Source organism: Peromyscus californicus, unplaced genomic scaffold (assembly GCF_007827085.1).
Source record: "Peromyscus californicus insignis strain IS unplaced genomic scaffold, ASM782708v3 Scaffold_5__1_contigs__length_169319896, whole genome shotgun sequence".
Taxonomy (NCBI): domain Eukaryota; kingdom Metazoa; phylum Chordata; class Mammalia; order Rodentia; family Cricetidae; genus Peromyscus; species Peromyscus californicus.
In genome coordinates this window covers 151,645,767-151,789,945 of record NW_026294573.1, presented here as the reverse complement: position 1 = coordinate 151,789,945, position 144,179 = coordinate 151,645,767, and the positions used below count along the sequence as shown (strand labels likewise).

Below are 144,179 nucleotides of genomic sequence, written 5' to 3'. Positions count from 1 at the left end.
GCAAGCACACTGTGTAGTCACACTTACTCTTCTTAAATCCACGAATTCACCAGTGTCATCATGAAGGCTCTACTTTGCTAATCCTCATTGCCTCCCAGAAACTATTAATACTATTGATATATGGAATTGAGTGTTAAGTGGAACATATTGAAATGATAACCCATATTAGACTTATGACTAGCAATGTAACCTCTTATATAGAGAGAGCTAACATCACTAACATGACTAGACTTCAAAATTTTCAATTATCACATAAATCTAGATATAAGATTATTTAAATGCTATTGTTTAGTATGATAACTAAATGAATATGTCAGATGTGGCTCTTTATGCACTATAAGCAATCTGCTATTCTTTAATTATTTATCATTCTGTAGAAACACAAAATAAAATGTTAAGCCTGCAATTTATTTTATTATAGTAATTTTATATTACTTAAAACAATAGAAAAAGCTTTAATGTATTATTTGTTATGTATATCAGTCTATCATTTCTGAAATTTGACCCAAGATTGAAGCTATGTATGGTGGACTATAAAAACCATTGTCATTTAAATGCTGCTACAGTTTTCCTTGAAGATAAAATGTCTATTTTTTTACAGCAAGCAAGTTTTTATCCTGAAAAAATTGATTATCAACCTTCTAAGTAACCCAAAATAGAAGTAAACAACTGCTCTTACTTTTCCTTGGTAAAAAATTAAAACAAACCAAAGTATGAAAACAGGTATGTAAGGAAGTGAAGCTAAAATGCCCTGTTTAGTAATACAAATCACAGTGGATCAAAGTTCTAAGACCCAGGTCTGTAAATTTTGTTGCTTTGAAAAGAGAGAATGAGACTGTTTTGCAGAGATTTGGGTAAAGGAAATAAATTCTTTCCTTCTAGACCTTGGAAAGGTTGAGTATTACTAAGGAAGAGGAGGTGAATGGGAATTAAAGAGTGGGAAGTTTTCTGTATTGTTCGTTGAGACCTGAGAATTACTGAAGGATCATAATAAAGATGAAAAAGAGTCTTTGCCTGCCATGGAGCAATCATAAGCAGAGTCAATGAGGACAGAATAGAGCAGCTTGATGAGGAAGTCAAATAGATCAGGAGAAAACCTATCTCTGTGTGGAATTCAGAGAATAGGGAACTTCTTGGAAATAACCGACAGTAAGGAGAGCAACACTCCTGGTGTTTGCAATTCCTGGGGTCAGTCTCAGAGAAGAACCAGGTAGTCTTCACCTGTAACTAGTTCCAGTGAAGTTAGCATTGGGGCCTCATTCTACTGGCCGTTAAACAGTGGTATTTCCCATGCTCCATGGTACATCTAATAATTTCCTGAGTACTTGCTAAAAAAGGAAGGCCCTGGGCTCTAGTTCATTCAGTGATTCTAAGAGTGTACAGTTTTGTTCAGCTGATACATGAAGTGGAGACAATATTTTAAGGAACATTCCTGAGAGATTGGGAGATGAGAAAAGTGCTTGGTGTGCAAGCTTGGGGACTGGAGTTTGGATCGCCAGCACCCACATATGGGTGGCACATGCAGACACCTTTTATTGTGGCACACAGTATGTTAGCACAGCAGGGAGGAAGATGGAGACAGGTGGACTCTAGGAGCTCACTACCCATGTGACAGCAATAGCGGCAATAGAGGAAAATATTCCATGTCAATCTCTGGCCTCCACAGCTGCACACACAGCTGCACACACAGCTGCACACACACCTATACATGCATACAACAAAACACAAAAGACACACACAGAAATATTGCCCAAATTCTGAAAGCACATTTGCCAGATTTTAAATGTAACACCTGTAGAAAGTAAACAAAGCCCTTTCTTATGTAAGACAATATATTTTAGTTCTTCTTCTAATTGTATTATTGCTTGCCAGTTTAATGTGTTTGTATAATGAAAACACTGATGACAGCTTATGTTGGAGAGGATGTAGAGCAAGGGAAACACTCTTCCACTGTTGGGGTGAGTGCAAACTTGTACAGCCACTTTGGAAATCAGTATGGCGATTTCTCAGAAAATTAGGAATCGATCTACCTCAAGACTCAGCTATACCACCCTTGGGCATATACCCAAGGAATGCTCAACCATACCACAAGAACACATGTACAACTATGTTCACAGCAGCATTATTGGTAATAGCCAGAACCTGGAAACAACCTAAATGCCCCTCAACCAAAGAATAGATAAAGAAAATGTGGTACATATACACAATGGAGTACTACTCAGCAGTGAAAAACAATGACATTATGAAATTTTCAGGCAAATGGATGGAACTAGAAAATATCATCCTGAGTGAGATAACCCAAACTCAAAAGAACAAACATGGTATGTACTCACTCATAAGTGGATACTAGATGTAAAGCAAAGGATAACCAGACCACAACCTACAGCTCTAAAGAAGCTAGCTAACAAAGAGGACCCAAAGAGGGATGAATGGGAAGGATAAATAGATGAAATCTCCATGAGTAAACTTGGGATGAGGGGTGGACAATGGAGGGTAGGGGATGGGAAATTGGAACATAAGGGAATGTGATGGTTGAGCTTGAACAGAGATAGAGTCAGAGAGCAATGAAAGAGATACCATGATAGAGCGAGACACCATGGGGATAAGGAGAAACTGGGTGCTAGGGAAGTTCCCAGGAATCCACAAGGATGACCTCAGCTTAGACTACCAGCAATAGTGGAGAGGATGCCTGAACTGGCTTACCCCAGTAATCAGATCAGTGAATACCCTAACTGTCATCATAGTCTTTCTCCAGTAACTGATGGAAGCCAAGGCAGAGATTCACAGCCAAACACCAGGCTGAGCTCCAGGAGTCCAGTCCAAGAGAGAGAAGAGGGATTCTATGAGCAAGGGGCATCAAGATCATGATGGGGAAACCTACAGAGACAACCAAACCAAATAAGTGGAAACTCATGAAATTTAGATCAACAGCTGTCGAGCCTGCATGACACTGGACTAGGCCCTCTGCATAGTGAAAGTGTTGTGTAGCATGGTCTGCTTAAGGGGCCCCCTGGCAGTAGGATCAGAATCCATCCCTGGTGCATGAGCAGACCTTTTGGAGCCCACTTCTATGATGGGACACCTCACACAGCCTTGATGCAGGGGGAGGACCTTCCTCTACTAAATGTATCTCCACATGGGAGGCCTTACCTTCTTGTAGAAGGGAATGGGGGGTTGGGAGGGAAAGACTGGAGGGACAGGAGGAGGGAAGAGGGAGATCTTTAGTATGTAAAATGAATAAAAAAATTTTCTTAATTAAAAAAAGAAGAGTTCCAGTGAAGGGCAGAGACCAGGGGCCTGGAATCAAACCAATGATTCTTTGAAATGAATGCCTGCATATAAAGATGTATGGAAAAAGGGGTTTACTGTGTGACTCACTGTGTCACAGTACACCTTCCATGATGAGATTCTTCCTTCCTTTTGTTTTTCTTTCTTTTTATATCTTAAATTTTATTTTGTTTTATTTGGGGGTGGGTAGGTTGCAGGGGTAGAGGGTAGATGCAAGGGATGGGTGGGATTAGGATGTTAAAGACAAGAAGAATAAATACAAAAGAAAGTTAAAAAAAGTAACACACCTTAAAATAATATTCCCCAACAATACCTATTGACTATTCTGGTGAATTAACAACACCTTGTAGCTGGTGTTATCTCCTGGTCCTGCCTGGCCCACAGTCAGGGCAAGTCTCTCTCACCTGCCAATCCTGCAGCTGCTTGGACCCAAATAAACACACAGATGCTTATATTATTTATAAATTGTATGGCCATGTGGCTCAGGCTTCTTGTATCTTAAATTAACCCATTTCTATTAATCTATAAGTTGCCATGTGACCTGTGGCTTACCAGTATCTTAACATCTGCTTCTCATGGTAGTGGCTGACAGCATCTCCTGACCCAGGCTTCCACTTCCCAGAATTCTCCTCTCTCCTTATCCTGCCTACATTATACTTCCTGCCTGACGACTGGCCAATCGGCATTTTATTTATTAGTCAATCAGAGCAACACATCCCCAGCAACACCTGATCACACAGAGTTCAAAATAAATTCTTTTCTTGTTTGTTTATTTGTTGGTTTTTAATTGAAATAAGTTCTTCACTCGTACAATACAACCCAACCATATTTTTCTAAATACTGATGATGCATGCAGTTATTTCCCCTGTCTGCTGCAATTAATGTTAAACCCTTCATATATACATTTCCATAGTATAGTACAATTTTTTTTTGGTTGCTCGCCATAATTATTTTCAAATTTTCTATTTTATAGATATTTTGGATTTTTTATTAAGTTACACTGATAATGCTAAAACAATTAGAGAACTTTTTATCTAGAGGTAGGACCCCATGAAAATTTTCACCTTCCATGCTAATATGTCCATTGGTATTGACATTGCTATGGTCTAATTTATGCACCAGAAACCCAAAATAGACTCAGTAGGTTGTATTTATATATTGTATATACACTTACATACACATGTGTGTTTGTAACAATAATAAAGAAAAAGAGGCTATCAACTTCAGAAGGGAGCAACATGGAGGTGTTGGAGGGAAAAGTGTCATAAATCTATTTCAATTAAAATTTTAAAAATTAAAAATTTTTATTTACTTATATGAGCCATCATTTATTTTATTCATTTTTAAGTTTTTATTTATTGTTATTGTTTATATGTATGAGGACATGATGTGTGTGTGTGTGTGTGTGTGTGTGTGTGTGTAACCATGAGCATCTGTGCCATGGCATATGTGCAGAAGTCAGGTGAAAATTTTTAGGAGCCAGCTCTCTCTTTCTACCATGGACTCTGGGAGTTGCACTCAGGTCCTCATACTTGAGGAACAAGCACCTTTACACTGAACATCTCTCCAGCTCTAACTCATCATTTTTAAGGGAGAAAAGAGGACTCTTAGGTTAGCTGAGTGTAATTCTCATTATCTTTATTAGATGAATATATTTAATTCTCTGCTGGAATACACGAATGTTCAGAGTAATAACTGCTATATTTTTTAAAGATCATTTTTAAAATGTCAACACAATAGGAGTATTTGAGATAACTTTGAGTCCATTTCTTATTACAGCTGTGTAAGTATTTCAAAGAACAATTAACTTCTCAACTCTGAGTTCACAATTATAATCAATATTACAAAAATATTTCTGAAATATGCTTCTTTGTTTTGACTTCAGGTAATATATTCATTCATAAGCATTTACAGGATCTGGTGAGTTCTGGACTAAGATTTTTTAAAGAATATACAACAAAACTTTTTAAATAAGTGGGTCACAAAATTGCTGAATACATGTTCTAGGAATTTCTTCCCACTTTCATTAATTGCACTAGCTTGCCAAATTCAGCCACTGGCATAGTAATTAATGTTAACCGTATCATAGGCATTATGTTGAACTAGAGAAAAAGGGGTCAGATTAAAGCTAAAACTTGGTATCAGTCTGGTCTAGAAAAGAAAATAAGGTAGTGCATCTAATCCAATGGTTGTTGGAAAGGAAAAACAGTGTGTATAGAACCTGAAGAAGACGTAAGTAGTAGAAACCAGAGTTAGAGCCTGGGAATTGGGAATTAACTCATCAAACTGATAATGCTGAGGCCAACTTCCTAGAAGCTTTTCTAAGAACCATTTACTTTACCAAATATCTTCACCTTCGCTATGTTGCATTACCAAAAAATCCTTACAAATTATTTTCTTAGTTTTCCCTTTTGTACTTCTCTGAATTTTGTGCTTGGTATGGTTTAACAGACTGAATTGAAGATATGACAATATAAAAAAAAACTGGCACATGTTATTTATAAGCACTGATTTCATTATAATTCAATCTAATTTGTCTTAAAGAGTTGACAGAAATGCTTTGTGTTCAATGTCTGAGGAATCATATATAAAATTCTAATTATGAGTGAGCACATTAGTTGTATAATCCATATTCATTGTGCACTTTTGCATGCCGTTTGTCCTAAATGTTGTGACTAGATTTTGGTAACAGGAAAAAAGAAAAAACCTAGTCTTTCAAAACACAGAAATCAAATCACATGGTATATTACACACACACATACCCACAAAAAAAATATTAATTTCCTTACTAGAGAAACATCCTTCACTGGTATATGCTCTCAATTCAGTTCTTCCTAAACTTTAAAGAACACTTCCTCCCCATCATATCTTATTCATGTCCTACTGCCTTCCCCACACGGCAGATCCTGCTAGTGAACATGCACTATTCATTTTCTCCTAGCATTGGTTTTGGTATTCAATGTACATGTGCTGTGCTAGCTTGTCCATACCCAGTTCCCAGTACCCTGTGAATATATGACTCAGTTCTGAAAGGTTAAATATTGAAAAATACATAAATCTTGCACTTACCTAGAGTATAATGACCCATGTTGAAAATGTAATTTCATTGCTTGAACTACTTCCGGTCTTTCTATCAAATCATTAAGGCATACTGGCTAAAGTTAATAGGCTAGGTTTAACAAGAACTTTTGTTTTGATAAAAATACTGGAAGCAACTTCTTGCTTTTCTATCTCTATACTTTCTTACTATCTAGAATCTGGACTTAGTGTCTAAAGGTCAAATGGTCACATTAGTTGAATACAAGAATCAAAGTCAAGTACCAAGGATAATGGAATAAGTAGCAAATGAAACTTCAGAAGTTGACAACTTTCTTAATGGACTATGAGAATTCTAATCTGTCTGTGGACTTCCTGACACTTCTGGAGAGAAATACCATATGCTCAAGTCAGTGTAAACAATTTCTTTTATGTAGAATAAATGCAATAGTCAATATAAATAGGAAATAAATGACATCTTTCTTTACATGAGTTACGTAGAATATCTACACTAGAATTTTTTTATCATCTATCAACAAAGATTTTAGAAAAAAAGAAAAATGAACATTCAAAATATTGTAATGTTTACAAATTGTTCAACTTTTAGTTGTCTTACTGCTTGTTAAGTTTTTCCTGTTTCTTTATTTGCTGTGTGGGTTTGTTTTGGAATTGGCTAAACAACTATTTAAATATTATATAATATAAAATATCACTTGGTATTTCTTTTTATTTTCTTTATTTATTTTACATCCTAATCTCTATTTCACCTCCCTCCTCTTCTCCCATCCCTTCCGCCAACCCCCCTCTGTTCCAACCCCCTAGTTAAACCCTCTCCATTTCTGTTTAGGAAAGGGCAGGTCTCCTATGAGCATCAACAAAACATGGCATATCAAGTTGCAGTAAGACTTAGCACCTCCCCATGTATTAAGGCTGGGCAAGGCAGCCCAGTATAACGAGTAGGTTCCCAAAGTAGCAAATGAAACTTCAGAAGTTGACAACTTTCTTAATGGACTATGAGAATTCTAATCTGTCTGTGGACTTCCTGACACTTCTGGAGAGAAATACCATATGCTCAAGTCAGTGTAAACAATTTCTTTTATGTAGAATAAATGCAATAGTCAATATAAATAGGAAATAAATGACATCTTTCTTTACATGAGTTACGTAGAATATCTGACTTCTAAGAGTCAGAGACCACCCTGCTCCTACTATGAAGAGTCTCACAAGAGGACCAAGCTACACAACCATAACATATATGTAGTGTGCCTAGGCCAGTCCCATGCAGGCTCCCTGGTTGTCATTTTAGTCTCTATAAGCCCCTATGAGCCCAGGTTAGTTGATTCTGTGGGTTTTCTTGTGGTATCCTTGAACCCTCTGGCTCCTAGAATCCTTCCTCACTTTCTTCTGCAGGATTCCTTGACCTCCACCTAATGTTTTGCTGTGAGTCTGCATCTGTTTCCATCAGTTGGTCAACGAAGCCTCTCTGATGACAATTGGGCTAGACATCAATTTATAAATATAGCATAATATCATTAGGCATCATTACACTGGCTCTTTTTCCTCCTGTCCCATTTTGTTCTATCCTAGGTCTCTGGGTCATCCAGCCTATGGGTCCTGGTATTGTAGGCAGTGTCAAGGGTGGGCTTACTCTCCTGGCATAGGTTTTAGGCTAGACCAGTTATTGGTTAGCCACTCACTCAATCTCTAGGACACCCTTACTCTAGCACATCCCCTAGGCAGAATAGACTGTAGGTCTAAGGTCATATGGCTGGGTTGGTTTCCCAATCTCTCCACTGGAAGTATTGCCTGATCACAGGAGACGGCCTGTCAGGCTATATATCCTCTATTACTAGGAATCTTAGCTAGGTCATCCTTGTAGATTTCTGGGAGATTACCCTGCACCAGGTTTTTACATGACCCTGAAATGCCCCCCCTCTTTCCAGTAGTCTCTTTCAATACTCTCTCTTTGTGCCCCCATACACATCCTGATTGCTGTGTCCCCACCCCCACCTGCCCACAGTCCACTCATGAAATCTCTTCTATTTCTCCTTCCCAGGGAGATCCAGGAGTCCCCCCTCAAATTCTTCTTGTTACCTAGTCTCTCTGGTTCTGTGGATTGTAGTATAGTTAACCTTTATTTTATAGCTAATATCCACTTATGAGTGATTACATACCATGTTTCACTTGATATTTCTTAATAAATAGTTAATTCAGGTTATGGTCTCTGTCCTTTCCCTTTTGAATCTGAGAAGTCTGTGACATCGGTGCAAGTGACTGTAGTCTCCAAAGCTATACCCAGTGAGGTCAATGCTGCCTTGCATGTCTGGACATTTAAGTAAGAGTTCTGAGTTGCTCAGTTAGAAATACAACTATTCTGTAGCAACCATCCTGCCAGAATGCCACATGGAAAGGACTCTTTAAGAAATCCTAGTACTCAAATTCTTCAAGTCTCTGAACCAAACATGGAAGGAAATAGGACTACAGTCCTCCATGACTGAGTTCCTACCAGCCTTCAAGCCCTTTTAACAGAGACCAGTCAGCATGGATCAGAGATAAGCTGTCCCTATGTGACCTATCACAATTACTGATCTACAGAATCTGTTTTTTTAAAAAGTTGTTTTTATGTTGTTAAATTTGGAATGTAATCTGAAAAAATAGTCACATGACTAGAGACAGCCATTCCCCAAGCTTTGGAAATAGGTGAAAAAATGAAGTTTCTCAGAAGAAGACACAGTGACAAAGGTGGTACCCAAAGGTAGCGATAGGAAAATAACACTTTACTTCCACATTGTGCCTTTGAGTTGTGATGTTCAGGGCCCACTCTAAACTTAACTACCTTCCAAATAATATAATATATAGAAACTCTATCATATAGTTCATTATACTGAAATTCACAAAAAAAAAAAAGAGCTTATACATAATCAGAGTAGGGACTCTAAAGTCATCAAGTGATGTTGAATTTTAAAAGTACACTCAAACTTAGTTCAACAAATATCATTTGTTCCCAAGGAAGCTGACCCTCACCCTTCCCTCATCATAAAATCCACAGCATTCTGACTGTCATAATCATCTACATTTGACTCTTCCACTCAAAAGCTGGAAGGACAGGTAATGAGTGGCCTAGATGTTTTGTATCATTTTATGTATATCTATTATTTTATATATTTAATGATATTTTCTTTTTGTCTATTCTCTTTTGAGATTACAAATAGTGTAGGAGAGACACAGTGCCAATGCCATGAAAACTAAGTCTATCCTGGGATTCTTTTTTTTTTTTAATTTTGCAATACAATTCAGTTCTACATATCAGTCATCGATTCCCTTGTTCTCCCCCCTCCCGCCCCCCTCTCCTTCCCCCCAGCCCACCCCCCATTCTCACCTCCTCCAGGGCAAAGCCTTCCCGGTGGACTGAGATCAACCTGGTAGACTCAGTCCAGGTAGGTCCAGTCCCCTCCTCCCAGGCCGAGCCAAGCAACCCTGCATAGGCCCCAGGTTTCAAACAGCCAACTCATGCAATGAGCACAGGACCCGGTCCCACTGCCTGGATGCCTCCCAAACAGATCAAGCCAAACAACTGTCTCACCCATTCAGAGGGCCTGATCCAGTTGGTGACCCCTCAGCCACTGGTTCATAGTTCATGTGTTTCCATTCATTTGGCTATTTGTCCCTGTGCTTTATCCAACCTTTGTCTCAACAATTCTCGCTCATATAAACCCTCCTCATTCTCGCTAATTTATCCTGGGATTCTTATACTCAGAGTCTAATGACCCACACTTCATTCTTTCTATTAAAGAGTTAAAGCACACTGTCTAAACATCTTATTTTCTGAACAATATCTCTATACTTTCATTTCCACAACAGCATTTTACAAGATGATTGCAAATAACTTTGTGTATTTCAGTCTATAATTATTTTTCCTCTTCTATACTGTTTGTCCAAGAGGCATGCAGATATAATGGGGTGTTGAAAACAAAGTGTCCTGGAAGCTTGACTCACTGACAGACAGCCAAGTGCTCTCTTCAAGATCTTTCTTTTGAAACAAGTTGAAACTTACGAACTTTTTCTCAAGTCTGACATTGCTCTTCTGAAAACAACACACTTCTGTCATTCTAAGGGTTTTGTTTGCAGTTGTATCTGAACATCCCAGATCATATCTGAGACCTGAGTTACTCAGATGGTTGTCAAATCACTTGGTGCAGTATTTAGTTTGAATATATCTATCCTAAAACTATGAAGGTGACACCCATAAGCTTTGTAGTAAAAAACAAAAAGGGTCCTCTTTTTTAATTAGCTCTTTTTTTGAGATTATAATTACACCGTTTCCCTCTTCCTTTTCCTCCCTCTAAACCCTCCCATATACCTCTTCTTGCTTTCTTTCAAATTCATGACCTATTTTTTAAAATTAATAGCTGTTATATAAACATAATAAACATAGTGCTGAGACATTTTTCTCAGCCTTGGTGTAGGGAGGAGTGGACTGGGCCTGCCTCAGCTGAATCTACCAGGCTGGGCTGACTCCCCAGGGGAGACCTTGCCTTGTAGGAGGTGGGAATGGGGGGTGGATTGGGGGGGAGGGGTGCGAGGTGGGAGGACAGGGGAATCCGTGGCTGATATGTAAAATTAAATTAACTATAAAATAAAAATATTTTTTAAAATTAAATAAATAAATAAACATAGTATGTGTATGGAAGAGCAATTAATACTATATATATTATATTACATTACCAAATACATATGTGTAAACTGCTCAGCCTGTAAAATGTTACTTGTATGTATGTAGGGTTGACCATTTGGGTTTGGAGAACCAACAGGCGTGCTCATTTTGTGGCAGACTATGTCTCCTGCTCCCGGCATTTTTTAGTTGCCTTATAGTTCTTTGTGTAGAGTTAAGGCCTCACGAGCTTCCCCCTGTCCACATTAACGTGTCTATTGGTGTCAGCCATGTTCAGCTATTGTGTAGGCGGTCATGTTATCATCTTTTTTTTATAATAGCCACAAAAGGACACAGTTTTAGATATTGTCATATATATTTTCTAAAACATACAAAATGATCCGGTGATTTTATTTATGTCAGTTATGTGGCATTTCCCTTCCTGGGGAAAAGTAGCTTCTATTCACCCCTAATAAAGCACGGATGCACTAAAGGAAAAAAGTATCCAAGTCAGTTTGGTGGATCAATGGGTTTTCTTGGGGTGGGTCAGAGGAGCAAGGGTGAAACATCCTTAACAAGAGCACAGATGACTCAGAAGCAGCTGACTCACTGAAAAGTCCAACCCCAGCATGGGAGATAACTTACAAAACCACATCACCAAAGTCCTTAGCACCAGGCCACCTTCACTCTCTATATAGCCTAGCATAAGACTTCTTGAACTTGTTTCCTCCTAATCTCTTTACCCAAGATATTTTACATGATGTTGGGTATATTGGGTATATACAAAACAAGTATTTACTGATAATAAAGCTTAAAGAGATTTATTTCAAAATAATTATTTGGCATACATAAAATTTTACTTTTTTAAAGTGATAAAAGAAATTTGCATAATAATGAAGTGGGTGTGCTTATTTATTTCTGCATAAAAATTTAAATCTTGGCTGAATATCTGACACTGTGGGACATAGAACATCTTCAAAACATTTTAGAGCTGATTGCCATTTTAATTATATAATCACCAATGCTAAGACTACCACTTCTCATAAACATATAGTACAAAATGATATAAATCTGTTTAGGGCCATCTGAAAAATTATTGGAAGAATCATTATATACATTTATGAAACTCAAATCAAAATTCAAATAACAGCTTTTGAAATCAAACATTCTAATACAACACAGTCCAAAGGTATATTATGTTTTTTGATGTGTGCATGCTATCTTTGCTTAGGTCTTATATGTGCTCACTAAATAAAGCATACTAATCATAATCCTCTAAGTCCTTCATGGATATTAATTTATATATTATATTTACATAATATTCTTCATAATACTAGGAAGTATATGCTATTGCCCTGATCATTTTGTAAATGAGGAAACTCAAGACACTTTAAGCAATTTGTACAGAGGAACACAGCCTAAAATTGGCAAGGCCAGGGCTACAGTTCCAGCAGCTTCCAGATTCCAGTGTCTTAACTATTCTGCTCCAGTGAATAAATGCACAATGATCAGAACAGAAAATAAAGAAAATGATACCGCAGTAAGTGTAATAACACTGGAATTTTGTAATGCTGTTGGTGCCAATGAGGTGGTGATCAGTTATGTCTGGGGATGGTGAAAACTTTAACACAGCAGGTATCATCTGTGTTAAAAAATGAATGGGGTGTCATTGGCAGCAAGTCTAAGGCTTTTGTGTCACTGTACCATGCCATGTACTGGGAAGAAACTATCTATTTGAAATCTAAAATTTGAAGTTTTCATTTAGTGTAACTTATCTTTTTGCCGTTTTCTTGATAAAGGTAATACTTATAGGAAGGCAGGCTTTAATCTTTGTGAAGTAGATTGTTTTTGCTGATATTCAAAAACTGAACTAAAAGTGAGCTGGATAATGCGCAGTGATTTTTCTTCTGTTTCATAAGGTTTGTTTTGGCTCTGAACTCAGAGCAGCCTAAAACTGTAAACTGATCACTCCAGGGACCACCCATACATCTTACAAGTTCACATCTGGTATTACCAAATCTCATTCTGAGACTATGCCCGGCCTGAAATAAGTCATAAAGAGATGATAGGAAGGAGTAAGAACAAACTTTGGCTGTTGTGTGCAGTGTCATCAGAAAATAGGAGTCACCAAAATGATGGGAAGATAAACCAAATGCCACCTGATCAGCAAAAACTATCTACGTCTCCCCCATGATTCCGTCCGGAGACTAGAGCTAATTCCATTCCTGCCACCCCTTAAGCAAATTTGAGACAGGAGCTTAGTTTGCAAATGTGTAGTTGCTGAGCTTGCAAAGGAGTGAGGGAAAATGATGGAAACATCTGCAAGCATGTCACTCAACAAAGACCGTAATATCAGTTAATGCTTAGGAGTGAAAATCAGAACTCAGTGGGCACATAAATTTTATGTGACTCTGCTCCTTTCCAAATGATGTAAGGAGGATACAGTACAATCAACTTTATACCTCTGAAATACTTAGGCCCTTTCCACTGGAGAGATCACAGTGTTGAATATTTCTGACAGGCGAATTTAAACCAAATCTGGCCAGAACGAAGCAACTACAACTCAGAAAATGTACCATAAAAAAAAATACATCCTGAGAGAAATCTTTTGTTCCCTTTTCTACCATATAATGTCAGTCTGTAGTCTCTTAGAGAGGAGTAAGATTACACGTTTATCCTCTAACTGCCTGCAGAAGAGAGCGAAGAAAACACGTGCACATGTCAAGTTGACCCACAATTCTGCAAAGCTCCGTGCGGAAGCCATCCCGGCAGGACTGCTGCCAACACCTCGCTCTGCATAAGGTCACGGCACAGGCCCCTGTCAAGGAAATGGCTGGGGAAGAATTGAGATATGAACCTAGTCGAAATGATACAACGCACTGCCAAAACATTAAGCAAATTTCAACACCTTGTCATCTTGATTTTGGACATTATTGTATTTGGCAAAGTACAATAGGAGAAAGGTGTAAAAAAAAGAAAGAAAGAGAAAAAAAACACCTCACATGAGCAGAGCAGAGCAGACTGCTCTCCTGTCCATCTCTCAGGACTTTGAAACAAGCCCTGGTTACAGCAGTCATAGAATTCCTTTTTGATCATGTAACTATTATCCAAAATTGTGGTTTTAACCTTTATATTGTTCCTACAGACTCCATGTAAGTTGTTTTATTTTTATCTGTTTGGTTTGGCCAGGCTGGCCTTGAACTCAAAATTCTTCTTCCCTAGTGTCCTGGATGCTGCAATTATAGGTGTGTGGCATCACAATCAGTTTATACCTTACTTTTTGAAAGGTGATGCACATGTAAACTTTCATTTTTAACTCTACCAATATATAAGACCTTAAATAAACCTATACAAACCATGGAAAACATCAATTACTGAGACCCCAGTGGGAAATAAAGTCTACCAAACTTCTGCCCCTCGGAGGAACATAAAATGTTCTAATTTTTAAAACAGGTGTGATGTCAAGACTCTGGCGTTTCCTGCTTTAAATTTTTTATTTTATTGGTCCATGTTAGTTATTGCTTTAGGTAATGTCTCTTATCATGTATAGTTTATATGGTATAGCTATCTAGAAAGAAAAGTATAAACCAAGATGAGATTGTAAAATAGCTGAGTTCAGAAATGACTATTTCATAATGCCCATGGAAACTAACAAGAAAAATGCAAAGATGACCTCATTGATATTCATCTAGTAAAAACCTAAAGTTTTCAAGACCATTAGTCTCCAAGCAGACATCAACCTGTGTATCTTTGACTGTGGACATAGTATTAATTACCAATGCATTACCGTACGTTTTAAGTGCTGTGTTTTTATTCTCACAGGCTTACAGGCTAAATATAAATAGTCTGTATTATAGCTCAGGAAATTACCTATTCCAATAATCCATTCATTCTTTCATTCAACAAGTGTGGGTAATGTAGCTAGCCTACTGTGTTCCGGGTAGTAAATGGCATGAGTGACACAAGAGTGTACTTCACAAAAGGGGACAAACAATAAAAGAAATACCGGGACAAAGTTCCAGGACAAAGGAAAACAGGGTGGCGTGAAGAAGGACTTGACAGAGAGCAGGACTCCATGGGGCAAAGGTGCATGTTAGAAACGATGTCTTCAGAGATCTGTATCATGAAGGTGATGAGGAACCATGGATGTAAAGTCCTGGATAAGAGGATTCTGTGGAGAAGGAATAGCAAATTCACACAATGAGAAAATAGTGGGATGGAAAATAAAGCTCAAATTGTCAGTGTTTTCCATGGAAAACACCCCCTTTTCACTTGGCACATGACAAACTAGACAGGAGAAGAGACACAAGCCTCACCCTACACAGAGAACGATAGGCAACTACGGAATGCTAAAAACTAGAGAAACTCTCCAGGGAAAAGCACACCAGCTGGTTATCCAGTATGGGATGGTCAGCCCTCAAAACATACAGATGAGTAATATTATGTAGGGTGAGCAGGTTGTGTTTAGAGATTTAGGGATGTATGTGCATATACATATACAGATAAGTATATGCATCGAACAACAATCAATGAAAAGGGGAACCATGCTAGGCGGTGGTGGCACATGCCTTTAATCCCAGCACTCGGGAGGCAGAAGCAGGCGGATCTCTGTGAGTTCGAGGCCAGCCTGGTCTACAAAGGGAGTTCCAGGAAAGGTGCAAAGCTACACAGAGAAACCCTGTCTCAAAAAAAAAAAGGAAGGGGGACCATGAATTTGAAAGAGAACAAGGAGAGGTATATGGAAGGGTATGGAGGGAAGAAAGGGGAGAGAGAAATGGTACAATTATATTATAATCCCAAAAAGAAAATAACTTTTAAAATTTGACTTACAAAATCACATTAAGACTTTTATAATAAATTACTTATCTGCAACCTTCTTTTTAAAATATTACCCTTAAAGGTATTCACATATTCTAAGCAAGAGCTAAAGATGTGCATTTACAATCAAGACAAACTCTTCTTAATAGAAATAATTCATCTCTCAGTGAGACACATATTTGATATTTAGTTATGTTATTTTCCTTCTGTGTTTTTATGAAATTATCTTCATTTGCATTGTATAATAAAAGAATGAATGCGTAAGTACTAAGTAAAAAGCCTAATGTATTTACTATAAACCTAGAATTCTGAAAAGTAAAGTCTATTGAAATGTATAACTAATACACACATTGTTGTCAATAAAATATCCAAAGCCCAAATAAAGCTAACCTGTGAGTTAAGAGCATGTCAAATGCTATTGTCCAAAAGCCCTCCCCTTAAACTGCTGAATTAAAGAGCTTCACAAAACCCACAGGAAAGTATCCCACAAGTGGATACACTATACCCTTCTCTCTCTCTCTCTCTCTCTCTCTCTCTCTCTCTCTCTCTCTCTCTTACTTTTTAATGATTTTGAAAACACTTAAAATGACAAAAATGGATGTGTTTTTCAGAAAAGGTAACAGAGTTCTTATCCTCAGCCTAAATTAGGTTTGGGTGAGAAGTCCTTCTCAGAAGGACAAAGAGTCAACACATGCTGGTCTATACAAGGACCCAGTGAAAGCTGAGCACAGCTGCCCACATTTGAGACACTAGCACTGAAGGGAACTAGAAAGATCCCTTAGGATTGTTGACCAGCAAATCCAGCCAAAATAGAGATTTGCCTCAAAGGACGGGGCATGTGTAATGAGAATCTCCTTTGACTTTGTAGATAGCCTAACTCAACCTCTTAAAAATTAATTCACCTCCTTAAATCTTAGTTATCATTTTTTTTCTTTTAAGACATCACTGGCTGAGACTTAGAGGCCGGCCCCCAGCTTCCATCTTGCTCCGGACTTCCCTTTTGGAACACTGTGTGCGGATAAGGCCAAGAACGAACCACAAGGAGATGGGCAGACGTCAAGGCAGAAACATATACAACAAATGAATAGCAATACAGCATCACCAGGCCCTAGCCCTCCTCCAACACCTAGACCTGAACATCAGAAATTGGAAGAAGCAGAAGAAAACAGCCTTATGAATGACATCATGAAGAAGCTAGAGGCTTGTGTAGAGGAAAAGACAAAAAAATGTGAAGAACGCTGTAAACAACTAGAGGAAAGGGCAAACAAATTAGAAGAAATCAATAAAGTCCTGGAAGAAAACAATAAAATACTGAGAGAAAATCAAGAAAAATCAATGAAACAAATGAAGGAAACAGTCCAAGACCTGAAAAGGGAAATAGAAAAAATGAAGAAGACACAAACAGAGGGAATGCTGGAAATAGAAAATCTGAGAAAACGATTGGGAACTTCAGATGCAAGTATAATCAACAGAATGCAAGAGATGGAATAGAGGATCTCTAGCGTTGAAGATACAGTAGAAGAAATACATTCATCAGTCAAAGAAAACACTAAAGCCAACAAATTCATGAACCAAAATGTCCAAGAAATTTGGGACACCATGAAAAGACCAAACCTAAGAATAATAGGGGTCGAAGAAGGAGAAGAATACCAACTCAAGGGCACAGAAAATATATTCAACAAGATCATAGAAGAAAACTTTCCCAACTTAAAGAAGGAAATGCCTATGAAGATACAAGAAGCTTATAGAACACCAAACAGACTAGACCCCCAAAAAAAGTCCCCTCGCCACATAATAGTTAAACAACTAAACGTACAGAATAAAGAAAGAATATTAAGAGCAGCAAAGGAAAAAGGCCAAGTGACATATAAAGGCAAACCCATCAGAATAACACCCGATTTCTCAATGGAGACTTTGAAAGCCAGAAGGATCACCCAATGACAGAGAAATGGAATGAGATCTACATGAACAGCCTGGACATGAGTGGGGGTAATGAAAGGCGAGGGTTGAGGGAAAGAGAGCTTGGGGGAGTGGGAGATCCCAGCTGGATCAACAACAGAGAGGGAGAACAAGGAATAGGAGACCATGGTAAATGAAGACCACATGAGAATAGGAAGAAGCAAAGTGCTAGAGAGGCCCACAGAAATCCACAAAGATACCCACACAACAGACTGCTGGCAATGGTCGAGAGACAGCCCGAACTGACTTACTCTGGTGATGGGATGGCCAAACACCCTAATTGTTGTGCTAGAAACCTCATCCAACTACTGAGGGATCTGGATGCAGAGATCCATGACTAGGCCCCGGGTGGATCTCTGGGAGTCCAATTAGCGAGAATGAGGAGGGTTTATATGAGTGAGAATTGTTGAGACCAAGGTTGGATAAAGCACAGGGACAAATAGCCAAATGAATGGAAACACATGAACTATGAACCAATGGCTGAGGGGTCCCCACTGGATCAGGCCCTCTGAATGGGTGAGACAGTTGATTGGCTTGATCTGTTTGGGAGGCATCCAGGCAGTGGGACCAGATCTTGTGCTCATTGCATGAGTTGGCTGTTTGAAACCTGGGGCCTATGCAGGATTGATTGGCTCGGCCTGGGAGGAGGGGACTAGACTTACCTGGACTGAGTCTACCAGGTTGACCTCAGTCTGTGGGGAAGACTTTGCCCTGGAGGAGATGGGAATGGGGGGGGGGGTTGGGGGGAAGGTGAGGGGGACGGGAGGGGGGAGAACAAGGGAATCCGTGGCTGATATGTAGAACTGAATTGTATTGCAAAATAAATTTAAAAAAAAAAAAAAGACATCACTGTCTTCCAGATAAGTCATTTCCATTACAATGATGAACACACAGAAGCTATGAATTCCTACTCAAAACCAATGAAAGACTGGATCCTTCAACATCCCACCCTTTATATGAGAGGTGTTCATGAGGCTCCAGACTTTCCTGGAGAGATAGTTGCATTTCATGCTTGCAAAGGGAAGAGGAGTCATTTTCTTCAGTGGCGTAACCACTAGTAAGTTGTCCATGCTCTAGTTGATAATACCCTACCTGTACTCAAATAAGTAGCCCTAATTCGATAGGAGAGGAAAAGAAGGGGATCAGCATGTACCCTGGCTAGCTTTTGTCAACTTGGCACAAGCTGAGGCATCTGGGAAAAGGAAATTACAGTTGAAAAAAAATGTTTCATGAAATTGATATGTGTTGCTAGACTTTTTCTGCCTGACCCACAGTCAGGACAGACTCTCTCACCCGCCAGTCCCAAGCCGCTCAAACCCGATCAAGTAAACACAGAGACTTATATTGGTTACAAACTGTATGGCCGTGACAGGCTTCTTGCTAACTGTTCTTACAGCTTAAATTAATCCATTTCTATTCATCTATACCTTGCCACATGGCTCGTGGCTTACCGGCATCTTTACATGCTGTTTCTCATCATGGCGGCTGGCAGTGTCTCTCTCCCTCAGCCTTCCACTTCCCAGCTCTATTCTCCTCCTTGTCCCGCCTATACTTCCTGCCTGGCCACAGGCCAATCAGTGATTTATTTATTGACCAATCAGCAACACATTTGACATACAGACCATCCCACAGCAGATATGTAAGTAAGCCTATATGGCATTTTCTTGATCAATTATCAATGTGGGAGGACCCTGCCCACTGAGACTGGTGACAGCCTGTAGCTAGAGTTTTCTCTAGTCCTGCCTGGCCCATGGTCAGGACAAATCTCTCTCACCCGCCAGTCCCGCAGCTGCTTAGACCCAACCGAGTAAACACACAGAGACTTATATTGCTTACAAACTGTATGGCAGCAGCAGGCTTCTTGTTATCTAGTTCTTATACCTTAAATTAACCCATATCTATTATTTTATAAGTTGCCACGTGGCTTGTGGCTTACCAGTATCTTAACATCTTTTCATGGCAGTGGATGGCAGCGTCTCTCTGACTCAGCCTTCCTGTTCCCAGAATTCTCTTCTCTGCTTGTCCCGCCTATACTTCCTGCCTGGCTACTGGACAATCAGTATTTTATTTATACAGAGCAATATCCACAGCACTAACCCTGGCAAGTAGTCAAGGGTGGTATAAGAAATAGACTGATGAGCCCAAGGGTGAAGGCTCATTACTTTAATCCTAGCACTCAGGAGGCAGAGGCTGGTGGATATCTGTGAGTTTGAGGACAGCCTGGTCTACAGAGCAAGTCTGGGGACAGCCAGGACTACACAAAGAAACCCTGTCTCAAAAAAAAAAAAAAAAAAAAAAAAAAAAAAGAGATCCCATCTTGCTCCGGACGTCCCTTTTGGAACACTCGTGAGTACCCTTCCTTGCCCCAGACCCCATCCCTGGGCACCAGCCACTCCAGGGAAGACCTGCCCAACTCGGCCCCAGGTTCTGGCCACCGGGCAGGTTCCCTGCTAGCCCCACCGGGAAGGATCCCCTTCTCCAAGACCCCTGGCAGACCCTGCAGTCTCCATGCCCTGCCCCCACGCCCATCCGCCTGAGCCCCAAGCCTCTTCCTGAGACTCAGAGGCCGGCCCCCAGCTCCCATCTTGCTCCGGACTTCCCTTTTGGAACACTGACTTCCCTTTTGGAACACTGGTCTGTCTGAACCAAGTGTGCGGATAAGGCCAAGAACGAACCACAAGGAGATGGGCAGACGTCAAGGCAGAAATATATACAACAAAATGAATAGCAATACAGCATCACCTGGCCCTAGCCCTCCTCCAACACCTAGACCTGAACATCAGAAATTGGAAGAAGCAGAAGAAAACAGCCTTATGAATGACATCATGAAGAAGCTAGAGGCTTGTGTAGAGGAAAAGACAAAAAAATGTGAAGAACGCTGTAAACAACTAGAGGAAAGGGCAAACAAATTAGAAGAAATCAATAAAGTCCTGGAAGAAAACAATAAAATACTGAGAGAAAATCAAGAAAAATCAATGAAACAAATGAAGGAAACAGTCCAAGACCTGAAAAGGGAAATAGAAAAAATGAAGAAGACACAAACAGAGGGAATGCTGGAAATAGAAAATCTGAGAAAACGATTGGGAACTTCAGATGCAAGTATAATCAACAGAATGCAAGAGATGGAAGAGAGGATCTCTAGCGTTGAAGATACAGTAGAAGAAATACATTCATCAGTCAAAGAAAACACTAAAGCCAACAAAGTCATGAACCAAAATGTCCAAGAAATTTGGGACACCATGAAAAGACCGAACCTAAGAATAATAGGGGTCGAAGAAGGAGAAGAATACCAACTCAAGGGCACAGAAAATATATTCAACAAGATCATAGAAGAAAACTTTCCCAACTTAAAGAAGGAAATGCCTATGAAGATACAAGAAGCTTATAGAACACCAAACAGACTAGACCCCCAAAAAAAGTCCCCTCGCCACATAATAGTTAAACAACTAAACGTACAGAATAAAGAAAGAATATTAAGAGCAGCAAAGGAAAAAGGCCAAGTGACATATAAAGGCAAACCCATCAGAATAACACCCGATTTCTCAATGGAGACTTTGAAAGCCAGAAGAACCTGGACAGATGTAATGCAGACACTAAGAGACCATGGATGTCAACCTAGACTAATATACCCAGCAAAACTTTCAATCACCATAGATGGAATGAACAAGACATTCCATGACAAAGCCAGATTTAAACAATACTTATCCACAAACCCAGCCCTACAGAAAGCACTAGAAGGAAAATTCCAACCTAAGGAAGTCAGATACACCCTCGAAAACACAGGCAACAGATAAAGCCACAGCAGTAAACCCCAACGTATAGAAGTACCCACACATCACCACCAAAAAATAACAGGAATGAACAATCACTGGTCATTAATTTCCCTCAATATCAATGGACTTAATTCACCTATAAAAAGACATAGGCTTACAGAATGGATACGAAAGCAGGACCCATCTTTCTGCTGCATACAAGAAACACATCTCAAATTCAAAGATAGACACTACCTAAAAATAAAAGGCTGGGAAAAGACTTTCCAATCAAACGGTCTTAAGAAACAAGCGGGTGTAGCCATCCTGATATCCAGCAAAATAGACTTCAAACTAAAATCAATCAAAAGAGATCAAGAAGGGCATTACATACTCATCACAGGAAAGATCCACCAAGATGAAGTCTCAATTCTGAATATTTATGCCCCAAACACAAGGGCACCCACATATGTAAAAGAAACATTACTAAAGCTTAAATCACATATAAAACCCCACACATTAATAGTGGGAGACCTCAACACCCCACTTTCACCACTGGACAGATCTCCCAAATTGAAACTTAACAGAGAAATAAAGGACTTAACTGATGTCATGACTCAAATGGACTTAATCGATATCTACAGAACATTCCATCCTAACAAAAAAGAATATACCTTCTTCTCAGCACCCCATGGAACCTTCTCTAAAATTGACCACATACTTGGCCACAAAACAAATCTAAACAGATACAAAACAATTGGAATAACCTCCTGTGTTCTATCAGACCACCATGGTCTAAAGTTGGATTTCAACAACAACAAAAACTACAGAAAACCTGCAATCTCATGGAAACTGAATAATACCCAACTGAATCACCAATGGGTTAAGGAAGAAATAAAGAAAGAAATTAAAGACTTCCTAGAGATCAATGAAAATGAAGACACCACATATCCAAATTTATGGGACACTATGAAAGCAGTACTAAGAGGGAAATTCATAGCACTAAATGCCCACATAAATAAGTTGGAGAAATCTCACACTAGAGACTTAACAGCATACCTGAAAGCTCTAGAACAAGAAGAAGCACAGTCTCCCAGGAAAAATAGACGCCAGGAAATTATCAAAGTGAGAGCTGAAATCAATAAAATAGAAACAAAGAGAACGATACAAAAAATTAATGAAACAAAGAGTTGGTTCTTTGAGAAAATCAACAAGATAGACAAGCCCTTATCCAAACTAACCAAAAGACAGAGAGAGAGCATCCAAATCAACAAAATCAGAAATGAAAAGGGGGACATAACAACAGACATTGAGGAAATCCAGAGAATTATCAGGTCATACTTCAAAAACCTCTATTCGACAAAACTGGAAAACCTAAAAGAAATGGATAACTTTCTGGATAGGTACCACATACCTAAGTTAAATCAAGACCAGATAAACTATTTAAATAGTCCAATAACCCCTAACGAAATAGAAACAGTCATTAAAAGTCTCCCAACCAAAAAAAGCCCAGGACCAGATGGTTTCAGCGCAGAATTCTACCAGATCTTCAAAGAAGAGTTAATACCAATACTCTCTAAATTGTTCCACACAATAGAAACAGAAGGAACATTACCAAACTCCTTCTTCGAGGCTACAATTACCCTAATTCCTAAACCAAACAAGGATACAACAAAGAAAGAGAACTACAGACCGATCTCCCTCATGAACATTGATGCAAAAATACTCAATAAAATACTGGCAAACAGACTCCAAGAACACATCAAAACAATTATCCACCATGATCAAGTAGGATTCATTCCAGGGATGCAAGGGTGGTTCAACATACGAAAGTCCGTCAATGTAATACACCATATAAACAAACTCAAAGAAAAAAACCATATGATCATCTCACTGGATGCAGAAAAGGCATTTGACAAAATCCAACACCCCTTCATGATAAAGGTATTGGAGCGATCAGGAATACAGGGAACATACCTAAACATAATAAAGGCAATTTACAGCAAGCCAACAGCCAACATCAAATTAAATGGAGAGAAACTCAAAGCAATTCCACTAAAATCAGGAACGAGGCAAGGCTGTCCACTCTCCCCATACTTATTCAATATAGTACTTGAAGTTCTAGCCAGAGCAATAAGACAACATAAGGAGATTAAGGGGATACAAATTGGAAAGGAAGAAGTCAAGCTTTCCCTATTTGCAGATGACATGATAGTATACTTGAGCGACCCCAAAGATTCCACCAAGGAACTGATACAGCTTATAAACACCTTCAGCAACATAGCAGGATACAAGATCAACTCAAAAAAATCAGTAGCCCTCCTATATACAATGGACAAAGAAGCGGAGAAGGAAATCAGAGATACATCACCCTTTACTATAGCCACAAATGACATAAAATACCTTGGGGTAACACTAACCAAGCAAGTGAAGGACCTATATGACAAGAACTTTAAGTCCCTGAAAAAAGAAATTGAAGAAGATGTCAGAAAATGGAAAGATCTCCCATGCTCATGGATAGGCAGGACTAACATAGTAAAAATGGCAATCCTACCAAAAGCAATCTACAGATTCAATGCAATCCCCATCAAAATACCAACACAATTCTTCACAGACCTGGAAAAAATAATACTCAACTTCATATGGAAAAACAAAAAACCCAGGATAGCCAAAGGAATCCTGTACAATAACACAACTTCTGGAGGCATCACGATCCCTGACTTCAAGCTCTACTATAGAGCTACAGTAATAAAAACAGCTTGGTACTGGCATAAAAACCGACATGTGGACCAATGGAATCGAATTGAAGACCCTGACATTAATCCACACACCTATGAACATATAATTTTTGACAAAGAAGCCAAAAGTGCACAATGGAAAAAAGAAAGCATCTTCAACAAATGGTGCTGGCAAAACTGGATATCAACATGTAGAAGGCTGCAAATAGATCCATATCTATCACCGTGCACAAAACTTAAGTCCAAGTGGATCAAGGACCTCAACATAAATCCAGCTACTCTGAACCTGCTAGAAGAGAAAGTAGGAAATAGTCTTGAACGCATTGGCATAGGAGACTACTTCCTAAATAGAACACCAGTAGCACAGACTCTGAGACAAACAATCAATCAATGGGACCTCTTGAAACTGAGAAGCTTTTGTAGAGCAAAGGATACGGTCAACAAGGCAAAGCGACAGCCTACAGAATGGGAAAAGATCTTCACCAACCCCACATCTGACAGAGGACTGATATCCAGAATATATAAGGAATTCAAGAAATTAGACATCAAAATGCCCAACAGTCCAATTAAGAAATGGGCTATAGAGCTAAACAGAGAATTCTCAACAGAGGAAACTCAAATGGCCGAAAGACATTTAAGGAACTGCTCAACATCCCTAATCATCAGGGAAATGCAAATCAAAACAACTCTGAGATACCACCTTACGCCTGTCAGAATGGCTAAGATCAAAAACACTGAAGACACCTTATGCTGGAGAGGATGTGGAGCTAGGGGAACTCTCCTCCACTGCTGGTGGGAATGCAAGCTTGTACAACCACTTTGGAAATCAATATGGCACTTTCTTAGAAAATTGGGAATCAATCTCCCCCAAGATCCAGCTATACCACTCTTGGGCATATACCCAAGAAATGCTCAACCACACCATAAGAGCACTTGTTCAGTTATGTTCATATCAGCATTGTTTGTAATAGCCAGAACATGGAAACAACCCAGATGCCCTTCAACTGAAGAATGGATAAACAAAATGTGGTACATATACACAATGGAATGCTACTCAGCAGAGAAAAACAATGGCATCATGAGGTTTACAGACAAATGGATGGATCTAGAAAAAATCATCCTGAGTGAGGTAACCCAGACTCAGAAAGACAAACATGGTATGTACTCACTCATAGCAAGATACTAGACATGAAACAAGGATGACTTGTCTGCTACTCACATCACCAGGGAGGCTACCTGGAAAACAGGACCCCAAGAAAGACACAGGGATCACCCAATGACAGAGAAATGGAATGAGATCTACATGAACAGCCTGGACATGAGTGGCGGTAATGAAAGGCGAGGGTTGAGGGAAAGAGAGCTTGGGGGAGCGGGAGATCCCAGCTGGATCAACAACAGAGAGGGAGAACAAGGAATAGGAGACCATGGTAAATAAAGACCACATGAGAATAGGAAGAAGCAAAGTGCTAGAGAGGCCCACAGAAATCCACAAAGATACCCACACAACAGACTGCTGGCAGTGGTCGAGAGACAGCCCGAACTGACCTACTCTGGTGATGGGATGGCCAAACACCCTAATTGTTGTGCTAGAAACCTCATCCAACTACTGAGGGATCTGGATGCAGAGATCCATGACTAGGCCCTGGGTGGATCTCTGGGAGTCCAATTAGCGAGAATGAGGAGGGTTTATATGAGCGAGAATTGTTGAGACCAAGGTTGGATAAAGCACAGGGACAAATAGCCAAATGAATGGAAACACATGAACTATGAACCAATGGCTGAGGGGTCCCCACTGGATCAGGCCCTCTGAATGGATGAGACAGTTGATTGGCTTGATCTGTTTGGGAGGCATCCAGGCAGTGGGACCAGATCTTGTGCTCATTGCATGAGTTGGCTGTTTGAAACCTGGGGCCTATGCAGGATTGTTTGGCTCGGCCTGGGAGGAGGGGACTAGACCTACCTGGACTGAGTCTACCAGGTTGACCTCAGTCTGTGGGGAAGGCTTTGCCCTGGAGGAGATGGGAATGGGGGGGGGGGGGTTGGGGGGAAGGTGAGGGGGACGGGAGGGGGGAGAACAAGGGAATCCGTGGCTGATATGTAGAACTGAATTGTATTGCAAAATAAATTAATAAAAAAAAAAAAAAAAAAAAATACCTCAAAAAAAAAAAAAAAAAAAAGAAAGGAAGGAAGGAGAAAAGGGAGAGAGGGAGGGAAGAAGGGAGGAAGGAAGGAAGGAAAAGAAACAGCCTGATCAAGCCAGTAATCAGTATTCCTCCATGGTCCCTGCTTCATTTCCTTCCCCCAGGTTCCTGTCTTGAGTTCCTGCCCTATCTTCCCTCCATGATGGCTTATAAACTATAAGCTAAAATAAACCCTCTCCTCAAGTTGATTTTGGTCATGATATTTTATCACAGTAGCAGAACCCTAACTCAGACAGCAGGAGTAAAAACAAAACAAAATTCCATGTTTTCTCTTACTTACAAATGTTGTCTTTGAATCTTCCGAATCCCACAGAGGTCAGGAAGTTGGTAAGAGGTCATAGAAGGGTGCATCCAAGGGAGGAGAGAGCAACTGTGAGTGTAATGGGCTTAAAAGAAATACTAAAAAGAGGGAGGGTTAAATTGGTATGGGGATTGAGAGGAATAAAAGGCACCAAAGACCTTTTAAAAATTATTTGGAAACCTACTACTGTAGAAGCTTCCTAAAACATGTATAAACACATATGTAAAAAGAGTTTAATGTCAGTTACACTAAAGCAGGGTGACAAGGCCCCCACTAAACACCATGGGCTAACAAATAAAAAGCTTAGTGCCAGAAATGAGCTATCTCTTTTGGAATTGTTGGCTGGTGAGTCCTCTAGATATCCTAAGCATTATAGATTGTTACCAATGTTATTGGCTATGCTCTCGAAATTGACGGTAATGCTCTTTTGCTGAAGGCAATGTATACTTGATTCATAGAACATGGAGAAACCATGATGGTACTGACCTGGGAAGTTCATTCCTTCTGACTAGTTTTCATAATGCTATAAGGTGATATGCATGGTACCAGAGAGAAAAAGTAGTCATCAATCTAATCCAGCTCAGAACTCTGCAAGTTATAATAATAACCAACCTAGCAAGACATGTAAAATAGTGGCACAACTTTCTGATAGTTGTAACCAACCCCTTTCTGACTGGACCTAAAGCTAGCTCCACATGACAGAACTCATACCTACACTGTCATCAGGCTAAGCAGGTCATAGTCCACAGGGGAGAACCTACTACCATTACTTGTTAAATGGACATATTATTAAATTGACTCTTAGTGAATTATTTTAGGCCCATATATTAATATATCTTTCAGCACTCATCATAGAAGCTTATTTTGCAGTATATGTCATTAATATTAAGACCCAGAATTGGCCAAAGTGCACAGAATAAGAGACTGTAGAATGATCAACCCTAAATGGAACACTAATATCACACATACACATCCCAACGCTAGGTGATCATTGCAGAAGAGGAAGAAGGAGTATTGTAAGAACCTTTGGCTCTTACAAAAACAAAGAAACAGTGTTTTCTAAACAAGGAGGCCAGGTGCACACATGAACTCATGATGGTCCTGACAGATCTGTGTAAGCTCAAGGCAGATCAAATTCCAGCATGGAGAGGAGAGGTAGGCATAAAGTCCCATTTCTATCTAAATACTATTGGAATTGATAGTTGCTGGGAGAGGCAAATCAGTCTTATCTAAGGAGGCAGCCTCTGTTAAGTCAACCATGTCCAGTGGAAGACCACACATACACAAATATATGGGCAGCACAAAGTGGATTTGATAGCTTCTTTTTATTTGCGGTTTGAGGGGTTTTTTTAAAAGACATAAATTTGAGTGACTAGGGAAGGGGAGGTAGATCTGAGAAGAGTTGGGGAAGGGAGTGAATATGATCAAAATGCATCTTATGAGATTTAAGAAGTAAAAATATAGATAATTAAACTTTAAAAGAAAATTAATTGTGTTTCTTTTTTCATGAAAATGGCCCCATAGGCTCATAGATTTGAATACTTGGTCACCAAGGAGTGGCACTATTTGAAAGGATTAGGAGGTGTGTCCTTATTGGAGGAAGTATGTCATTGGGGGTGGGTTTTGAGGTTTCAAAAAGGCCATTCCAAGCCTAGGGTCTCTCTCTTCCTGCTGCCTGAGAAGCTGGATGTAGAACTCTCATATCCTTCTACAACGCCCTGTCTGCCTGCGTGTTGTCATGTTTCCCACCATGCTGATAATGGACTGAAACTCTGAAACTGTAAGCCAGCCTCAATTAAATGTTTTCCTTTATAAGAGTTGTCATGGTCATGGTGTCTTTTCACAACAAAAGCACATTGACCAAGATAAGAATAAAGGACAGAGTTTCACATAAATCAGGCTGGCCTCCGACTTGCTGAGTAGCTGGAAATACCTTGATCTTCTGCTCTTTCCATCTTCACTTCTCAAATGCTGGGATAGCAGGTATACATTGCCAGCCACACCCATTTTATACCATGTGGAGAATCAAGCTCAACTTTCTGTTCATGCTAGTCAAGTAGTCCATTATCTTCCCAGGCCAAATTTCAGTTTTTCGATTTATACAATAGATGTAAAAATATTTTGTTTGTGTCAAGCGAAATAATGTAGATCAGAAGATTATTTAAAAGTAGTATTATCCCATTAAACTAATTTCCTCCTGCCCTCACAAAATTCTCCCCCTGAAGGAGTTGAACAGGAAAATGCATAGAGTTTCTTAAGTCTATATGCAAAAGCAAGGAGTTACATATTAAATTATACAAGTTATGCATTCATATTCATGATACATGTTAAAAATTGTTCAATAATTACAGCAGGATGGTCAGAGAATTAAATTCACTTGTAATTCTAGACTTTTGGGGTTTTTACAGAGTGGTGACTTCAAAATTTTTCAAGTCTCCATATCAGATGTTTTAGTAAAGTTTTTCTTATTTGTTATTTGCAATCATTACTTAGGTGAACCTGCTTGTTTTATTATTTCGTGCTCTTCCACATCCTGTGTGCTTATCAGTCATTCTCACACCTCATTACCTGAAAAGATGTGCCTCAGAATGCACAATCAAGCAACTTACAGAGTTGCCCTACTTCAGCAAGCAGCAAGCCACTGTTTTCTCTATTTCAAATGGAAATCAGCATTACATTAAGAACAGTGGACAACATTGTCAGTTGTCATCAGTCTTTCCTACACAACATCAGGACCAAATTAGAGTTTGTTCTTACCTAGTAGTTTTTCTTTTATTTTATAGGAATTATTTAAGGAAACAATACTGAGTTTATACTTGTTTTTCATTGATGCTTTTTAAACACTGAGAAGTTATGCTTTATAGGCATGACTGACAAGTAGATGAATTGTCATTGACTTTAATAGCAGAGGAATATTATTCTTCGAATTCTTAAATCTAAGACTTACATGGATAGACTGTAAAGTCTTCAAAGACAAAACACAGCTTATTCAACTTTACATCTCTAACATCTATGCTGTGCATGTCACATCAACAGTTTTCCTCCTATACATCCTTACATAACCAGGGATTTTTAGGAAGTCCTTGGCATTAATAACTAAGACAACCTCCCCCCAAGTCATCTAATTTTCTTGAATATGCTATTTTTTCGTATTTGAACCAAAGTATTTCAAGAATTAGACTTTCCACTGTTGCACAGTCTCTCATTAAAACCAACGTATTTTCAAGATCTGAAATGATGGAAGAAGCCCAGATGAAGCCAGTCAGAAACTCCAGAGCCTAAACTATGGAAAGCTGCATACCAACTGCCAGAAGGTTTGGAGGTTGCCTGAGCACTTCCAATCTTAATAGCAAAGGAAAATAGGGAAATTTACAAAGCAGGAGACAAAGTACAGGGTCCCTACCAGAGATGGAGGCTCGGTTTGGGTGAGAGGGAGCCTTGCAGGCAGCGGAAGCCAAGGGCAGAAACCATAGCTAAAGACACAGGGGCTACAAAGATCCATACTGAACATTAAACAACAGTCATTCTAAGAGCAGTAAACAAATGAGAAGCCAGACAAGGGGACAAGGGGTGCATGGGAGGGGCACGGGCAGAGAGAGGAGAGATATCAAGAAACTATTCCCCTCAGAGTACTCTTGAAAGACATTCTAAAAAGACTCCCATTGAGTGAGTGGCTTGGAGACTGAGACTCTCTGTGAACTGCACTCAAGGGAAACTCAAGTGTCATGGGAATAGGGAGTATACATTCAAAGCTGTCCAGTCTGACACCATTTAGGGTGGGGTGGGGCAGAACCTCACAGTATTCTGTGAGGTGGAAACTGAGTCAGAGCCAGAGTCTTCAAGGTAAAATATATTTAAGTCCCATGAAGGGCACTGAGCATTGCAATGTACTGCTCAGGAGCAGGGCCAGTTTGCAGCATAGACAGTGAATATACGACCAGCATCTGTGCACTGGCCTTGCAAAGGACAATCCAAGGGGCAGGTCTTAAGGACCGCTGAGAGGTACGACCATCATCTGTAAACAAATCCTTGAAGAATTTGATTCAACTTCACTAAAAAATGCCTGGAAATGTGACAGACACTTGGGAGCCCCAGAAGGAATGCCAAGAGACCAGAACCAGCAAGCAAGTAAGGCTGCATTCAGACGCTATACCCATCCATCTCTCCCCTCAACATATTTCCTCTTCACTTTATATGCAATGTTAGTTGAACATACCAACTCTACCCTGTTTTGTTCCTGTCTTCTCTCTGTTTCTCTTTTTATCTTCCTTTTTCTTGATTCTTTCTGTTTTCACTTTTTATAGGTTTTTGGAAAGAATACAGTCTTGCTTTGTGGATGGGGTCTCCATTTCTCAGTCTTTTGACACCTGAGACTGTTTTCAGTTATCTCACTTCATTTCTTTCCTTGTTAATTCTACCTCTAGCCACAACTTCACCTATTCTCCCTAGTCCCTATTGTTCACTCCCTTTATTTACTTTTCCATCAGCATTTTCTCCATTAACCCAATACTAATTTCTAATTTAATTCTTTTTTTCCTTTGCATTCATACCCACAGTAACACAGTAATGCACACAATACTATCACTACTTATTTTTTCTTAAAATGGTGTTTAGAGAATAACTGTTTTTTATTTGACTACTGCTTATGTGTTCATAGTGGGCCTACCCGTTATGGTTATATGTTTTACAGACAGTGTTCTGCTCTCAGGGAAGTGCTATAACTAAGGCTGGTGCACCAAACACCAGCCTAGCAGAGGAAAATGGTACCTCAAACCTGCTACAACCAGTCCCTTTTGAACACTGCAAACATTTCCACTAAAAGGAGATTGATGGAAACTGGTGATGTTGCTCAGTGGGCACTGGTGTTTGCCATGAATCCTGACACTCTAAATTGAACTCCCAGGATCTACATGATAGATAGAAGAAGAGAACTGACTGAGAAAAATTGTCTTTCAGCCTTCACATGTGTGTTACAGCACACATATGAGCACAGATACACACAATAAGTGAATAAACATATGTAAAATATAAATGCATGTATATAAACATATTATATATGTATATATGTAAAAAAAAATCAAGTGACTTTTTAAAAATCCAAGCAATGATTTACCCCAAAAGTGTAAATTCCAATAGTAAAACATAAGAAATATGAAAAACCCATGGCAACACTACTCCAAATATTACAGACCCCATAACAAGGGAGTGAAATAGATAACATCCTAGACAAAGAATTCAAAAAATGATTATAAGTATGTGCAAATGGACACAATAAACTACTAAATGAATTCCTAGAGAACAAAACAGTTGAAATAAAGAAGTCAACATAGGATATCAAAGTGGAACTGAATAAAGAGAAGAATACTGAAAAAAATACCGTACTACTAGAAATGAAAAGTCAGGTAAGAAAATTATCAAAAGTTTGAAAGATTCTTCAATACAATGGATTGACAAGGGAACAGAATATCAAAAATTCAAGGTAAGGTAGGTGAATTAGAGCACTAATAAGTAATATCACTTTTGTATATTTGACATGAGAGTAGATGAAAAATTATCTACATGAATAAAAGGACTAATGAGACTTGGGAGAGATAAGAAAGAATGTAGTAAGTACAGGGAAAATATGTTCAGTGATATATGCTTCTCTGAAACCATGCCTTTGTAATGCAGTACTGTGTACAGTGAATATACACAAAGAAAAAATTAAATGATATATTTTAATTAAAAAACAGTGGTCACATACACAATTTATTTACATGCCAATTGTCTTTTCTGTGGGAAAAAATTTCTCAAATTTATTTGATTGATGACTCACTGATTTATGATTCCTCTCACTGTTTGTTTTGTATGTATATATTTAAATACTTTATAATTGTTATTTTTATTCTTTAAATAGTTAATATTTCAAAATGATGGTTTTATTTATAAAAAATAGTGGTAAGTGGAACATGGCTCCCTGTTTGCCTGTATTGAATGACATAAAGCAAGTCTGCAATCATATGTAGTTTATAACATTTTGACTTTTAACTCAACATCACTCTATCCCTTTAAAGATCATCCCAGTCCCTTTTCTGCATGGTTCAGGATAGTATTGTAATAAAGAGTCTAAGCACAGTTTTAATATTTGACAGTGAATAATTTTCAAGTCCAACTACTTCCATTTTCCCTGTTGCCCACATATTGGGAAGCTAGGACAGCCTGGATAGCCCTTCCTTTAATATCAGTGGGAATCGTGGCTCTTCAAACACTCATCTAAATGTACAGAAATCTTGACACCCCTATCTCCTAACCTCCGTAAAAGCCAGGTTCTGTTCCATGATCTCTCCAATCTCCATATACAGTCAAGAAGCTGGCCTGATATCCCAGGAATGCCCCAATATAGTAGTAAACCATTTTATGCCTTTGTGATATGTGCAAAGGTATCATCAGTCTTGATATTAAAATCAAATTTTAGGCAAGGGAGCCATCTCATTTTTATAAAATAACTGCCATATCTGTGCTAAGGTCTTAACTTACAGAGGCAGCATGTGAACTGGAACGCCTGAGAGTGACTGTGGCTTCTGAGAAATCCTTGCAAATTCCTTGCTTCAGTGCTGCTCAGGGGACAGTGGTGGGAGCTTTCTAGGGAAGCTTATGTTTGCAGAGACTTCCAGATGAGCCCTTCTTTGAGTAATTAAATGGTAAGTAACTTCATGTCCTTCATTATCCAACCTTTCCAAAGATTGAATAGATCCCAAAAATCTCTGCTATCACCTCTATTCTTGGAATACATAGGGAACTTTCATCTGCTGGACTGGACTGATCTATTCCCTTGATAGTAGGAATAATTGCATCTTAGTTTTCCCTACAAGTTGGATATAATAGACATTTATTGTAGAATGGCAGATCTCTCCCTTATCCATTAGAGTCTGAGCCAGTATGATACAGTAGCATAGAGAAACTTGGTGTCAATTTAAAGGAAATATGTCGCAAGACATTAAAGGGGAACAGATGACATTCCACAGGTAAGATCAAACCCAAACCACTGATTAACCAGAAAGGATTTGAGCTGTCACATTGATACTGACTTACATGAGAGAAAGATATGTTTTTCAAGAATAGAGCATATTTGATAAATCTATGAAGCAATAATTGTGGTTTTTTTTAAAATTAGGCCAACTTTCTAAGTCTATGCTTCAATTTTGTATTTTTCTTCCAAGTATCTGCAAATAAATACATGACTCTGTTTCTCCTACAACTATCATCTAGAATGGAGTCCACATACACATCTAAAGCAAAAGTCAGTCTAAAATTGCTCAAAGAAGATCAAATCCATGCCCGAAAGTAAAATATTCTTCTATTAAATTACCGTAACTGATTATCAGAAGACAAAACTGAATTGAAAATTGAAGAATTTATACATTTTTTTATGGACTAGCCTTATTCTTGTTTGTATAACACTTTGGACACTATTGTTGATCAGATGGACTTTTTTGTTCATGAATCTCACAGGGGAAGATATAGATATATCTATATATAAATATATAGATATATCTATAGATATATATAAAAAAAATTATTCCCTAAGTTTTATAATACTTTGGCTTATAGGTCTACTAAAATTAGCACATCCCACATTCCCCAACCTATGGAAACATTTGCTATAACTAGAAATATACAGTATTATAAATTAATGAGTCATAGGGTAAGCTGGCAGAAGTAGGCCTGGCTTTCCCAGTGCCCACTCCTACCAGACCAAGTGACTAAAGAAGGGGGCAGAAGCCAAGGGGCAGGCCTGAAAGAATGGACAGGCTCTCAAGCCCAGCTGTGTTCCAGTAAAGACACAAAGGTCTTCCTTTCCTCGTTCATGAAGGGGCCAGTGTTACTGAAATGGCGCCCTGTGAAATGGATGCCAGAGTTGAGGGATAGAGAAGGGGGGAGCTGTGGAAACAAGCTGCCCAGAAACCCCTTTGCAGGATGCTCCCAGCTTCAGGACCTTAGTTTAACTTTCTACCAGGAGTCCCCACCCTGCCTCATTTTGCTATTTACTGCTGCAATGTATTGACTTTGAAAATGGTGCATAACTGGTAAGACACCCCCACTGTCCACTGACACCCTTAAACCCTGCTAGCAATCCACAATCAAACCTGGTCTATATCAACCTGGAATGAATCCATAGCCTCACTTTTCCTGTGGAAATAAAAGCATAACCTCTCCCCCAAAGTAACATACATTTTGACTTCTGTTTTGAAGTCAAGATAATTTTAAAATATATAGGTTGGTTTAATCTAGCAGATTTTATGATTCAATGTCTCTTAGCAGCTGCTGCTCCTTCATCAATAGTCAAAAAAATTCAAAGATAACACAATAACATATAGGATATAGACTCTCTGTGTATTTCCCCTCTTTGTGTAGCTTATTATATTTTTTTACTTTATTCTTTTATAAGTAATTTACTTTATTATTTTTTAATTATTTTTAATCTATGACTGTATATATCTTTCCCCTTTTCTCTCCCAAGCCTATGTGTATCTCTAAACACACTGTAACCTGTTTAGGGGTTTCTTTCATCTGGATCTGTCTTTACTGTGTATCTATAATCTTTTTTTGTCTGCATGAGCCAAACTTGAACTGTTCTACAACTTAGCTCATGGCCTGCTGGCAGGTGACTCCTCCCCTGCTTAGTTTCATGGCAGAGGTACAAGTAGGGGGAGTTTTGGGGTCCATGCTGCCATCCAGTAGCATACCACCTGCTGCTCATAAACACCATTTAAGTGTTAGGTAGAAGGGCCTCTTAAAAAGAACCACACCCACGTTTGTCACTAGCATTCAGCCTACCCAAGAAAAGGCAGTTACCAAGAAGTCATGCTTGACTCTATTTTTGTGTGTTTCGAACCTATTTTTTAAGATTTCTCAGGTTTTATGTGGATCTATGTTGCCCAAAAGTGGACCCCATTTGCAGGTGTACTTTTCTCAAGAAATTAGATATCAACAAATCAAATAATCCAATTAACAAATGAAGTACAGATCTAAACATAGAATTCTCAACAGAAGACTCTCAAATGGCCAAGAAACACTTACAGAAAGGTTCAAAATCCTTAGCCATCAAGGAAATGCAAATCAAAATGACTCTGAAATTCCATCTTACACCCATCAGAATGGCACAGGTCAAAAGCACAAGCAGCAACTCACGCTGGAGAGAATATGGAGCAAGGAGAACGCTGCTCCATTGACAATGGGGGTGAAAACTTGTACAATAACTTTGAAAGTCAGTGTGGTGATTTCTCAAAAAAAATGGGAATCAATTTACCTCAAGACCCAGCTACACCACTCTTGGGCATATACCCAAAGTATGCTCAACTATACCACAAGGACATTTGCTCAACTATGTTCACATAAGCTTTATTTCTAATAACTATAATCTGGAAACAACCTAGATGTCCCTCAACCAAGGAATGGATAAAGAAAATGTGATGCATTTATGCAATGGAGTAATACTCAGCTGTTAAAAACAAGGACACCAGGAAATTTAAAGGCAAATGTATGAAACTAGAAAAATTCATCCCAAGTGAGGTAACCCAGACCAAGAAAGACAAATATAATATGTACTAACTCTTAAGTGGATATTAGCTGTAAAAGGTTAACTATGCTACAATCCACAGACCCTGAGAGACTAGGCAATAAGGAGAGTTCATATGGGGATGCCTGGATCACCCTGGGAAGGAATAATAGAAGAGATTTTGTGAGTGAACTAAGGGTGGAGATGGGAAGATGAGTGACCAGATTGGGGGGTTGAAAGGGAGAATACTGAATGATATGACTGGAAAGGGGGAGGGCATTTTGGGGTCAGATTAAAAACCTGGTGCAAGAGAATCATCCAAGAATCTGCAAGGATGACCCCAGCTAGGACTCCTAGCAACAATGAATATATAGCCTGAACTGGCCAACTCCTGTAACTAGATTGGTACCTAGCCCAATTGTCATCAGAGAGGCTTCATCCACCAACTGATGGAAACAGATGCAGATTCAACGTGAAACATTAGGTGGAGTTTAGGGAATCATGTAGAAGAGCAAGAGAAAGGATTGTAGGAGCCAGAAGAGTCAAGGACACCACAAGAAAACTCACAGAATCAACTAACCTGGGCTGATGGGGGCTCACAGGGACTGAACCAACAACTAGGGAACCTGCATGGGATTGACCCAGTCACTCTACATATATATGACAGTTGTGTAGCTTAGTCTTCTTGTGAGACTACTAACAGTGGTGGAATCAGGGGCTATCTCATATTCTTTTGCTGGCTTTTGGGACCCTATTCCTTATAAAGGGTTGCCTTGCCCAAATTTAATACAAGGGGAGTTTCTTAGTCTTACTGAAACTTGGTTTGCCATGTTTTATTGATATCCATGGAGGCTTGCCTTTTTCTTAATAGAAATGAGGGGGAGTTGATGGGGAGGGTAAGAGGGAAGGTGGCCAGGCTAGCCTGGGAGGATAGGAGGGAGGGAAATTGTAGCCAGCTGTGAAATAATCTTTTTATACACTGTGAAGATGTTTCACTCTGATTGGTTTAATAAAAAACTGAATGGCCAACAGCTAGGCAGAATTTCCAGGCACAGAGGATGATGGGAGAAGAACAGTAGAGATGCCAGGAGGTGCAGAGCAAGCAGAATGGGCAGTACGGAGATGAGGTAATAAAGCTTTAAGGCAGAAAGAAAATTATAAAAATGGGTTAATTTAAGTTATAAGAGCTAGTTAGAAACAAGCCTAAGCTATCAGCCAAGCTTTCATAATTAATAATAAGTTTCAATTTTTTTTGTGTGTGTATGAGCTGGAGGGCCAAAGAAAAGCCCAACTACAGCCAGGATGTATAATTATTTAGTTAATTTTTTTAAAAAATGGTGCATAACAGACTTCATGTGTAACATAGTTTCCAGAGTCACCCCCTCCATTTGGTGGGGCACCTTGTTTGTCCAAGGTCAGTGACTCCATTTCTTTCACAATATTCAATTCAATCTGACTTTCTTAATAGTTTTCTCCAGGAAAAAGAGAAAAGGTTATAAGTTGGAAGGTATTTCATAAGTCTTAAATTACTGAAGCAGTGGATGTGGGAGAAAGGCACAGAGGAGAATTATTTTTGTCTATTGTAGACTAAACTCAACTGTAAACACTGGATAAAACAATAAAATGAAAGCTAGAGGTATCTCACTACCAAGCTTCAAATGATACAATAAAAACTATAGGAACTACAAGAATATACAACTGCCATAAAAAACAGAATAGAGAAAACAAAAATAATTCCATAAACAAGCAACTTATCTTAGACAAAGGTGCCTAAAACCTACATTAACAGAAAGATTTCTCAAGTAAAAGATGCTTAGAAACAAGACTATATTCATATAGAAGAATCAAGTGAAACTTATTCCTCACTATATATAAAAATCAACAAAAATGGATTACCAGTTTAAGTGTAAGATCTGAGAGCTAATACTACTAGAGAAAGGTAGTCAAGTTAAGGATGTTTGAGTTAAGTACTCAAAAACACAGACAACAAGAGCAAAAATAAATAAGTAGAATTATATCAAGCCTATAGAGAAAATACTATGCATCTGAAAAGAGGTTAAATTTCAAAACACATAACAAACACAAAAAATTAAAGAGAAAAACTATCATTTATTTAATTAACAAAAGAGAACTAAACAGATTTCTCAAAACAAGACATACAAATAGCCATCATGTATATAGAAAAAGGCTCAATATCATTAGTCATCAGAGAAATGCAAATCAAATCATGATAATGTGTTGCTGGGTGATGTCTGTATGCTGTGAATATATGTTGTTCCCATTGGTTAACAAATAAGTTGCTTTGGCCTATGGCAAGGCAGTTTAGAGGCAGGCGGGATATCCAAGGAGAGAGACAGGAGAGAAAGGTCTGAGGACATGTCAGGCTGCCACCCAAGGAGCAACATGCCAGCAGACTGGTAAAGCCACAGAACATGTGGCAAAACATAGATTAATAGAAATGGGTTAGTTTAAAGTATAAGAGCTAGCTAGCAAGAGGCCTGCCATAGGCCATATAGTTGATAATTAATATTGAGCCTCTGAATGATTACTTTACAATCAGCTGAGGGACCACAAGGCCAGGCAGGACTGGAGGAATGCAGGACCACAGAGCAGGGCGAGACTGGGGAAAACTTTCTGGCTACAGCCTGTCACTGCACCTTAGCTAGAATTCTTATGATCAAAATGACAAAATATGTTAATATGGGTGTGGAAGAAAAGGAATCTTCATCAACTACAGCAATCATTTAAAGTAGCACAGCCATTATGGAAAACAGTATGGATTCCTCAGAACAAAGAGAATAGCCATATGATTCAGTAATCATACCACTAGTTACATATTCTCAAAGTAAATTAAATAAGTAGGACATTTTTAGGCATTCACATTGCAACATTTAAACTAGCACATTTCACAATAGCTAAGGAATGGATACAACCAATGGGTCCACCAACTGATAAACTGATAAAGAAAATGTGGTACCTAAACACAATGGAATGCTATTTGGCCATTCAGAAGTACGAAATGCTATCATTTATAGAAGATAAACCAGGCACAGAATAACAAATACTATGTGATCTCACTCATTGTGAAATCTGAAAATATTTGTCTCAGAGAATCAGAAAGTATAAGAGTGCTAAGAAGGGTAAGCAAAGGGAGGATGTGGAGATATTAATTTGCCTGGGAGTACAAGGTTGCAATCAGATAGGAGAGAGATTTCTTGTATTCTACTGTACAGTATAGAGCTACTGTGATTAACAATAGTGCAGGAAATATTTCAAAATGCTTAGAAGAGAGGATTTTTAATTCCTTTACCACAAAGAAATGGTAAATGTATGATGTGACAGATAAGTCAAATGCCCTAAATTCATAGTTAAATATCTATGCATGGAAACACCGCATACTATAAGTATATATAATGATGTGTCAAAAACCAAAATAAATACAGATTTCTCAGTTAAATTTGAATTTCAGATTAGCAATGGATCTATTTTTAGTATAGGCACGAAACATAGTTCCCTAAATGATAATTCATTGTTCATTTGAGATTAGTATTGACATTGTATTCTGGATTTCCTCTTTCTAAATATCTTAATCCTACAAAACAAAAGTCAACTGGATAGAAAAAGGAACAAAAGAAGACATAGTGTTTAAGAGTAAAGTCTAAATAGGCATAGGGCAAAATAGGAACTTTGATTTGTGTTGTTTTTATCTAAATCTCAATTGTTCAATTTTACCAATAAAGACTAGGTAGACAGATGCTGGGGTGAAAACCTGCTAGCTCAGAGAGGCAGAGAAAGCACTCATCTGACCTTCCTCCTCCACTGATGCCCCAGAAAGAACTTTCTCTTTTGCTCTCTCAAACAAAACTCCTCAAACTGAATGTGTGTGTCTATCAGTCTTGTCTTCCTGACTCCCTCTTACTTTCTATGGTTTTTTCTTAATAACCCTGTGTTCACTTCCTGTCAACTGGTTGCTTGCTCTGCCTGTTGACCTATGGTTGACTTTATTTATTCCTGTTTACAATATTCAAGCAGGAAGTTCTTGGGATTAAAGGTGTGTGCTAGAGTTGAGCCACACCACAACTAGAAACCCGTTTTTCTAGTAAATAATGCAATCTCATAGTTCACAGTATGATCAAATATCCTGCAACAAATTGTTCCTGTGTTGTAAAGGACACAGAGGTGGGAAAATACCCAGGGGCAATTGCAGCTGCCTATAAGCACAGCATATATTAAAGTTAACATTAATTTATACTTTTATGAAGGTGAATATCCTATTCCTAATGAAGTGCAATGAAATATATAGGCATGAAAGGTCATGGTTATTATAACTGACTTTCTAGTTGTTCAGAAAAAAGTAGGGGAAAGAAATGAGGATGTGTAGATTAGAGTTTAAAAAGAACAGATGTTTAGAATGAATCTTTTCAGAGATCTCATTAATGTACAGCATGAGGGCTATAGCTGATAACAGTGTGATATATATAGATACATGCATACATAAATACATATACATATCTTAACACACACATTTATATAAAAGCAGTGATCTTGTAACTGCCCACTCCTGTTGAGGCATTTGTCCCTTGTACTTGAGGAGGAGGTTGTCATTAATTTTTACCTCTGATTCTTGATTAAATCCTCAGTCTGAGTTCACTGACGCAGTAACACTAACATGAAGAATTTTCTTTCCTGGTTAAGGCAAGTGGCCTAAATCCCAAATTGGGGGGAACTGTTTGGCAATTCACTTTGGTAATTAAGTATTTTGTAAGTCATAAAATAAACAAGAACAGCTCAATCAAATGTGAACACACTCACCTATCTATTCTTTGAGCTAGAGGTGAACACAAAGTCATCCTTTCAAACTCATGAACATTCTCAATCAACATGGCAAACCAAGATAGAGTCAGAAACACAGTTCTTTGAACTGCACTAAATACAGTTCCCTCAAACTGCACTAATCAAGACTGACACATTCATGGAGAGAGGACAAATGCATTCAGACCCATAGTGCATCAACATCCATACTAATATACCATAACCAGCCCTCTGCCAGCACTCAAATCCCTCCACCAAGTAAAAAGACCATTCTGCTCTAGGCACTTATCTCAAATATTATTGTGTAATGTGATCATTTTTTCCGTAAGTATTTTTGTCTCTTTTCACTGATTAACATTTAAGTTCCCATAGAAATTTTATTTTGACAATCATATCGAGGAAAAATTCATAAGAAAATTAAAATAAAAACTGAAGTACACTTCAAACTGTGGAGTACAAAATATTGAATCATCTTTTACTGCTGTGGAATTCACAAGTTACTGTTCAGTCCTTTTCTAGTACTCTTTTGAAAGTTGAATTTTCTTAAGTACTTTCAGAATACAGCATCCATTTGAAGAATAGTATTTTCCCTTGGCTCTAGGTTATGATCTACATAAAAATGTTTTAAAAACTAAGAAATATTCCAATGCTAATTAAAGCACATAAACACTTCAGGCCAAGTGAAGCATATGAAATTGCTATTTGATTCTAAGAACTGAGTACCTTTGAGGAGAAATAACTTATGCCACCAGATAGTATATGATGGAGAGGTTGAGAATGAAGGAATAAAAGGTGAACACAGAATAAAGTCTACTTTGAGAGTTCAAAACAGTACACAATTTTGCAGAAATAAAGATCTTCAACTATAATAACAAAGACTGGGAATGGAGAGATGGCCCAGCAGTTATGAACACTAGATGATCTCCCAGAGGACCCAGTTCAAGTCCCAGCACCTACATGGCAGCTAACAGCTGTCTGTAGCTCCAGTTTCAGGGGATCTGACTCCCTCTTCTGGCCTCTGAAGTCAACAGATATGCATGTGGTACATAGACATACACATGGAGGCAAAATACCCACACACAAAAATGAATAAACAAATGCATTTATTTGTTTATTTAAAAACTAATAATAATAACAAAAGGACCATTAATATTGTGAGCTGTGACACAACAGATTGCTTATTCAAAGGTCCTTTGTAAGGTTCAATTTTAGGTATTGCTTTGCATTAAAAAATCGAATTTTGTGTATATTGATTATACTAAGGCTCTGCTGGTTTTAGTACTACTACAAATTCATAAGACTAGGAGTTCCTTTAAGAGACTTGGGATTTCAACCTTCAGTTCACCTACTGAAGTCACCATGTCTCTTGGAGAGCAAAATTAACCTCAAAATCCAAGGCCAACAATTAATTTTATAGGCTGTTCAACACCTACATGAAAGTTAGTCTGATTATAAATTATATTCACAAGCCTCCCTCTTGCATATTTTCAGATTAAATTCCATTATAAACATGTCAAAGTTCAGGGTTGGTAAAGCACTACATTTCAGTACAGTCAGTAGACCATAAAAACACTGTTAGACGTGAATTGCCTTGTGCGTTGACAAAAAGCAGGAGCTGTGTGGAAAGCAAAGGTCCTACTCAGTCAGGAGATGCCTGTGTATATCAAGAGGAAAAAATGTAAAAGATCAGCTAAGCATCAACATTAAGTTAACTTTCCATTTTATGCTCTACTAAATTGGAAGAACCAGATTATAGTAATTACACTCATTAAAAATTGTATTTATTCCTAATTAGGAATAAAAAATTATTCCTAATTTCTTTCTTTTTTACGTATCTGGGTGTGTTACCTGCATGTATGTCTGTGTGCTTCATGTATGGTGCCTGTGAAGGCCAGAAAAAGGCATCAGATCCCCCAGAACTGAAGTTATGAATGGTTGTGACCCACCACGTAGGTGCTAGAAATCAAACTTAGGTCCACACAGGAAAAAAAGTCAGCTAATAGGGTTACCTTTTGTGGGATGCCTGGCTGAATCCCTATACTTTCTTCTTTCTATATTTGAAGCTAGAAAACTAAGACATACTTTCTCCAATATCCTTGCAATGAGACCTCTATGGGCAAATTAGGTTCCATCCTGTTAACCACACTCAGGTAACGTGTGGCAGATAGAACCGAGGCAGAGGACTATCTACCTGTGACCCTTGACTGCTACCAATGCCACTGCTGTCATAGAAGTTTTAGGCTTTTCTACAAAAATGTTGTGTTATCTGTTTTCCAGCTTCCTGTCCATACAGAAGCAATCACAGCAGCAGCAGATTCCTAATTTAACTTCCCAAGATAACAGTTCTACTTGTCCATCCTCCAGATGCCTCAGACATCCCATAAAGCAGCCAAACAGTTCTTTCTCTGGCATAGCTATAATAGGAGTCCAATTGCAACACTTGTTCGTATGTCTGGACCCTTCCAGAACATGCCTAAGCTAATCCCTAAATGCTTATAATACCTGTACTGTTTTCTGTTTAATGGGCTGAGCCCTTAATGATGCCATTCCATATTGATGCTGTGTATTTACAAAACAGTCTGCATGTGATATATAAAAAGTAAAAAAAACAAAAAGTATGAGTGGCCTTAGAGTGTCAAGGACTCACTGGTCTCACTATCATACACTGGTCACCAATGCTGGTCTCATTATCTGCTGACTGTGAAGTTGGTCAACTTTCCCTAGACTCAATTTCCTTATTTATAGAGAAAAGGCAATAGTAATTACCTCCAGGGAGGAATGAGATTCAAGTTTTAAAGGGCACACACCCCCAGTGTCAAACTAGATTTCATCTCAAAATATTAGTTCCCTACTCTTTCCCATACCGGGTGATTTATATCAAGGTCATTCCATAGACATTGAGGAAACTCTATCTTCCCCTTTTCTGTTCACATAGGTAGCTCAGTTTATTATAAAACAAATCTTAGTTCTTTTATGAATAAATGAATCTGCATACCTAACCAGACTCATATGTGGGAGCCCACAAAGATTCCAACTTGTGGTTTGACTTAAGGCCAGAGAGTCAGAGTTTATGTTGCTCTCCAAGGCTGCACAGTAGGGTGCAAAGGCATGGTTACCAGGTGTCTTATACTTCAAGGCCTAATCACAAGATGCTTTGCCATGGGGCATGGTTACCAGGTGTTTTGAAGGGTCTACACTTGGTTGTATGTTGCGCTTTGATCTTGAAAGGGGGAGGTCTTTTGCCTCTCCCCTTGCTAGTGTATAAAAGGCCCATTAGAAATAAACTCAAGGCTGCTGATTATTGACCCAGGGCCCTCCCAAAGCTATCCTGTGTCTCTGTCTTTCTCTCTCTGTCTACATCTATATTTCTTCCTGTTACTTCTCAATTCCTCACCCCCCCCTTCAAGGGACCCTTCAATAGGTCAGAGCTGAACCTCAACACTCGTCCCTCAACACTCATGTTAGGTTGCCAGTATAGGAATTGGATTAATTGATACCAAAATCTAGCATTACAAAATTATTAGTTTATAAATGCTGAATCATGTCTCATCCATATCACATTAAAGAAATGTCAAGAGAAAACTATTGTAGAAATTCAATTTATATAAGATGGATATCAATAGGCAGGCACCTGCAGTGGAGCTGCCTAACCCCTGGACTGGGTACTATGAAGAGCTGAATGGGGGTGTTTGCTGCCTTTTCTCCAGCACTTTCCAGCAGTCTTTGAGGTAGGTACTAAGTAAGGAGGAACACTGATGGGGTCTGACCACTTGTAATGATGGGACAGTGGGTGACTTTCTAGCTTCTGTGAAGTTTGGTCTTGGCATCTATACAGGAGGATAACAAGAATGTCTGACAATGCTGGGCAGTAGTGGCTCATGCCTTTAATCCCAGTACTCGAGAGGCAGAGCCAAGCAGGGCTCTGTGAGTTCAAGGCCAGCCTGGTCTACAAACGAGATCCAGGACAGGCACCAAAACTACAAGGAGATCAACCTTGTGGATTCCTGAGAGCCTCCCCAGCACCCTGCTTCTTCCTATTCCCATGATATCCTCATCTATCACGGTATCTTCCTCCCTGCCCTCCCACTCTGTCCCTGTTCCAGCTTGACCCTCCCATTTCCCTATGTTCTCATCCCCCACTCCTCGCCCTCTGCCAGTCCCCTACACCCAGTCCACTCATGTAGATCTCATCCACTTCTCCTTCACAGGGTCATCCATGTGTCCCTCCTAGGGTCTTTTCCTGTTAGCTAGCCTCTCTGGAGTCGTGGGATGTGCAGAGATGACAGACCACACTAGTGGAAACCCATGAACTGTGGACTGGTGGCTGTGGAGCCCCCATGGGACTAGACTAGGCCCTCTGGACACGGAAGACAGTTGTTTGGCTCGAACTGTTTGGGGGGCACCCAGGCGGGGGATCAGGATCTGTCCCTAGTGCATGGGCAGGCTTCTAGGAATCCGGTGCCTGTGGCATGACACCTTGCACAGCCTTGGTGCAGTGGGAAGGGGCTTGGACCTGCATAGGCTCAGTGAGCTGGGCTCTGCTGACTCCCTGTGGGAGACCTCGATTTGGGGGATGTGGGGTGGCTTGGGAAAGAGGGCTTGGGAATGGGGGGGTCTGTGAATAGCATGAGGAGTGAGTAGAAAATTTCTTAATAAAGAAAAATAAAATTAAATTAAAAAAATAAACACAAAGAAATCAATAAAATTAAAAAAAACTACAAGGAGAAACCCTGTCTTGAAAACCAAAATAAACAAAAAGCAAAAAACAAAACAAAACAAAAAGTCTGACAGCACTACACTAAGAGTCAGTTTAGCAATTTCCTTGCTGTAGATAGTCTAAGCTCTGGAGTCTCTGGTTGCCAGTCCTAACAAATGATATTGTGTTGCGAAAAAAAAAAAAAAAGATTCCAAAATGCTGTTGTTTCTTGAATCTCACTGCAATCAAATTCTTCCAACTGGTGCTGAAAAAAAAAAAGTGCATTGCTTCTGTCATTTCTCTTATCCTACTCTGTCCCTTATGGTTCGCAACTCAAACTTGTGATTGTCTCCATCCAGACATCCAGCTGCCCTTATATCTTCTACTATTCACCAGACAGAGCAAGATGGGCATCTGTCCTTATTGGTTTCTCTTGCTTTTGGCACTAGGAATTCAACACAAGGAATGCAGCTCAGAAGTCTGTGAGAACCAGACCACACGAGCAGTTTGCCTTGATAATCAACCTTGGCCATGCTCTGCTCCCAGCTGGCACACCTGGACTCCATGCTTGCAATCAGGTTATGAGTGCCACCTCTGAACAGAATTGCACTCCAATTTAAGTATAAAAGGGTGAATAAAAACACATGTGGTGACACAGGCCTTTAACTCCAGCACTCCAAAGGCAGAGGCAGGCAAACCTCTGTGAGTTCAAAGCCAGCTGATCTACATAGCAAATTCCAGGCCAGCCAGGCTGCATAATGAGACCATGTCTCAAAAGAAAAAAGATAGGAACAGTAAGTGTCTGGGCTGTTGGGCAGAAGTAGAGTGGCTTGCTTGGCATGCAGAGGCCTTGAGTGCAGAACCAAGCAATGAAGAATTAAAAATAGACCAATGAGATATTTCCCCTGGTCTCAAAAATGGCTTCATCTAATGTGGTTAGTCATCATTAGAGTTCTACTGTGATGTCCCTTCTCAACAGAGACACCATCTTCACTTCTCTTGTATTGATTGGCCTCGTAAATGTCTAAACAAATGGGCCAGAGCACATTCTTTTTGTTCTGCTTTCTGTCATGACCAGAAATTTTCTAGGACATTTTCCCTGCAGCCATTATTCTTATAAAAATCTGGATCTCTTTTCTGCTTTTTTTCTTGTGTTGTTCAGGTGTTTTTTTTTATATGACACTGACCAAAGGTAAAGGATTTTTCTTGCCCTAAGATAGTGTTTCCCACGCTTATTCTGGAAGCCCAGTCTTCCCCTTACCACCATCAGTACAGACGACACATTGAATCTCACAGTTTCATTTTCATTAGGGAAAACGTTATAAAGTAAAAGCTCTATGGGATCGATATAGAGTGATGTGGGAAATATTACAATGATTCAAAATGAAAAAAGAACTGTTTCCCATCCAGATGTTACAGTAGCTGACATTTCACAACTGCAACTGGACAGCCATGCTGGGTTAATTTCCTTACCAAACGCTTCAAGGGCCAGTAACACTGCACTCACTCACACAAGGAGTCAAAGGTTGTGCTCCAGCTTCTATGGCTACTTTAACTAAGATTTTTCTTCGTTAGTTTTAGTAACACCATCAACCCCTTATGGATTGCCTAACATGTAGAAAGGTACTGTTCACTTCATGATTCTATTTCTTAATCTGGACGACAGCCCTGAAGACACATTATTACATCCATATTTTACAGACATGAAGTTGAAGGAGGAGCTAAAGGAACAGTGGCTCTGAGGAGAGGTCAGCACAGTTCAGAGCTCCAGCTCGTTACTTACAGCAGTGTGTCCTTGGAAAGCTGATAGTTCCTAACCTGCAGAGCAGAGCCAACAGGATTGTTCTATTGAGCTTGACTTGAGTAAATAAGTGCCTGACACAGTGAGTCTGGAATACAAAGGCCGTAGAGAGATGGAAAAGGAAATAGCAATCAGAGGTCAAGCAATTCAAGTCACCAGAGCATAAGATCTCCCCAGCCTGAATCCCTCCACTGCAGTGGGATGATTTCACAAAGAATATGCATGTCTCTATACTCTCCAAGTCCTCCCAAAACAAACTGGATAAATACAGATAAATCAGGAAGTCAATAGTCACTGTAATAATAACAATGAAAATTGCAAAGTGAACAGCTCTTTTAGAATAACCCATCTTTCCCATCCTGCACCAAGGTCAGCTAGGAATTTGGCAATAGAAGCCTCATTTCTCTTCCCTGGTTTCATGTGGCATAATCTGACAGTCAGTCTGTGTCACCAGTTCCTGTCTATGAGGAGCTCCATGAGTCAGTGCCTAGACCCAGGCTGAGTCACACTGGGTAGGCAGTGGTACAGCCTGAGATACAAGAGATAGCAATTAAAAATGACCTTTGTTGGTGATTTAAACATCACAAAAATCCTGGCTCTATACCTTCAAATTAGTGTTAGCAAAGAAGAAACTCTCTGGTTCAAGAGGAGAAAACGTAACGGTTAAGATCGGCTATACAATTGATGAGGGAAAAAAATGATAAAGAGGTTACTACTCATTTAGGGATTGGTACTGGACAAAAATCCCCACTTTACTTTTCAGATGTCCAGCTTGGCACAATAGAGAGCAGTTTATTTCAAACACAAACTTTTAAGTGCTTATACCCTCACTGTCCCTTTAATTGACATCCTTTCTTTTCCTTATCTAGTAATTTATATCACCCCCAGGCCTATTCTTTTGTATCTGATATTTTTTAAGAACTATCAAAATAGTCAAAAATAAATTTTAAGAAAAATTTTGCATCCTCCTACTCTCTTCTATTACCTCCTACAGGGACACAAGAGCCTGTCTATCTTCTCATTATCAGTGATGGGTTATTTTAACAAGATCATTTTCTTGCAGAGAGTAAGGTGGTGTTATAATATTCCCTAATGCTATTTCTCAGCCCTAAGCAGGTCTAACAACTCAGCTTCCAAAACAAGAAAAGGAAGTAGAAGTCATCAACTAGCTTTCTCTTTTACTGAACGTTCTGTTTCTGGAAGAGGAAAACATTTCCTTTGGTGGAAAATGCCAGTTGGTTCTGGCAAACACTTGTGAAACTTCTGTCTTCTTGAAAATAGCAAATATCTAAAAATTCACAAAACTTTTCACAGATTATAAGAAATTAGTTGGAATAGGTGTGCTCTTAAAGGCCAAACTTCCGAGCTTCCAGCTCTGCTTTCCCAGTAGGCTTTCAGAAGCAGCTCATGGAAATCCTGCCAATTCCTCAGTACCAACTCAGAGGCACAGCTTGCACCCTGCACCCTTCCTCCCACGGAAAAGGGCATCCATCTGAACTTGCCTTGCAAGTGTCTTCAGATTTCTCTTCCTCATACCACTTATACCCAGTTCGTGCTGAGAGCTGCCAGCAACTCATGTCAATAGCTCTTATCTGTGTCTCTTTCCCTTTCAATGTGTGGCTCTTTGACATGGCTCAACTGACCTACTTCATGACTGAGGTTTCAGTGGCCTTCCTGCTGCCTCTGATATTCTTCATATCACCCAGCATCATCTTTCTAAAACAGAACATTTCCGTCTGCCTATAGAATGGTAACCAGATAGCCTGGCACCCTGCTTCCTCCCTGGTTCCCTCTCATAGCATCCTTCTCAGCACCAAATACTCCTGCCACACAGGAAGATACTCTATTGCCTAACATGTTTTATGAACTCTAATATCTCATCCTGAGATGATGGTGCCCCATTGTCCTGACATATCTAACCCATGGGCTTCCTGAGCAGAGCACCCCCTCCTCCCATACCTCTCTAACTTTTCAAGTTATTCTACTCCTCCTCTGCTTACAACCATAGATAAGCATTGTATGCTCATTTTTACATAGAAAAAATACATATTTTCCCTTCTTGAGTCTTTAGGGTCTTCTAATAACCTCATACTACTAAATTAAACACATCTCACTATGGAATACAAGGCTCTGTGTGTCTCGGCTCCCACCTACATCTGCAGACAGATGAATGCTCTTCTCCCTTTTCTCTCTCATACAGGCTTACTCTTACTCTTTAAAAATCCTAGTGCATGCCCTCCTGGTCCTTGCACCAGATATTCTCCTCTCTTTGGAGTATATGCCACATACATCTGCACACATCTGACTTCTCGGACCCTCAGAAGCACCCTGCATCAAAAGCAGCCCCTACTAACTTCCCATCGCCAAGGACTGCCTTTTCTCTTGAGGACTCCTCCATGACTACAATTTCTTTATTTGTGTATTCATGTTTATTGTCTTTCTCTATCCTGCAACACATACGCCCCCAGAGGACACTTGCTTATTGTTTTGTTAATCACTGAACCTCAGAACCTAGCACCTTTGACTAACGCTTATTAAAAGAACTACATTAAAACATTGTGTTTATTGCATTATCTTGAATTTCAGTTAAGTTCTATATATGTGAGTTCTGTATATGTCCACCCTTCTCCCTAGACTGCAATCTTCTTGAAACCACGAGTACATTAATTATACTAATATTCTTCCATAGCAGTGGAACATCCAATTGGCACACTAGATAATAGTAAAACTTTCTGATTGGAATTGAACTAAGTAACTATCCTTCACTGTGCAATATCTATCTCCCCAATTTAATAGGCAGTGGATCTAGGAAAAGCTGTACTAAGCCTCAGGTCTGCTACTTAGAGGCTGTGTAACTCATATCAACTTCTCAAAACATCAGATATAGTTTTTAAAAAATCTCTTCTTAATTCCAAGATAGTTGCGAGAATCAAATTAAGTTACTTACATTTTTTCCTTACAAACCACAACTACTCAAAGACAAAGAAAGTAAGTACTGCTTCACAGTGTTCACATAGGCCAATCAATAATTGGTATCATTTATTGAGTGCCTACTATATGGCAGATGCTACAATAGCCACTTTTTCATATTCTGCCCTGTTTAAATTAATCATTAAAAGCATCAGGTAAGACTATGAATTGTTGTATTAGTTACTTTTATATTGCTGTGATAAAACACCATGATCAAGGCAACTTATAGAAGGAAACGTTGATTTGGGGCTTACGGTTCCAGAGGGATGAGTTCTTCACCATCACAGTAAGAAAGCCTGGCAGTAGGCAGGCATGGTTACTGGAGCTGGAAGCTGAGAGCTGAAGGCTTACATCTTGAACCACACAAACAGGAAGAAGAAAGAACAAACTGGGCATGGAACATGGCTTTAGAAACCTCAAAGCTGACTCCCAATGACAAACTTCCTCCAGCAAGGACACACCTCCTAAGCCTCCCCAAACAGCCACCAAATGAGGACCAAGAATTTGAATGCCCAAGAAGACAGAGGGACATCTATCATTTAAGCCACCACAATTGGTAACCCCATGTTTAAATGATATAAAATAGGAAGTTGGAAAGGTTCAATCACCTTCAGTGCTGAGATTGATGGAGCAAGTGTCTGTGAATGGAAATCTGTTATGATAATTATTGATCAGTTACTCTAATTATCCAAGGAACATTTCTTTCTTGCAAGTTCATGGTATCTTCTAAAAGACTGAGGAATACTTGGAGGGCTTTGGCTTCTGTTCTTTCCACTCATGACTCTACTACAAGCGAGAAGCAAGTCCATAGCCTGACTTTGGTCAGATTCTCTTGGATTTTGATGAAAGTGGTAATGGAAGAAGAGAAGAAAGAGTTTCTCTTTCCAATTGTAGGTTCAGTGCAACACTGTCCTGCAGTATGCTGCTTCTGAGGACTTCTGAAGCTACCTTCTTTTCCAAGTCTGGTTCTCCAGTCCTCAGTTCAACAGAGTCAGTGCCCGGAGAGCTTCCCCTAAGTTGTCTCTGTCATTAAACCACCCTGCTTCGGTTGTTAGCCTAGACACAACCCCAACTAACGTACAAAAAGAAAAATTATTTGACCTAATAATAAATCCTCAAAAAGTTAATAAGTCAACAGTGCACTCATGATTATGTGGTCCCTATTCACAAAGAAGGGTGTAAAATTGTAAATAATTGGTTAAGAACAACATAAAAACACATCACAAAGAAGAAATAGCACAAAACAGTATATCATCATTAGATAAATTAATAGCCTAGTCTGTAAATGGTAGGAAGGCTTAGAGGAGAAAACAGCACAAGCTTGAATGATCTGAAAGCTTACATAGATCAATAAACATTACTGGGTGAGTCCCTGATATGATTACCTAAGTCAAATCTGAACAAAATAGTGAATGCAGTTCTCCTTCCCTAATACACCAAAAGCAGAGTGTGAGAATAATTCTGCACCTAGTCTGCGAAGTACTCTACTACTGGACTATGAAAGTCAACACTAGTGTGTTACAAAAAGACAGATCTCCCCAACACTAGTCCTAAGTAACCAGTCAACTTACTCTGAACATATTTGGCAGTTAAGTGCACATTGTAAGTGGAGAAGAACCGTCAATTAAAGAATTATGAAAAAAATGTATAAAGTCAACCAAAACACTGCCTAGAGGTTGCAGAAGCATTCTAAAGAACTACCATACCCAAGAGAGGAGCAAGAAAGCCTTGCAGAAGAAAGATAATTAGCTAGGTCTTAAAAAATAGATGAGTTTACAAAGGAAGAGGTAAAAGAGGGGCATTCTAGGAAGATTGGTCAATATAAATAAATAATGAAAGACAATAACATAAGTAAAACCACAGTGTGCACAGGTGTGATGTGTGAGGGAGGCAAGAGGAAATCAGGATTAGATCCACAAGGAAGCAGGGAACGGGCTGTGGAGGGTGTGTTCTGTTGTAACACTAGAAATAATGGGATATAGAAATCTGCTATGACCAGATTTAAATCATGTGCTTACCCTTGTTGACTAGGGAGACATCCATTCCTCTCAAAGCACGTGAACTAAAAATAAAACTGTGAGATGGTGTGGAGGATTATTAAGCAGGTTTTAAAAAAAGAGTCAGATGGGCTCATAGCAGTCTATCCACCAAAGAACTCAATAACGATAACATGTCTCATACCCCTGAAGACTAATCTAAAATTCAAAATGTGTAGAAACCTGATACATCTGCTAAATTGAAGGCACCATAAGAGTAGACACATGCACATGTCTGTCTGGTAACTGCCATAACCAGTGCATTGTTAGTGATCAACAAAATTCATTTAATACATAAATTAACGCATTCATTTCATATGACCATTCATTTTATAAAGTTGGTGTTTTCCATTTCTTATACAGAGATATTATTTAGTTAATGAAATTTTTGGTAATAATTTGATATTTTCTGAAGATTTACTAAGAATAAATGCCTCTGGGATGTAGAGTTTGCTCAGTGATTGAGAGCATGGACTGCTCGTGCACGGCACCCGTTTGGTCCCCAGGACCTGTGTCAGGTGGCTCACAACCACTTGTAACTCCAGCATCAGGGGATCCAACACCTGTGGCCTCCATGAGCACCTTCCCTAATGTACATGGACCCACACACAGACACACATAAAGATGAAATAAATATTGAAAAAAGTAAATGGTTCAAAATTTAGAATATAGATTTTAAGTGTACTCATAAAACTTGGTTATAAAAATAAGACTTACCTTCCCAGAGAGGATGCAAATTGCCTTTATCAAAGATGTTTGGTGCTGGTAGATATTCCTTTAAATACAACCTGCCTTCTTTAATGGAGTGAGATGGACACATTGAGCTTCAACAAATTAAACTACAATTTCTCTTTTTTTATTATTTATTTTATGTCCCAGCCACAGTTTCACCTCCCTCCTCTCCTCTCAGTCCCTCCCCCTATCCCATTGCCCCTCCCCAATCCACTCCTCCTCCACTTCTGCTCAGGAAAGGGCAGGTCTCCCATGAGTGTCAACAAAACATGGCATATCAAGGTGCTGTAAGACTAAGCACCTCCCCATGTATTAAGGCTACACAAGGAGATCCAGTATTAGGGGCAGAGTCCCAAAAGCCAGTATAAGAGTCATAAAGCCCCTGTTTCTACTGTTAGGAGTCCCAAAACCGGACCAAGTTACACAACTGTAGCATATGCAGAGGGCCTAGGTCAGTCCTATGCAGGCAGGCTCCCTGGTTGTCAGTTCAGTCTCTGTGAGCCCTTAAGAGCCCAGGTTAGTTGATTCTGTGAGATTTCTTGTGGTGTCCTTGACATGTCTGACTCCTACAACAATCCTTTCCCTCCTTCTTCTGCAGGATTCCCTGAGCTCCACCTAATGTTTGTCTGTGGTCTGCATCTGCCTCCATCAGTTGGTGGATGAAGCCTCTCTGACGACAATTGGGCTAGGCACCAATCTGGTCACAGGAGATCGTTAGTTCAGGCTACATATCCACTATTGTTAGGAGTCTTAACTGGGATCATCCTTGTAGATTCCTGGGAGATTCACTTGTGCCAGGTTTTTGCCTGGCACTGAAATCTCCCCCTCCCCGACTTTCCAATAGTCTTTTTCAGTACTCTTCCCCCGTCTTCCACCACTCCAACCTGATGACTCATGTTCCCATCCAATCACAAAGTCTCCTCTCTTTCTCCTTCTCGGGGAGATCCAGGCATCCCCCCATGAAGAATCCTTGTTACCTAGTCTCTCTGGGTCTGTGGATTATAGCACAGTTATCCTTTATTTTACAGCTAATACCCACTTAAAAGTGAGTACACGCCATGTTTGTCTTTCTAGGTCTGGGTTACCTAACTCAGGATTTTTTTTTTCTAGTTATATCCATTTGTCTTCAAACTTCCTGATATCTTCGTTTTTAACGGCTATTACTCCATTGTGTAAATGTACCACATTTTCTTTTTCTATACTTCAGTTGAGGGACTCTAGCTTGTTTCCAGGTTCTGGCTATTATAAATAAAGTTCCTATGAATATACTTGAGCAAGTGTCTTTGTGATATGATTGAGCATCCTTTGGATATATGCCCAAGAGTGGTATAGCCCAGGTCTTGTGGTAAATTGATTCCCGGTTTTCTGAGAAACTGCCAAACTGATTTCCAAAGTGGCTGTACAAGTTTGCACTCCACCAACTATGAAGGAATGTTCCCCTTGCTCCACATCCTCTCCAGCATGAACTGTCACTTGTGTTTTTATCTTAGCCATTCTGACAGGTGCAAGATGAAATCTCAGAGTTGTTTTGATTTGCATTCCCCTGATGGCTAAGGATGCTGAACATTTCTTTAAGTGTTTCTCTGTCATTTGAGATTATTCTACAAAGAATTCTCTGTTTAGGTCTGTACCACATTTTAAAAATGGATTATTTGGTTTTTAGATGTCTAGTTTCTTGAGTTCTTTATGTATTTTGGAAATCAGCCCTCTGTTGGATATGGGGTTGATGAAGATCTTTTCCCATTCTGTAGGCTGCTCTTGTAAAATGTGATGTTTCCTAGAAAAGGAAAGAAAACTCATCCTTACTGCCTGGCTTCCTTTGCTATAGCGACACCTACTGTTACTGACAATACTTTCTGAGAAACTAAACTGAAAAATAACTATTATATTTATGTTTTTTAGCTTATTCTTCTCTCATATATTACATCCCAACCATAGTGTTCCTTCCCTCCACTCCTCCAAGTCACTCCCCAACTCACCCTTCTCAAAATCCACTGTTCTTCCTTTTCCCTTCAGAAAAGAGCAGACCTCCCAGGGATATTATCAACTGAACACAGATACAATAAGACTAGGCACATATCCTCATTTCAAGGTTGGACTAGGCAACCTAGGAGGAGGGAAAGGGTCCCAAAGGCAGGCAAAAATGTCAAAAAAAACCCCTCCCCCCTGTCCCACTTTTGGGAGTCCCACAAAAGCCCCAAGCTAAACAATCACAGCATATAGGGAGGACCTAGCCAGACCCATACAGGCTCCCTGATTGTCACTTCAGTCTCTATAAGCCCCTGTGAGCCCTGCTTAGTTGATTCTGTGGGCTATGTTCTTCTAGTGTCCTGGACCCATCTGGCTTCTACAATACTTGCTTCCTCTCTTCCTCAAATTTCCCCAAGTTTCACCTAATGTTTGGCTGTGGGTCTCTGTATCTGCTCTCATCAGTTGCTGGATGAAGCCTCTCTAATAGCAATTGGGCTAGGCTCTGGTCTATGAGTGTAGCAGAATATAATTAGGAATCATTTCAGTGTTTTTTTGTTTGTTTGTTTGTTTGTTTGTTTTGCCAGTGGTGTTTGGTTCTATCTTAGGCCAGCCTTTGGTTCCTGGTCATCCAGGAAGTGTCAGGTATGTGCCCCTCTCATGGCATGGGCCTCAAGTTGGACCAGTTATTGGTTGGCCACCATCACCCCCAAGCAATACTTGCAGGCAGAAAAAAATTGTAGGTCAAAGGTTTTGAAGCTGAGCTACTGTCCCAGTCCACCACTGGAAGCCTTGACTGGTTACAGAAGATAGGGGGCTCTGTATCTCCCATTACTAGGAGTCTTCACTACAGTCACCCTCAAAGATTCCAAGGAGTTTCCATTGCACTAGGGCCCTGGCCTCAAACTCAAGAGATCCACTAGCCTCTGCCTTCTGAGTGCTGGAATCAAGGGTGTGTGCCACCATGAGCACACTTGGGTAGACCTCTGCCTCTTTATGTTTCATATCTCCAGAAAGTAACAGGCAGAAACACCTCTGGGACAGCATGACTTGGCAAGTTGAAAAGATGCAGAATTCACTTCTAGATCATCTTGTTCAGAAGATATCTATAGCCAGGCTTGCAGTCATCTAAAGAGACCCCAACTTTTTAAATGTTTATGTTCTGAGTGGGAATAATCTACACCATTTATTATATTTTAGAATATTTTTATTTATTATTGCCATTTTCATACATGTATATTATGTGTCATATCCATGTCCCCAAAACTCCTCCCCAACCACCCAACCCCCTTCCCAAATTATTCTCCTCTTATCTTCATGTCTTCATCCTTTTTCTTGTTTTCGTTTTATAACCCACTGAGCCAAATTAGTGCTACTTCATGACGATGAGTGTAGGGCCATCCACCATCCAGAGCACGGACAACCCACCAACAGTCAAGTTTCCAAAGAAAATGACTCCCACTCCCCAACAGCCAACAGCTGCCAATAGTTCCTCTAATGAAGGTGAAGCTTCTTGGTTTTCTCTGTAGAGCTCCACTTCAGATCATCCACACTCTGCACAACATCATCTCCCTTATCTTAGTCATGTTTTTTTGTAAAGCTTGAAACTCCCTGAAAAAAAAACCTTGTCTTTATTTTTTAATAGTTTATTGAGTTGGCCTAGAATTTAAGCTCCATGTGGTAGACACATTTTCTTTCTGCTTGTTGTCACATCTGAATATTTTTTGAGTGAATGGTTGTATTTTCACATTTACCGTCTAAGATTTCACAGAACTAGATTTAAAGTCTTATTCAACCATCTATAGGCTAATAGTGGAGTTGTGCTTTTCTGCACCCTGTATTTTAGAAAATGCCTTGCTCCTGACCTTAGTCTAATTGGCTGAGGAGTCTGACCCCACCTTTCAGCTCCAAGGATAGCAGCTAAGAGAGGATAGGCTCTCAGAGAATTCAACCACCCAGCTACAGCAGTTGATCCCTGATACCACAGCCCCCCAAATGTTCTGCATAGTGTCTGATCACAGTAGACAGGTTAATGTCGGAAAAATCAAACAGAAATTTGTTAATATCTCTATTTTATACACATGAAGGAAACGTCAGGTAATGAGTAGCTCTCAGAGATGGGTGAACTCCCAGCTGGAGAGCAACTTTAAGAAAGAACAGAGAATTTTTAAAAAGAAACAAGCTGATGGGAAAGGACTCTAAGCCTCTAGAAATGGCAGTTTGATCTGTGCAATGAAGGGGTGAAGACAGTGAGAGGTTCTCATGAATCCCAGGCTAGCTTTGAACTCTATGTAGCTCAAGGATGACTTTGAACTCCTGACCCTCATGCCTCCAGTTCCTAAATGCTGGGATTACAGTCATGTATCACCTCACACTCTGTTTTTGTGGTGCTGGGACCTGAATCTAGGACTTCACACATGTTAAACAAGCACTCAGCCAACGAGCTGAGCTTCATCCCCAGCCCCAAATGTGGCAATATGGAGTGGGAGCACATAATGGGGAGAGACGGCTTAACTGTTGAAGATTGTCAATGTCAGCTCCTCTATCAATATCCAGATGATAAGGGTCTGAAGTTGTCTTTAGTGGACAATTTTTTTCCTTGGGTTGTGAGAGAGATGATATTTTATCTTTGTAGATATATGCACTAGTTTTAGGCAAATATAGGGAAAAGAGAAAGGTGCTTTCTATCTGTTCCTTTTTAATTTCCTTCAGCTCAACCATCCATCATAGTTGGGGGTGGCATGAAAGCCAAATTATATCCATTTAGACTCATTCCTGGGACTTTGTCTGGAGCTCTCCAATTAGTGCATTCCTTGGGATCTGTATAAGCAGAATATAACTCAAAGGATCTAGACACCATTTTTGTTACTGCATCAGAAGTGGCTACCAGAAAAAATAATCCAACAAGGAAGGAAAACTGAGAGGTACAAAGACACATCTGATGACCATTTAATCTCTGGTTCCAAAGAGTGCTAAATACTTAACTCTTTCAACTTTCCAAGAATAAAACTTATTTAAGCTAGCTGGGTTGGACCTCTCTCCCTTGAAATGCAAAGAGTCATGAATATGGGAAGCATGGTGGGAGTCTTCCTCTGGGTATCTGCAAAGCTGTCACCAACCAATTCCTGACTGGGGGGGAAGAAGTCAGTTGCTGCCGAAGTTAGAAAAACAAATGACAGTGACAGCAGTGTGCTTCAGACATACCTGGTATCCTGATGACCACAGTGCCTCTAACATTGCCTACAGAATGCACATTAACAAGACATGCAGGAACAGCAGAGTCCAGCTTGTAGGACATAATCACTAACATGCAAAATACACAGTGGAGAAACACTCTGTTGTCAGATCTGCCCACAAGAGGGCAATCATCACATGAGAAATCTAAAATAAGTACTGCACCAGAAGGGAGGAGTCATAGAGATGTGGGCTGGATGAAAGAGAATAGAATCAAAAGAATCCAGCAGAGCAAACAGAACACTGAGCAGAAGGGAAGTTAAGAGACAAGTTGGATTGAAATAAGAAAGACAACCAAAACTGAAGTGTGGGTGCATTTTAGAACTACCATGCCTTAGTCCATCCATGCTAGTTTGACATCATATGATCACATGCCAGTATGGCCTACTGGGTAGATTATAAAAATCAGAAATTTATTTCCTATAGATGCTGAAAAGTCCAAATTCAAAGTGGATTCCCTGTCTGACTAAGGTGTGCTTCACAGCTCATCGATGGCCCCTCCTGCTATGTCCTCAGCATGTTATAAAAAATCCTTTGATCTTCTTTTGTAGAGACACTAATCCCATTCAGAAAAACTCCACCGTCATGACTAATCAGCTCCTAAATGCCGGCAACACCCACCCACACATTCAGACAGGGGATTAGGATTTCAACATTCGGATCTGGGGAAGGAGACAGAACTATTCTGACCACAGCAACCTTAGACACTGATCCTCTGGCAGAAGCTCTAGCCAGACTTGCTGGACCAGCTGCATATCTTTGAAATATCAGGAACTCTACCTTGATATATTATACCAGGGACTAATTTACCCAGCTAATAAATCAAAGTAGGTTCAGACACCCTCTTGAAATAAATAGTCCTGCTTCTACACAGAAAAAAATAAAGCTTCAAAAAGCTATACACACCATAAATGAAAAAAATCACCATGTATGTGACTTGAAAAGAACTAGCCTAGAAAATAGCTGAGCACAGTGTCCAGTCCTTTATATTATTCAACACATAAAGGGTCATGCTATTGATCTTTTTAATCACCCAAATACTGATGAGCATAATGCACAAAGTAATTACAAGAGCAGCCCTCAGTGGAAAGATGAATGTATTCTTGTATCATATGGACAAACCTAACTGAAGTCAACACAAATGTTCATATGAGCAAAGTAACCTGTGGACAAGTATGAGTAGCTTGATATCTCAAAATAAGGCACACCAGAGCAACAAAAATAGGAAACAGAAAATTTTGAAGACAAAGAACTGGAGTTTTCCAGTGAATCCAGATGGAACTCATAAATCTCTGGGTCTCAGCGGGGTGGTGGTGGCACATGCCTTTAATCCCAGCACTCGGGAGGCAGAGGCAGGTGGATTTCTGTGAGTTCAAGGCCAGCCTGGTCTACAAAGGAGTTCCAGGAAAGGTGCAAAACTATACAGAGAAACCCTGTCTCAAAAAAAAAAATCTCTGGGTCTCTGAAACCTACCCCAGCCTCCAGAGCACCTCTTAGCACCTTCCCCGAAGAATCTATCTACCTTTCAATTGTGTGTTAGTCAAAAGTCCACCATAGCAGTCGTCATTGTAAAATAATTCATTTTACTTTCTTGGCTGCCTCCATTATTACCCCAATAGCCAAAATACAACCTTAAAAACCTACCTCTGTAAACTTAACCCAAAGCGTGGAGCTAGACAGGTGAGCAATGAGAAAATATACAATGATGAATATGCATGCCTCCGTAAAGGTTCAACACCCCATTCCAATGCATCTGTCTGGGTAAACTTTAACATTATTCTAACAGCTGTCTGTGAATCCAGCTCACTTAGCTTCTGAACACAGAAAGTAATTGGTTGTTCTAAAATTTGTTAACATTAAAATTTCCTATAATTTAGAAAATATCATCACCTTGGAAATTCCAAATGCATTTTCTCTGTTCCTTACAGAGTGAGAGCTAATCCACAGATGAATGAGAAACACTTTTGTGCTTTCATCATCTTTTCATATGTTTAGTGAAAGTTAATTTCCAAACTACATGCTTAGCTGGAGATAGCAAAGCCATTCTACCGCTGCAATGTTGAAGAGTTCACCCTGCGGAAGCAGCATACTGTCTGGTAATATTTTTAGCATTTTCCTCTCCCTATTATTACCTCATTGACTCAACTAATGGACCAAAATGTTTTCAAAATATGAAATGTTATTAAGCAGAGTTCTGCAGAAAGTTGATTCATATGAAGTAATAGCATAAGAATTCACAACTCGCTATAAAATCAAAGGTGTAATTTCTGTAATATTGCTTATATCTAGAATTCTGTTCAATGTCAAAAGGCGAGTGTAAGTTGAGAGTGTGTTTGCAGAATTGCTGATACAGAACCATGAGTGCATAGGAGCACAGGCCTTGTAGCTGCTGAGCCTGAACTTGACTTCATGACTAGCAGGTGTGCTTTGAGCCCTATAACTCTAAAATAGCTTCAAAAAGGAGAATAAGGATTGTAACACCATCAACCAGTTAGATTAGATAGTAAATGTTAAGCAGCACATGTTTTAAGCTAATACTATTATCACATTGCCCATGATTTTGAAAAAATTTTGATTTGAGAAGTGAATCTTCCTAGAGCATTCTGACATAAAGGTTGAAATGATAAGGGCTACCCCTCATTCATCTCATCAGCACACTAAAGTTACATGATTCTTGTGACAGTTAAGGATTAATATAGAACTCAAGATGGTTAAGAGATGAAGCAGCAGTGGGATCTGTACTAAGGAGGGAAGATAATCAGCTTGTAGAAGCTGGTTAGGCTCAGAACTGTAGAACACAGTGGAGAGTTCAAGACTAACTCAACTATGCAGAAAAAGAAGTAGAAAGATTATAAGAACAAGTGGTGATGGAAGACACCAAGGAAACAAGTCCTTCCAGGACTCACAGAGACCATGCCAGCATGCACAGGGCCTGCACAGGTCTAAGCCAGCTGGAATCCCAGCACTGAGTGGGGCAGTGGACACAAGTCCCCATCCATAACCCAGAAGCCAACTCCAAGTGTCAACTGCTTGCAAAGGAAATATTTGTTTCCTCCAAGAGTCTCTCTGAGTGTACAAACCACACTAAGGGCATGTCCCATGCCCAGCAGTAGATGGCCAACACAAAACAAACTCAATGGTATTTTTGGAAATTTTTCTGTCTTTAATGCTTCGTTTGCCTTTTTTTTTTTAACACCACTGGTCTTTTGCCTGTATATTATGGTTTCTGATTTTGTGTTTTTATGGTGTGTGTGTGTGTGTGTGTGTATGTGTGTGTGTGTGTGTGTGTGTGTGTGTGTGTGTGTGTGTTCATGTGTATGTGTGTTTGTTTTATTTTATTTTATTCTAGTGTGCCTGTTTTTTATTTGCTGTTTTCTAAAGAGAAAGGAGTGGAGGTGGGGAGGTGGGGAGGACCTGGGAGGAGATAAGGAATGGAAAACTGTGATCAGAATATATTGTGTGGAAAAATTATTTTTAATTTTAAAAAGACTAACTCAAAATATGTCCTTGGAACTTTATTTCTTGAACAATTGAAAGATAAACATGCACACATGCCAAAGTGTATAGGTTGTACGTTGCTCTGTGTTTTACTCTGCTATAGGTTTCATCTTCTTTCACACAAGAAATGTGGATGGTATCACAACAGATGCCCCAAACAGGTATGTCAAATTTACCAAAAACAAATCAGGAAAAATAGTGTGACTTATTTGCAAAAAGTAAAAAAGGAGAAGAAGCAAAAGTGTGGCCTCAAGCCGGGCGGTGGTGGCGCACGCCTTTAATCCCAGCACTCGGGAGGCAGAGGCAGGCGGATCTCTGTGAGTTTGAGGCCAGCCTGGTCTACAGCGCGAGATCCAGGAAAGGCGCAAAGCTACACAGAGAAACCCTGTCTCAAAAAAAAAAAGTGTGGCCTCAAATTACAGGACCCTCTACATCATAACCCAAGTGCAGTGGACCAGGATCAGCCCTTTTGCATACTTTATTAATACTGAATTTTGTTCATTTTGTGAGGATGCAGTACAATAATTATACATGTATATATGAACATATACAACATACAAATATGCAATATATATTAGTGTGTATGATATATAATAATACAATAAATATACAAATATACAATAATGTGTATACACGTATGCAATGTGTAATTAGATCAGGAGAATACGCACTTCCGTCTCCTCACTTACTTCATCTCTGTGTGTTTGGAACTTTTTTCCTCTTGTTGTCTAGTTATTTTAAAACACATCAAAGACTTTTGTAGCCAAAAGTGCCATAGAAGGCCAGAACTAATTTCTCCTCTTGATATCTCTTATCTAACACTTTCCACACCCCATGTCCCTTCCCAAGCTCTACTGATAGTTGTTCCACTCTGCTCCTCAAATAGAACCGCATGAAATCCACTTAAATTTAAATTTCACATACACATTGGGGTTTTCTTTTTTAGTTGAATTCACCACATGCACAGCCCTCAGGATTGATATCTTGGAAGGCAAAGGTGCTCAATATCAAATTAAGAAGATCAGGGCTGCCCCAGAACCACCTGGAAGGAAGATGACACCTGTGGAGACATCCAACGTATCAAGACCTCCCAAAAACAGGCCAAGAGTTGGGGGCATACCACCATCGCAGACTTGGCTAAACATTGCATCTTGCTTCATAAGATCACAAGGCATCAAAGAACTTCAGGATCCTCCTTATGGGTACAGAGCAGGTCTCAATAAATGAATGTCATTTAGTAATTAACAAAAGTATGATTACGTCTTCAGATTCATTTTTTTCTCAAAGCAAATGCCAGGGTCACCGGCTCAGTGCATTCTGGAAAGTTGCCAAGTGTTAAGAAAAGACCCTTAAATTCACTGCCTGCTCTCAGATCCTTAAGGATTTTAAAAGTAATTTTCCTATCTGGATCTAAGCTGCTTTGTGTCCCTGCTGTTGTATGACTGGAATTTTTCAAAATCATTTTCCCCAGCCCTTTAATAATCCAAGTGTCTGTGCAGACGTCAAGCTTAAGCATTTGGAATTGAGATTAAATTCCCTGAATGCTTTTGGCATTACTGAATGCTGTCATTCCCATCAGTGTTCAGCATGAATGCCATTGGATAAACGCCATTGCATTAAAAGGAAAACTAGATGAAAGTATTGCAGCCACTGAATGGCATGTGAGATGTGGGGCTATAATACTGACAGAGCTTGAAGTGCAGTCTCACTGGCTACAACTGAGTGTGTTATGCACCTGAAATTGGACCCCATGTAGTGACTAAGAATTCCAATTTTCTCAGTTTTATAGAGTTCTGTATTATGTTTGACAGCTCTTTTTCACACCAATGGCTTGTTTCATAATGCTAACAAAGTATAAAGATGAGAAAATGTCAGCAGAAGAAAAGAAAGAAAGAATGCAAAAGTGTATGTAAGCTTCAAGCACATAAGGCATAATTTCCTAGGGGAAATTACCATTTTTCATATTGTTATGACATTTTTACTGTATTGAATCTGCAAATTTTGGCTCTTCCTCATACACATATTAAAAAGTTCATTCAAGGATATGCCCTGGGAGCGGTGAGTGAGGGAAGCAGGATGCTGCTGATAAACTCATCTTGGGACCCCATGCGTGTGGCTACATCTTGCCCAACTCTGCACTTCCAACATCTAATCTTTAAAGCCAAGATTGTCGTGATCACAGACTGGATGTTTTCCCAAGTCAGGTAAGATGACTGAGACATATGAACAAGCTCACTGGTCAGTCCCTCTACCTGCTTTCTGGTAGTACCCATCCAAAGTGAGGAAGAAGTTGTCTCTTCCACATCAAAAAATGAGACTATTTCTCACTGTCTTCAATTTTGTTGCTCTTGTTCCTCTCAATGAAGCTCATGTTTGCTGCCTCATTTTGTCCCCTCTTCTACTAAATTATTGCTGGTGGTGCCTGTAGTAAAGTGGCCCCATCTCTGAGCAGCTTACACTCCCCACCCACCGCAAGCAGCAGTGTTCCCAAAGACTTGTTCACAGGTAACAAGGATTGTGTCGTTAGTCTATTCCGCCCTTCTTCTGCCTTCTCTTGCTTTTCCAGCTTTCTTCCTCCTTTGGCCAAATCAACACTGACATTGTAAATTGCCCTGTTTTTCTGTCCTCCCAGTTCACAACTGGCCTTTTTGTCATGGGCAGCCATTTGTCAAACTGATTAATTACTGGTAGCTACTCCTCTGACTTGGCCTCAGAGCTCTATCTTGTGAGGTGTTCCCAGAGACAACCTTGAGAATTGTCTGTGATTACCTTCTCTCACCCTCTTAGGCTCATCCTTCTGGACCCCGAAGATTGGAATGAAGAGTTGTTCTAAAATTTTTAGCAATAATGACTGATAAGTACAAGGACTCAAACGTCACAGTCAGTTCTGATGTAGAGAGAACTATAGGTTTAATGTCAATAAAGTGTTTGAAATCCTGACTCAGGCCCTAATCTTATGCAAAACATCATAGGCCAGATTTTCTGAACCTTCCTGGTTCTTACCTGAAAGATGGAATTGCTGATGCTGTAACCGTAACAAGAGTGGTGAAGTAAACATGAAGGATCTATGTTTTGGAGCTCAAGCCATAAACTGGGTTTTCTGATTTCAAAACATATTTCATTGTATACTTGACTATCTTGCCATCTTCTCTAAAAGAATCTGGGTATTGAAAGTTGCTATTGTCCATATCCAAAATATGCTGCTATTCTGTTCTCAGGTGAATAGTTTTGACAAGATTACTGAGGTTCTAAGCACATTCAACAGGGGAAATAATACTATATGGCATATCATTGCTCCAATAAAAATAATCTGGACTTATGAAATTCATTGGTTGCCCGGATATCCTGCTTTTATACTCTGAATGTCATCAAAATAAACCTACAAATAAAAAGCTACTCATTGTTAAACAATGAATATATTGTATTTAAAAACAAACCTATTGTTGTTGCCCATGTGTGTACTTATGCAGTCTTCTGAAGGTACTAAATTCAGACGCAGATGCCAACTCACTATCCACACAGCTTTTGTAGCCCCATCTGTGCCACACAAAGAGGCGCAGAGGTAAAGTCATTTGATAAGTCATGCTTCCACAGAAACTCAGGCCAAAAAGTACATCAACCTTAGCATGTAATGATGATACGGTGATAGGTTACACTGTTCTGCTGCCAAAAAATTACCTTCCTGTAGTCCTTTCAAATGCTTAAGGGAATCCTCAGTGTCTGGGTTCTAGGCACTTGTCACTGATGACAGATGATGCCTTCAGGACTTGGGGATGAGCCAGAACTATGCACCATATTCCTTACTAAGAAGTTGTTCCCAGAAACACTAGTTAGGAAATGAGCTTCTTAAAGTGGCACTGATCCAAAATACATTGTGATCGTTACTTATTTATGTTAATAACTGTAACAACCATATACATCATGCCATAAATGTTTATGTTTTGTAAAGTGACTTCCATTAGCTCTCGATCCCATCATGGCTATTTTAAAGCTATTGATAGGACTGTAAAAATTAGGACAACAATAATAACAACTTCCATTATCGATCACATACATACTATATACCAGACATCTTTTAACATAATCTTTGCAACAACCCCATGGTTAGGAGCTATTGTTATTTCTACCTTACAAATAAGGAAAACAAGGTTTACAGAAGGTAGCTAGTCTTTAGAGATAGTAATGAAATTAAATTTCAGATTTCACTTGTATTGTACAATTACTAATCAAAACAAAAGTGTCCATTTGATCCTTTAATACGGCCAATTTATCCTCAATATTCAAACAAGGGTTAGGCCTGAAACGGGCTCAGAGATCAGGCAGTTGTATAAATGAGGGTCTGTTGTTAAAGCAATAGGAAATGGATGGCCTATGGCAAAGCTGAATAGTATAGATCTTTATACTATATGGACATGCACATTCTACATTTGTTAGCATTGTAACAATCAGAGCAAATACATTCAGTGGTCAAATCTAATCTATATATGCTATAGTTGACATCAAGAATAGCTCCCAAAAGCCCACTCCGGGACAGCCATGGCCACCCAGAGAAACCCTGTCACAAAACAACAACAAAAAAGGCTTGGTCCTCAGCGGGACTACCCCTTTAGTAGTGGGCCTAGTGGGTAGATTTAGGTCCTTAGTGTCCCTGAAGGAGATGTACAACGGTTTATTTTTCATTCTTGTTTGCTTCCTGGCATCTGAAGTGAACTGGCATTTTCTATCACCTGCTCTTGTCATGGTGTCCTGTGATGTCCCAGCCCTGAAGCTAAAGAGTCAACTGGTCATGAACTGAAGCTTCCAAAACTGTGATACAAGATAAATGTTTTCTCCTTAAGTTGATAGTCTTAGGTATATATTACTGAAACAGAAAACTTATACAACAGGAAGGCAATGTGTTTAAAACTTTTAATCTCAGATGGATCAGAAGGAACCTTCAGCCATGGAGTAATTTTCAAACATTCTTTATTGTGTATAAATACCTTGTGCAAAAGAAATAAAGGAGACATGAAATTAAAATAGTAAAATCCATTTGAGAAAGAACCAATTTAAAAAGTGTCAGATAACAACCTAAATGTCCTTTAACTGATAAATGGATAATAAAAGTGTAGTATACATATACTTACAGAATACCATTCAGCTATACAGGGAAATGAAATCATGAATTTGCAGGTAAATGGGCAGAACCAGAAAAGATCATACTGAGTGAGGTAACCCAGACCCAGAAAGACATATGCTGTTTGTCCTTTCTCATCTGAGGCCCTAACACGAAATCTTCAGAGGTGATAATCTGGAGTAAATACAGAAAACAGGAAAGTTAAGGGGCCTTTTGCAGGGGTGGGGACAACATAGAGAGGGATAGCAGGATACAAATGATCTGAAGGGAAATGAGAAAGAGGGGGCTTATATGAGGGAGAGGAAGGAAGGTAAATACAGAAGAAAGAATAAAATAACAGTAAGAATTTTGTAATTTTTGTTATTTTGTTTATTTTGTTCTGAAAAGGTTATAAGGAATCATACTATTAACTATTTACCTAAAATGCTTATAATGTCCAAAGCAGCTGGATTTACGTTGAGGTCTTTAATACATTTGGACTTGAGCTTTGTGTATGGCAATAGATAAGGATCTATTTGCATTTTTCTACATGTTGACATCCAATTATGCCAGCACCATTTGTTGAAGATGCTTTCTTTTTTCCATTGTACAATTTTGGTTTCCTTGTCAAAAATCAGGTATCCATAGGTATGTGGATTAATGTCAGGTTCTTCAATTTGATTCCATTGATCAATATGTCTGTTTTTATGGCAAATACCAAGCTTTTCTTTATTATTATAGCTCTATAGTAGAGCTTGAAGTAAGGGATAGTGATGGCTCCAGAAGTTCCTTTACTGTATAGGATTGTTTTGGCTATCCTGGGTTTTTTGTTTTTCCATATGTAGCTAAGTATTGTTCTTTCAAGATTTATGAAGAATTGTGTTGGGGTTTTGATGGGGATTGCATTGAATCTGTAGATTGCTTTTGGTAAGATTGCCATTTTTGTTTACTTTTTTTTTTTTTTTTTTTTGGTTTTTTCGAGACAGGGTTTCTCTGTGTAGCTTTGCACCTTTCCCGGAACTCACTTGGTAGCCCAGGCTGGCCTTGAACTCACAGAGATCCGCCTGGCTCTGCCTCCCGAGTGCTGGGATTAAAGGCGTGCGCCACCACCCCCGGCAAGATTGCCATTTTTACTATGTAGATCCTACCTATCCAAGAACATGGGAGATCTTTCCATTTTCTGATATTTTTCAATTTCTTTATTCAAAGACTTAAAGTTCTTGTCATACAGGTCTTTCACTTGTTTGGTTAGAGTTACAGGAGGACCCTAAGAAGGACATGCATGGATCGCCCTAGGAAGAAGAAAGGATTAAATCAGAGTAAACTGGGAGAGGATGTAGAGGGGAAGAGATAGAGGTTGGGAACATGAGGTTCCAGATGGCCTAGTTTGGGAAGGGACAGAGAAGGAGAGCAATGAAAGAGATACCTTGACAGAGTGAGCCAATATGGGGTTGTAGAGAAACCTGGTGCTAGGGAAATCCCCAGAAACCCACAAGAATGTCCCCAGCTAAGACTCATAGCAACAGCAGAGAGGATTCCTGAACTCGTCTTCCCCTGTACTCAGATTGGTGAGTACCCTAATTGTCATCATAGAATCTATATTCAGTGACTGATGAAAGCAGATGCAGAGACCCACAGCCAAGCACTTGGCCAAGCTCCTAGAGCTCAGTAGTAGAGAGGGAGGAGGGATTATAGGAACTAGGGGGTGGGTCAAGGTCATGATGGGAAAAACCACAGAGACAGCTGACTCAAGCTTGTGGGAGTTCGTGGACTCTGAACTGACAACTGAGGAGCCTGCATAGGACTGAACTAGGCCCTCTGAATGTGTGTGTGACAGTTGGGTGGCTTTATCTGTTTGTGGGGCCCCTAGCAATGGGACCAGGACTTATCCCAGGTACATGAACTGGCTTTTTAGAGCCCATTCCCCATGGTTGCAGGGGGGAGATGCTTAGTCCTGCCCCAACTTGGTATGTCAGCCTATGTTGACTCCCCAAAGGGAGGACTTACTCTCTGTGAGGAGTGGATGGGGAGGTGGGATGGGAAAGGTTGGGGTAAATGGATGAAGGGGAGGGAGGGGAAACAGTAGTTAGCATGTAAAATGAAAAAAAAATTAAATTAAAAAAATAAAAATCTATCTTGGAGAAGAATATGTTCATGCTATAAAAAAATGTCTATAATACGTGTAAGTCAGTGTATACATACATTCTCTTCCACAGGGCTGTGGTGGCGCACGCCTTTAATCCCAGCACTCGGGAGGCAGAGCCAGGCGGATCTCTGTGAGTTCGAGGCCAGCCTGGACTACCAAGTGAGTTCCAGGAAAGGTGCAAAGCTACACAGAGAAACCCTGTCTCGAAAAACCAAAAAAAAAAAAAAAAAAACTAACATTAGGCATAAGAAACCCTCTCTTGAGTTTTTAGTCATGGTTGTCCAATAAATTCCCAAAACATTATTCACTATTATTGTTGCACTTGGATGCCTTTGAGGTGGAAGGCAAATTGCTAAAGACATTATGCACTTCAGACACAGGGCCCAGAAGACCCAAGCTGGATCTGACTTGAAAGCCTCCTTCTTAGGACTAGGTCTCAGGGTACCACAAGGTGCCAGGCAAACAAAGGAGGGAAACAAACCACAATCCTACCCAGGTGATGCCTGTGAATCACAGCAACTGCCAGCATGGCATGATGACCCTCAGAGTGCACCAGTGGCACATATACCTGGGTGGTAACCAACAGCTCTCTAATTGGACTTACCACCCACTCAACCAGAGGGGAATCCTGCCTGTACTGTAAACCTAGCCAACTACACAGGCCTAGTGAATTTACCGATCTTGCAGAAGAATCTAGAACTATCACTTCATAAACCCACACAATCCCTAACTACATTCTAAATATTTATTCTTACACCTATTCATAAGTGTAATCCTCACTCCTCATCAAAGAAACTTCTCTTTGCAGTACATGGGGACCATTACAGGAAACCACAGTCAATCAAACTGCAGAGTCAGAAAACCCAGTCCCAAAGGGCAGATCTACAACACACTTCTGCATTTCCAGTTCAGGGAACATTGCAGAAGATGGAAAAGGAAGACCAGAGAAGCCAGAGGATCTAGGAATTGGCCATTATACTGTGTCTCTGTAATATCAGATGCTCTATCCATGAAGTCTTACCACATGGCTGCCTATACATGAGCTGAACAAGGATACACCAATAGACATGCTAACATGGATGGAGGCAAGTTCATAAGAACTCAACCCTATATCAAAAATCAAGAAATGCTGAGAGTGAAAGAAACAGTCTTCCCCAGGGAAGGGCACACCAATTGGATGTCCAATACCAAATGGTCAGTCCTGAAAACATACAAACAACATTGTACTGAATGAACAGATTGTACTTTTATGTTTAGAAATATATATATTCAATTATGTATATTCATATATATATATATATATATATATATATATATATATATTCAATTAAAGAAAATAGGCCATTAATTTGAAAGAGTACAGGGGATAAGGATGCATGAGAGGCTTGGAAGGAGGAAAAGAAAGGGAGAAATGGTGTAATTATATTATAACTTCAGCAGATGTTAAAAAATAACATGAAAGAATTGTATCATGATTAGAAACAACTGCTGTAACTCAGTTAACAGAAAACTCAAGGATATTTTTAAAAACACCATTTGTAGAAAATATAAATTGACTCAAAAGCAAAAATGATTTCACTATTCAACAACATTTACAATGATCTAAGCAAATCAGCATCGCTCCAGGTATCAGGGGGTGGGAGCAGTGCTGGGGGCAGAGGTTGAGAAAGCAGTTAACTTATATTATGTGTTTATCATGTTCCATACTTTATTCTAGAATACATTTTATTCATTCTAAAAACATCAAAAAGCAAGATGAAATAATCCTAATGAAGTGTGCAAAACCCTACAATGTTTAAGAGCGAAAGCCATTATTTAAAATAAGTGTATACAATTATAGTAATAAAGATATCATGATTAACTTGCAATCATCTGTATTACCAGGGACTATAACTAAAGGAAGTCAAGGGGATTAGTCAGTATTTAGGACTTTACAAAATATTTACAGTAACATGCAAAAGCAAATGCAAGGTATTTTATTCCAAAAGTTCTCTTAAAAAATTTATAAATAGCTGCTTATTTTTTTATTGCTTTTCTTTTTTAACTTTCTTATTTATATTTATTATTTGTGTCTTTCACATCATACATCTCTGTCTCATTCATTTCTCTGTTCCTTCGTATCCACCCTCTGCCCTTGCAGCCCCTCCCCCCAAAATAAAATAAAATTTAAGAGAAAAAAGGCGAAAAGGAATCTTGCCATGAAAGCTATAGTGTGACACACTTGAATCATGCAGTAAACCCCATTCGGGGTCTGGGTAGTTGCTGGGTTGGTCAACCCGCCATAGCTGCTTATTTTTAACATGACCAGATATTTATTTCACATGATTTCAACATAAATAATATCTTCATTTCCATAATAGAAGTCAACAGAGGCCTTAGCATGTTTCCTGAGGTTACTGGTTGCTGGCATGAGAACTGTGCAAACCAAAGCAAGTTTGGGAATTTACTAAACTAAAGAAAACTGTGGGAACCTCTTGTCTACTCAGTACAATGAAGAGTGATAACTTTCAAAAACAGGTCACTAGTCAAGTCACCCTGAGTCAGCTAGGGGAAAGCGGAGCCTTTCTTACCCCAGGAGAAAGATGAACTCAGGATAAAGCAGGAAATAGACCATGAAAAAACAGTCTTCAAGAAAAGACTTTCCTGATTCTGAAATGATGCCCGTGCTGAGGCTCAGAAAATATCTCAAAGTACGTGACCTGGCACAGCGTGTACTCTGAACAAGAAGCACTGGAGTTCCTGGGAAGCAAGTGTAGAAGAAAGTCTCTCTCTGATCTGCCTTGCAGTTCTGTGGCTTCCAGATCATGTAACAAAAGGCAGAATTTATCTTCACTTGGCTGAATAACCAGAAACTGGAGCCTCTCACTTCCTAGGCAAGATAAAGACTAGAGCCGGGCAGTGGTGGCGCACGCCTTTAATCCCAGCACTCGGGAGGCAGAGCCAGGCGGATCTCTGTGAGTTCAAGGCCAGCCTGGGCTACCAAGTGAGTCCCAGGAAAGGCGCAAAGCTACACAGAGAAACCCTGTCTCGAAAAAAAAAAAAAAAAAAAAAAAGATAAAGACTAGAAAGTTCCCTCCTTGTCTGTATTCCTTGAAGAACTTCATTCTCAAAGGGTGCTACTCCATCCCATCTGATGGATGAAGGAGAACCACTTCCAGTTCATGAAGAATCTGGACAGGCCTTGCTGGATTCCCACCTTGAGACTATCATCATCAGATTAAATCCTTTTGTCCAATCACATTTCTACTCAGCTCTCTGCTCTTCATTAAATCTAAATATAAAATATGGACAGTTTTCTTTGGTTCTTGGAGATTTGGTTTCTAGAGGTACTGTGTCATATAAGGTTATTATTAAATATGATGTTCTCGACGCAAACCGATGGGCGAACCGCGCTATAAAAGTTGCCTTGACTAGACCTACCTGGACTGAGTCTACCAGGTTGACCTCAGTCTGTGGGGAAGGCTTTGCCCTGGAGTAGATGGGAATGGGGGGGGGGGGGGGTTGGGGGGAAGGTGAGGGGGACGGGAGGGGGGAGAACAAGGGAATCCGTGGCTGATATGTAGAACTGAATTGTATTTCTTTTTTTTTTTTTTTTTTTTTTTTTTTTTGGTTTTTCGAGACAGGGTTTCTCTGTGTAGCTTTGCGCCGTTCCTGGAACTCACTTTGGAGACCAGGCTGGCCTTGAACTCACAGAGATCCGCCTGCCTCTGCCTCCCGAGTGCTGGGATTAAAGGCGTGCGCCACCACCGCCTGGCCCTGAATTGTATTTCAAAATAAATTAAAATTAAAAAAAAAAATATGATGTTCTCCTATTGTCTTTAATTACTGAAGCATCAGATGTGACCTTAAATTGGAGAGGGGAAGGCATCACACATTTCTACTCTCAGACAACAAGACAAGAGATCTTATAGCAATTTCTAACCCATCAGGGAAATTAATTGAAACAGATGTTTAAGAACTTACTTGTGCCTATTTTTATTTGATTTTATATCTAAATCAATGCTTTAAACTTAATTGGTCATTTTCTTAAAATCTTTAAAGCAGATGCCAGTGACTAAGATGATTTTTAAAAGCAAATATGTGAGTTCTGAGTATGATGCTAGAGCAGTGGTCCTCAGCCTTCCTAATGCAGAGACCCTTTAATACAGTGGGTCTCAACCTTCCTAACACTGTGACCCTTTAAAAAGACAGGTTAATACAGTTCCTCATGCTGTGGTTAACCCCAACCAGAAAATTAGTTTTGATGCTACTTCATAGCTGTAATTTTGCTACTGTTATAAATTGTAATGTTAATATCTGATATTTTCAGTGGTCTTAGGCAACCCCAGTGGAAGGTTCATTCATCCCCAAAGGGGTCACAACCCACAGGTTAAGAACCACTGTGCGAAAGTGTTGAGTTGAAGGAGAAAAGGAAGACACTAGAAAGCTCTGAACTCACTCTCTTTGTTTAACTAAAAACAGAACATGATTTCACAAAGACAAAGGTTTTCTGCCTCTACAGCCCAAGAAGTAATATTAGTAAGATGCAACTCTGGATCCTTATGAAATAACCACAGAGGATTTTGCCCTAACAAGTTTTATTAATGAGTCTTTATCTGCCATTTCACTACCCTCCTCAAGTTGCTATGCCTAGGAACACAATGTCTCTTTCCTTTGTCTTCTATCCTCTAGAAAAATCTACTGTTCTCTATTTTAAAACCACATATAAACTAAAACATATCTATCTTGAGAATTACCATTCTCGGGTGTCTCTTGAGGATTTAAGAACACACAAATGAACCTCACTCTTTCTCTTGTTATTCGGTCTTGTGCAGAAGAAATCCATTTAAACTAAGAACCGAAGAGTGTTGATCTTTAACAATTATATTATTGTACAGACAGCAAAGCCCCTCTTCTTTCGGTTTCCTAAACAGAAACATTATAATGTATCATGATTTAAACAAATCAAAAGAGATCAAACAAACCTAGTCTTAAATTCCAGCTCTCTGACTTACCTCTCTCAGTCCCAGGTTCCTCTTCAATGAGCCACAAATGGTTGTAGTTGTGTTGAACAGTCATGTGAGCTAGAGGAGAATGTAAAACTACTTATCATATTTCCTGGCTCAAACTCACCACAATACATTTAATGTGTGTGTTCATCCATGCAGGAAGTACTTCTTCAGACCTACTAGGGGACAGACCTTATTCTCAGGGACAAGGACACAACAGTGAACAGAACAGAAAAGATATTTTATTTATAGAAGTTACAGACTGCACAAATAAGTAAGTAAATGCAAGTTATAATTTAAAATAATGATTCTTTTAAATTAAGGCCATGTGATAGAGAAAGGATCAAGAGAGAGGTGGGAGGCATGGAAATCAGAATTCTTTTGGGTAGAATGGTGATGAAAGTCTTCCCTATTGAGACAAATAATACTGGAGCTAAAGCCAAAATTACCTGAAGAGAGCAAAATCTAGGGAGAAAGCACTCCTTCATTTGGGCAGAGTTGAATTCATTGATCCAGGAATAAATTAGGTAAACAAGTAAAGAAAGCATGTGTAGCATATAATGAGAACAAAAAAAAAAGGGAGGGGAGAAAAATCTGGTGAACCTGGTCCAGCCCCTGGTTGAGTTGTTAGAGTTCACATCAAGGGATTTGGGAGCGAGTCTAACAATAAATAATGTGAAGGCCATCACATAACTGTAAATAGAGAAGTGACAAAATCTGGGGCGTTGTTCTCCAACTTACAACTTGGAGAAAGGTAAGTGGAAACAGGGTCCTGTTACACAGTTTAAACTTCCTCAAACCCACCATCCACCCTTTTAAGTCTTCTGAATGCTGGGATCACAGATGTGCACATCACGCCCACCTCAATTTTTCTTTTATCTTTGAGATTTTAATTTAATCACAACATTCCTTCTTTCTCTTTCCTCCCTCCAAACCCTTCCATATGCCCCTCCTGCTCCCCTTCAAATTCATGGCCTCTTGTTTTCGTCAATTGTTATTGCATGTATATATGTATTTCTACTTACCTATATATTCCTAGATAAAGCCTGTTGAGTCTATATAATGTCACTTGTATGTACGTGTTCGGGGCTGACTGGTTGGTACAGGACAACCAATTTATGTTCTCATCTCTGGGGAGAACCACCTCACCCACTCTCAGCTTTCTTCAGCTTTCTGTAATTACTGAGTAGGGTTGAGACCCCTTGGGCTTTTTTCCTGTCCAGTTTGACATGTTGCAATCTCAATAGTCATTAACCATATCTTGCTGTTCATGGTCCTGAAGTTTGGAAGAGATGATCAAAAGTTGGAAGTACCATCCACCTACTTATACTGTTTTTCATCATCAGGCATTTCTGTATTATACTTGCATCTATCTGTGATATGTGGTTTGTTCAGTCAAGCATTCATAATCATATAAATTATGCATACTGCTACACTGTATACAAACAATAATTTCCCAAAAGTCAAATCAAAGCATCCCTAAAGAAATTTCTTAAATTTATAAAAATAGAGATGTTCCTCCATCCACTTTCTACATGCTGAGAATCTACTATATTGCTGATCTGAAAGAATTCAAAGAAAATTTGCAATAACACTAAATAAACACGTACAATAGACTTCTGTAGCTTTTTAAAGATGGGTTTATCCCTCAAAAACTCATCATTACCTGAGGAGAAGAAAAATGAAAGGAACATGTCATGGTGCATAATAATGAATTCCTTAAAGTTCAACAGAAATGTATAAATCTTGATACACTTCATTTCTTTAAGTAAAGAAAGAAATACATAAGACCTTAATAACATGCACCAATGAGTAGGAAGCCAACAGCAAATTACCTAATTTGCTGGATTTGAAAGTATGGAAGTAAGGGCAGTTTTAAGTCAAAGCCATTACATTAACAAAACATCATCATACAATACAAATGTTAAAATGCTGCTCTCATTCCCACTCCAGAAAGCAGCACAAACAGTTCCCCAAAGCAGGACAGAACCTGGAGTTGCCGCTAGCATGTGTTCTGACCACTGCTGACAGTCAGAAAGCTCTTGGATGTCTAGACAGACACCAGCAAGTGCTACAGCAACCGGACAACAGGCAGGAGTGAGGGCTGAGGGCAGTGGGCTAGATCTGTGACTACAGACTCACCAGAAGAGCTGAGCTCTTGGGGTCCTAAGACAAGGCCACTGTGAACATTCATACCCACCCAGTTCTGTGTAAACCCTTCATGGCTTTATGTGACCCTGCTCTCCACCTTAGAAAATGGACTGAATTAAACTGGTCCTGGCACCGATCTAACTGCAGAACAAACTTTTGGGGAATTGCATTCTTTGAAACTTGTAGAAAACTGCAAACAAACTTTGGAAATGGAGAAGTGAAAACACTTTTATCTAGGAAACTGAAAGTCTCCGGTAGCTTTCCTAGGTGCATAGGGAGATCAAATCTCTTCGAGGTTTTTTAGTCAGTAACTTGAAGCTACTGATTACATAATATGAGTATGATAACAATGACTAATGTTTGTAGAACAAACTGTTCAAAATCTTTTACCTCTACCATCTCATTTAGCTATTAAAATATATCTCTAGGATATCTTTACAAAAAAAGTGCATAATGGAAGTAAAGTACTCAAAAATATATCACCCAGACATTGTGTCCAATTCCTAAAAAAATACCAAAAGAGGAATCTCAGCACGGCTTGGAACTGGCGGCAACATTGACCTAATACAGTACAGTACAATATATAGCTCTTATATATACATTTATTATTTATCCATCCCTCTTTAGAATTTAATTTTTAAACCACCATATCTGTATTATTAACATGAGGGATTTCATGCATGGTCCACCAATGCACTTTTGTATTTTGTTCCTAAGCGCCAGTGATATATATTGAGATATTTATAAACAATCCTTTAAAAGTACCTTTTAACTTATTTAAAGATACTAATTCTGTTAATGATGTTGTATGAGACCCAACTAAAAGCACTCAATACAATACCCTGGAACTAGTAGTAGCAGTAAGACATAGTTTATAGGAGATAATGGTAGTTGCCCTACATGGTATCAGCTTCAAAGGGTCCATTTATTCTTTCAGTTTAAACAATTCCTATAACAATTCACTTTAAAGAGTAATACTTACTGTTATTTTATCCTAAAACAATCCTATTCAGAGTTAAAGATTTGAAGACATAGATAGTCTAAGCTTGGATATGCTCATTTGATGCAAATGCCAAGTATTTGGTGTGCCAGTTTGTGTTTAATTTTGAGTGTTCCAAAAGAATACAGACTGAAGTCATATTTCCTCCCAGTCATCACTGTTTTAATCAGGCTACAAGCCTTGACTGGCTTTGTCCTCCCTTTAGCATTTTTTCTTCTGTATCACACAAATCAACACACATCATTATGGAATATACATACAAATGTCTTTATGCTTTGTTATAGCTCGATCCCCTGCCCACTGACCTGTGCCATGCCACCTTCTGCTCACTAATTTCTTCCCCACATCTTGTCACCCTTTCTATGTCACATACATGCAATACTCCAACCTTCCCTCCTCCTTTACGATATATCTTCCCTTCTCATGACTACACACACACAAACACACACACACATACACATATTATAAATTATATTATATATACAGTTATATATAATTTATGGCCTTCATATGACAGAAAGATGTCTGGCATATTTACTTGCAATATTAATCCACAGTTGTACCCCTTTTCCTGAAAGTGGCAGGATGTCATTTTTCTTCTATTAATTATTATTATATATAATTTTTTCTTTTTTCTTTCTATTTATTTTTCTCTCAAACAGCATATGCTTCCTTCAACTCCTCCTAGCACCCCCACCTCCCCTTTCCCCCAGATCCACTGCTCCTCTGGTTCCCTTCAGAAAAGAGCAGGCCTCCCAGTGATATCAGCTGAACACGGCATACTCCTCTCTATGGCTGAATAAAATTCCATTGTCTGTATGTACCATTTTTGTCTGTCTGTTCATCTGTTGATAAGCACCTAGGCTGGTTGCATTTGTAGCTGTTGTCAACAATGCAGCAATAAATATGGATGTACAAGTCTCTCTGTGGCATGTTAATTTAAAGTACTTCAGATACATACTCAAGCAGTATAACTGGTCATTCCTTGTACAAGTATGCCATATTAAGGTAGCACACCCCACACAAGAACGTTCAAAAGCATATAACACTGATTTCTGCTTAAGCTAGAGTTATGGCCAAAGAACTTTAGAAGGCGTATATAGACAGAGCCTAAATCAATACCTGAGACTATGTATGACCATAGTATTAAGTATTCACACCCTCCAATAGCATGCTAGCCCCATTATATTATAAACTCCTGAAAATGAACCACACATTTTTTTCTTTTAATGCATAGCACAGCATTTTAATATATTTCTACCAATTTAAATTAATATTAATTGCATTCTTTTCAGATAACCATAGCTCCTGAGGAACACTCTCTGGCCTCCACATATGGAGCACACTTGCACACACATATGATTGTTTCTCTCTCTCTCTCTCTCTCTCTCTCTCTCTCTCTCTCTCTCTCTCTCTCTCTCACACACACACACACACACACACACACACACACACACACACACACACGCGGAAGTGAATAAGGTGGTCATCACAGGTGGAACAAAAAGGGAAGGAAGTTAACAAACTAGTCATTTCACATGCTGTATAGTCATTGCCTACTCCGAGGACTTATGCCCATCCTTCATTAGCTGTGATATTGTCTACTTATACCCCATAAAAAGACAGTGAACAGAACATATGTCAATAGAACTGACCTTTCATAAAGTAAAGACTCTACAAAATGAAAGCCATATTTATTTGATGAAATAATTACTAAAAACCTAATGGAATTTTGTATTTAAATGCAATCCCAGAGACTAAAAGTAACATTGGATTAGTAGAAACTTGTGTAACTTTTTCTGAAAATGAGTCTGCACTTCAGAGAAGCTATGAAAAGAGCTCACAAAATAGATTACACAGCTAAGACCACAGAAGGCAAGTGCGAGGAATTTACAGCATAGGAATAAGAATCTGTACTAAGCAGCTGCAGTTGAAAAGGCAAAAAGACAATCAATGGGGTTAATCACTGGACTGTAAAATATGAAATATTTGCTAGAGTGGAAGCTAATTAATCTCACAATGCTTTGGTAAGGGTGATTCTGATAAGGATTAACGAAGTATAGGAATTTGTGCAGAATCTAAGCTCTCCAGTCTAATGTCTTTTGAAAGGAGGCCACAAAGATATCAGGGTACTAAAGAGAATTGAGGACGCTCTCACGACATCCTTAGTCACTCTGCCAGTGACCCTTCCTTGATAAGTGTGATACATGTGTCCCCCTGTCCCTTTACATAGTAAGAAGTGGGAAGCAGAAAATCACATGTTGGCTTGTCCATTGTACAAGCTTTATTGACAGAGAGAATTATGAAAATGCATCTTTGATACTCAACCATCCATGCTTCATGCAAATTACAGAATCTGTTTCAGGACCTCAGTTGTTAGTCTAGTGCCCCAGATATGTTTGTAAGGGACAGCTTTCTCCTAAATTCATCATGGGCAAGAAAAAATGTTTACTACGTATAAATGGGGAACGTTAAGGATATTTGGTCTACGGGAAATATTGCTAGACATGGGCCTACAACCACAAAAAAGGTCACACAAATCTCAGAAGCTGAGGATGGCAAGGGCCCTCTGGCCTGGCTAATGACATAGGAAAATCTCATCACTTGATTACAAGGACAGAGATGCCAGCTGCAGCTCCTGAACAGCATAGGGAGCCCATGGTACAGTCTGCCTGACTCACCTGGAGGTCAAAAGAGACCTTAGTGACCTGATTAAGTGGCTGTATGGTCATGGGGCATTGTCCTATAAGGCACAAGAAGGTGGTTGTGTTCTAGGGCTGCTGAGGCCTTATGCCTGGGCCTTCCAAGGTACAGAACTCTGCCGCAGATTGCAAAATGGGCTAGATTTAATTTTAATTATTTATTATTTTATTTTACTTATTTTATTTTAGTTTTTGGTTTTTTCAAAACAGGGTTTCTCTGTGTAGCCCTGGATGTTCTGGAACTCACTCTGTAGACCAGGTTGGCCTCAAACTCAGAGATCCTCCTGCCTATGCCTCCTGAGTACTGGGATTAAACACATGTGTCACCATGCCTGGCTAAAGTTTTAATTATTATTTTTTGGGGGGGAGGGTTGGTTTTGAGACAGGGTTTCTCTGTGTAGCTTTGGAGCCTGTCCTGGGACTCACTCTGTATACCAGGCTGGCCTTGAACTCACAGAGATCCACCTGCCTCTGCCTCCCAAGTGCTGGGAAGTTTTGATTTTTAAAAGAATAGGTAAACTGATCTCTCTTTTAAAAAAAATCTGGTCTGTAACGTTACTTCAGCTGCTTTTTAATGTGTGTGTGTGTGTGTGTGTGTGTGTGTGTGTGTGTGTGTGTGTGTGTGTGTGTGTTTAATTGAAACAAAATTATCCATCACTTCCCTCCCTACCTTTCCTCCCTCCAGCCCCTCCCAGGTACCATCTCTCTAACCTCTCCATATCCACCCCTTACTCTCAAGTTTATAGTCTCTTTTTTTGTTATTGTTGTTATATGTATACGTGTGTGTGTGAACAAATATATAAATAAACCTGCTGAGTCCAAAAAAAAGAAAGAAAAAAATGTTTAGTCAAGTTGTAAAATCTAGTATAAAGTCTTTTATGCTGCCCCTGGCATTTCTTACCTTGTCTGAGGATGTGGTCTAAAACAGAGTGATATTAATGCAGAAAATACTAACTTTGGAAGATCTGGATCCTGTGGGATCCTTCCTACCTGTGACAAAGGCCCTCACACATTCATTCCCTCTACTCTTCTAAAAATAGGAAGAAATAAGGGATTAGGCCAGACTCATGCCCAGAAGCTACCAAGAAAAGCATGATAGAGAAGCTGTTCTTTATGCTCAGAACTCAGACTTTTCAGGGAGATGTGGAGTAGTGTGGAGATGATAACGTAGCTAAAACCCAATGACTAAATGGAAAGAAGGGTACTGCAGTTAAGTAAAGCATGCTTTTAAAATGCAATGCTATTTTATTGGAGGATAATGTCTGTTCACTGTAGAAGGCAAAGCTTAGCAGAAGCAAAGCATGCACTCATCATGAGTACTAGTAACATGTTAATATATAGTGATCTAGCACTTTTGCATACCTTAAAAACCAATAGCTTCTAAGGTTTTTTTATTGTGTTTGTGTATACACACACACACACACACACACACACACGTACATGAGTGCAAGTGCCTTGGGAGGCTAGAGGAGTTCAACACCCTTGGAGCTAAAGTTACAGATGGTTGTGAGCTGCCTGATGTGGGTGCTGGAAGCCAAGCTCATGTCATATGCAGAGCAGTTCACTCTTCTAACTATGGAGCCATCTCTCCAGCCCAAACTTGAAACCACCAGACCATGTATAGTTTATCTTTTTGTTTATTTATTTTTTAATTTGTTTTTTGAGAATTTCACAAGAGTATTGTATTGTCATTTCTACCCCTTCCTCTCCCTCCTCCAATTTTTCCCACACCCACACTCACTCCCTCTCAAATTATTGTCTTCTTCTTTAATTATCACTGTTAAATGTACATAACATACATGTAACCTACTTAGTCCATTTAGTGTTGCTTATATGTGTACATGTTCAGGGCTGAGCAGTGGAGATTGGATAATTTTTCAGGGAATATGTGTCTGTATAAGACTGACTCTCCCCCACCCTCTCAGCAGCTATTAATTGCCTGTAATTATTCCTCTAGGTGTTGGGCCTTGTGAGATTTCTCCAGGCCACACTGGCTTACTAACTGGTGTTGTCATTGTGCCGGTCTTGTTTAAGCAGCCATATTATTGAGATTTCATGAGGCCAGCTTTCCTGTCATATACAGAAGACACTATCTATCAGGAGGTGTCCTGAGCCCTAGCTCTTACAATCTTTCTGCCCCCTTTTCCATGACACTATCTGAGTCTTAGGTATACGAGTTGTGCTATAGAAGTATAGTTAGCACTGGACACTTCATACAGATCATGTTTTTATTTTATGACCTTTATCCATGTCCACATACACACACCAAAGAAAAAAAAAATTAAGAAAAATTGATGTTGGGCTCAGTGGTTAAGAGCACTGGCTGGTCTTCCAAAGAACCAGGTTTGATTCCCAGCATATAAGGTAGCTAACAACCATATGTAATTCCAATTCCAGGGGATCTGATGCTCTCTTCTGACCTTGACTGCAGGACACCCCTGTGGTACACATATAAACATGCAGGCACAACACCCATGCACATACAAATAAGTCTCAAAAAAAGTTTTTACTGAGGAGGTAATTCATTTTTAAAGGGCTACCTACTGTGCCAATTTAAATGTATGTCTTCATTTGTTTATATCAGCACTCAGGTATCTTATGCGAAGAGTTACTTTACCAGTTATAATCTAAGTGTATGAAGACACTCATAGCCTGCTGCCTCTGTTGTAACAAAATACATGAGGTGAATAATTTAAAAGGATGGGTTTATTTGGCTCAAAGTTTCAGAGATCTGTGATCACTCAGCCCCACTGCATTCAGGCCTCTTATAATAAGGCAGAACATCACGCTTGGGAGGTGGTAATGGAGCAAAGTTGCTCACTTCACGGCATCAAAGAAGCAAAATGGTTCCCTGCTACTCTCATTTATTTAGGAGAGAACACCGATAAGGATCTGAGGCCTTTACTGTTTCACAAACAGGAAAGGGATCGTTTTGATGTGGACATCTCCAGGCATAGCTCTGTGTGAACTGGGGAAAACAACGTTCTCCCTAAGCTGGTCCCCGGGTCCCAGTGCCACAGTGACAGAAGAGGATTTGTGATTCAGACGTTCAGAAACCCAGCTGTTCTTTCCCTCTGCAGAGAAGACTGACATCGTCTAGAAAAGCAGTACCTAGTTAGAATGTGAGTGGGGAAATGTCAGGCTCATGATGAGATCCTCAAACAGAAACTGCGCTTCCTGTGAGCAAAATCCCACATGCCAAGCAGAGCTTCTAAACTGGAGAGGGTTGAATCTCTGCCTGTTGTAGTCATCTAGAATTGAAAAGAAAGCGCTTTCTGACACTCAGAGTCAATTTACAGGGGATCTGAAAGCTAAGACGAATGCATGTGGAGCATGCAAAAAAGCATCCTAACATTAACTAACTGCTATTGCCACAGAAGGCTGACTGTGGGGCAGGAAGGGTCTGATGTGAGGGGTTTGGCTCAGTTCAGGCATTTCTCAAATGTCCAGGTTTCTTAGCCTAGTGATCCCCCCCCCCCCGCCCCGCCTATTTATTCACTGCTGTAGTGAAGTCTGAGAATTTAGGGAAAAGGGGATCTTTTAAAAGGGTGCTGGCAAAAGATACTGACATCAAAGAATCATGGGTCATTAAGGATCTGTGGAAAACAAAAGCTATGAAGAGGCAAGATTTCAGGGCTATGTCCACAACAGAAAGCACTTCCATGAGCCTTTGGCCAGCATCTACCACAAAGCAAGAAGCAATCTTGAGGTCTTTAAAGACCAAAAATACAAGGCCAGTTGTAACCATCCGACAAAAAGCTACAAACTTTAAAAGTCTTCATCCACCAATTAAGTATTTCTACATATATAATCTAAAAAGAAAACTAATTATAATGAAGACTAACTTGTACTTAATCTTTACTGTATGCTAGGTGCTATTTGAATTGCTTTATGGTTAAGAGCTAATTTTGTTCCTGAAAAGGAGGTAGAGTTTCATGAAGCAAATTGCCTTCCATTATACAGTCAATGGGTGGCAGAATAGAGTCCATCCAGGCCTGCTGGCTTTACCCTAAAACAAAAACAAATGGACATGAAATGTGTGAAGTACATTTGCAGAAAAGAGGAAAGATAGATAGAGGGGGTAGGAGTAATCAGTGGGCATTGTATGCACATATGAAATTGTCAAAGAACAGATTTAATTATTTTCCTTTTACAGCATCATAGAAAACACTGGAGATTGGAAATAGTACTTTTCAACATTTCTACTATGCAAGATGGCAATGATTCTGGTCACCTCTGTTAAAGAGGTGCAGTCTGTGGGTGGCATGTAATTTCCCCACCTCTCCTCAAATTCCCAAGTGAACACAGCTGGAAATAAATGGAAATGGCAGAGACCTTCACTCCTTCACACTGTACTTTTATTAGGATCTGGCCTACTCACCCTTAGAGTGAACAACTTGTATCAGTTTGTGTAGGACTTTCCCAATTTAGATCTAAAATTCTTGGATAAACCAAGATGGTTATCTTGATGGGAATGTCTTTCTGTATGCTGTGAAAAAAATGTTGCTCTGATTGGTTGATAAATAAAGCTGTTTGGCCAATGGTGAGGCAGAATTAGGTGAGGCAGAACATTCTAACTGGAGAGACAGGGGAGAAGAAAAGAGTGCAGAGGAGACATTACCAGCCACCGCCATGAGAAACAAGATGTAAAGATATCAGTAAGCCATGAGCCCCGTGGCAAAGTATAGATTTATAGAAATGGGTTAATTTAAGATATAAGAACTAGATAACAAGAAGCCTGCCAGGGCCATAGTTTAAAAATAGTGTTAGCCTGTGTGTGTTTACTTGGATCTGTGCGATTGCAGGACCAGGCAGGACACAGGAATTTTAAAAGTGGCTGTGGGACCTTGGTGCAGGGCGAGGACAGGAAAACTTCAGCTACATTATCTGTTGTCTTTTTTTTCAATTGCTGCTACCTTTTAAGCCACAGCTGTCCAAATCGGCAACCGCAACTCAGCTGCCTCTAGAGCCAGAGCTGGAGGGAATGCTGTTCCCTCAGGCTCCAACTCTTTCAAAGCTATGAAGGAATCTTAACTAAATCTCTGTCGCTCTAAAGAAGTCAAGATTCAAAGGTTGAGGTAGAATTCTGCTCCTCAGAGAGGCTGAATAGCAAGTAGCTCACCTCTTCTCCTTGCTCAGGCCTCCCAAAAAAGCCCTCGTGCTTCTCCTCACCCCTACTTAAAAACCCCTCTCCACCTGTTCCTCCCTACCACTTCCTGTTAGGTAGTTGCTGACTCAGCCTCCTGACCACAGGTGAATTTTATTTAATCAAACACATCTTTGCATCATTAAACAAATGCTCCAGAGCATAAACAAAAGTAGCATGCCTTAAAATAGTATTCTACATTTTCCCCTTTTTGTCTAAATAGAAAAAAATTAAAGGTTTTAACTTTAACATAATAAGACTGTATACAATAAGACTAATTATCAAGTAAAGATTACACTGACAATGTAATTAATTCCAGTTCATTTGTGTCTGGCAAATTAAAAGAAAATACTTCATTATCTATCCTATTTTAATGAATCTAAAGTTTTATACTTAATTTACTCTCTATCATAACTAAAGAAAACTACAACTATAACTATCTAGTCTTCAACTCCATCAAAAAACTCAGAAGGATAATATTATTTGAGTAAACAAAAAGTGCATTGCAAACAGCTTCCAAAACTCTAGAAATGACAGAGACATCTGACTGCCTGGATAGTCATCCAGAGTTCCCTCTGCAATGTTGGGGCATCTATCTTCAGTCTACAGGCCTAGAGTATCTGGTGGACTCTTCTGTGGAGCAGGAATTTTGAAGGACTGTCCTGCCATGTTTTGGCAAAGTTCAATAGTCTTTTTCCTATGTGTCCTGCATGTCCAGTCTGCACAGCACATTGTCAGCAATCAAAGACAAGAGCAGTTTCTTTGCCTAGTGGCTAACCTTGCCACAATGAAAGCAAACTCCATAAGGTGTTTCTTCAATGCCTATCATCTTCTCTGGAGTAAATTGGTGCTACTAGGAGCAGATGTGTCTCATTGTCATGAAAAATTTTAACAAAACATTTTAAAGCCATATTCTAAAGGTCTTTGAAGTATTTGAAGACCATTTATCTAAAATATATCTCTATATGATCCTGAAAGCATACCTAACATATCTACAACTTTGATTGTTATAAATGATTAAACACTAACCTATGTTTCCTGATTATCCTATATAGTTTATAATAACAGCTTTCAAAAACAAGAATTTTACCTTACATTTTTAAATGAACTGCATAAGTATATTACCTTAAACAAGAATAGAAACATATATGCAATATGTTGTAACAAAAATAACCTTAAATTTTTATCAATATACAAAAATCCTTTAAACAAGGGTAGAAACATATATACTGTATAACAAAAATAACTTTAAATCTATGTCAATATACTATTTTCCCCTAAATGATAATAAACATCCATAACCCAAAAAATAACCAAAAGCCTCTCACAACACCTTGAGAATGTTGACATTGTATTCTCTAAACTGCTTTCTGCTGTCTGTGGATGAAGTATCTTTAAATTCCCAGAGAGAAAATTTTGAGATAATAACCGAGTCCTGGGAAGACCAACAGTAACCTTTGTTAATAGATATAACCTGCCAAGTTTCAGGAGGTCTCACCTGATCAAACCTGATCCATATTAACCCTGAAGGAATCAGCAGCCTCTTGTCTCCTATGGGAACAAAAAAAAAGCATTTTTGATTTACATTTGACAAATATATTTTTTAACTTTTTAAAAGTTAAGAATTCCTAGAGTATATAGGCTGATTTATTTCAACAACCTCTCTTTCAATTCCAGGTCTCTTTGCAGCTGTCATTTGCTTTTCAACAATCAAAAAATTCAAAATCAACTCAATAACATACAGGACTCAGACTCCCTGTGTATTTCCTATCTTACATAGTTTTTTTTCTTTTATATTACTTATATTACTTTTACTCTCTCTTTAAAGACTTTATTACTACTTTTAAACTATTGATTTCTTTCTATGACTATAGCCTTTTTCTTTTCTTAAGCCTATGCACATTGTTAAACACACTTTAACCTGTTTAGAGGTTTTTCCATCTGGACTTCTTTTATTGTATATCTTCAGCCCTTTTTTTTGACCATGTGAGCAAACTTTTAAACTGCTAACCTACACCTGGATCTTTCATGTGAGGCTCTCAGTTGGCTCTATCCACTTTTTCGGTCATGAAAACCAAGCGTGAAACTCATGGCCTGGTTGGAGGTTAGTGACCAGGAACTGCATTCAACCTTCCTAGAGTTCTAGAATGCTGATGCTTGCACTATGGCAGGCATCTTTACTTAGTTCTTTGTTCCTACTTAAGGTACTAGCTGCTCAAGGGCTTGCTGACTGGCAGAAATTGTCCAGCTGAAACTCTTAAAGGAGCCGTATCCCTTTTTTTTCTTTTCAGCTTTTTCATGCCCTAGGGATATTCAAGCACCACATTGGTATGCCAAAATGTTGTTTGTTTTTGCTCTTTTGGGGGGCCTGCCACCCAGATCCCAAACAAATCACACAGAGGCTTACTCTTAATTATGAACACCCAGACTTAGCTTGGCTTGTTTCTTGCCAGCTTTCCTTAACTTTAGATTAACCCATCTACCTTTTGCCTCTCGGCTTCTCCTGTTCTCTTTCTGTAAATCTTACTCTTACTCCATATCTTGCTGTGTAGTTGGGTGGCTGGCCCCTGATGTCCTCCTCCTTCTCTGGCTACTTCTTCCTCTTCTCTCATATCTCTTCTCCTATTTATTCTCTATGCCTGCCAGGCCACCTATCCTTTCTCCTGCCTTGTTACTGGCCATTCAGTTCTTTATTAGGCCATCAAGTGTTTTAGACAGGCATAGCAACACACCTTCACAGAGTTAAACAAATACAACATAAACAAAAGTAACACACCTTAAAATAATATTCCACAACAGTCATCTGCCTTAAATCTTTTCAAGTTGTAGCAAAAGTATACCTAGGCTTGCCTTCGTCTTGGAAATTAGGATGAGATTCAAAAAGTAAACTAGTCTTGGAAAAGGATTTCCTTTGTGATCCATTTCTACAAATAGAGTAGGATATCAAACCTACCTACACTAATGGGGTCACACAGGGAATCATATGTGCTCAATGGGGACATGGGCTTCATTCACAGTTTCAAATGCCTAAGAACCAGGAAGGCTATGTTGAAGTTCTTTCTACAGTCCATAAGGAACAAGCTACATAAATGTTTTCCAGATAATTAAAGTATTTCACAGCTATGCACATAAACCTGGATCCAATGTGTACTAGGAAGAATGTTTTCCTATAACAAATGAACAGAGGATCTAGGGCACTATTGCTATTGGTTGACAGGGTACCCAAATAAATCACCTTCAAGAAAGAGGAATCAGAACTCACTGTAAAATGTTGCTGGCCAAAATGTAGTGAAGCATGGAAAAGCAATATTATGCTTATACTAAGAATTTGGGAGTCTTCAGAAGCAATAATTCTGTGAATATACAAAGTGTCAGTGAATTTAGTTTAAGGGAGAAAATTGTTAAGTATATAAAGTATAACTCTATAAATATGTGAGAGCATTTTTTATTAATACCAATATGCAATGACCTTATTGCTAAAGACATGGGAAATTTTGGTCACAGAACATAGAGAAACGAAGTTGGTACTGACCAGGACGCTTCTTCTCTGATGGATAGCTTTAATTGTACCAGAAGTTGTTATGTAGGCTGCTGTGGGGGTGGAGAAGTCTTACACAGCTGAGAACCCTGTGAACTACAATAATGACAGTGTGGCAAGATACGCCCATGAGTAAAATAGCGACACACATTTTATAGCAGTAGCCAACTGCTTTCCAATTGGATGTTAAATCTGCACTGTAGGGGGAAATGAGTGGCTGTTGCTATAAATCTGGCTAAGAATCCATGGTTGAAAGGGTGGCCGACTGACCTTAGGGATAAAGCTGATACTCCTATTAGACACAGTATTAAGTGGTTCTCTAAATTCAGATCTCTATCCCCATAGATTCATTCAGCTCTCAAACCTCATCAGAGAAGTTTCTTTGTGCAATAGTTAAGGCAGTAACTCACAACCAGTCAAGGTGCAGAGAACAGCCATCTGTGAAGTGCTCAGACACCAACATGACATCTATGTCACGGGCTCCTCCAACCACCATAAGACTTGGGGACCTTCATGGAAGATGGGGTAGAAAATTGTAAGAGACAGAGGTCAGAGAGGACTGGAGCAAGACAGTGTCTTCTGGGCATGACAGGACCATTGCACTCATGAACTCACAGCAGCTGTAGTTGCCTGCACAAGGTCAGCCAGTCAGCATTCGAGGAGGGGCTTATACTAATAACAGTTGACGTTTCGTGGAAGAGCGAGGGTCAGTTTTCTTTAAGGGCAGGCCCCTGAGTTATTTTAAAAAAAAAAAAAAAGACATAAATCTGAGAGGAGTGAGAAGGTGGAGTTGTGTTGCTGTGTTAAAATGTTATGTCCAAAAGCAATTAATGGAAAAAAGAGTTCATTTTGCCTTAGGGTTCCAGAATGAGAATCCATAATGGCAGAGAAGGCATGGAAACAGGCAGCCAGAGCAGAAATTGAGAGCTTACATCTTCAAACACATTCAGAAAGCAAAGAGAATGAACTAGAAGTAGAGAGAAGCTATGAACTCTACGCGCGCGTGCGCACACACACACACAGAAACTTCCTTCAGCAAAGCTTTTATGTCCTTGCGGTGAGGTCTGAGGTTGGAGGAATGATTCCTTTTGTCTGCTGATTTAACAAGAAGCTAGGAAAAGCAAAGCTTCAGCACTCAGCCCCGTTTTCCTGACAGCAGAAACGCACGCAACAATGCATACAAAGAGACCAATTTTCCCAGTGGAGAGGGCATCTGGACCAGGAATTTCAAGTATGTCTGAAAATCAGAACTTTGATTTATATGTTTAGAGGTAGGATGAATTCCATTTCTCCCTCAGAATGTTCTGGTTGCTGATATTGTAGGGGATTGGATAATCCAGATAAGGAAAGGAAAGCATCCAGGAGACTTCAAAAGTTCCACCGAACAGTTCCCTGCAGCAGGGAGAAACTCACAAAGTCTGTCTTTTGGCGAGAGAGAGATCAAGATGCTGGACATTTTAAAAATCTGTGAAAAGTCTATTTATCTCCATAGAGCCTCTTTCCCCATCTGTCTGCTGATGGGTGAGCTGCCTGCTTCCTGGTCCTCGGCTGCTGATGGGTGGGTGAGCTGCTTGACCCCTGGTCCTCGGCTGCTTTGCAACAGTCCCATCACGTCTCCCAAAGACGAGTGGGAACCAGGTATTCAAATATATCGGCCAAGGACAACATTTCTCATTTAAATCACCACAGGGCAGTGAATATGATCAAAATACATTCTATAACATTCTCAAAGAACTCATAAAATATTTTTAAAAGATGCAGTGAGATGTGGCCCTAAATATAAACAAACCAATCAAAATTCAATGACTATATACAAACAAAACAAAAAAAGATTTCAAAGAATATAAAGAAAAAAATGATAAGCTGTGTGTTATTTTATTGAATTAAGAAACAAATAACCAAAGAATTTGAATTTCTTCTAGAAATTCAACTAGAAAATAGAAATAGCAAGGATAAAAGCTACAATAAATTCATTAGAAAAAGGTGAGTCTAGCTTCTGCTTGTAGATCACTTCCTTTCTGACTATAATGTACATACAAAAATGAGTCTATTTTTACCAAACTCTGGTAGAGATGTGGGGAGGGTGTGGCTTAAAATTCAGGCTGTGCTACATAGTGAAAATTCATAGTTGGTGCAGAAGCAGGGTCGGGGACAGCACGGAAACTTTGCAAACAGTCTTAGCAGCCGCAGAGGTGTGATCCCATAGCAAGGCTGTGTGCTGCTATTCAAGTTAAGATATAATGGACACTAAAAAAAAAAAAAATCAATGTTCCAAAATTATAAACCCAAGAAGATGAGAACAGGCTCTCCAAACAAGAGACAGCAATTTGCAATTAAGTAGCTTCTCACGACAGTAATTCTATGTAGCAGACTCTGGATACTGGGTTTTATTTGCCCATACCCCACACATTAAAACTAAAAGTATGGCACAGAAAAAACTTTGCTTCAAATGTAGAGATTTTACAGATCTGGATTAATTACTATAATTATAGAAAATTATTGTAACACTCATTGTTTTTTAATTAAACTTTATTTAATGCTGGCATTAATGTTCCTCATGTGTAGCACAAGGTAATAAAGCCAGCTGATAAATAAACCCAAGAGCTGACTATTTGAAAAGCCAGTGAAAATAAGTAGTTCAAACTTAATAATCTAACCATCAGAGATTCCAACGTTAGAATTAAAGAGAGGATACAGCTAAGTATGTGAGTAAGGCTTTACATTCTTTTAATTATTTTTATTTTTTGAAATGAAAATGTAATTCCATCATTCCCCCCTTTCCCTTTCCTCTTTCTATTCCCTTCCACGTACCCCCATCCCACTTGCTCACAAATTCTTAGCCTCAGTTTTTTGTACATATAAATTTCTACATATTTATATATGTTATATACGCATATAAACTTCACATATCTCTAAATTTATATATAACATATTCCTAAATATACACTCATCATCTTTAAAAAATAAGGTGAGCTATAAACTTAGTAAATTAGAAGGTCTAGAACTTTAACCAGTGCCACAGTCACCTACAGCATCTATTGAAATAGGAGTTTCTGACACAATATGTCTAGGCGCTGTGCAGTCAAAAGGCTCTGACTTGCAGAAAGATCCCAGGTGCTGCTGGTGCTGCTGGTCTGGAAACTGTGCTTCCACAACCACCAATTTAAGTAAAGTGGAGCTATTTCCAGGAAAATATGAAAACGTAAGTGATTCAAAAAGCAAAAACTCTAAAAATATATCCAAAAGATATTTTAAAATGTTTCCCAAGCTAGAGAATTTGCTGGTTGAATTATTTAAAATTACTAAGAAACATAGGGCCCCTATGCCAAGGCAACAATTTCCAAGCATTAAAAAATAGAAACTACATAAATGCCAGCAAGATGACTCAGTGAGGGAAAGAGCCTACTGCCAAGCCTGACCAACTGAGTCTGATCCCCAGAACCCACAGAGCAGGAGAGAACCAATGCCTTCCACCTGTCCTCTGACCTCCACACATGTGCTGTGGCGCACACACACATATACACACACACACACACACACACACACACACACACACACATAAATAAATAAAGTAATTGTTAAGGGAATATTACTTGGTTAATTTGGAAGCTGGTAAACCCAAATGCACAACTTCTGGGGGTACGGGGCAGGGGGAGGGGCATGAGCCTGAAGTAATCTGGGAGGACAATTTATAAATTAGCTAAAACCTAATGCCCTCTCAGCAAGGTGATTTCTCAGCCTGAACAGAGTAGCAATGTCATGGTCAGTCAGTACTACAGGCCTAACTCAGGTAGGAATATGGCCATGAAAGTCCCACAGAAAATGCTAATAAGCTGGTGAATAAAAATAATCAGCCACTTAAATGTCACCCAGTGATGTGGTATACTTTAATAATTGAATATCTATAATATAAATCAAATCAATCAGTTCAACTTAAAAAAATTTGGCAAAACAACTGTTTCCGTCCAAAACATCATAAACAAGAAATACAAGAGAATCTATTGAACCTGACCATGAATATCAATCTTAAGCCAACACAATTGCCACAGAAAGAAGTGTGGGAGTTTTAAAGTAATCCTTCAAGGCCCTAAAGCTTTCATAAAACTTCCAAATTTGTTAGCAAGTCCTAGGGGCCTGTTCTACTAAGAGTGAAACACTCAAGATGAGAACTCTAGCTGGGAGCAGCCTCTTGACTGTTCAGACTGAAAGTCTCTGGTTCTGCATGGGAACTCCTAACTGGGTTGGGAAAGTCTGGAAGACCTCAGCTTGTCTGCACTGACATGCACTTCCCTGCCTTCCCTGTGCATAGCAGTGCTGTGCAGCACATCTCACTCTTGAACAGCCACCTGCAGTATTCCTTCTGAAAAATGACTTATGAAAAAGTTTTGGTCGAGAATTCTCTCTTAAAAGGATTCCAAGTAACTCACTTGGACTTATAATTTTTGTGGCTGGTGACATCATGTTTTTGAGAAATGTAATGTACACATTATCTTGTCTTAGGCAGAAGGGCTACAACCCAAGGTGTTTTAGGTGTAGTATGGAATTGTTGAAGAACTATATTTACTAAGAATTGTTTCTAAGTAATGATAAAGATTATTAGTGTGTGGTGGTCCATCTTCACTTTGAAACTATTAGAAAAATCATGTTTCTAATTCCTCCCTAAAGCATAGAAGCACACAATTAAAATTTCTTCCCATATGCTCTGTCCGTCCTCATGACACTTAGCAAGAAGTGCTGACAATTCAGTGTGTCTACCCAGGGTATTCTGCGGAATCTGTGAACTCGTTTTCTAATTTACACATATTGCCTCCTTCAATCACCCCTCCTGATGGTCTATTCCCTCTTCTAATTACTCTGAGAGAAAAAAAATGCTTTAATATTAATTTTAAGTTTCTTCTCTAGCAAAATCGGAATGCAGCAAATAATTGGTAATCCCCTTTTGGCGTCTAGCCAAAGGTTTCACAGTGTACTGCTGACCCTTTATATGTATTCATGTTGTAATCTATTCCCCTCCTATCAAGGTTATGTGGGAACAAATTAACCAAACAGCAAACTCCTTGAAAGGAAAAGAATACTAAAGGAAGACATACATTCTTATTGCCTAATACAACATGTAACTTTTCAATAAGTAGTACATTATTCCTCTAAAATGCTTAGTTCACTCTTAATCATTTTCACTCAAGAAGTACATAAACCTATAGAGAAGTTTATTTTCTTCATGTGTTAAATTTTTCTCTGCAATGACTGATACAGGAAAGTTTTGTGAGGGCTTTTGTCTGTTTTTGTTTCAGAATACTTATTCCAAGAAAATCAATGATATTAATCATCTCCAAAATGCAACGATGAAGAAATCAATCATTCTTGATATCTTAGAATAAAAACTATGACACACAAAAGAAAATTGCTAACAAGGCGTGTAGTTCTAGGCTCAAGGACAAGGAAGATGCACATGTGCAGGAGTTTCTTGCCTGTGTCGAGATTTCTGGCATTGCTGCACTAGAGAAGAGCAAGCAGACCACAGAGACAGCCATCAGCACTCAGACTGAGCCAGGGATGGCCCACTTCCTAGTGTGTAAGAAAAGGGGGGAAGATCTTTATTGTTATTTACTACGTGATTAATAAGTCAGCTCCTGGGGCTGGAGAGATGGCTCAGTGGGTAAGGATCCATCCTTCTCAGATACAAGAACCAGAGCTCAAATCCTCAGCACCCATATAAAAAAGATGGGCATGGTCACACAAGCCCTCTATCAGGGCTACTCAATGGTAGAGATTTCTGGGGCATGCTGGCCACCAGCCTGCCTGTGGGTTTAGCAAGAGGCCCTGCCTCAAAAGAGTAATGTGGAGAGTGATGGAGCAAGACACCCAATGTAATCTGAACATAGGCATTCATAACCTTACACATATGTGAATATCACACACACACACACACACACACACACACACACACACACACACACACACACAAAGGGGGCACTTCCTTGAAGTCTGAAGCACTTCTGATATGGCTCCTGTGTGAAATTAAATTGAACATTTTTGTTAAAGAATTTCAGTTTTCAGTAAGCATGAGGCAGAGATTTTGGAACTATGGGCATTTGCTCCAGGTTCCTGATGTCCATATTACATAAGTTGTCTTTTTTTATGACTTGGCTATGTGACTATGTTACTAATGTATCTGCCTGTTCTCATTATGTATTCACTGAGTCTAGGATTCAGACAGACCAGGATAAGTGAAGCCCCTCAAACACTGGCAGCTCTTTGCAAACAAAAATACCAAAAGAACAAATAACCAATGAGGCGATCAGAGCAGCCACATGAGGAAGACCACCAGAGCTGAACACCCAGAGTGGGAAGCCACTGTGTGCAGCCTCCCTCAGCTGAAGCAGTTAGTCACCACCAATACACTCTTCCCAAGGATAAAGAGCTCAGCTCGCTCTCATTCAAAAATGTGCTCTAAAACAAACAGAACGCATTTTGAAAACTTACTAAAAGTTAGGTTTTAACCAAATGATCACACAGCTTTTACCAGAGTTGAATTCCAGCTTGCTAGCATTTTGAATAAAATTTTAAACGTGGACAGAATATGTCACAGAAAAAGCTATAAAGCTGCAATAAATCATTCTGAAGGCACAATTCATAAAAATCTGCTTACACGAGCATTATGTCAGTAATTTAGCTGTGGTTCCTCTCCTTGACAGGAACATACTATTGAGTACATGAGTCTAAGAAGCAAAATAAAGACTTACTCTGGTACTAATCAAGTCTGCTCAGCATTAAATAGGACAGCAAGAAACCAACTACAGTGATGCTGATTAATATAAATTGTTTAAATCATGAGCCATGAGAACATTGCTTCCCAATGAATAGACTCTTATGTCTTAGAAAAGTCAGGCAAAAAAATTGCTACGTATCATGTATATTTTATGTGTGCAAAACTCTTAGATCACAAAATGTCTTTTAAGATGAACTCAAGGCTTTAGAGTAAAATGGTAGATGGGAATGGAGCAAAATTTCCTCTGAGGAAAGGGATGAAAATAACCAGGAGGGTACTAGTACTGTACCACTGGCCACGCTGCTCCTACTGGCCACTGGGCCACGCTGCTCCTACTGGCCACTGGGCCACGCTGCTCCTACTGGCCACTGGGCCAGCCAACAGCCATTTGCTGTGCACTGCAGCGAAATTCTCAGGTTAACAGACGACAGGCGGCCAGCATTGCTTTGGTCAGTGAACTGCTCACAGGAAGATCACCAATGTAGCCGGAAGGACATCCAGGGACAGTTAAAAATAAACATGGGAAGCCTACCAGAGTAGGGTATGCACAGACCTGCAAGTTCTTAGCAGAAGTATGGCTAGAGCTTGAATACAAGACATCCAGCCAGAGGAAAACAGTCCCCCTACCTGATCAGCGTGGACACAAGCAAAGCAGAATCTCCAAAAGTGGACTGTGAAGCCCAGCACAGTGCTATGCTGTCAAACCAAGGACTTTAGGTGAGCAGGCCATCAGAGCCTGAAACACAAGGCCTGACTAGGATAAGTCTGCTCCCACTTACTAGGGATTGTAATCCTCTAATAGAGGAGGGTATAGGGAAGATTCTGGCTAGGAAATTCAGGCAGAAAGTTGTCCAGACTCTTAGAAGTCCTTCTCATTTGGAAGGCACACATACTTAACTTGTCTAACCACTTAGTCCAGCAATCCTCTCTCCCCAGCCCCAGTGTGTGAAGACTGATCCAACAACAGCCCCAGTGGAGGAGGAAAAACCCGAACACTGCAATGAAGAAAAAATTCTGACTGGTATAATACCTTCTTTGTCATGTTATTGCTCATTTTTATTTCTTCAACTTTTAGTTGTTTAGAGTTTTTATTTTTTAGTTTTTTATTATTATTTAAATTTTGATACTTTAATTGTTAAACTACTATGTTTTAACTTCTATCTCACTGGAAAAGACCTTTATGATTATTCCTTACTTAAATATACCCATAACAAGAAATGAGAGTGAAGTGGTAAAAACAGTAAATAAAAATTCCCTCACAAAAGGAGACCAGATGGATTTGCTGCTAAATTCTATAAACCTTTAAATAAAATCTAACACAAATACTTCTCAAACTGTTCCATAAAATAAAAATGAACTGAACATTGTGAAACTCGTTCTATAAAGCTAGTATTACCTTGATATCAGAACTAGATAAAGACATAACAAAAAAGAAAACTACAGACCAATTTCCCTGGTTAATATACATGCAAAAATTCTCAAGATACTTACAAACCAAATTCAAGACCACATTAAGAAATTATACAACCAAGTTGGTTTTAACCAAGGGGTGCAAAGCTAGCTTAAAATGGGCAAATCAATAAATGTAATACAAGTAATATAAGTAAACATAAAGACAGAAATCACACATTATTGTCTCAATATATGCAGAAAAGGCATTTTACAAAGTTCAATATGCCTTCATGATAAAATCGCTGACAAAATTAGGAATAGATGAAATGAATATACCTCAAAGTTGTAAAGCCTATATAGTAAACTTATAGCTAAGATGCTAAACGGGAGGGAACTGAAAATATTTGCTCTAAAATCTGGAAGAAGACAAGAGTACCAACTATTTCCATTCTTGTTCAATATAATGCACAGAGTCTTAACTAGAGCAGAATTAATATTGTGAAAATGGATATATTCCAGAAGTAACTATAGAGATAATGCAATCCACATACAAATTCTAATGGCATTCTTGAAAAAACTATAAAACTCCCAAAATGCATATAGAAACCCAAAAGACAATGAGTAGCCAAAGCAATCCTAAACATATACAGCATTCTTGAAGATGTTACAATACCTGACCTCAAATTATACTACCGTCAATAACACTGACAGAGTGGTATTGACACAAAACCAAACATGTGGACCAATAGGACAGAACAGTGAATCCAGAAATAAATGCACATACCTTTTAACACCTAGTATTCTACGTAGGCTTTAGGCATACTTTAAATAACAAGACAACTTACTCAACAAAGGCTCCTGTCAATATTAACCTGAAGAACAAACTAGATCCATAGCTCTCACCCTGTAAAAACTACATTCAAAATGGCCATTAACGTTAATGTTAAAACTGAAATTGTTAGAGCAAAACTTAGGGAACAGTTCAAGATACAGATTTGGGCAATAATTATCTTAAACAGCACTCCAACTGCACAAGAAAGTGGCCTGAGAATTGGCAGATAGCTGTCAAGGGAATTTAAACTACTTTGAGATTCCATCTCACCCTAGTCAGAAAGGCTATCCTCAAAAAAATCAAGTGATAACAAATGTTAGCTAGGATGTGCTTAAGGAGAAACCCTTATTCACATTTGTGACAGTACAAACTGGTGCAACCACTATGGAAGTCAGTGTGGATGTTTCTCACAGAATTAAAAAATAGAACTATCACATAACATGCTCTACTATTCCTGGGAAAATACCCAAAGTACTCTCCATACTACCATTGAGGTAATTTCCCATCCATTATTCTAGCAAAGAAAGGGCTCAACCTAGACATTCATGAACAGATGAATGGATAAGAAAGTTGTGGTATGTATACATGACAGAAGTTTACACAGCCCTAAAGGAAAATGAATTTTTCAGGCAAACTGATGGATTTGGAAATTGTTATATTAGGTAAGGTAACACAGACTTGGAAAGACCTTGTGCTCTCCCATATGTGGATCCTAGCTTTTAATGTGTGTGTGTGTATTGTATATATGTATATGTGTGTTTATAAAATGCATAGGTGGGTATAGGCCATGAAACTAGATAGAAAAGGGACCACAAGATGGGAGAAACAGGTGTAGATAAAGGGAAGGAGATTCCATTTATTGCTCCCTTCTGTTACCTTGCAACATTCCATCACAGGTTGAAATCAGTTAATGTTCTGTGATTTGAGCATCTCCTTAAAACATAATATAAGTGGCCCAGCAGGAAGGATTATACCTGTGTCAATCTACTGTGCATATACACCCATCACCTACAGCAGGAAGGATTATACCTGTGTCAATCTACTGTGCATATACACCCATCACCTACACAGCACCCATTCTGTTGTAAGGACTCAATAAAAACATTTAAAATGATTTCAAACTTGTAGATAAAACCTAACTCATAAGAATCAAATAAGGTAGTTTTGTTATTAGCTGTTTTGTAAGCTGTGAAGAATTACAAACAGTAATGTCATTATTAACCAATCAAATGTTACAGACAAGTGAATAAATCACAAAACATAAAATGTAGTATGACTACCTCTATACTATGACCAGTGAACATTCTATGCAAGTAACACAGTCAAGGAGCCATTTAGATTCTTCATGCCACAAAAAAGAAACAGCCTCCCTCATCCTAGTACAAGGATAAAATAAAATAATGTATGTGTGGTGTAATGACCTCCTCCTCCCTCCTCCTCCCTCCTCCTCCTCCTCCCTCCTCCTCCCTCCTCCTCCTCCTCCTCCCTCCTCCTCCTCCTCCTCCTCCTCCTCCTCCTCCTCCTCCTCCTCCTCCTCCTCCTCCTCCTCCTCCTGTGAGGTCCTAATTCCTTCATCACCTGCATTTATCTTACATGAGAAAAAGGACATAGCATATGTGATCAAGCTAACATTCACAAACCCTGACAATTACATTGGATTGTTCAGGTGGGCTCTGTATCATCCCAAAAGGGACAATGGAATTATAGGAGCAGAAATGGAAGTGATGCACTCTGAGGTTGTAGGAAGGGGCCACAAGCCAAAGAATGTATGTAGCCACTAAAGTAAGAAGAAAGCTAAGAAATAGATTCCCCCTCTACAATGAGAAAGTTCTACCAGAAGGAATCACCTTGACTTCGGACACCTTGACTTTAGCCCACTGAAATTAACATCAGGCTTAAGTCTTCAAGAATGATTTAAAAAAAATGGTTTTTTGCTTCTAAGTCACTGTCTATGGTAATAGAAGCAATGGAGAAATTAATATAAGGTATCAACATGGTTTATCTGTGAAGCAGGGTACAAGAATAATATATTAAAGCTTTATATCTATAATAATAATTTAAAGTAAGTGTGCCAACTATTAATTAACTATTAATTAAAATACAATTTCACTTCCCCTCTTCCTTTCCTCCCTCCAGCCTCTCCCAGTTACCCTCCTTTGAACCTCCACTCTCAAGTTAATACTCTTTTCCTTCGATTATTGCTATTGCATATGTGTATGCACAAAGATATACAAATATAACAGTCTGCATCCATTTTGTTGTATATAAAGGCTGACCACTCTCCATTGGAAAACCAGTTAGGGGGCTCATCCCTGGGAGAGGCTAATTCTCTTTCTCTAAGCAGTCATTAGTTGCCTGTAGTTCTTTGTCTAGGGGTGGAAGCCTATGAAATTTTCTCCCTTCCACATTAATATGTCCATTGATATTGCCATTTTTCAGGTCTTATTTATGCAGCCATTTCTAGGACAGACTGTTTCCCAATGTTCTGAATTTTATCATCTTTCTTCCCCTCAAACTCCAAAACCAATACCGATTCTAGATGAAGCCCTTGGATGCCCTCAGCAGTTGAGGGTGGTGTCCTATTGCTGAAGACACTGCACATTTAGGACATAGGACTGGGACTCAAGCTGGAGCTAACTGAAAGCCTCTTTTGCTATGGTCTAGCTTCCATGGTTCCAGAAAATACTGTGCAAGCTGCCAAGGAAGAAGCAACTAAACAGTCCTACTCAGCTATAATACCTATGAACCAAACAAGTACAGCATGGCAAGACATATATAAAGGTGCTCTAAGTGGCACTCACATGTTGGTGGCAACCAACAGCTGTCTAATTGAACCAATGGCCACTTAACAGGAGGGAAATCCTGTATGGTACGGAAAACCTAGCCAACTTCCCAGGACTGATGAGCATGGATCTTAGAAAAGAATCTATTACCACCACTTTGCTGGACCAGTATAATTCTTTACTAGCTTCTAAATATTATCCTTCTACCCACAGATAAGCTACCATCCCTCACCAAAGAAGCCTGTCTTACAGCAAATGATACCATCACAGAAAACTACAACTGGACACAATACTGAGATCAACAGATTATGGGGAGCCCAGTCCTAATGGATATATGTACATCACAGTGCCTGCATCTATGACTCAGTGAACTACAATTTTTAAACCCCCTTTCATAGTATGCTGACATTGTTAGATTATTCCAAGGACAAAGATATTTTGGAATGAAAATAAAGGCTACTGTATTCTGTAGCTTTTTTTTTACATTGTCTCATAATAAAGTTTATGACATCCCTATGTGTTTAGTGTCATTGTCCCTATATTTTTGTATAAGAAAACTGTTATTTGGAGGAATCAGTTCCTTGCCCAAGGTGAAACACATGTCTAAGTGGCAGCACCATGGCTCGAGACCAGGCTTTGGGGTAGCAGTTTGGCTATGAAAATGAAAGCTCCTGTAGCTCAAGCTAAAAGCAATAAGGAAAAATGGCCTGTCCTACCTCTCTCTCTACAATTGGCTGCCTAGGGACTGACTTTGCATGTGTTCTATCTCTCTAGTACCTCCACAGAACAAAATGAAATTGGACTTCTGCCTAGAACTGCAGTTTCACTCCAAAGTGTCAAAGATTACAGATTTCTCCACCCGCATCAACTTGCCAGGCATTTAATTAGATGAAGAGTTCCATACTCTATTCCAAAGCTAAACTTTAAAGGAGGAACAAAATCTTACCAGAAAATGAATTCATTCTGCTTGAACTTTGCTGAGAACTGACTGGGTTGAGCAAATATTGATATGTTTTACCCATTTTTTAAAAAAATCTTTTTCCTTTCTTATATATGTTCAAAGGTAGAATGAACTTTTAACTGCTTGTGACAGCTCTATACTCATTTCCAAAGACTTTTGGGGAAAAATATATTTATATATATATATATAAATAAATAAAACATTGGGGTGAAAAACACTAGTTGATGACTTATTATTTGCTGTTTAAAATTCAAACTTCCAATCTGAATTGAGTAACATAAGTAGATGTAATCCCTGCACCCTAAACCAGGAGATGGGGGGCTAAGACCTGAGAATGGAGGAAATAGTTCGGGTCAGCTAGCCTGGCTTATGCAGAAACAAAGAGATGCTATCTCCAGAGCCCAGATGCCCCTGAGCAGGATCTGACCTGAAAGTCCTCCGTGAGGACTAGCTTTCATAGCACCAGAAGGCACCGTGCCAGCCTCCAGAGCAAAGGAGCAACAATCCTACCCAGCTACGGTGCCGATGAACCACAACAATGACCAAATGGAACAGTAACACTAAGGGTGCAGCAGGGGCACACAAATCTTCGTGGTAACCAAGATCTCTCAAGTCGGACATAAGACCTGCTCAACAAGAGGGAAACCATGCCTGGTATGATCCGTACCTGGGGCTAGCAAAGCGATGGATCTTGAAAGAGAAACAACCACCACTTTACTAAACTGGCCTTATCCCTAACTACATTCTAGATATCTGCCATTATACCCACAGATTAGTATAGTCCTCACCCTTCATCAAGGAAACCTCTCAGCAATAGACAGAGGCTGAAAACTACAACCAAGAAAATGCAGAGTTGTGGAGCCCAGTCTCATTGGATGTATCTACAAAACAACTCCCAAACCTAAGGCTCGGAGAACATTACAGAAGAGGTTGTGGGAAGATTGTAAGAGCCAGGGGATCATGGAGTTGCTGCCATACTATGTCTGCTAGTAATGTCAGAATCTACAAAAAGTTTCACCAATATGACTGCCTAAATATGAGCTGAACAAAGATAACAACAATATACCTGCCAAAGTTAATGGTGAAAAGACTAAAATCCTATACAAAAAAAAACTATAGGCAACTAAGAAATGTTGAGAGCTAGAGAAATAGTTTTACCCAAGGAAGCGTGCACCAACTGGTTATCCAATACCAAATGGTCAGCCCTGAAAACATACACACAAGTAACATTACAGACTGAGTGGGTTATATTTAGGAATAAATGTGTATATACATATATGTATGTAACAACAATTAATGAAAAAGAATCTATATATTTAAGGTACACAGGAGAGCTTGGGGGGAAGGGGAAGGAAATAAGATGTAATTATACTATAATCTCAAAAAAATAAACAGAGAGAACATGTCTCAAACACTGTGGAAAGGTAATGGTCAATACCCAAGGCACATGAGCACACTGGAATGCAGTACCCGCAGTACCCACACAGTAACATGCACACACAGACACACACACAAACACACACACACAAACACACACACACACAAACACACACACACACACATACACACACACACACACACACACACATCCTTTTACAAAGACTAAAAGACTGAAGTGCAAGAGTCACCTGGAAGCATTTTATATCAGTTAGTCTGCAGTGATTCTCAGTAATAAGCTGGAACTCCATGACTTCCACCTGACCAAAGGAGTTTCATCAGTTCTGCAACATAATGTTTCTGTCTGCTGATCAAATATCTTACTAAAATATGCACTTGCAATGTTTTATCTTTGGGGTTTGGTTGAGCATTTTTCTATAAAAATACATTTCAAACAAAACATTATCTACATGAGTTGTGCGGCTCCTTATAAGTGCATTTGCCAGTGTAAACATGCAGAGAGAGGAAAACTGCACTCAATTCCTTGTTTATTGTTTTCATATTTCCAGATTGCTTTTACATGAATGTTTATACTGTAGCAGTGTTTAGTGGTCTGTGGCTACTTGAAAGGTTTTTTTTGTGAGTAAGTTAATCAAGCCAAGATTTTTCCACCTTTTCAACTAATTTTGTGAACAGTAGTTTAACCTACGAGTCACACCAAATGTTTTGAACTGTGGAATAGAATTCAGTTTTGTGTTACAAATGGTGCAATACCAGCCACAAGAAGAATGCCTGAAGCCTAACTGCCCATGCACAGTTCATAACTGCAGATCAATCTGCTTGCTTCACACCCTGCCACAAATGTCCTCGGTGATATATCCACATGGAGACCTGCAAAATGAGTTCAGTGCAATGATGAGGCCCAGTGGGACTCTTCAAAAGATCAAAGCATATACCACAAAAGAGAATCTGAATTCAGACGCCTGCCATGGCCATCAGGTGTAGCCAGAGAAATAAGGCGTCACTGGAAGCAAACAAGCAGAGAAGGACCAAATTTCAGGCAATTAAGAAAAGGACATTGTCTTTCTCCAGATGAGTTGGCCTGTTGTATGAATGGAGAGTGAAAATGTGATACATATACACAATGGGATTTCATTCATTTACGAAGAAAAAGGAAGTCTGTAGGAAAATGGGTGGAACTTGAAAACACTACTTTAAATGAGGTAACCCAGGCTCAGAAAGACAAATACTGTTTTCTTTCATATGCAGATCCTCATTACTCACTATTAAATATGTGTGTCCAGGCAGGAGAAAAGAGGCAAAGGTCAGAAAACCAGGAAGTGGCCCCTGTGACAGGAAAGGGGGGCTCTAAGAGAGGGTTGGGAGAGACAGAGCAGAGTGAAAAGTGGCAACACAGGGAACAGAGGGGACAGGGAGATGGGAGGAAGATGTGGTGAAAATCGCATAAACCTATCACTGTGTGGGCTAATTGTGAAAAACATTAGCCTGATGCCGTTGTCCTTTGTTATTTGTTTCTGTGTTTGTGTATCACTCTGTTCACCCAGACCGGCCCGAAACTTCCAGCACTCCTCCAGCCTCCACCTCCCAAGTGCTGGGAATCTAGGTGTGAGCCGCCACACCTGACTCAGAAGAGTACACACACACACACACACACACACACACACACACACACACACACACACACACTTTTTTCTGAAAACAACCTTAGTTATCCTTTAGGACTCAGTTCATCTTCTCTCTCTCTCTCTCTCTCTCTCTCTCTCTCTCTCTCTCTCTCTCTCTCTCTCTCTCTCTCTCTCTCTCTGTGTCTTTCTCTGCCTCTGCCTCTCGGTCTCTTTCCCTCCCCCCCTCCCTCTTTCTCTCTCTCTCTCTCTCTCTCTCTCTCTCTCTCTCTCTCTCTCTCTCTCTCTCTCTCTCTCTCTCTCTCTGTGTGTGTGTCTTTCTCTGCCTCTGCCTCTCGGTCTCTTTCCCTCCCCCCCCCCCTCCCTCTTTCTCTCTCTCTCTCTCTCTCTCTCTCTCTCTCTCTCTCTCTCTCTCTCTCTCTCTCTCTCTCTCTCTGAAACCATATGTCCTTAACTAACCCATTCCAAAAACTATGCTGCATGTCCCTTCCAGGTCTCCCCTGGTCCACCTCTATGACAACACTCAGCAGCATCTATCATAATAAGTGTCGCTCAGCAGCATCTATCATAGTAAATGTTGTCCATTTCTCTCACCTGCCTATCTCTCCTAGACTGCAATCTCTTTGAGAGTGAACCCATGTCTTTTTACATCTTTGTATATCTAGTGTGTTGTATCTGGAATTTAAAAGGTGCCTAAACATTTATTAAATTGTGTGACTTATCACACATTTTCATCCTGAAAACTACATAAGTATCATGGTGACTCAAACCATCCCATCACAGAAAGGAACCTGGTCCTTCACACCCACAGTTTCAACAACCCGTATTTATGACTCTGACTGTGAATGATGTTCACACCTGTATTATGGTCTTTCATCTGAACTCTGTATAGACATTGTCCACTATTGCTGAACACCATTGCTGAGATTCTTCTACCACCACCACACACCTCTCCTTCTCGTTCTTCTACCATAGTTGGCAACACAGCCATTTGCTGGTGCTTCCTGTTAGAGATCTAAGACTCCTCCCTGGAACCTTCCCACCCAGCACCATCCTTGCTCAATCAAACGTCCAATCCTGTCTACTTAACCTTCTGAGCCTTTCTAATTTCCTTTATCTCAACTGCTATGGTCTATTTGTATCCCCAATATTCACTTGTTGAAATCCTGTTTTTAAAGTGTTTTTATTTATTCTTTGATAAATCTGTACATGTGTATAATATATTTTGAACTTCTTCACTGGCATCAGTTTCTGTCACACCATCCCACTCTCACCAGACCCCTCCTCTCACTAACAAGTCCCTGCTTTACTACCATGTCTGTCTCTACACGAATTTATTTATTATTTGTGGGGAGCACGTATACCACGGTATAGCTGAGGAGGTGGGAGGACACTTTGTGGCCATCAGTTCTCTCCTTCTGCCATGATGTCCTGGAGATCAAACTCTGGTCATTAGGCTTGATGGCAGTGCCCTTACCCACAGAGACATGTTGCCCACCTAAAGGCTGTGTGTGGTTTTTTTTATTTGCCTTTTGTGATTCTTGTTTTCCTCCAGTGCTGGTGACTGAACCCAGGGTCTTGCACTTGTTAGTCAAGAGCTCTACCACTGACCTAAATTCTCAACCCCTACGTCTTTTTTTTTATATTTTAATGACCCAAGTTTAATTAGTTGTTTAGATGACTGTGGATGTGGGGTTAATTACTGAAATGTGAGCAACTTACCAGTAGCTACAGCACTGAAGAAAAGTGACTTCCCATTCCCAGCTACCAATGGCTGCCAATAGCTCCTTAGGCTAGGGCTGAGCCCTCATGGGCTGCTTGGAGATGGGTTCAGAGGAGATTAATTAACTAAAAGCAACGCTCTTGCAATAGAAGCCTAAGGGCAATTATCTTCTCTTTCTACCATGTAAGTATACGTCTGGGAGCTGCCACCTGTGAGGAATGGTCCCTTACTGGAGTCAAAATCTGTCAGCACCTTCATCATGGGTTTCCCATCCGAAAGAGCTATGAGAAATACACTTTTCATAAATAGGCCATTCAGTCCACTTTGTTATAGCATCTCAGACTAAGAAATCAACCATGAATATTCAAATCAGGTCCTCAACCCCTCGCACAGGTTAATCTGAAAATGTCTTAGCTGTTTTTCTTAACTCTAATCAAACAGTCCTGTAAGCCTGTCTAATCATAGTGATACACTCCTATTTAAGTATCATTCTGGTACAGTGGTTGGATAGTAAATTAGACAGTCTTTGCTTCTGTATCGCTAAAGTAAGCACTAAGTTCTTTAGAGTTATGCGCAGGCCCTTAGTGATCTAACACCAGTCTCCCCTCTGGTCCTGTCTCTCCATTCCTCACTTTCTCCCTCTTTTCTATTTCACATCTGCTCATTCATCTTTCACATCTTCTGTTCACACTCCTCTGCTCTCACATGCAAGTATTTTATTCTTTCTAGAAAATGATGCCTTTACGGGTGAATTTCCTCTGCCTAGGAGTCTGACTTATTCCTATCCTGTTTCACCATCTGGTCTACACATTCTTCAGACACAACTTCAATGTCATCTCCTCTGAAGATTTCCTAGAAGATAATCTTTCTTATTTCACGGTTTTGGAGGACTCTGGCCCTGTTTCTACTACAGAATTAATCATGCTGCAGTATACTGTAATTTTGAATATGTGCGTGTCTGTCTTAACTGATTTGACAGTGAATTTTTCCAGAAGAGACTTAATTTTCCTGGTGTATGCACAAGATGGAGAACACTGCTTCATTGTAGAGTTAAAACTTGAAAGTCATGATGAAAAAAACAAAGTATTTGCTCCATCTTTCTTATCCCAAACTCAGACACAAATAGAAGAAAGCATAAATGCTAGGTCTCTTGATTCTTCTTTTTTAATTTTTGGTTAGCATACAAAGAACTGGATTTCATCATGACATTTTCACACATATTTATCATTATACTCTCTTAGCCACCATTCCACTCCCTATTTCCATCATCCCCTTCCCCTATTGTCCATCACCTTCCATCCCTCACAAAGGTCCCCACTCTCTTTCATAACATACACGTTCCGGTGTCTCTATTATTCCTCCCTCTCTCTGTAGTCCCCTTCTCAGTCCTCACAGTACCTTTTCTAGTTGCATGCTATACACACATACACACACACATACACACACACACACACACACACACACACACACACACACACACACACACTTAAATCTAGGTTCCACACATGAAAGAAAATGGGACATTTGTCTGAGTCTGACTTATTTTAGTAACATAATAGTCTCTGGTTGCATCCATCTTCCTACATATGTCTTAATATCACTCTTTACAGCTGAGTAAAGCCCAGTTTTGTTTATGTATCATTACTTTCTTATTCTACTTTTCTGTTTAAAGACATCTAGTTTCCTTATCTTGGCTATTATGAATAAGGAAACAATAAACAGATGTGCAAGTATCTCTGTGATATGCTCCGAATCCTTTGGGTATATGCCCAGGAGTAGTATAACTGGATCATATGGCAGTTTTTCACCTTAAAATTTCTATCTGTTCATGGCATATCCAAATGTCTAAAACCTATTCAGTACTATTCCCAAGTCTATTTTCATCAATTGTAATAATAATGGTACATTTCTTTGCATTATGCAATATAAGGCAATAAATGAAAGACATGTCTTGCAAGATGATAAAGGCCAGTAGAACAGAGTCCTGTCTAGTTTTGTCAGCTTGACACAGAGCATGATCATCTGAGAAAAAAGGCTTGAGTGAAGAATTTTCTAGATAATCCTGGCCTGTGGATACATCTTGAAAGATCATCTTGACTGTTAATTAATGCATAAGGATCCAGCCCACTGTGAGCAGCACCATCCCTAGTCATGTGGTCATGGGCTATATAAGAAATCTAGCCGGGCGGTGGTGGCGCACGCCTTTAATCCCAGCACTTGGGAGGCAGAGACAGGCGGATCTCTGTGAGTTCGAGGCCAGCCTGGGCTACAGAGTGAGTTCCAGGAAAGGCACAAAGCTACACAGAGAAACCCTGTCTCTAAAAACCAAAAAAAAAAAAAAGAAAAGAAAGAAAGAAATCTAGTTAAGTGTGAGTCTGCAAACAAACCAGCAAGCAGCTTTCCTCCATGTTTTTTCCCATACTCCTTCAACCAAGAGTGAGTGCCTGTCAAGACAATACTGCCTTCAATAGCAAGCAGTCCTTCATTCAAGTTCCTGCCTTGAGTTCCTGCCCTGATTTCCCTCAATGATGAAGGATGACCTAGAAGTATAAGATGGCACAATCTCTTTGTTGTATGGTATTTTATGTGTGTTCTGACAAATAAACTTGCCTGGAGATCAGAGGGCAGAGCAAGCCACTAGTTAACCATAGAGGCCAGGCAGTGGTGGTGCACACCTTTAATCCCAGCACTTGGGAGGAGGAAGCTCAAAGCCACCCTGGGCTACACAAGATTGAACAAGTCTAAAAGAGAAATAGAGCCAGTTGGTTGTGACTCACATCTTTAATCCCAGCACTTGGAAGTATCACTCCTTTAATCCCAGCACTAGGGAGGTGGAGACAGGAATACAAGGTGGGTGGATACAGAATCTTTGCCCATTCAGTCTGAGGATTCATAGAGACAGGAGCCCTCCATCCAAGCTGAGAATTTGTAGAGGTAACAACTGTCTATGGCTGGCTGTTCTGCTTCTCTGATCTCCAGGCAAGCTTTATTTTTCAGAACACAAACAAAATATCATATCTTTACTCCCCTAAGTTACTTTGGGTCATTGTGTTGATCATAGCAACAGAAAGGAAACTAGAACTTGTGATGAAATATGTGTTGGCCTTCCTTAGACCTTCCCTGACCAAGAAAGTAGAAGTACTAAAATAAAGATGCTATTTTTCCCAAGTCTCAGGTGCATCATCTTCAAACTGAGCAGAATGAACTCAGGCCCTTTTCTTTCTGAAACGCAATAACACTGCCATGTTGCCTGGAATTGACAGAAATGCCACTAACACATAAGAATGACTACAGAAATTATAGTTGGAAGAAACTTGCCCAGGGACACCTTTGACTAAAGTGAACATAACTACACAGAAGTGAGATGATAAAGCAAAAGAAATTTGAATGATGCTAAGGGATTCTATCTGAAGCATAGGATTGCTCCAAGTGTACACAGGAGAAACACAGTAGGATGGCTGAAGCTTTAAGGTGTTACAAAAAAAAAAAATGTGACTTTCTCGAGTCTCCTTCGAATGGCATAGAAGCCAAAGCACTTAAAAGGCTTGTTTAAACGCCAACTCAAATAACAACTAAGTGTGAGCTTCTTTGCACAATGCATCATAAAACAATGCATTGCCGGTAGAAGAATAAGATGTTTTTCAAGATAAAGGTACTTAGAGTGAGGGTTCCAAAGGAGCTTCATAATCCTTCTCTATTCCTTTGTAATTGGCTTAATAGATAAGTACAAAATATTGAGATCAAAACTCATCTCCACATTTGCCTAAATACCTTCTGTTCATATATATACACATACATACACATAAATATACTTGCATAAATGTGTACTGCGTGTGTGTGTGTGTGTGTGTGTGTGTGTGTGTGTGTGTGTGTGTGTGTACACATGCATGCTGGGCCTGGGTTCTTTTTCCTCACTAATGCATAAGAAGGTAAATGAAAGAAAGAACATTAGAACTAGATCTGTCCGATGGAGCCAAATCGACTTGTCAATCTCACAAATTTGTTGCTCACCTGACCATTTCTGGGTTGAATGTTCCAGCCTTCAGCAGCACCTCGTCTGGTTGGTTTGAGTCTCACTTTCATCTCCTCAACGTCATGCTCTGTTCTCCTGACAGCTGCTCTGGTTTGCCACTCTGTTGGTTTCTAAGCTGCTCCGCCTGTGACTGCCTGATCTAAGTGAAGGGAGGATGGATACATGAAGCCAGCAGAGCAGAGCAGAACAGCTGCCAGAGGAAGGCGTGTGGCTGCAGAGAGTGAGAAGTAGACCCTGGGGATGGACAGGCTTCTGCCAGGGTGGAAACAGAGAACGTACGCAAAGGGAAAGCAGAGGAATAAGATCCACATATTAGTTCACTCTCACGATCCTGCTCTGGCCAGCCTTTTGTAGGGTATTTCCATTCCAACTTAGAGGAAAACAAAATGCTTTTCAAGGAGATATGTTTAATGTCTTCATTAATATTAATAAATTTAAATTGGGAACAAAAAATCTTTTGTAAGTAGGTGTTTTGTAATGGTTAAAGAGATTTTTTTTTTGAAGTATTTGGCCTCTGTTTTTATGGGGTCCACATGCAAACAACCTTCTTGCCTTTGAAAAGCATAATAATTTAGAGGAACATGAAAATAGCTTATTGGGGTGAAGTTATTCATATTAAATATGTTCAAAGCTGATAATAAAATAATCTTTTAATAGTGTGATCAAAACTGAAAGAAGCAATGATGAATACTTTAAAAAAAAAACAGACCTCAATCTAAACATTAATCCATGTTTTGTTTTTGTTTTGAGGTATACAACACTAATTTTTACAAAGATCTTTGGAGATTTACCTTCCTCTAAACAAAGGGCATCTTTTTATAACAAATTTTGAAGCAACAGGAGATCATAAATGCATGTCTTTAATCAGTTCCCTCCTGTTCTGAATAACAATGCTTTGTTAGAATGCTATTTTTGATTGGTGCCTAGCTCAATCATAATCAGAGACTTTCTCCAGCAGCTAGGTGAGAGCAGATGCAGAGACCCACAGCCAAACATTAGGTGGAGCTCGGGAAATCTGCAGAAGACTGGGAGAAAGGATTGTAGGAGCCAGAGGAGCGGACGACACCATGATAACACAGCCCATGGAATCAACTAAGCAGGGCTCATAGGGGCTCACTCACAGACACAGAAGCTTGATTTGGATCTACACTAGGTCCTCAGCATATATGTTGTAGTTGTGTATCTTAGTGTTCTTGTGGGACCCCTAACAGTGGGACTGGGGGGAGTCTCTGACTCTTTTGCCTATGCTTGGGACCCTTTTCCTCTGACTGGGTTACCTCATCCAGTCTTGATATGAGGGTTTGTATCCAGTCTTACCACATCTTGTTACACCATGTTCAGTTGATATCCCTAGGAGGCCTGCTCTTTTCTGAAGGGCAATGGAGGAGCCATGGATCTGGGGAAGAGGGGAGGAGGGAGAGAAGACTGGGATGAATGGATGGCAGGGAGGCTGTGGTAGGGATATATTGTATGACAGAAGAATAAATAAATGTGCTATTTTCTAAATATATGACATGCAATGTTCCCCAATGATCCAAAATATCAAGGATGCCCTGGGAGATAATTTTGTCTCCTTTCTTCCCTTAGGCATTACCCTTATACTGTGCTTCAGTTCTTAGGAACCCTCATTTTTTTTTTATTTCCCTGTTAGCATGTCCTACTACTCAATTAAAAATTAGAATCTTACCTGAAGTTCTCTCCCACTTGCTCATAAACTCACAGATCCTGCTAGGTGCACGGTGCATGCTATAAAGAACTGTAAATGTTCCTGCCAGAATTCATACCTCACCAGCAGTGTCACCATCGCCCAGAACGTCAGCCTGCCAAACTGCATTGTGCACAGCCTCCCAGATGCACTGCCAGTTTGAGCTATGATGGCTTCTACTTTATTGTTTTATACTTTTTTAGTGTATGTGGGAGGGGTTATGCATACACATGTGCAGATGCCCTCAGAGGACAGAAGGCATCACCCTGGAACTGCAGTTACACGTGATTGTGAGCTATCCAACATAGGTTGTTGGTACTGTTTCACCAGGACAACTGAAGAATGAGAGACACTCGAGGAGGAAATGAGACTTTGCAGAAGCGTATTTATTGATTGGTACACAAAAGTTATTCTTAGAGTAAGTTAAGTTCCTCATACCAGAGCCTCTGATCTTGTCTATGTGCTCCCTGAAGGAACACATGACCCATGCACTTCTCAGTTCTTATTGTGCACTGTTTGCAGTACTCAATAACACAAGAATTCCAGGTTCACCAGGAACATCTTGTAACTGAAGTCATACAAAGTTCATAAAGCTCCTTCAGAAAAACAGCTCCATAAATCTCAGAAAACAATCATTGATCAGATACAAAAGATTTCCTCAAGGCTTATGTGTGCCTAAAATCAAACCCAACACTCTGGTGTTCATGCTAGATAGACTGGCTTTATTCATTTTCCCTAGGTGCTGGGAACCAAACTCCAGCCCCCTGTAAGAGCAGCAAGTGTTCTTAACCACTAAGTCATCTCTCTAGACCATGGGTTATGTTTTTATAGTCAAGCCCACTTTATATGTGCCCACATGTGTGTGTCAGAGAGAAGAGAGGAGGGAGGGGGATATATGCTGCATATTTGTATGGTATATATACAAGTGTGTGTCCAAGTTTGCATACCCATACACCACGGACAAGAGAGCATCAAATGTGTTCTCTTATTATTAAACTGTTCTCTGGTAGATAGAGCAATCTAGGATTACCATGGACCATTGCCCCTGCCCAATCTGCTTTCTCTCCTTTTGCTCTGTCTTCCCTCCTTTTATTTCCCTTCCCCTATTCCTCTCTTTTGAACCCAAGAAAAGGTCAGCCAAATAAAAAGTGAGTAGAGAAATTTTTCTTCCTATTTAGTCAATGAATGCTAATTATTACAATAGGCCTCAGTAGATAATAAAATACAATCAAAATATTTTCACAGATAGCTAATAAGGAATTTAAATTCCAGGTACTCCAGAAGGAACTAGAGAAGTGACTCCATGGTAGTCTGCCTGCCTGACACGAACAAAAGTCCTGGGTTCATCCACAGCATTGCAAAATCAGAACAGGAAGGTCAGCCTTTAAAATCAGTATTATTACAGACAATGACATAGCTCAGGAGAATAGCTCTTCCTTCCTGAGTTCAACCTCCAAAAACAATAAATAAATTAATTCCAGATGATTTTTTAATGAAAATGATAAATATGCATATTAGTTTCAAAAATACAAAAGGCACAATGTAGAGAAAACTTTCCAAATTCTTCTATTCACACATGAAATCTATGCTAAATTTAACTATTAATTTTAACCTACAATATGCTCTAGTGAAGAAGATAAAGATAAATAAAGCATGACCTTGATAAATGACCTATGCATTTTCTTAACACCATACTAGTTACCTTTAAAGAGTCAAACTCACTTTCATTTCCTAATTCATCACAGGAAATTCCATTGATTAATACCAAGAGCGAACTGGACTTTCCTGTCATGAGTTGACTGTGTGGCAAATGTATCTGCTTAGGTTTAAAATAACCACCAAGCAGAAAATTGTAGCAGCACTATCAAAGCAACAGAAGTAGACTGATAAATTAGAAATGGAAGATGAGAAGAATTAATTGGTATTGAACATGAAAGGGAAATTTTCGTTCTTAAACTATGCTGTAATCTCTTCAATGCTTTAATTAAACTCTCTCAAGGTTTAAAATCTTAAAATTTATTTTAAATGTTACCACTTGCCAACACAATTTACTCAAGCTGTCAGTTTCCTACTCTCAAGAATTTAATTTAGAAGTGATAGATTCAAGTCATCATCCCTCTGATGAGATTTTTTTAAGCTGACTCTCGGGAAACTTCACTTTATAAAACAAATGGCCTTTCCCACTGCAGGTGTTATTAAACTGGTAAAGCTACCTCCATAAACAGCTTTGTATTCCCAGAGAAAAGTCAACAGAAACATGGCCTGTGATCCAGGCTTTCCTCTCCCAAGATTAAAAAAGAAACTCCTGATCATAAACAACTGGAAACACTGAAGCTCAGGGCACCATTCTCATGCCAACAAGGGAATATTAAAACCCAAAGTCTAGCACAATGATACCATCACCATGAGCAAATATGTGGTGTGGAAACGGGAGAAAAGGAGAAGCAGAGTAGCTTATGTGCTGTGGAAAGAGGAGTAACTAGAGATGTGAAGGTGGTGAGGAACAGGCTTATGTGAGTTGGCCTGAACTATCACTGAGGCCATGTGATGTCCATGCCTGTGCTACCACTGAGGGCCGTGTCATTCTATATTAATGAGAATAAAACTTACTAAGGTAGATTAATACAGCAGATCTATGATAGATCATAAGTTAGCCTCCATGATCCCAGTATTCACATCCTATGTAATATCTTCCTCTTGAATGTGGACAGAACCTGTGACCTCCTGGCCAATAAAGCAGGAAAAGGTGATGGAGTGCAGATGATTATATTACATACGGGGACATCCGTTTAGCAAGGCAACACTTTCAAGCAACAAAACAACTTGTTGTATAATCAGTTCCTGTGGAAATAGCCATGTAGCAAGGAGCTTGTAGCAGTCTCTATTTGATAGATGTCAAGAGACTGAGAGCCTCAGTACAACACTGCAAACAAAGCTTAGTACTGCCAACAAGCATGTGAGTGAGGTCTTCCAGGCAGAATATTCTGTCCAGCCAGCCATCTCCCAAATAGCCATACAGAGATTTACTATTAATTATAAATGCTTGGCTGATAGCTTAGGCTAGTTTCTAACTAGCACTTATAACTTAAATTAACCCATTTCTATTAATTTACTTGCTGCCACATGGCTTATGGCTTACTACCTCATCTTGTACACATCCTGCTTTCTCTGTGCCTGGCTGGCAACTCTGCCCTTCTTCATCCCAGAGCTATTGGCCATTTAGCTCTTTATTAAACCAAGGATAGCAATACATCTTTACAGTATACAAAAAGATTGTTCCACAACATTTCCCCCTTTTTGTCTAATTAAAAAGGAAGGTTTTAACTTTAACATAGTAAAACTATATACAACAAACCAGTTATCAAGGAAGAATTAGTAAAGCAGGCTCAGATCTCACTAGGAAACCTCTGTGGGCTCCAACAACACAGTATAACAAAAACAATCTTAAATTTGTATCAATAAACCAAATTCCATACCAATGTAAAACATTTTGAGATTAATAGTTGCTTTTTGGATTAATGTAGGTTTAGTAATCTACCCTTTAATCTCATCATTTCTATACTATATCCCCCCTTTTTTCCTTTAGAAAGAGATCCTTGAATCTAATTCTTTTGTTTAGCTTTTTTCCTAACCATGACTAATAACAACTTATAATCAACCCCCGCAAATGATGACAAACATCCATAACTCATCAAAGGACCAGAAGCCATCCCCTATCTCTTGGGTATGGGGGTGTTGTTTTTTCAAGACTGCTTCCTGTTGTTTGAGGGTGCTGGAATCTTTGGGGAAACATGGAAAAATTAGGAAAAAGGTCAAGTCCTAGTTACACTAATCTGCAAGACTGGACCATATCAGCCAACAGCCTTGAAACTGTTCTGGATGAAGAACTCTGAAGAAACTGTCACAGGGATACTCTGAGAGGCTAGTTCACCTGGACCACCCATTTTCATTGGTGTCTGGTCTCCTTGTTCTGAAAACACATAAACTTCCAAAAGTAACATACATATCCATATTAACACAAGTATGGACTGTGCATTGTACACAAAGCAGCCAAAGATGATTTTTTTTTTTATGTTTGAGCAAGTAAAATATACATTGCCTATAGCTAGGATTTTCCAGGGGGGTCTCCCCTGATCAAACTTGATCCTCTTTAACCTTGAATGGATCCATAGTCCTTCATTTTCTGTGGAAACAAAAGCATAACCTCTTCTCCAATGCAACATTTTTTTACTTCCACTTTGAAGTTAAGACATTTTAAAAATATATAGGTTGGCTTAATTTAGCATCTTCCATAATCCAATGTCCCTCAGCAGCTATCATTTGTTCATCAACAATAAAAAAAAAAATTCAAAGACAACACAATAACATACAGGATCCAGACTCCTGTGTATGCCCCATCTCTAGGTAGCTTATTCTTTTTTAGATTACTTTACTCTTTCTTTAAAGACTTTATTATTTTTAAACTATTATTTATTTATCTGTTTGTTTATTTTTATGATTATCTACATCCTTTTACTCTTTTTTTCTTATGCCTACATGCATTGTTAAACACACTATAACCTGTTTAGAGGCTTTTTCCATCTTATGATTAAAACTACAGAAAATCAAATTTTCCTTTTGATAAGGATAAGGCAAGAAAATCTTATTATTTTGCCTACTAATGCAAAATGTAAATCTTTTAGATTAAAGCAGAAAGGCAATTTTTTAAATGAGGAAAAATGGTATGCACTGATGAAACCCACAAACACTGGCCCATTACCTGGCAACTGCTACTCCTGATTCCAAACTTGTACACCATCATTTAAAACAAAGAAAATGTTTTGAATCCAACCTGGAATTAAAATAAGCATTTCCTTAAAAGTTTCCTTTCTCTGTATACCCAGTTTTAAAGAAATTTTTCTCATGAATAGACTAACTATGACAAAAGCAGAGTTCCCAGAGATGTTAAACAAGAAAATAAGAGCAGTCATTGACTTGTATCTTTTAGGTAACAAAATTTCAAAATGCCAACTTGTATATTCATAATATGATAATCACATATTAATTTGTACTAAACTGAACATTGAACAATTGCTCTAGCCAATATTAAATATCAATTAAAGAAAAATAAACATATATATCCCTACATAAGAACAATTTATGAATAAATTTCAACTTTATCGATACTACTAGAAATGCATGTTCACTGTAATTTATTTGTAATAATAAAAATTAGTACTGCTTAACCACTTATCAGTAATGAAACACCCATGCAACCAAAAAACACAGTAATGCAGTCATGTGAAGAGAGAGATAAATGTCTGATAGTATTTCTCATACTATGATCCAATGATTGATTGCACAGAATCACCAGGGTTTTAATATCCTCAACTCTCCAATCAATAGACACAGTCTAGCTGAATGGATTAAGAAACAAAATTCATCAATCTGTTTTCTACAGACACTCCGTTTAGTTTTTAAGATTGGTATCACCCTAAAGTGAAAAGGTGGAAAAAGTATTCCAAGCAAATACAATCAAGAAGCAAGCGGGTATTGCTAGCCTAATAGCTGACAAAATAGACTTCAAATAAAAACTAATCAGAAGGGACAAAAAGGACTTCCTTCTAGTCAATGTATCAATTAATCAGGAAAATATGTTAAGTACTTATGCACCAAACTCTGGGACACCCAGTTTCATAAAAAGCATACTGATGGAATTAAAGATATGAATCAAAACAAACCCAGGACTATAGGTGGATATCAATACCCCACTTTCCCTGATAGATATGCCCTCTAGACAGACAGAGAGAGAGAGAGAGAGAGAGAGAGAGAGAGAGAGAACTCAGAATGAAATGACATCTAACATCAAGTGGACCTAACAGATATCTGCATAATAGTCCACCCAAATGCCAACAAATACACATTCTACTCAGCAGCACATGGACTCCTCTCTAAAATAGACAACATACTGGGACACAAAGCAAATATTAATAAGTGCAGAAAATATTAAATATTCCTATGTATCCTATTCACGTATTATGCAATACAAAATCAAGAGCAGACAAAACTCTGATAAGCATATCAACTCATAGAGATTAAATACCTCATTACTGAATGATGACTGCATCAAAAAAGGAATCAGGAAAGAAATGAAAATATTCTAGAAATAAATGAAAATAAAAACCCAACATAATAAAACCTCTGGAACATATTAATAGTAGTTCTAAGAGGAAAGTTTATAGCCCTAAGTGCCAACAATAATTTTTCGAAGTTAATCCATGTAATGATAGAGCTTACAGATATAATCAGAGATTAGTAAGGCATCTAGAGAATTTGTCTCTTGACAAAAAAATGAATATAATACTCAAAAATCAAATAATACTAATAAATTTTAGTAAATGCACCTTGGGTTCTAGTAGGCTGCAAAGTGCCCCTATCCAATCTCCTATGATTGTCACTTATTAACAGATTACTGTGCTCTTCCTCTGCATATGGGAGACAGTTGTGTAGGTTGGTCTGTTGGAGGGGCCCCTGGCAGTGGGATCAGGATCCATCCCTGGTGCATGAACTGGCTTTTTGGAGCCCATTATCTGTGGTGGGATGCCTTGCTCAGCCTTGATGCAGTGGGGAGGGGCTTGGTCCTGCCTCAACTGAATGTCACAGGCTTAGCTGTCCCCGTCCCCCCCCCCACCGCCATGGGAGCCCTTACCCTTTTGGAGAAAGGAATGGGAGGGTGGGGGGAGGGAGGCTGAGGGTAGCTAGAGAAAGAATGAGAGGGAGATCTGCGGTTGAATAAAGAACAGCACTGCTTTTGCTCCCAGCTAAGCTCTTAAAGGATAGGATATTGCCCCAGGCATCCCTTGGACCGGGCACTGTAATACACTGAGGAGTCAAAGGCCACATTAAGACTCCAGGACAGTGCAAATAGGAGAGGAAAAAGTCAACTTTCCTCAAAGAGAATCTGAGGGTAGCCAGTGAGGCAGCCACTAGAAAGCAAGGAAATGCCTCATTTCTTCCTTGACCACACCACACCACAAAGACATCTCCCCATAATGGTTTAGGACTGCCCAGTGAGGAGAAGATAAAGTTACCAAGGTTCCTGTCGTTGCTTTAATTAGTTCTACTTATTGTGGAGATAAAACTCTTAGAAAAACAAGGCATGTCTTGATTTTTGTGTATTTTGTGAGCTGCAGTTTTTATGAGACTTGGTAAAGCCACAGAGGCACAAGAAAGAATAGTATGAAAGTATGTTATTCTCTAAGTTTTAAAAATAGCTGAAATCATCCAAAAAGACAACTTTTAGGTTTTAAAACCTAAAGTCGTAGGAAGCTTGGAGGAGTTAGTAACATACTACAATGTACTTAAGAAGCCCCCAATTGAACCTGCCTGATCTCAAGTTCCCTGAGGGGCAGAGCATAGCTGCACTGCTGGGAAACTCTTGAACTTCCTTTCTGAACAGATGCATCGCCCTCCCTCCCGGGAAGTCGCCTTCTTCAGCCGGCTGACATTCGCTCCCACCTGTATGTTGCAATAGTGACATCCAGTGGTTCCTTCACTAAAGTGCATTTTCAGAGGGGGGAAAAAGTACTTATGAAAGGGGTGTTTCCTGTCCCTAACATTCCAAGGTTTCTCTACCAGCATGTCCATAATTGTATGGGAAGAGTGGAGTGGAAAGACGAGCCTGTGCATCGCAAATAACTCGTCTCACCCTGTTTCTACGTATACTTCTATGGAGTTATTTAATGTCAGTACATAAACTCAACCTGGACATGAAATCATATGCAGCAGGAAGTTATTGGATTCATCATTTAAGTAGAAACATTAAGATTTGCTAATAAGTCATTTTCTTTTTGTAATATTTTTTATTTGTATGTATTGTGTGCCTGCATGTATGTGCACCATGTGTGTGTGGGTGTCTGCATGTATATGTACCATGTGTATACAGGTGCCCTCATCTATGTGCACTATGGAGGGGGTGCCTGCTTGTATGTGTACCATGTGTATGCAGGTGTGTGTGTGTGTGTGCCTGCAAATATGTGTACCGTGTGTGTGCCTGAATGTATGTGTACCGTGTATGTGTGTATGTCTGTGTGTGTCTCTGTATGTGTGTGTCTGTGTGTGTGTGTGTGTATGTGTATGTGTACCTGGATGTAGGTGTACTGTGTGTGCAAGAGCCCTTGGAGGCCAGAAGAGAGTTTGGCTCTCCTGAAGCTGGCGATCTGTCAGCTGAGAGGTGTCAGAATGTGGGTGCTGGAAACCAAACCCCAGCTTCCTGCAAGAGCAGAAAGTGCTCTTAATTACCGACCCATCTCTCCAGGCCCCGAAAAATCACTTGTTAATAACTCATTGCTAAAAATTGAAGCATATGTGTGATCCATTATTTAGTGTTTTCTTTTTCAACTTAAGTCTCCACTACACATGTCTATGATTCCAAACCTTAGATTCCACGCACTAGGACCATGTTTGTCTTTTAAATGGATTAGGAAAAACACTTAGAGATTCATTGGCAATAGAGAGCAGTTTACTGGGGTCCACTGACACTAACCACAAGGCACAGCTGGCATTCTGGGTGCACCTATCCCTTGTTTCTTGTAGCATGCATATTTTAAGTGTAAATATTTGCCTCAGGAAGAAATTTCAGTGAGTGGTGCTTCTTTCTGTTCAACAAGCTAAAATTCAAACCGTAGGACACAAACTTTTTTTTTTTTTTTTGGCCTTCACCCAAACCATGGTTGTGCATATGATGCTATGCAGGGCTGTATCAGTGCCAGAGCTCATTGCTAAAACTTCTCTATCAAAGTGGCAGTAAGTCAGAAGAATGTTATTCCAGGCAAGAGTGTCTCATCTCAACCACATGAACGTGTAACACAGTTATGTGTTGTGTCTTCCCAACATTAATGAAATCAAGGTATTACAGTATATCCAATACGGAGCCACCTGATCTGGGTCGTGGGAGTACGTAAAAGGAAAAACTACAAAGGCACTATGGTCATCTTGAATTGTTTATTGTAACCCAAGGTCAGCTGTGTCTGCTCCTTGCTGTTCAGAAATCACCTTTTCTCGTGTAAAACCTAGCCCACACTCCCATTCCACATTCCTAAGGACATAGCTGGTCCTTATATCCTTCCCCCAATTTCTACCGTAGATGACCTTGTAAGGCTGGCATTATTATCTAGTGCCATCACATCCGGCTGGTGCAGAATCTCTCTCCTCTGGAGCTACCCCTCTTCTAGTTACCCTAAGAAGGAGCTACATAAAGGCGGAGGCTCTCTCCAACAGTCCTTCCCCTCAGTCAAAAGCAAGCACTTAGTGCACTGTAGTCATATGTTCTCACTGTCTCATTCAGAGGTGTTATCATTCCCAACACCCTAGCTGCTCCCAGAGTCCCATGGCCATGCATGCGCTGTCAGCAATCAGGCAAAATGCTTAGTCACTCCAGGGCCTTACATCCTACATAATCTATGAACAGCATGGCCACGTAGTCTATGGCATGCGTCGCAGGGCTACGCAAGCCTCTTTACGCATGCGCAAGAAGATCCTTAAAAACAGACTCTACCGGTTCCCTCCTCACTTCCTCACATTTCTCTCTGGCAGTCCTGCTCGCTCTTCCATCTTTCCTTTTTTTTTTTTTTTTTTTTTTTTTTTTTTTTTGGTTTTTCCAGACAGGGTTTCTCTGTGTAGCTTTGTGCCTTTCCTGGATCTCTCTCTGTAGACCAGGCTGGCCTCGAACTCACAGAGATCCGCCTGCCTCTGCCTCCCGAGTGCTGGGATTAAAGGCGTGCGCCACCACCGCCCGGCTCTTCCATCTTTCCTATCCCCCATTTTAAAAAAACAAAACAAAACTAAACAAAACAAAAACTCAGGAGGCAGAGGCAGGCGGATCTCGGCGAGTTCGAGGCCAGCCTGGTCTCCAAAGCGAGTTCCAGGAAAGGCGCAAAGCTACACAGAGAAACCCTGTCTAGGCAAAAGAAAAAAAAAAAAAAAAAAACTCTTAAAAGTGGGTTTCCTTGTATCTCGTAGTACGTTTCCGCCCCCACCCCGGTAAATAACCAGAGCGCTCAGCCACCTTCCTTTATTCTCCTTCCCATATCACCACCAGAGCGCCATGTTTTCTCACTTAAATGGCTCCTTAAAGTGATTTACTGAAACAAGGGACAATTCTTCAAATGGACTTCTATCAACAAAATATTCCCGTTACATTCCTATGATGTAGTTAAAACACACCTAGAACATATTTCAAGACATGTTGCTATGAAAAACATGTACAATTTGCATTTCTCAAATAAACGAAACTCATTTACACATAGTGGGCTGCCTGTCAGGAGTTAAATTTAACCTCTTCAGTGGCAGGAGATGCTATGTGTAGTAAGAGAGAGTCACTGTAGAGCAGGACTTTTGCGTTTGAAGCATCTCCATCTCTACATGGTCACAGAGGTTGCAGCATATGTTGGAGTAGGCAGCATGAGAGCCAAGGGCGGGAAGTCATGGCATGCGTACAAACCTGCTCTCTGAACTTGAATAGAAATTTTGGTTAATTTTTCATTTCAGTAATGAGCAAGACAAAAATTTAAATAATATATAGATAAGTGATAAAACATCACTTGTCAAAGCTGACAGAAACTTGCTAAATATGAATATTCTTAAACACAAAAATACTATCTCCATTTTGTGTGCCATTCTTACCACAAAAATTACATACCCAACACACTTTTCAATTTGCTTGGCATTATTAGCATTTTATCTGTCACTTTCTTAAGTTTAGATGAAGAGCCAGGAAGTTACAGCCTGACACCTTTTTTTAGTAAAGTAACGTGCTTCGTTACAGCATTTCTATATGTCCGTGTCACTGTACTTCACTCATACGCACCTGTTACCCTGCCCTTTCCTTCCTCCATGCCACTACCCAAAAACAGCCCTGCCCTCTCGTGTTGTGTATACATCATTTCATGTCATATCTATAAATCTAAACCTGCAATAGCTTTCTTGTCCCTCTTATTCTTCCCTCCCTTTAGACTCTGCCCCTTCCACAGCCCCCTTCTACCTTCATGTCTAATATTCCCCTACATTTAAGTCTAGAATGTTTATGAGAGAACAAGAAGTATTTGTCTTCTGGAGCCTCTGGCATCTAACCTTGTGAGTAAACTCTTACGGTTACACAGATACACTCATTATTTCAGCATTGTCCATACTGGTGGAGGGGTGCAGAAGTCTGAAAACTGTGGCAAAGACTTGATGGTCCTCAGGCCTAAAATATCTGCTGTCTGGCCCTTCACAGAAAAGTACTTCCAACACATTCTGTTCTCTCCCCCTCCCTCTCCCTCTTCCTCCATCTCCCCCACCCTCTGCCCCCAGCCCCCCCTCTTCCTTCCTCCTTCTCTCCCTCTCTCCTTCCCTCACTCCTTCCCTCCCTCCCTCCATCCATCCCTAGCTACCCTTTTTTTCATATCAGGTTGATACCACAGGTGTCAATATGCTCTCCTGGTTGATCAAACACACACTGCCACTATAAGACCCTCCTCCATTACTTTATGACCTCCATTTCTCTTATAACACGCTCAGTTACATGTACTTTGATGAAAATTTGAGAAAATGGACAATACAATGATTTTACAGTGAGCTAGCCAGAGCAGTGCTGCAGAGCTCACCTGGCAGGCTGACGAAACCAGCTACCACCCAGGCCCAGAACCGGAACTATGAAATAGCCCACCCTAACACCTACCTCATCTATGAATTGATAGAGTATATGAAGGGAATGAACCTACAAATCCAAAACTACAGAATCTCCATGACACAAGGCAACAACAGGATATTCAAGAGGAGTCCCAGTGAGGGCCCAGTATGGAGGGTGTAACAGAAGCCAGAGGCCCCAAACCAGACCAATGACTCATTGCAATGAACACTTACAAGTAAAGGTGTATGGACAAAAGGGTAAGATGTGTGACTCACTGGGCCACGCTACAGCTTCCATGCTAAGATTTATGTTTTGTTTTGTTTTATTTTTTGTTTGTTTTGTTTTTTGTTTTTACTTTTAAATTTAGTTTTGCAGGGGAGACTGCAAGGGCAGAGGGCAGAAGCAAGAGGACAGGAAGATGAGTGGGATCAGGATGCATGATGGGAAATCCACAGAATCAATAAAAAGTTAAAAAAAAAAAAGAAGTTGAATCTCCAGGTGAAGCTATTAAATTATGGAAACTTGAGAGAAACATTTACCAAAGACTTTATAATTTAATCTTGTACAAAGTAAATATAGGGCTGGAGATTTGGCTCAGATTTTAAAAGCATTGTCAGGTCTTCTGAAAGGACCAAGCAGACGCCATAACAGGCTGCTCAGTCTTCTCTCAGAGATCAGGCCTCAATTTCAGTTTCCTGAGACTTGAGCAAGCCGTTTCTGGGAGGGCCATGAACAAAAGACATAGTCCTTGCAGTAGCTCCCTTTCTGCACCTACTCTGACTGCTCAAGGTTCAGCCGGTTGTTTCCTGTCTGGGACCCCTCACCAACTTAGAGCTACATGCATGGGTCAATGTGAACATGTGAGGCCAACCAGCCTCCATGGCAGCTCAAGGACAGAGGCTGGGCCACTGAGTCAAGCCCCACAGTCAGTAAGTGCTAGGCCAGCCAGCCTCCATGGCAGCTCAAGGACAAAGGCTGGGACTTGTCCAGGCCTGCCCCAAAAAGATAACTGTAACCCCCAACCAGTAAATTCAAAGGTTACATACCCTCACCCAATCATATGATGCAAAGACTTGTACCATCCTGTTTGTAGTTTTTCCCTTTAAAAACCCCTCACTCTGAGAACTCAGGGCCATCCTCCTCCACTCTCTGTGTTGAGTATTGGACGCTGACCAAGCCTGAGCTTGCTTGTTATCAATAAACCCCTGTGTGTTTTGCATCGGATATCAGATATCAGCTCTGTGGTGGTCTTGCTCAGGGGTCTCAAGACACTGCCACAACACTTCCAGAGGATCTGGGTTGGATCCCCAGCACCTACATGGCAGCTCACAACAATCTTTAACTCCAGTCCCAGAGGACCCAATATCATCTTCTGTCCTCTTCAGGCACTGCATGCATGAGGTACATGGACATAGATGCAAACAAAACATCATACACAAAATGAGAGAAAAAATAACCAAACTGTTAAATATAAACAATGCAGTCTGGATAGTGACACAAAATCTTTTTTGGACCTTGAGAGCTTGTTTGGAGGTTCTAGCAGGGGAGCACAGCTACTTGTATAGAAGACCGGTCCTCCTCTATTTGGGAAAGATCGTCCTCTTCGACTGAGCATTTCGAGAGTGACACACATGGAGTGGTGAGAGAGGAAGGGGACACCCACTTAGCCAGCCAGATCAGCCAAATCAACCCTGGCAATCAATGGGGTGGCAGATGTCACAGCCAGATAGCACTCACATCTACAAAAATCTTTTTTAAGGAAGGTTTGTTGATTGTGTGTGTGTGTGTGTGTGTGTGTGTGTGTGTGTGTGTGCTTATCTGTGTACACTGTGTGTACCAATATCTGTGAAGGCCAGAAAAGGTCATCAGAATCCCTGGAGGTGTGAGCCATCTGATGGGCATGCTGGGAACAAAACAATGGCTCCTCTGCAAGAGCAGCCAGTGCTCTTAACCTCCCCCTTCTCTCCAGCTTCCACTGGGATAGAAGACCTCAGAAAAGGAGATGTGATAGTAATTGAACAACATCACTTATGATCGTGCTGAACACCAGATCTACTCTTAGTCTTCATGTGAAATTGATAGAAAGTGACTTTTTTTCAGAAGTGTCCCCAAAAGTATGGCTGTCTCTGTCTTACTGTCCACTCTATTATTCTTTCTAGAAAAACTCCAAACTGAGAAGATTCGGACCTGGTTAATGTAGTTGCAAATTTATTAATGAAGCAAGGCCTTCAATATTTCTGGAAGATTTGTCTTCTTTAGTAAGTTTCCTCTCTTCTTTTTCTTTCTTTTTTAAGAAAATGCTTTGAACTGAAATAGAATGACACCACTCACCCTGTCCTTTTCCTCTCTCCAGCCTCTCCCAGCTCCCCTCTTCAAACCTCTCTCATGCCCCCTCATTCTCAAGCTGACAGCCTCTTTCTTTTCATTTTTTCCTTCACTACTACTTCTATTTAACTATATATTGAAGATCTTTGTCATTCATCTTCACAATGATTCTTTCTATGTAGTGTTAGATTCTAATGCTTGACCATTATGAATTTAAAAATAGCTTTATATGTGTTGTATCAGGCCTAAAACACTTACAAAATGCAATAAATACCCTAGATATCTGCTCTGGTCTGAGTGGTGAGAGCTCTCATAAGTGAGATTACTATTCTCATTATAAAGAGAGAGAGAGAGAGAGAGAGAGAGAGAGAGAGAGAGAGAGAGAATTTGGAATTTGATATTATTCACGCATTTAAAAGCAAATGTACAAACACATGCATACATAAGTATTAGAAAAACACAGCAGACTGTTTCTCTCAAATACAAATAAGCCAAATTTCCTTTCTCCAATCAATACAGTTTTATGAATATACTATGTTTCATGTCTCATCTCATTAACAGCAATAGCAACTTAATTCTGTCATCTTCCTAATGCCTATTTTCACTACAGAGATTTAAAAATGGCATGAAAAGACGGGTGTATAGAGCACTCTTGCAAGTCCATCACTCAGAGGCAGAGGCAGGTGGATCTCTGAGTTCTAAGCCAGCAAGGAATATAGAGCTACTTCCAGGACACCCAGGGCTACACAGAGAAACCCTGTCTCAAAGATCAAAAAAAAAAAAAGAAAAGAAAAAGAGAAAGAGAAAGGAGAGAAAAGAAAGAAAGAAAGAAAGAAAGAAAGAAAGAAAAAAGAAGAAAATAGCATTATATTTAGAAAGTTAGCATCTAACATGTAACTCCATAGTGAGAATTTCTACCAAGTCCTATCATTTTTCTGTCCAACATTAACCAACTCTTCTTTCCTGAATATGCCATGTTTCATTTAGAGATAATAGTTAACTGCCTATCGTTGTTTAGCTTTCAAGCCATTTAAGTATATATTAGGAAACACAAATATTAAAGTTGCAGACACATTTTCTAATGAATTTGTAATAACATTTCATTAATTTAGATCGCTTTAAAGCAAAGAAGTGCAGCACAGAAATTCCTCCTGCATTTGAACAAAGCATGCTTTGAAAGTGCAGTCTGCACAGAAAGATCACAGCATGAAGAGGAGTGTAAGAAAAGCCACCTGGCATTGTGCTGTGGTTCCTCCAGCTAGAGTGGCTGCAATTTGAATGGTTGTTTTCAGTCAATATGCAGATCTTCCCTTTGATAGAACATTCAGAGCAGCATAGTTTATTTTCTTACTTAACAACCATTTGAGGCTCTGGTGATTTAAATAAGAATGCCCCATAGGCTCATCTGTCAGAGGCCATTGACACGAGCTATTGCAGGCCAGGATACAATTACAGTTTATAGCAATTGGTAATTCAGATGTCAACCCACCAAAGGAATCATTCTCTGATGAGCTAACCTTTCGGGCAAGGCTTGTAGACCACTGACTCTGAATATTGTTGCTGCCATCTATAAGTTCTTGTGCAATAACACCTATGATATCTTCCCATTACCATGCATTTCCATGTAATGTGTACATGTAATCTCATGATTACATCTCAATCTTATGGACACACATAATTGTGGATGATCCAGAAGATGGTTCCCCATTTAACTGTATAATTTTGATGAATAGAAATATACTAAAATATGCTTCATAACTAGATCTATAGTTCCATGTGACTGTTACAAGTCTGTGTTCTATCTTTAGTTACTGACAGGGCAAATTAGCCAAATGAAGTGTCCTTGTGGAACTTTCACAGAGCAGAATTGCAGTTGCCTGGCCTTGTTGGATCAAAACCCTTCAGAAGAATTATAGCGAAGTAGAAGTGATAGTGCAGGTGTCTGGCCTTGGTATATAATAGTCCTTCAAGAGATCAATAGCACCTATGTTGCCCTAAGCTTCCTCCACCGGCACCTCCCCGCTCTGATTCAAAAATCAATTAACACTCTGTATTTCTTTCTACACCAGTTTTTAATGCAAGATTTTAGGTTCAGTAGACTATGTTTAGGTCCTGAGATTCAGGTGAATGAATAACTGATGAAAGGGCTGTTAACTAATTAATCATGTCTGGATATTATTAATCACATACAATAGTGCACGTATTCTTAGCCTTTTCTTTAAATCTCTCATTGATTGAGTCTCTTCCCTTGTACCCTTGTAACTATCCCTTTAGGAGATGAGCCAGAACTTTTTACAAACTGCAGCTATTGTCAGTTACCAACTAAGCTGACCAAGTCTTTGCCAAGTGTGACTTTTATCAGAATACTTAAGCCTGAGAGTTTACTCTGTAGTTTTTATTAACAGGTTGTTAATGAATGGAGATATATAGATTAGATATAGATATAGATATATACATATATGCTTGGGAATTGGTAATGGGTAGAAGAATAAAGATGAAAAAGAAATAAGGACATGAATAAAGAGTGCATAGAATGAAAAGCATTAGCCCATGTGTGTGAAATTATTATAGAAATCTTTTTCCCTCTCTTCTGGAAGCATTTCTCTTAAGGAATCCTGGGTAGAGGCTGGGTGCAGGTACCTCACCCCTACACTTATCGATTTGAATGCTGTTTCCAAGGAGTGACATTATTTGAAAGGATTAGGAGGTATGGACTTTTTGGAGGTGTCACTGGGGGTGGGCTCTGAGATTTTAAAAGCCAAAGCTGGGTCCAGTGGATCTCTCTTCTTGCTGCCTGTGGACCTGTATGTAGAACTCTCAGCTACCATGTTTCTCTGCATTCTGCCAGCTCCCTGCCATGAGGATAATGGGCTAAACCTCTAAAACTATAACAAGCCCCAATTAAATGTTTCCCTTTTTAAGAGTTGTTGTGGTCATGTGGTCATGGTGTCTCTTCACAACAACAGAACACTGATTAAGACAGAGACCTTAATCAGACATCAGATCTGAATTGATTACCATGCTAACTGCTGTGAGAAAATGCCTGGCAAGTAGTTTAAGGGATAAGGGTTTATTCTGGCTCACAGTTTGAAATTATATCGTGCTGGAAAAGGCTTGGCAGTAGGAACAGGAGGAGATGTATGACATCACATCTACAAAGAGAGATGAATGCTAGTGATCAGCTCACTTAGTTTTTCTAGCTCAGGATCATACATCATGAAATTTATGGCACACACATGTAGGGTGGTCTTCCCTTCTCAGTAAAATCTTTCACAAAATTCCCTCAGATGTTCCAAAGGGCTGTTTCCGATTGTGGGAACTCTGCCATTGGGCCCAATAGCCAAGTGTATGGTTCAATGGGCATGGTGTTCTCTGTAGATATGTGACCCAATAAGAACCTGAGGGGGAAGGGTCTTGATCTCTCTTGGGTGGTATGGAGCCCAAGACAGAAAAGCATGAAGAGCGCAGTCCGGAGGAAGCCCAGCTCCCAGAACTGCTCCAGGGTTGTGAACAGAAGACCTCAGAGTAGCGGGACTTTAGGAAATTTTTTATCTGAGGTTATTTAGAGATAAGTTTCTATCTATCTGACAGGTAAATAAGGAAACACACATGCTTTCTGATGCTAACTTTCTCTTTTTCTTCATCTTAAAAAAAAATCTCTTTCTCTGAAAATCTCTGTCTCCACATAGATACATTCCACATTTTTACATTCTCCATGCATTCTCCACACAGCCACATACCTCTTTTGCACAGTTATATCTCTTTTCTATACAGCTTCATTTTCTTTAACATCTCTTTTTTACATAGCTCCACATCCCTTTTCTATACACATTTCTCTCTACTCTGCTATATTCCTTCACATATTATTACATCATTTATTCACTCTTCATTCATTTTCTCATTCATTCACTCTCTCACATACTCACTGCTAGCTCTTTACACAGCAGCCCTCTCATGCTCACACACACACTCACACACCTCTTCTTCCTCTCTCTGCCCAACTTTGGACAATTATATGTTACATTTTCAGGCTCCCATCCATTCTCATAACACACGATACATACATACAGTTTCTTTCAGGCTAGGTAGGTCACACTTACCAGCCAGTGCATAATGCTTGGCCATGCATATAGCTCTATGTTGGTGAGGATTTCTAGACAGAATATAAACAGTTAGCTGAACCTTGAGTCTGTAACATAAACTGAGGCTGGGATTATGTGAAAAAAGTCAATTATTGTAGAGAGTTATGTCTACCAAAGTTGCCTCATGTTTGACCTTGATTCAGCAACAAACAACACCTAGGAATTCATCCTTGGGTATTCATCTCCAGGGGCAACCAGTTTGCTTCAAATATGTTCTGAAGTCTAAAATTAGCTGTCTTTGTGACTGAAAATACTATTATTTTCCTGTAACAGTTATGAAAATATTCTAGTATCATTTCTAATCATCAGCATTATACAGCTTAAACAGAAATCATCTTCCTGACCATCCATAGCAATATACGTATGACCAAACATGGAATATTTTTATAGATAAACACATAAGCAGTGGGGAAAATACCCATAGCTCTTATTGTGGAAGAAATGAAGTGGCACATGAAAAGAATTACAGACAGAAGCAACTGGTCATTTACAGTTAGTAACTCCACAACTTTGCCAAGTGGGGCTCCCCATCTGGTGGACTGACCTGTTAAATACTAGTTGTCACCTGTTGTGGACTCCCACAGCCTCCTGCAGGTCTCAATCTCTCTTGGGTGGTGTGGTGCTAGAGCAAGCAAAAGAGAAGTGTGCCTTGCAGTTTGGTCTCCATCTCTCCCTTGGGAATGAAGAGGCAGCAGCAGCTGAATCACAGCTGGATCAACAGTGGCATCTCAGCTTTGTTCTGTATCATGAGTACACTGTATTTGATTTCACCTGCTAATAAACCTAAATTGACCCCAGAATTCTGACCCACTTTAGTTTCCTAGTGAACATTAACCATCACAACTGTGGCCCTTGTCAACCAAACACACCATTTTAATCATAACATTCCACCCTTGCCCCATAAAGTCCCATTTTCATCTCATAATGCAAAATGTGTTGTTCATTTCAAAAACTCCTCATAGTCTTTAACAATATCAGCTGTGTTCAAAAGTCCAAGTCTTTTGTGAAGCTCCAGACAAACTGAGCCTTTGTAGAACTAAAAAGAAAAAATCTAGTTACATATTTCCAATATACAATGGCACAGTAAACATTCTCGTTCCAAATGGGAGAAACATGAAATAGCAAGGGAAGATTAGATCAAACGAGAATAAAACCCAGCAAGGCAAACACTAAATCCAGCAGCTGCATATCCTGCACCAAGAGTATGATGCTCTTGGAAGCATCATGTGGGCTTCAAAAGCCATGGGTAACCCCAACTCTCCAGTTCTGTGGCCTACAGTCGGAGCTTCTTTCTTGAGCTAACTCCACTCCCTGTCTGTATCTTTCCTCAGCAGATATCCCACAGTCATAGCATCTCCAGTATTCTGTGGCCTCCATTGAAACTTAGGCTTCACTTTCAAAGACCACATGGGCTCTGTGGCAATAAAGAGTAGGCTAGGTGGCTCCAGAAGTTGATCTACCTGCTGACCTCAGGCTTGGGGCTATCAAGCTTCAGGTTAATTTTATAAAATGATGATATGACCACTCCATGGTAAGGTGAAGGGCAAGGTTTTTTGTAGATGAATTTCTAAACAGTCTTACTAAATAAGAAACACAGAGCCAAATACAGAGGAGCAAGCTGTAGAGATCAGAGCAATAGCCGCCAACTAACCTTAGCTTACCACCTCGCCCTAGCTTCCCAAGAGAACCTCTTCCTGTCTAATCTGTGCCTTTATTGCCTTCCTGTTCTGCCTTCTCATTGGCTCTAAACCCAGCCACATCACTTCCTCATCACTGCCTGTCTATACAGAGCTCCAGGTCTCTATGGTTGGTACTGGGACTAAAGGTGTGTGTCACCATGCTTGGCTGTGTCTTTGAACACACAGAGACTCTGCCTGCCATGTGATTGGATTAAGGGTATGTGCTACCACCGCCTGACTTCTGTTTATGGCTGACTATGACTTCTGATCTCCAGGCAAACTTTATTAACATACAAATAAAATATCACATTTCAGCACAAATAAAATATCACCACAGTTTTTATTGTAGATGTAAGAGAGAGAACAGCCAGAGGCACCTGGTAAAGTTTAGAGCAGAGAGAGAAAGAAGTAGATGAATATGGCCTGCAGCCTGGACCTGGCCATGAGAGAAGCAGGAACAGAGAGTGGGGGGAGGGGAAGAGGGAGAAGGGAGAAGAAAGAAGGAGACAGAATGAGCATAACTGAAATAGCAGGGTTATAAGGAAAATGAGTAGCTGGCAGGAAGAAAGCCCATGAGTTGGAGGGAGTTCAGTTTAGGGTAAGGGAGGGGATAAGGTGAGAAGGGATAGGATGCTAGCATGGACTTTGAAATGTGTAACGGGGAATTTATGATACTGAGGGAGCCTGGAGGCCAGCACACACTTTAATATGCTAATAGGCACTGCAGACAGGCATTTGCCCCTTCTGCCAATGATAAGGGAAATGACTCCTTTTGGTAGAGGGGAACCAGCTTCACAAGTTACTAAAGAATGCTGGTTTTTGTCTAACCACCTGAAATTCACCTATAGTACAGGATGAGCCCATTTCTAGATATTTGGATGGCATTTTGGAGTTTGGGGAACTGGAATTCCTTTGTTAATGAGAAAGGTCCCTGGCCACTGAAGGAGAGGCTCTTTCCCCATGCACTTCATTGTCTGAGCCCAATCTCCTGTGGCTTGCTCCTTTCAGCTTGTCAGTATCTGGACCATCAGTTCTCAACAACTTCCTTCCAGGAGGTCCTCTTGCTCTGTGGTTCTGCAAAGTTAAATTCAGTATCCTGAACTTGTGGATGTTCCCTAATTTCAGACTCCCAGGGTACTCCAATTTACACAATAATTTCCTGGGATCCAGCCTCTGCCCTCTAAGTCATAAAAAGTGCCACTCCCCCCAACCACCACCACCATTTGCTAAAGGAATCATGGTCTTATCAAGTTCCACTACTGGATTGGAGGGTGTTAAGGACTGTGGATATAGAATTGCCAGTCTCTTTTCACCAGGACCATCCAGTTTACCTTATGGATAAGGCAGTATCCCCCAGCTGGGGAGCAGCCAATCCACTCAACTCATTTCTTTACAGAAATTTTTTTTCCTTCACTTTTTAGGTTTCTCATGACCATCTTGTAAATCATGAATACACAATTTCTCTCTTTTTCTTTTTGGAATAGTGTCCATTGTTTTCTTATTCTGATTCTTCTCCTTCAATACGTCACATAGAGGCAGCTTCTAGTCTGCCATTTAGCCCACAAGTATTGCCTTTTATTTTTCAACCCCCCCTAATACCATGATTTTAGAAATTACTTCACCCTACTGGAGTCTACCATCCATCAATACCACTACATTCTCAGTGTCTATCACTGTCCTTACACCCTGGCATCCTTTCCCAGCACCCCCATCCATCACTACAGTCGTCATTTGCACATGTTTTCAACTCCTTTGACTCTCTTTCTCTTCTTGTTTTCTCTTACAAAGCTCTCACACTGAGGAAGTTCCCCTCTCCATGTGCTTGCATCCTTGCAGCTGAATGAAAAAGCACACTGGATAAAAACACGTAGCCATGAATGGTCAAGTAAGCTCTTCATGCTGTCCAATAATCAAACCATATTTCCTGCTTTATTCATATTCTTACTACATGTAAGTGCTTCATTTCTTCTCTTCTGGCCTCAAACCTCTGACAAGATTTCCAACTTGGCTTTTAGAAGATAATTTTTTTATTGAAAATACATTGTTTTCATACAATATATTCTGATTTTGGATTTGCTTCCCCCAATTCTTCCCAGTTCCTCCCTACCTCCCCACCCACCCAAATCCACCTTTTCTTTCTCTCTCTTATTAGAAGACAAGTAGGCATCTAAATAATAATAATTATTACTATTATGATGATGATGATGATGATGATAAAAATAAAAGCAAGCAAACCAGAATAAGACAAAACAAACAAATGGGGGGGGGGGAGGTTCCAAAGAAAAAGCACCAGAAATATATTCAGATGCTGAAACAAACACATAGACACACACAGAAAACCCATAAAAACAAAATCAGAAACTGTGATTATAAGCAAAAGATCTGTAATGTTTAAAAAAAAATGCCCAAAGCACTATAAGACAAAAGGTCTCCAAAAATACCACTGATTTCTTTTTGCATTAGCCATCTACAGCTGTGCATGGGTGCTTGGTACATCTCTGAGAAAATAGACATAAGTGGAAGAAAATACCTATAAGTTCCCACCATAAAATAGTCTGTCTGCTTTTGCATGTGTGCGTGTGTGTGCGTGTGTGTGTGTGTGTGTGTGTGTGTGTGTGTGTGTGTGTGTGAGAGAGAGAGAGAGAGAGAGATACCCTCTGCTTTTTCCCTGTTTATATGCACAAATTGTCCATAATTTAAAGGCAATGCTTCAATGTGTTGACTAGGAGCCATCAACATTTTCCTGCTCCAGGACGCCACTCCTAAAAATACCCTTCTTTGTTGCCATTAATGTTTCTTCCTCTAACGACTCCTTTTCTCATGAGCATAAAAACAAAGTCATTGCATTGTTTTTGCTTCTATCTTTAAACAATGAAAACTCTCTCATTTCCTTGCTTCCCTTCTAGCCTACACACCATTGCATGCTATCCCTTTATAACCAGATGCCTAATTTAGAGTTATCTGTAGTCAGTTAATTCTGAGTCTGCACCCATTCCCTTCCGACTCAATTCTCAGCAACCCCAGCCAAATGGTTTTATCAAGAGAAAATATTTCCTTTCAAATATAGCTGCTGCATTCAATGTGTGTCCAGTCCTCATTTTGCTGCATCATCAGCATCTGAAACCTCACTTCTCTTTGAAGCACCCCTCTTTGTATCTTTTGACTCCAGGATATCACATGGAGCTGGTTCTCCCTACTGATTACTTCTGAATATTGTCTGCTACACCCTTCTCACTTCTCTGTTTTCTAAACAATTGGGTGCTGTAAGACTCATTTTCCAGCTTATTTTCCATAGATACATAAATTGACTGCTTACTTAGTAACACCTCCCAATTCGTAGCTTTGAATACTATGCATACACTCCTGAGTCCCAAATTTGTATTTATATTCTGAACCTCTCCCTGAATAGTTTTTCAATTTTCATTGTATCTATCACTATGCGTGGTACTGTTATATAAGAACATTTTATACAACTTACATTGTCCACAAGAATACCCCCAAAGACTCCTATGCTCTCCATTCTCATCCCTCCACCTCCCAATTGTCCCCTTTGTTCCCTTAGACAGTCTAGTTTCTATTTTCATGCCATGTATACATATATTTTATGCCACACTGTAAGATCTCTTTAATAATAAAATAAGATAAAACAGAAACTAACACATTGGAGTTGTACAAGACAAGCAGAAGAGAAATAGCCCAAGAAAGGGCACAGGAATCAGAGACCCACTGGTTTGCACACTCGGGAATCCCATAAAATCACTAAACTGGAAGCCATAATACATTCACAGAGGACCCGGTACAGATCTGTGCAGATCTGTGCAGACCTGTGCATGCTGCTTGAGTCCCTGTATAAGAGTATAAAATCTTGGTGGTATAAAATCTTAGAAACACAAATGACAGAAAACATTATTTGTCTTTCTGAGACTGGCTTATTTTTCTTTCTTTCTTTCTTTTTTTTTTTTTTTTTGGTTTTTCGAGACAGGGTTTCTCTGTGTAGCTTTGCGCCTGTCCTGGAACTAACTTCGTAGCCCAGGCTGGCCTCGAACTCACAGAGATCCGCCTGGCTCTGCCTCCCGAGTGCTGGGATTAAAGGCGTGCGCCACCACCGCCCGGCCCTTATTTTTCTTAATATGAATATCTCCAGTTGTACTCTTTTTCCTGCAAATGACAAAACTTCATTCTTCTTTATGATTGAAAAAAATCCATTGTGCATACATCCATTTTCTTCACCCATTCCTCTGCTTTTGGACATGTAGATTCACTCTTAGCAATTGTGAATTATGAACAGTTTAGCTATTGTGAATAGTGCTGCGATAAACTGATGCGCAAATATTTTTGTGATAAGTTGACTTGGGGTCTTCTGGGTCTTATGACAGACTAATATTTTCATTGGTTTCTGTGGCCTCCATATTGATTTCCATAGTAGCTAGACTAGTTTGTATTCCCACCACAAATGCGTAGGTGGTCCATTTTGTTCACATATTTGCCAGCATTTGTTGTTCTTTGTTTTTTTAATGACTACCACACTAACTGAGGTGAGATTTAAAAAAAAACCAATGTAGTTTGATTCATTGTTCATTTCATCTCATTATCCCATTTATCGATGGGGTTGTTTGAATTCTTATTCTTCAGTTTTTAGTTTTCTTTCTATGTTCTGATATTAATCTTCTGACTGATGTATATAGCATGCAAATATTTTCTCCCATTTGGACTGCTGTGTCTTTACTTGATTAACTGTTGCTTTTGCTTTGTGAAGCTTTTTAACTTCGTGAGCTCCACTTTGTTAATGGCTAGCATTATTTCCTGAGCAACTGGAGTTTTAATGAGAAAAGCTTAGTTACAGTTACTATTGCTCTGATTAAACACCATGATCAAAACCAACTTGGACAGAAAAAGTAGAAAATTTCACTCACTGTTCCGTATAACAGTTCATTATCAAAACCACTGAGGGCAGGAAATCAAGTAGGGCAGGAACCTGGAGGCAGGAACTGATACAGAGACCGTGGATGTTTCCCATAGCTTGTTCAGACTGCTTTCTTACCGAACCCAGGATTACTAAACCAGAGGTGTTCCCTCCAACAACAGGATGGGCCCTCCCCCATCAATCCCTAACTAAGAAAATCCCCTTACAGGCTTGCCTTCAACCTGATCTTATGAAGGTGTTTGTTTTTATTGAGGCTCCTTCCTCTTTGATGACTCTAGCTTGTGCCAAAGTTGACATAAAACTAGCCAACGCAAAGTCTTTAACTATCTTGAAGAGTTTTCCTTACTTTACCTCTAAATTTTAATTTCTCCCCTACATATTTTCAATCCGCTATATTAATATATAACTTACAGTCAATAAAATTCATCAATTTGAAGTACATAATTTTTTTGAGTTTTCACAACAATTAAGAATAAAAAGTCTTTTCTTTCCTTTTTGTAATCAATCCATTCCCTGCCCCTATGTTTTCTACAATTTTAAATAAATGGAATCATATATAATATTTTGATAATGGGATCTTTCACTCACATAATATCATAGTATATCTTATTACTGAGTAGAACTCTGCGGTGATATATTGTGAACCCTAATAAACTTGCCTGAGGATCAGAGGACAGAGCCGGCCACTAGATTAGACATAGAGGTCAGGCAATGGTAGCATACACCTTTAATCCCAGCACTTGAGATCTCATGCCTTTGCTTGGGAAGCACACATGCCTTTAATCCCAAGAAGTAATATGGCAGGGCAGAGGAAGGTATACAAGGCATGAGAAAACAGGAATGCACTCTCTTTAGGCTGAGGATTTCGGAAAGGTAAGAACTAGTGGCTGGCTGTTCTGCTTCTCTGATCTTTCAGCTTTCACCCTGATATGTGGTTTTGTTTTTTTTTTTTTTATTAACAGACCATTTAAAATTCGAACAACAGAACTCTATTCATAGATGTACAACAATTTATTCATTCTTAGTTGAGGAATTCTTCTGAGGTTTTCGTTTTGTTGCTGTTTTAATATTTGTATTAATTCTTTGAGAATTTAATACAGTGTATTTTGATCACATTTACTCTTATCCCAACTCCTTCCAGATTCATCATCCCCACTCTCACTTCCCTACCCATGCAACTTAAGAGTTTCCTTCTGCTCGTGGGAAGGCAGAAAGATGGTGCCTGGGGCGTACTCTGTTAGGGGTGGCTAGAGGCTGGCCGCATCTCCACAGTCTCTGGGCAGGTAGCCCATGTTTTCGCAGCCTCTCCGTTGAGGCTGCGCCCTCAGGCAGCGGGCCTCCTTGGCGCTTGTTGGGCTCTTTGTGTCTGCAGCAACCACCGCTGATCACCAAGCCGCTCACCCCATTGCAGAAAGAAACGGTGGAACTACTACAGAAGGTGGAGACAGAGAGCAGCCTGTATTCAGACTGCGAGCTTTGTGCTCTGGATGAAGCTAAGCGACTGGTAAAGAAGAAAGCTGCCCTTTATGATGATGACCAAGATGAGCAGGACACAAGACTTGGAAGATACGTGGGAGCAGGCATTCCTACAATTCAAACCTGGAGCTCGAGTAACAGAAGCTGATAAAATAAAAAAAAAAAAAAAAATGACCAAACCTCCTTGCATCGTAAGCTAGACAGGAACCTTGTCCTCTTAGACAGAAGCTGGGAATCAGGATTTTTGGGTGCTCCCTCAAGTAGAGTGGCAGCTGAGCAAATCCTGGCCACCCTCTCAGAAAACAACATGGAAGCCAGGTTCCTAGGGAATGCACCTTGTGGCCACTACAAGTTCAAACTCCTCAAGGCAATTCAGACAGAGTGACATTGGGGTCAATATCTTCTTCAAAGCTCTGCTACTCACAGGAGACTTCCCACAGGCTGGGAAGAAGGCCCGCCATGTGTGGGCCAGTAAGCAAGAGCTGGGCGACTATCTGCAGCCCAGGTACCTGGCTCAGATCAGGAGGCTTCTTCTGGACTCCTGCTGGATGCAGCCGCTTGTGGATGATACGCACATAAGTCAAGTGCTAGCACCTCAGGAACAAGTGCTGATGCTCATTTTCAGGGACAGTCAAGCACCAAACTAAATTCTGAGAGTTAAATGTGTTTGTCATTGTGTTGGATTTTGATTTGTCCTTGGGGGACAATTAGCTTTGCTATATAGCAAGTTAAAGCATTATGTTATAGTAACTTAATAGAACTACATGGACCTGGCCATGATTCTTCCTCTGGTTGGTTAGAGAGAAGTCAGACTTCATTTCAAATGACTAGCGCTAAACAGTTAAGAAGCGATTAATCTCCAACTAAATATAAAACTTCCAAAACGGAGGAAGAGAGAAAGAAGATATGTCCTTCCTATCTAATGAAAAGGAAAAAGTAAAATGGAAAACAGCTAAGAAGCTATATTACTAGGCTTTTCATGAGCCTAGAAACTTTCTCAGAACTCCGGAATTTAGGTCAATTCATTTCCTCTGTTCATTACTGTTCAATAGCTCCTTGGCTACTCATGGGATTACGTGTCTAGATCCCCCGCTTCTATGATGAAATTTTGTCTGGCTTGAGCTTATATGGGTCTTGTGCATGCTGTCACAATTTTTGTAAGTTCATTTGTGCAACTGTGCTGCTGTGTCTGAAAAACATGATTTCCTTGAAATTACCTACCACCTCGGGCTCTTACAACCTTTATGCTCCCTCTTCTGTCAAGATCCTGGATCCATAGGGAAAGGTTGTAATATAGATGTCCCATGATTACTCCCATAACATCCATACTGGTGTTGCACAAATGGGTATGTCTTGTCAGACCGGTTCTTGTTATAGCTAGCAGGGTATGTGACTGGATAAGATTGATGATTACTTTTTTCCTCTGGTAGCATGAACAGTATCTTCCAGCACTAGGAAAGCTGTCTAGTGGAGATGAAGCTTCCAGGTGAGTACAACCTTGAATTCTCCATATTCTATGACTCAACTGTATAATGTCTTCAGCAATAGAGTCTCACTGTCAAGTTCTAGAAGGTAACCAACCAAGAGTAATAGCAATAGCCTGTATGTGACCCCATTGGCCAACAACTCAAAAAGGACTAAACCATTTCTGATAGTGAGGAATATTTGCTAGCATATGATATCTACATAGGGTATCAAAAATAAATATAGCCAACAAGATGGCTTAGCAGATAAAGACACTTGCCTCCAAGCCTGACAATTTGCATTTAAATTTTGGGACATAAATGCTAGAAAGAATCAACTACCATGTTATCTTCTAGGCTCCACCCACATGCTGTGGCATTCACATACATACACATATAATAAATTAATTAATTTAAATTTTAAAAAATTGCTCCATACCACTCTTTGGTGGATTGTCCATCATGGTTTTGATTTTTATTCTCTTAATAACTAATGTTGACTATCTTTTATATCCATATTTGTTATTCACAGAGTTTATTTAATAAACTATCTACAGTTTTCCAAACCTGTTTTTGCTACCAGATGTTTATCATTTATTTTGAACTGTAAGTTTTTTATATCAGACATGTCTATTGTCAAATGTGTTTTGCCAATATATTCTCCTTTTTGTGACTTTCCTTTTTGTAATACTGTATTTTGAAGGACCAATATGATCTAAATTAACTTCTTTATCATATTTTCCTCTATTATTCATTACTAGGTAAGGCCTAAGAAGTATCAAGGTTACAGAAGTAATGCCAATCTTTGATTCTATAACATAATTAATTAGAGATGAGAAAATTCTGACTTCAAAGTAATACAAAGATTCCCAATTGTTGTGGGTAAAGAATCACCTGGTTCTTGCTGCAAACCCCTCCTCCCTTTCTATTTCCAGAGACTGTAGCTGTGTCTGCAGAGGCTGGGATCCAGGAATGGGCATTTTGCAAGCACCACAGACAGTTCTAAGTCTATAATTAAAGAATCAAAATTCAGGCAGCACTTCCAAGTTCCAGTTGTCCTCACTGATCTTCCTGCTTCCCCAACTTCATCATAGGCATCATCTTAATAATGTCCAAAAGATGGCATGCATAACAGCTAGCCAAAATATCTGGACACAACCAGCCACTAAAGAAAGTACCTGAAAAAACTGTGTCTGTTCTGAACATGCACAGATTTTTTTCTTTTTAATTATTCTTCTTTAAATTTTTTATTCATTTTACATATCAACCACAGATCCCCCTCTCATCCCTCCTCCCACTCTTCCCCCCACCTGCTCCCCCTACCTCAGTCCACCCCTCATCCCCTTCTCCAAAAGGGTAAGTTCTTCTATGGGGGGACAGCTATATACAGTCTGGTATATTCAGTTGAGGCAGGACCAAGCCCCTCCCTGCTGCATCAAGGGTGAGCAAAGAGATTCTTTTTCTTATCATGATCCTCTAAACAATACAGCATTTATATGTATTCAACTCAGTAAGTAATCTAGAGGTGATCAAACAAATAAGAATGTGGAATAGATTAATGCAAATACTACATCATTTTATGTGAGGAGCTTGACTGAGCATATGTACACTTTAGCAGAACCAGTCCCCACAGATGCCAAGAGATAATTGTATATTCATATGAACTAAATTGTATGTATACTACCCAGCATACGTAATTTTAGTTCAAAATGAAGAGTGGCACCATTTTCCTCAAATAAAAACTTGGGAAAATAAACAGGGAAGCCCAACCCTCACCATAACTACTTTAATGATGCATGTGCTCTCAGAACCCTTTTCCATTATGCAACAGCAGCATGGGAAAGCATGGCTTGCCAGATGTACTTTCCCCAGGAGCTTGCTGTTTGGTTGCTTGCATTCTTGCATGCTTCTTGGTCTGCAAGCTACCAAGTTTTCCCTTTGTGAATGCCAGTCATAGGAGCTTGCATTTTGTTCCCAAAGCACACAAGGTGCTTGTCTCTTGTGCTGCCCCTTTCCTCAGACAAGCTGTTGAGTTCCAGACTGGATAGAAGTGAGTGATCAGTCATTGAGGACCACCTTCTAGGGGACTGGAGAGAAACGCCCAAAGATGGACAAAAGCAGCAGCAGCTGGGAAGACTAAAACAGATCTTCTCAAGTGACCCTCTTCCCAGTACTACTGTGAGCAAGCATGGTTCTGTACTATGAAAAGCAAGCAACACGGTGCTCTGATTTTCTGTTTTCCTTGTACCTCTGGTCAATTCTCATTAGTGGCTACAGTCACTCTTAGTGGTTTTGTGAGGGCCTGAGGAAAGGCTGCACATCCTCATAGGACGAGAACTGAGAACCAAGGGCTCTTCACATCTTGCCTGAAACCAGAGCAGGCTGACAAGGGTGATTAGTGAAATTCTCCTGGGGAGGAGAGCAGAAGTCGTGACTGTGAGGTCCTGTGATCGCTCCCATTACTGAGCCTCACTCTACTCCCAGCAGTGGAGACACAAACCACCAGTGAAATATGAACTTGTGTGGATTCCCTTTTTTGAGGCATGAGCATTCTGGTTTTCCATAGCCATACAAAATTCTTTCCATGCAATTATTTGAAAATAAATCCTGAATTTTGTGAACCATGGCCTGAACTCTATCCTTTACTCTCTAGTATAGACACACCAGAGAATCCTAAAAGACGTTCTCATTATGCTCCCTAATTATAGAGCAGCAGGTCCAAAAAAAAAAAAAACTACATTTGATTTTTTTCATGATTGGAGGATTTAAAAATCTAAGCCAAAAATAAAAGCCTAAAAACATGTTGTACCAGGAAAATTAATCCTAACAAAAGATGTCAACCTATAATTTAATGAGTTCAAAATTACTCTAATCTTTTTTTTATCTCCAAATATCCTTCACTATTAAGGCTATGAAAGTACATGTATGAGTCAGAAGTGATTTATGCAGGCACCAGGGAATGTTGAGTTCCTACCAGCTTCCTTAACTCGGTAGCTTTATTCTCATCATAGAAATGAAACCAAGGAGAAGTCTAGGTATGACTTTCTGAACTTTATTGTTGAGTGTGAACTGGCCTAGCCTCTCCAACTGGTCATTCAAATAATGACTGTGGAAATACATTCTATATATATGTACAGAGCTGTAACAATTATGATATAAAAATAATATTTGTTGGATAATAAAACAGACTATTCATGACCAACATACATTAAAAATAGTCTCAAACACATAATAGTTCTATTTTCTCGGTGTCTCTGGCAACATGTTAGACTGCAATTAATACTACAAGACACTAACTCTGAAGTTACCAAGTCCTGAGGTCTGTGGTCTAATATATTAAATTAGGGGCAGTTATAAAATTCTGGAGGTTGACTACCTTCTAACAGAAAAGCCATAGATTTCTACATCATGCTCTAATACAGAACTTTTCTAACTTTATTATTAATTATTATGACAGAATATCTAAAAATCCAACTTAAGGAAGGGTTTATTTTGGCTCACACTTTTAGAGTAGTGTATCATAACAAGGAAGTTATTGTAGCAGCAGCCTGAGGTAGCGAGTCATTTTGAGTCAGTAGTGAAGAAGGAAAGAGCATTGAATGTCTGAGTTCAATTTGCTTTCTCCTTTGTATTGAGTCTAGGACCCCAGCCTATGGAATGGTGCCACCCATTTTGATTGTGGCTCTGTTCACATCCATTAATCTAATCTAGAAAATCCCTCACAGGTATACCTAAAGGCCAAGGAGTAGCACCTACAATAGGCTGAGCCCTTGCACATCAGTAATCAAGAAATGCCCCCCACAACTTCCTTGTAGGCCAATTTGATGGAGTCATCTTCTCAACTGAAGTTTCCTCTTCCCAGATGACCCTAACTTGGGTCAAGATGGCAAAAACTAAGGAACACAACAACATTAAATGTCACAACTGAGTATATGAAGCTCCTAGGACTCGACTGAGGAGAACAGGTAGAACAGTGGCTCTCAACTTGTGGGTCACAACCCTTTTGGGGGTCAAACAATTCTTTCACAGCAGTCTCCTAAGACCATTAGAAAACACAGATATTAACACTACATATCATAACAGCAGCAAAATTACAGTTAGGAAGTGGTAACAAACATAATTAAATGATTGGGGTCACCACAACATGAGCAACTGTAGTAAAGAGCTGCAGCATGAAGAACACTGAGAACCACTGGGATAGAAGGATGTAGACTCCTTTGGGTCTATGGCCAAGAATAGCATAACTGGATCTTGAGGAAAATCTATTCCCAGTTTCCTGAGGAACCACCACACTGATTTCCATAGTGGCTGTACAAATGTGTACCCCCAGCAGCAAAGAATAAGTTTTCTCCTTTCCCTATGTCCTTGCCAGCATGAGCTGTCATTTGTTTTATTGATCCTGGCCATTCTACTGTGTAAAAGGAAATATCCAAGTGGTTTCAATTTGCACTTTGCTGCTGACGAAGGATGTGGACATTTCACGTGTTTCTCAACCATTTGTGTTTCATCT

At 39.6% G+C, this 144,179-nt stretch overlaps 1 long non-coding RNA gene and 1 pseudogene across 4 annotated transcripts; one reads left to right on the top strand and one right to left on the bottom strand.

Annotated features, from left to right (window-relative positions):
• Window positions 1-56,519: 56,519 nt before the first annotated feature.
• On the bottom strand, window positions 56,520-110,566 carry LOC128097246 (uncharacterized). Of its 4 annotated transcripts, none has more exons than XR_008213822.1 (6): window positions 110,284-110,566; window positions 86,753-86,805; window positions 75,281-75,531; window positions 74,262-74,330; window positions 74,004-74,172; window positions 56,520-56,905 (listed from the first exon to the last, which is right to left on the bottom strand). It is a non-coding gene; the product is annotated as an uncharacterized LOC128097246 (long non-coding RNA). The 4 variants fall into 4 exon arrangements; XR_008213821.1 differs by lacking the exon at window positions 110,284-110,566 and adding an exon at window positions 88,517-89,637; XR_008213819.1 differs by lacking the exon at window positions 75,281-75,531.
• Window positions 110,567-133,679: 23,113 nt separating this feature from the next.
• LOC128097076 (39S ribosomal protein L46, mitochondrial-like) lies at window positions 133,680-138,853 on the top strand (annotated as a pseudogene).
• The last annotated feature ends 5,326 nt before the right edge of the window (window positions 138,854-144,179 follow it).